The sequence below is a fragment of the Pinus tabuliformis genome, chromosome J, assembly GCF_031772625.1.
Source record: "Pinus tabuliformis cultivar Carrire ecotype Pingquan chromosome J, CPIR1, whole genome shotgun sequence".
NCBI lineage: Eukaryota > Viridiplantae > Streptophyta > Pinopsida > Pinales > Pinaceae > Pinus > Pinus tabuliformis.
Window position 1 is genome coordinate 311523631 of NC_142295.1, and position 144179 is coordinate 311667809.

Here is a 144179-nt window from a genome sequence, read left to right on the forward strand (position 1 = left end):
TCAATGGTTTTAGTCTCCGATTATATAATTATGCTATCGGTGGATTACAGTCTTGTTATTGTTCTTTTTTAATATTATCATGGACGGCTGACGAGCTTGTTAAATTAACATATGTAACTATGGGTATTATATTTGTTCAACTGATATGAGTATAAACTGGTGATTGGGGAAGTTGTTTTGGCCCTGTTGCCACTGTGACAAACACCCTCCAAAAAATTTCCTACACCTGAATTTCTAAGCCTACTGTGGATCGTACGATCAGTTCTTCTGTATTCACTTCTTGGTCAGATTATGTTTTTGGGCTCCCTTCTTGGATTGGAAGTGTCAAAATCACTCACTCACACATGCTCAGCCTGTAAGAAGTGCATGATCATGTTATTTTATGCAAGCTTGAACGATAATAGCACGGTCCATCAATATTATATTTGTGTGATGTCCAATCCAGGTTGACAGTCAGTGCACACTGACATTGACAATTTCTCACTTCTAGCTGCGTTTGTACTTCTATTTCGGTGAGTTTTCAAAACTGTCGCTTCCGCGCACCTTTATTTTTGCAAGTTTCACTTTCATATTTTTTGGTTGTCACTTTCACTTGTTTTCACTCTAATTAGTTTTTTTTCATGTTATTTTTCTCTGACATGTGTTGCTTTCACTATTGTTCACATATCGCAAGTGTCATTCGCATTGTAGAAATCATCGTCTTTTTGCATGTTGAGTGTTGCATGACGTACATAAGCTTGTTTTGGTGGTTTCAAGAGGTTATGTTTGTCCAAATGAGTTGATCTTACCATTTAGACATATGTCGCACTCATTTACAAAGTTTTAAGAACTGTCATACAAGTCTCGTCATTGTCGTCACGAAGTGTATTTTTAGTGTCGCACTTGTCGCACTAAGGGAAGTATGTGTTCATGTGTTCCAAATGATCTATGTTGTGTCATCAAGTGTCTAAGTGTGTGATCACATCAAATCCTATCACTATTCACATCAGTTTCACTGATCCCACACTTGGCCAAATTTCTGAAAATTCCCAGCAACATAACCTCATCCGTCCTTCCTGAACTACACATTGCACAGTCCTAGACCTCAAGCTGCAACCTTTTCTCTTGAAACTGTGCAATGCGCAATTCCTCTCTTTCAAGATTATGCACTACACAGTTTCAGGCCCGAGCCTTGGCCTCCGAAATTGTGCAATTTAGCCCTCCAGCTTGGCCCCAACTATGCATTGCGTAATCTCTAAGCTCAATATCAAACCCTAAGCTCTTGAACTATGAAATTGTGCAATCACCAGGACTACTCTACCTCCCATAACTGTGTAGTTGGCTGAAGCAGTACAAAATCCCTCAGCCTGGCTCACTGACTATCAAAATTATGCAATTTCTCTCTCCTTCCCAATCAATACTACACATTGCACAGTCTCAATGCTCAAGCCTCAACTCTGAGCTATTGAACTACGCAATTGCACAATCACCTGGGCCCCTTTTTCCTCCAGAACTATGTAATAGGTGGATCCATTTCCCATCCCCTAAGCCTGTCACACTGAGATCCCAGATTGTGTAGTTTTCTTCCTCATTCCAGCCTAAACTATGCATTGCACAGTCTCAAGGCTCAAGCTTCACCCTAGATTGCCTGAGTTGCGCAATTGCGCAGTCACTGAGTCTCTTTCCCACCCTATCACCCGGTTTCGGGTCAGTCAGTGGATCAATATGCACCATCTTAGACTAGGGGTTTATCGGACTCATGTCATCTTTCCATGAGTGGATTGCAGATGCAGGAACTCTATCATTCTATGGCAAGGTGATAAAGAAGGATATGGAGTAGGAGGACATGCTATAAGACACCTAAGGAGTTGAGGAGATAAGATGATCATTAAGAAAGAAGAAAAATGAACATCATACTATAACAGAAGATAAAAGATCAAGACCACATGGAAGACTCACTATTTTCAATTCATAAGGAGAAGGAAGAAGAAGAACATGCACCATATTTTCGAGAAGACACAAAGAAAGCAGTAGCAAAGAATGGCTTGACATTTCCATGTCACCGTGTAGTCCATGTCATCAGTGTCATGTCATGTTGTGTCATGAGTCATCATGTGCCACATCATTTTGTGGAATATATAATTCAATATTGGAGAAATGTATTGTAAAGTGGAAATCCAAAGGACATGTACAAAATATGAAGAGTCATGTAAAGTCAAAAAGTCATGGGAATTCAAACAGTCATGAGGGTAGTCAAAGAGTCACCAAGAAGGTGAAGCATCACCTCCCCATTTTTTATATATACACCCTCAGTGTATGAGCAAAATGACTTTTCACCTTGGCTCCTCCCGCAAGGCATTAGAGAGACAGGCTAGTTCTTTTGGGGAGCAAAGAGTGGCTCTAATGCTCCATTATTAGAGCTAGTGGTTCTCATTGTATACATGTGTCTTGGAACTTTTACTTAATATAAGAAGCCTCATGGACAGCATGTTCTTCATCCATGGATTATGAATATTTGTAAGACTATTTTGTGGATGTTTGTAATTCATGTTTGCTTCCATTTGTGCTAAATAAGTTGAAATATTTAAGTTACTTTACTACTTATCATACTGAAAATGTGTTGTAATGGTTATTATTGATGTCACATCCTTGAGGACTATTCCTCTATATATTAGACAGATCCTTTTGGTTGATTGGTTGTAATGATTGTCGCGTTTTTGTGGACTATTTCAGTGGATGTTAGACAAATCCTTCTTGGTTGTGTGTGTCTCTACTAGGGTGTTACTATTACCTCTCTCTTAAAGGCTCACTTTATTTCTCCCTTCGCAGTAGAAGAAGCTTGACACACCTACAACCAAACACTCACCATGCACACTCACTTTCTTTTTGAAGGCACATCCACACTCCTCTCTCTTGTTGACAGTTAGAGCCAAGGAAAACTTGTAGGAATATATGATTCCATTCCCATACTCCGGATGGGGTTCCTATTCCAAATGGTGTGATGTCTAATTGGGACCTCACATTGGGGATACCCCCTTGGTTTACGGATTTCCAACACCATCCACAAAATGGCGCCAGAAGGAGGGCTAGACGATAAGTTGAGCCCTTTGATTCTGTTTTGAATATATTATCATAAATGGCTCATCCTAAACTCATACTCCCGAGATGTTTTTATAACCTTTCCCCTGGTGAAATTTCAATCCCCGATGAGTCTCTCCATAATTTGTCTCAACTCAAGTTTGATGGTGAGGGTGATACTTCCTTTTCCGAGCATGCATCTATTTTTATTAATTTCTATGAATATTATGAAATTGATTGTGAAGATGTGGTTTGTATTGTTTTCTGCCTCACCATTGAAGGTCAAGATAGTTGATGGTGTCACACACTACCACTCGCTTCCATTCATTCCCTTAACCTTCTCATCAAGGAGCTTCATTTAGCATTTGAAAGGTATGATTACCGAGATATTTATAAAAGAATCGATCAACTTAGAATGGAGCCTAATTAATCAGTTGAGGATTTCTCTAATCGATTCCTTCACATTTGTTATGAATTTCCTTAAGAAGACATGGTTTAGGTTTTCTTGAAACAAACATTTGAGCATTTGGTACATATCTCTTTGCACAATGAATCCATACCACCTCATGTTTCTTTGTCCCCAACTCTCGTAAACCAAGAGACACCCCTAATTTTAGAGGAGCACCCTGTTATTCCTTTTGTTCCTTGTGCTCCTCCTTTTTCAGTTCTGTTGAGGGTACCTCTTGCAATGATCGTAAAGTTGGGAAATATGCACATCAAATTCATAGTCCATCTTCTCATCCTCCTTCTGCTTTTCATGATTCAAATCTAATAAAGGAAATTATGGAATGACTCATGAATCCTATGGTGAAAACCATTTTTTCTATTCATCAAGATGGTATTAACACTCATAACCCTAGCCTTGAATATGATTCAGATTTTTGTCATCCTCTATCATCCACATGTCATGACTCTTTGAATCGTGATACACTTGATCAATTTTCTCCATCAACTATTTTTTCGCACTCTCCTAATTTTCAAGTTGTTGGTCCAAATTGCAATCGGGTTCAAGATAGTCACATTACACAGGTAGAGGAGCAGGAAGGTGAAGATTATTTCAATCTTTCTTCTCTTTTTGAAAATCCTTCATGCAAAGATGGTGTCTCCTCATTCTTGACTGATATTGAATCTGTTAATCTCAGTAATGAATCAAATGAAATCAGTTTGTTTAGATCCATAGTATTGGGAAATAATCATTCTAATGATGATGATTTTGTTGATGTATGTGATGATGAATGCCGAAGTGCACCAGTTGATCTTTCGGTTTCTCATGAAATTTTTAATTTTAAAGATTTAGATCTGGAATCTATTTTGGCTTAAGACAATTCCCTTATCGAAACTTCCTCTTCATCCCACCATCCCTTGTGCTCTCTTGTTTTCGATGCATCTACATGCAATGAAGATACTCCATGCTCTTCAATTTCTTCATCGCATGAGTTCACTTCTCAAATGACACAAGGTAGTGAGGTTGTTCATGATGAAATAGAAAATAATCAGATCATTGAGTATCATTTACATATTATATCATCTCTTATTTTGCATGAAGACAACTCTTCAAATTAGCTTGCTCATGAAGTTTATTTGATTCATACATCTCTAGACTTGCGATCAGACGAATATTTCGGCTTGAGTAATTTGGTTGTCAACATTGTAAAATTTGATCATTTTAGTGATAGAAATGGCTTCCACCCGGTTAATAGTGATCTCCTCGAAATCAGTGAAATCAGTTATCTTCACACCATGCACGATTTGTTTCAATCTTCAGAATGTGATTTTACAATCCTTGAATTTTTAGGGACCCGCCAAGGAGTCGAGGCAATTCAACTTCCATTGATGGTTATGTCAGGATCTCTCAACTCTGGCGAGACCCACGAACTGAGTCAGGCCTGTTTTTCTTCACAAAACTCTTCTTTGAGCATGATTTCACTCGATGTAAATTCTTTCTTGAAATATAGTTGGCATTCCGGATATAATATTTCGAACTTTCAAGATCTGATTTCTCATCGAATTCAAGTTTCTTTTCCAGATGATTCTTCTTCATGAAAATCTCATAGATCAAACTCAGGTTTGGAATGTGTATCCTAGAAGTCCTGTGGTAAATTTGCACATTGATGGAATCATTGTCCCTCACACCTTGATTGATCTTGGCGCTGCCATCAATGTGATGACTAAAGAAACCATGCTCAAACTAAACCTCCAAGGATCCTTGAGAAAGACCACCACACTGTTGTAACTTGCAGATAGGTCCACAGTGGCTCCTCAGGCAGTTGTTGAGGATGTAATGGCATCTATTGACTCCTGAGAGTATCCTACTAACTTCCTAGTTCTCCAACCCAAGACCAAATTCAATGGTTATCCTCTAATCCTTGGAAGACCATGGCTATCCATTGTTTATGCTTACATAAGTTGCAGCGCTGGGAACATGACCATTAAGAATGGGCATTTGTACAAACAATTGGTATTGTACCCTCCTGCTCAGTTATCCATTCAACATGACTTAGCCCTATGGTTGGAAGAGGAGGAATAAGATGAAGTGTATCATATAAACATCCCATCCAATTTGCACCCTGGTTGTTTTTATAGGGGGGGAACCTGATGAAGATGACCTCATTGACCAAATCCTCCAGAACCAACCCCCCAACACCATGCCTCTTAATGAGCTTGTGAAGGAATATGAGGGTAATCCTTGGACTAAGTTATGCCTAGTGGACCCAACTCCTGCAAAATGGTAGAATTTGTTCCATCTAGAACCTTGAAGATTAACCTCTCTCTTAGCCAACCAAGAAGAGAAGTTGTGCAAAATGCTAAGAGAGCACTTACATGCCTTTGCTTGGAGCTATAAAGAAACGAAAGGGGTGCATCCTTCAGTTTGTACTCATCACGTCTACATCAAGGAGGGATGAAAACTTGTGCTCCAAACTCAGAGGAGAATGAACCCATCCCTCAAAGACATAGTAAATGGAGAGTTGCAAAAATTGTTGGATGTAGGGTTCATATACCCCATCTCAGATAGTGAGTTAGTATCCCCTCTAGTATTGGTCCCAAAAAAGAATGGAAAGTGTGGGATCTATGTCGATTAAAGAGAGCTAAAAAAATCCACTAAGAAAGACCATTTCCCTTTACCTTTCATTGATCAAGTTTTAGATGGTATTGCGGGGAAATTCTTCTCTTTCCTGGATGGATTCAGTGGTTAAAATCAGATCCAGATCACACCAGAGGACCAAGACAAAACTACATTAATTTTTCCTTGGGGTACCTTTGCTTATAGGGTCCTTCCTTTCGGATTATGCAATGCTCCTGCCATTTTTCAAAGGGAAGTTCTGAGCATCTTTGTTGAGATGGTCCATGACTCTGTAGAGATCTACATGGATGATTTCACTCCCTATGGGTGTGACTTCCTAGAGGCTCTCTCTAACTTGGGGAAAGTCCTGAAGAAGTGCATTGAAATGAACCTCTCGCTTAGTCCTAATAAGTGTGAATTCTTGATGAATGCAGGGATTGTCCTTGGCCATTCAATATCTCAGGAGGGAATATAAGTGGACCCAAACAAAATTTCCATCATAAAAAGGGTCCCTACTCCTCAAAAGAAGAGGGATGTTAGGAGCTTCTTGGGCTTAGCTGGATATTATAGGAGGTTTATCAAAGACTTCAACAAAGTAGCCTCACCATTGTTTGGATTGTTGGCCAAGGACTCAGAATTCTACTAGTCATATAGCTGCCAAGAGGCCCTAGAGGTCTTGAAAGACAAATTAACCACTGCACCCATACTTAGAGGCCCAAATTGGACTCTTCCCTTTCATATCCATGTTGATGCATCTGACAAAGTTGTAGGAGCATCTTTAGGCCAGATAGATGATAAGTTACCTTATGCCATTTACTTCATTAGTAAAAATATGTCTAAGGTCGAATTGAACTACATTGTAACTGAGAAAGAAATCCTAGTTGTTGTACACTCTTTAAACAAGTTCAGACACTACATCACTGGATATCAAACTTTTGTGCATACTGACCATGCAGCTATCAAGTACTTAATGAACAAGCCTGATGTGAATGCTATAATTATTAGATGGTTGCTACTATTACAGCAGTTTGATTTAACTATCATTGATAAGCCAAGAAAAGAAAATGTAGTTGCATATTTTTTGTCTAGACTTGCTTTTCCTACAGGTGATGAAGGGATGGTTGATGATCAGCTTCCAGATGAGCACTTATTTTCTTTCTCAAATCTCTCTCCATGGTTTTCTAACATAGCCAACTACCTAGTTGCTGCGAAATTCCTTCCAAATCTGTCATCCAGGGAGAAGAGCAGAATTGTAAGGAAGAGTGCCCCTTCCACTTAGATTGGGGGTAATCTCTTCAAGTTGGGACCAAATTACATATTGAGGGGATGTGTCAACGAAGAGGAATTCTTTGACATCCTCTCACCTGTCATGATGGGCCTTGTGGAGGTCACTTTGTTTCCAAGAGGACAACCTTCAAGGATCTACAAGCTGGCTACTAATGGCCCACTCTCCACCAAGATGCAAGAAGATACACTAGCCGATGTGATCAGTGCCAGAGGATGGGGAGACCTACCCCCAGGGATGAAATTCCCTTACAACCTCAGGTGGCTTTGGAGCCATTTGAAAAGTGGGGCATGGATTTCATTGGGCCAATTGATCCACCATCAGCGCAGAAAAAGTACATCATTGTGTGCACTGATTATTTGACAAAGTGGGCTGAGACAAAAGTTGTCAAGGTAGCAACAAAGGAGAAAGTGGTTGAGTTCTTAAGGGAGAATGTGTTATACAAATTTGGGTACCCCAGAGAGATAGTCATCGATCAAGGAGATTAATTCACATCACATCTGATCGGGAATTTGTTAAGGCATCATCATATCAAGCACATAAAATATATTGCCTATCATCCTCAGGCCAATGGACAAGTAGAGGTTACAAATAGGGAATTAGAGGGCATCCTCACCAAGGTTGTGAGCAACAGCAGAAAGGATTGGGCAGAAAAATTAGTGGAGGCCACTTGGGCCTATAACACAACTTGGAAAACAACTATTGGTTTTACCCCTTATGATTTGGTCTATGGAAAGAAAGCTCTGCTCTCTATTGAGTTTGAGTACAATACTTTGAGAATGGAAGCCCAATTGGATTTAGATGTCACCAAAGCACAACAGGAGAGGTTCTCCAGTTAAATGGCTTGGATGAATTCGGAATGCAGATCCTCCTACACATCGAAGTTATCCAAATGCAGAGGAAGGTCTGGCATGATAGGAATATCAAGGACAAAGTTTTTCAAAAAGGGGATTGGACTTTTCTATATGACTCTGGGTTCAAGGACTTCAAAGGGAAATTGATAACAAGATGGTTAGCCCCATACATGATAAAGAAATCTATGACAATGGAGTTGTTCAAATCAGGACCATTGATGAGGAAGGGGTTCCCTTGCTTGTCAATGGCTAGAGACTGAATGTTTACAGAAAACCTATGTCCAAGTAAGAATTCATCAGCACCATCAGCAGAGAGGTGAATGTGATTGGAAGTGTCATAGCTTCCAAGTCACAGCATTCCTAGATATTGTTTTTGTTTGTGAAAAAAAAAAAAGAGAAAAAAACAATAAAAGGCTTGGATGAAAACCTTTATGAGGCATCTAAGGCCAACTCTTGGGTTGAAAACCTCTCTAAGGCAGCCTAGGAGTAAAAAAGAGAAAAAAATAAATACATAAAAAATAAAAATAAATATCCCTAGGTGAAAACCTCCCCTGAGGCGCTCAGGGCAAGTATACAGGTTGAAAACCTCTCTTGAGGCAGCCTATGTGTCCCTTAAAAAAATAAAGGAGAATTTCATGACATAATTTTTGTCATTTTGCAGGTTTTAAGGATACTGGCGAATTTTAGAGCTACAGTGCCAGCATCCTCAAGTTTCCATCCACTCCATATCCTGATGAAAACCCCTATCCTCGCCACTCTCCACCATCCTAGTGGCCTAAAAATCCAAGTTTGGCCCCTCTGGATTGCTACAACAAGACTGTGATTGCTACAAGAAGATCTTATAACACTACAGGAAGATCCCAAAAATCTACAGGAAGGGGATCTGATTTAGAAAACCACCAAGCATGACCTATCCAAAGGTAAATTAGGGTCTCCCACCTTGATCTGCCACCCACCCATCCTTCAAACATCCAAGTTCACAAAACGGTCAATATCTTTCAAAACTAACCCTAAACTTTGTCTCAACCTGAAATTTCTTGAAAAAACATAAAGCACATTCCCTCCATTTCCACAACCCTGCACTACTCAATCAAGGCCCTAACATCATCCTCCAAGCCCTCTACACTCTTCCTCATCACTCCCCCGAAGTTAAAATACCTTGGAAGAAAAAAAGGGTTGCCGCAAGATTCTGTTGTAGCAACCTTTGCAACCATTATAGAAAAGCCATAAGCCTAGTTTTTTTCCTTCCCATCAAGTTGAGGGGATGATATTGTGCCACTCCAAGCAGGACTCTACAGCAGCAGCAGCAGCACCTGGGATATCAACAAGGAACCTACACACATAGCAACAGCAACAGTCAAACACGCGGGAGCAAAGAAAATATACACAGAAGCAGAAAAGGACAACAAGACAACTCCCTAAGTAATAGTACAAAGGTCCAGAACTCCAGCATGCACACCCCTTTATCGATCGAACACGAGGTAGGCATAGGTATGGAAACCTCTCATCTCCTCCCTATGTGTAAAATAATGAAAAATGTATGAATGTCGAGGTAAGGTATTTTTATAAGCTGGAGGTGGCCAGTTAACTTGGCCACCCTCAGTCAGTGAACAAAAAGTGATTTATGAGTCATCATGCAACGTGGGAGTGTCACATCAATCAAGATTAGATAACAGAGAGTAGGCGTTGATTACTAGGGATGAGGGAATGATCACTCCAGGTGGGGCAATGGTGCAAAAGAGGAAAACTTGTGCCTCTACCGAGTCATCACAATGCTCTAAGCCCTGGCCAAAAATAGCATATAATGTAATGAGGCTCAAATTATCTTACATCTACACTCATTTAAAAAATAGTTAAGGTAAGGACAAGCCTGGGGAGCCATCAAGGAGAGTCGAATCTTACTTTGTCATTTTTACCAGAGGAAGCTACAAGAAGCCTGCAAATGCTACAGGAAGCCCAGGAAATTGCTACAAGAAGCCTCCAAGGGTGAAAGAACGTTGCCAAGTGTCGATTTGGTCTCCAAATATCCTTATCCCAGGCCATGTGGTGAAAAGTAAGTGGCCCCTCTCATTCATTTGTCCATAATTTACATGCTAGTGCACCCTAACTTCTACAAGTCATAGCAGTCATTTTGTGAATTGAAATAATTTTTCTGGCTATAGATTAGAGGGAATATACATAATTGTCATCAACTAGATATTCCAACCCTCTGTTCCAATTGAATTACACATCGAATATATTACATGAAGCAACCCTCCTACACTTAGTTGAAAACAGAGGAAAATATGAGAGGTGGATTCAATAGAAGGGATCCTACAAACACTAAAAGAATTCATATTCACCCTCTTGTATTAGACATTTTCAGGAAAAACATCAATTGTTAGGTTTCTTTGAGCTACTGAAGGGATATGATGATGAAATTACATATGATTTTCCATGGCCCTAAAATCTCAGACAAGAGTCAGTGCCACCACTGTGGTAAGGGGATTAGTTGTTTCCATCAATCCTGAGCTAATTAGCAGGGTGACAACCCTTCCCCTAGGGATCCAATGGAGGAGAGAAGACAAGAGCAGCAGTGCCATTGCCAAAAATAACTTCTTCACTGCTGATGAGAAACCTATTGAAGATAAAAATGGAGTCAGAAGGGAAAGCCTACCCTATCCCTAGGATGAGGTGGCCTACCATATCCTCAAATTCATCTCCTGTGAAGGAAGACTGAGTGTAGTCTATGGCTACCATTTCAGATTGCTCCATGAACTAAGGTTTCAAGCAGAATTGTCCCTAGCCTAAAGACTCAGTGTACCTTATTTCCTCTTATAGTCCATCAAGGACATGAGCCAAAAGCTGAGAGAGAGAAAGCACCAACACCTAGGCCACCATGGCCTCATCAAACTGATAGTGGTAGATGCTTTGAATAAACTAAGGATCACTTTCCTCTGGTCCAAATTCACAGATATGGATAGAGAAACCTTCATGGACACTCAAACCCTCACACCAGGTGAGACCCCGACCTCTAGTGTTGGAGGAAGAGAAGGGAAAGAAGAGGAAGAAAAGGCAGAAGCAGTAGAGGAAGAAGAGGCAAAGGCAGAGAAAACAGAGGAAGAACCAGAGCAAGAAGAATAAGTAGAGAAAGAGAAAGATGGAGAAGAAGAGGAAGAGCAGCAAGAAGAACCAAGCCCTGAGAAAACCACTACATCTAGAGAAGAAGATGTATCCCCAGAGCAAACAAGTTTGTCTCCAAGGCCCACTGAAAAAGAGGTAGTTTCCACCTTAGCTACCTTGAGCACACCAATCAAACCTAAAAATAAAAGGCAAAGGAAAACTCCCCTCTACTTCAAAACTAGGAAAAGCACCAGGATTAAACAGGGGAGGCCTCAAACTCCCACAAATGCCCCTATTACAATTGAGGAATCCCCAAGTAAAAAAGAGAGATATGACCCACTGAAAGGAAAGTTGAGGAGGTCGCCTCTCTTATAGCCATATCAAAGACTCCCATAGCATATGTAAGGAGGCCTACCACTAGATCAACCTCCTCTAAACAACCCAAGGCACCTACCACACTCCAACAAAAAGGAAAAGGGAAGCTACAGGAAAAATAGAGCATGCTACAGGAAGAACAAAAAATGCTACAAGAAGAGCATAAGGAGCAGCATGAAGGGAAAAATGCATCACAGCAATTATAGGAGGAAGCAGCTTCTCTAAGAAAATTTGAGAAGGACTTCCCAGAGTTACAGGAGTCTAGTCCATAGCCTGTTTTGAGCTCCTATTATAAGTTTATTGAACGAGAGAGAGTGATCCCACAGAAATTTGCAGTCCCACCTTTCTTTGAACTTGAAGCAGAAAGAAGAAGAACCCACAGATGGATGTAGATTGCTAAATCAAAGAAGGTGGAAGATGTGGGCCTCATGGAAGAGAAGGTCCTAGAAATGGGCAAGGAGTTAAGTGAGTTAAGGGAGAAGGAGTCCACAATGAGAGAACAATTGCAAGCAGAAAGTAGATGGTTGAGGAAGAAATTGCAAGAGAAGGAAACCCAACTGGCCACAATGGCAAGCCTCTCCATGGAGGCATGATAGTGCAAACTGCCATCCAATTCTTATGCACTCTTCCTCAAAGAACAGTGGATGTAGTTCCAAATCAAGACATTATCACAACATGGATCCATGCCATTTCAGGATTACAAGCAGTTCATTAAGTTGTGCAACCAAATTAGCACAGAAGACAGAGCCAAATTAGTTTAGTTCTAACTGCATAACCTCACCTTAACTGATATGAATGTTTGGGATCCCGATGCAAATTTGGGAGACTTGCAGCTGATGGCCCTTACATATTGGATGGCTCATGAGGAGGCTAGAGTTGAGGATGTGAAGAAAGTAATGGAAAAGGAAGAAAAAGAACCCCGTTATATCAGGGTAGAGCAGATAAGTCCCATGGTTGTAATCAGTACTCACAGCATCATCTCCAATGATGTTGAGCTACCACCTAGATACCTTTCCACTCAAGAGCAGGCCATCTCCCATTTTGAGGACACTCTCAGGCTGTTAGGGATAGAGATCCAACAAGCATGTCAGGGAAGATGGAATGCCTTGCCACTTAGTCTCCAAATCATGGAGTATCACTCTCCTAAAAGGTTGACGAATGCATTGGAAAGAACACCCTTGTACAAAGGGGTCATGCAAAGATTAAAGGTCAACTGGATTGGACTCAAGCTCAGTGCACCTTTAATGCTGAGTTTACAAGAAGGAAGGAATGAAGAAGAGGAAAGGAAGCAGTGGACAGACATAGAGAAGGATGAAAGCTTCTATCCTCAGGAGGTCACACCATCTGCAGAACCTTGGGATGTCAAAGAGGCCACCAAGGCCATGAAAGACATGGACATAAAAGACTGAGTTGCTTAGAGGATGAGCAACAGTTTCAGTAGGGGGTGATGATGAGGCTCATCAATTGGTATATCATAAGGGTCACAATTCCATCCTCCAACTTATTAAATTATCTTTTTCTCACATTTATCTACAAACTTTGTTATATTATGCTTAATGTGAGGGGTAAAAGATGTGTTGCTATGTCATGTGGCCTAATGTGTGTTAAATGCAGGAATTGGAGCAATTTTGAGATAATTTGAGTGCAAGAACTCAGAGTAAACAACAAGGAGATATTCTAGGAGGTTGTCCACCTCCTTAACTCCTTAAATCAGCAAAATATCACCACTTTATCTCTCATCAACTCGAGGTCATTGGCAACCAAGCAGGTCGAGGTCATTAGCAGTCGAGCCAGTGCAAGTCAAGGAAGATCTAGATCCACCTATTCTCGAGTTAGGGAGACAAACATCCCTATTTTCTAGGGAGTTGTTGGTAGCTACCCTTTTGTATAAATAAACATGCTAAGGAACTCATTAGGATTTGAAGTTTTATTATAGCTAAGAGGCCATTGAGCTGAAGCACTTGTGATTGTTATTTTGATGATTTATTTGACATTTCTGGAATGATAATGAGAATTTTTATCTTGATCCATCATTGAGTTAGTTCAGAGGGTTGAAGCTCTTGGGTTTGGGGCCAAACCTAGCAGCCTAGGTCACTCTCGTGTACTTCTATTTCTCTTAGCCTAGAATGTTGATTAGTTTCTGCAATTCAGTAGATTTTATTTATATTTCTTTTAGCCTATAATGTTGATTAGTTGTTGCAGTTTAGTAGAGTATAATTCCTCAAACTTTGTCACTGTGATCCCTATCTCACCTCTCTCATGGGAGCATGACTAGAGAACTCTACCATCACAACCCAAAACTAGTGTGTGATTTCTTATCTATGATTTCTTGGAAAATTTTACATTTGGTATGTTGCTTCACATGTGATTGTTATAGCTTAGAAGTCAATTCATTGCATGGATCAAGTTCTTAGCATTAGTTAGATAGTTTGTTTATGGTTTCTTGGAAAGTTTTACATTTGATATCTTGCTTCACATATGATTGTTGTAGCTTAGGAAGTAGTTCATTGCATAGATCAAGTTCTTAGCATTAGTTAGATAGTTTCAAATTCAATTCATCTTTTCCACCATTAATTGTAATATTTTGCAAATGAAAAGAGGAACAGGTGCATGTGATGTTGCAGGGCTGTTGGATCTGCAGGCAAGGAATATTATCACCAACTCCACCTAGGACTTTCCACTCTCTTCTGATGAATGCCAACCCATGTTCTTGATCTATGTTTTTTTGTCACCATAAGCAGCCCTCTTAGCCCAAATTTGGCCTTCCTGAAGTGTTGGGTTTGGCTAGGGGTGTTGGTCACCTTCCCTACATTCCCCACAACCTTCATGCAGCGTTCCATCACTTCATTCCATCATCCTTACCCTCCAAATCCACTCAACCAACTTCCTGTAGCATTTCAGGAATATTGTAGCAACATCTTGTAACACACCTGTAGCAGCATGTTTTGACCTGCAATGATAGCATATCTTAGTTTAGGAGTAGGTTGACCCCTCAGCTTGGATTCCATGACTAGAAGTACCACATAGGTCATTCCCTTCATTCATTTGTTTTTCTTGCAAGAGTGAATAGCATTAGTTCTTTCATTCCGAATTTGGCAATTAGGACCTTACTTAATCCACAAGTGTGAATTAGATAAATAATGCATGCATTCTTGAGTTGTGAATTGGTAGGATGGTCTTCTATTTTCAAGAAAACATGATAGCTAGATGATTGATTGCAAATTAGAGTGCTTTCCTTTCTGCAATTACATAATTCCTGTGTTTTTCATGAATGGAATCATTAGCATTTACAAGTTGACAGCGTTTACAAGTTAGAGTTGAAAAGCATTTACTTTCTCTGCACTAAGACTAGCTTTTACATTCTGCTTTCAGTAGTTAATCTCCTTTAAGTTCAGTAGAGGAATGGTCTTGGAGCCCTAATGATCAAGTGACCTAGTTGAGGGTGGCATGAGTAGAATTTATCTACTGTGTATATAGCACTGTCACCTTGAAGTTTGTACGAACCCCGGGTTGATAAATAAAGTTGAAGAGCCTCTAGAAGTTGCAGCACTCTTGGTGCAATGCCAGGGCCCACCAACAACTATGATCCAATTTACTATTTTCCCATCAAGACATACAATGACAGTTGTTTTAAATCCTTTAATTTTTATGGTTTAACATCTCACTATCTGGGTACTTGTCAAGTGGTTGAGGCACTTGCACACTCACGGATGGTTATGTCAAGTCCTCACTGTCTTGACACGCCTGCTGGATATGATCAATCCTATTTCTCCTCACAAGATTTTCATCATAATCCTATGCCTCCAATTGAAAAATCATCTTTTCAAAGATTTCAAGGTTTTCAAGAGGATCGTCATGAATTTTTCGATCTAATCGTTGAATGGTTGGAACAGTATTACCTGGCAAGCTCTATCGCAAATAGCAAGTTTCGATCTTTCCACGTGCTTGCTAAGGAGTTCAGTGTATATGGAGACACATTCATGAGAAGCTTCCGAGGTTTGTTGAATGATGGTTTTCATCAAAAAGGTAAGAATGTGAACTAGTTAGAAGTAGTGGCTATGGCCTATATTTCTGCTGACAAGCAAGACCTTCAAATTTTTGTGCAAGTTATTCAAGTTCTTATTTGTTCTGTTGCACATTGCTTTATTTGTTCTTATTGTTATTCAAGAGCATTGTTTATGTCAAACCAACATATACTCTCTCCCCCACCCTCTTTAGGGTCTACATCAATGTTCCGGAAAGGTTAATCAAGGATTTCACTAAAGAACGGGTGATTGAGAAAGTAGTAGGAATTTTCTATCACAAAATTTCGAGGACAAGAGCATTGTGTATGTCAAACCAACATGTTCTCTCTCCCCCACTCTCTTTGGGGTCTATGACAATGTGTCTAAATGATTAATCAAGGATTTCACTAAAAAGGGAATTATTGACTTACTATATCATGTCATTATTGTTAGACTACACCAAATTAAACAAGCTTAGAATGCATATTATTAAAATGACACATTTTTAAGTCTAATGTCTATGATCTTTGCATTCATCATCAAAGGTCTCTTGAATTCTAATGACTATTCATATTCACTTGTGTCACTTTACATTCTTCCTCAAATGAATAATACAAAGCACCATAACCCTTACAAATTAAGCTTCCAATATTCCCCCCTTAATCCAAAGGGGAGTATGTGAGTCCAAGTGGAGAGCTAAAATTTGGAAGTAAATAGCTACCAACGGCCAAATGTGCGCTTTGAATATGGTGGTTTTGGGATGACCACAAACCAAATGGTTAGCAGAAGTTGATGTCTTATACTAAATGATGGTTTGAAGAAAGACCACAAACTCTAGAACTCAGATATAAGGTTCAATAGTTCCTACAACATTCATGATTTGGCTAGACGTTGATGTCGCAAGCTCTAATTGTGAGTGTTATCAAATGGTGATTTGAAGACGACCACAAACTCTATAACTTGCCTATAAAGTTCGATAGTTCCAGGAAGCTTTCCTAATTTAGCTAGAAGTTAACATCTTTGTTCTGCTAATTGGAAGGTCTCTCAAATGGCGATTTGAAGATGACCGCAAACTTCTGGTAGTTTAAAGATGACTACAAATTGTTCCCTAGCAAAAGTTGTAAGTCTTGTACTAAATGGCGGTTTAAAGAAGACCACAAACAAAATCATGCTCATGGCTCTAAATATGGATATAGCTACAATTCTAGTTATGGTTCAAGCTCATTTGTTCTTGCTCAATTCATAGGACTTTGAAAATTGAAGTCTAATTGTCCATCACGAATTTTATTCCTCTCTATTATATACAAGGTAAGAAGGAAAAAAAATCCACATTGCTCACAAGGATGAAAATCAAAAACATTGATCCTCCATGTGGCCAACTTGATGAGAGTGTCAAGTTCTAGCAAAAATGCGCCCATTATGAAGGTGAATTGATATTTTGAATTGATTGGTGTTCCAATGCACATTTAAATAGCATATTGTTCTAGTTTACAAAGAGGAAAATGTCTTAATGCTCCCAATTTCAATTGCCTTGCATCTATAGATACAATTCTTATAGAAACAAAGACAGCTATAGGATTATACATTTCCTCACCGAATCCAAGTTTCTAAAGAATATAATTAACTAGACCTAATAAGTATTGTACAAATAATGAGCTGTGTAGACTTATCACTTACCCATAAAATGCAAAATATATAGCACTTTTCTACCCTCTTGGAAGTAGCTTCATGCCCTAAAGCCAAGAAAACTAAACACCATAATCAGAACTCTTCATCAACTAAGATTGCAACAAACGGAAAATGAATCTATAATCCTAATATCAACAAATCTAGTCTCATAAGGTGACATGTGACACTCCATAACCCTTTTTGCGGCAATTTTTACTCAAGGCATTGCCTAAGTCCAAGAGGTGCATTCTGAAAAAAGCAAACATCAATCTTTTTTACATATCTCTCTGACAACGCGACTAAGCTAAGGATTCCACCCCACCCTTAACTCGAATGAATGAGCATATTTATTAATGTTAGTAAACATTGGATGGCCTAAAATGTAAGCCCATGCACAAGTTATTAAAGACCCAAGCTTAACACTAGGTGAAGCTTCAATGAATGGAGCAAGCTTCAACTAGTGTGACTGGAATGTCAATACAAGCATATTTAATGGCAGGGTCCATTGCAACAAAATTTAGGCAAAGTGGGAGGAGAAATAGCAGTGCAGAGAAAACACACTTCCACTTCCAAAGAGAGGAGGTGGACTCATAAATGGGTCCATCATTACACCCAAAATACGCAGAGTCGTTAAACTCAACTTTACTTGTCGAGAGGAAACCTTGCAAAGTTGACAGATGCAAAGCAATTATAACACATGCTTTGATCTGTTCTTTCATATTCATGGAACCCCTTTTCATCTGGGTTGATTCTGTAGACAATGGCCAACAATCTTTTGCATGAAGTGTCACTCCAAAGAATATAGCTATACCAATACCAAGTAATGCTCTATATTGTTCTTGTGTGCATGGAAGAGAAATACCACATAGAGGTAATACACTCACATAGAAGGGCGCAGAAATGGAGCAAACAAGAGAGAGGTGAAAGCAGATACCATGCAAACAAAAACTCAAGTAAAGAAAACTAGCATTGAGTACAGAAATGGGTGTGAGGGTTTCAGGACTACTCAAAGTCGAAAACATAACAAGTTTACAAAGGTGGACTTGGCAAGTTCTAAATGAAACCTACTCTAATGCCACTTTTAGACAGCACACAAATTTAAATAAGCATTGAATGCATAATATTAAAATGATACATATATAAATACAATGTCTATGACTTTTGGATTCATCTTTAAAGGTTTCTTCGACTTCAAATGACTATTCATATTCACTTGAGACTCTTCACATTCTTCCTCAAGTGAACAATAGAAAACACCATAACATGCATTCATATGATTTGTAGATGATGATGTATTACAAGCTTTTGCTTTAGAGGGGTCAATTTTGTTAGCAAATAGTCAATCTTGGTAAAACTAAGATTATTATCTACAATACTAAAAGAGTCGCCCTCTTTGCTTCAAAGGCATCCTTACCACCTTTTAAACTTGGGGGTCCAATTCATGGGACCACCTTCAATGTGAAAATGTAAATCCAAAAAGAACTGAGGATATCCTTGCTTTAGAGGGGTCAATTTTGTCAACAAATCGTCAATCTTGGGAAAACTAACATTATGGTCATCAATATTAATAGAGTTGCCCCCTTTGCTTCAATAATGTTGGAGTTTTGTATACAAGCTGCTCCTTCTTCACACGTGAGAGTGAGAGAAAGATAGCTAAAACCTTTATCCTTTGTCCTTTTTCGCTAGCGTTCTTTTGCTTCTCCTTTGCTTAGATGATGAGAAGATGATTGAGTGTCCATAGGAGATCAAGTTCCCTCCTATATATAGGCTTCCAAGGAGGACAACATGCCCTAATGAGGTCGACTTCTTAACTAACAAGCCGCCTTGGTCTTGGACGGTACTTTGACACTTATAAATACAAAAATAATCCATTTTACATGTTACAATGTGCCTAATGGGGTCTTCTTCATATGACAACTCTTTTGACTTCTTCACACTAGGACAAGCCTTACAAGCACTCAATGGGTGCTTGACCTCTAAATAAAAGACCTTGAGCATAAAACTCGTGCTACAAAAATAACAATAATAAATTTTCTTTCTTTTTACAATATACAAGAATCAAAAGTACATTTCATATTTATGAAGACCAAACCTAGTTACACATTTCAACAAATTTTGCCAATGAATAGTCAAATATACCCTAAGCAAATAGCAAAGCTTGCAAATTCAAATACCCTTGGACGATGGTGAAATTTTTCAACCCTCAATTAATGTGAGCACACTTAAAGCTAGGTGATAGGGGGGTAAAGCCCATGTAATAGAGGAAATTGAAGATAACATGATCAAACAAGAAGTTGAGCACTTTATCTTTAGATTCTGTGTCTATTGAAAGATTATAGGGACGTTTCACTACCTCCATATGAGCTCAAATAAATCTTTATCAACATGCTTAACCTACTTTGATCAACAATGCCTCACCTTATACATTAGAGACACATTTTATCCACAATGCATCCACATCAAATTATCAAAATTCATCATATCTGAGACTATTAAGGTCAAGCATGTTGTAGTCCCTAAATTGGACAATGCTAGAACCATCTGGCATTACTCCTGGCATTACTCCCTGTTAGGTACTACCCAAGCTCTAGGTCCATAAGAGAATTTGAGTCATTCGCACAATCATCATTGTAGGACACTTACATAGATATGCTTTAGTAGTTCTTTCCTTCTACTAGGAGTTCTCCCAAGATATTAGGAGTGCCTATACTTTTTCAACCTAAACCCCAACTAACATTAGGAGCATGTTGGTACTCCCCAAGATTACTCCGTAAGGCCGTATCAATCCAAGGCAACCACTAGAGGAGATTATTCAATAAGCATTGTGTGTTGGCATCTAGACTATTGATGCCAATAACGAGAAGGGATAACAGCCTCCTTTGCAATAAGAATGACGACAACACAATTCAACGTATATTTCTTACTTACTTTCCTTCCCTTTCTAGGGTTTTCAATTTTGGGTTAACCTACTTGTACACCTATGTTTATATCGTTTCATTGCATGTTGCTATTATTCTCACTTCGCTTCTCATTTGATCTTTTATAAGGGCTCTTTTTTGCAACCATCTATTTTGCTTGGTTCTAATCATCGATTGTAGTCATTAGTACCACACTTCAATTTTGGTCAACACCACACAAATTTTAATCCTTTTCTACTTAACAATGATGTTTTTATAATTGTGATAATGGCAATCGTAGATCATTTGTTGTAAATTATTTTCCCTTGATCTTGTTTGATATAGAAGATAACAAAATGCTTTGGCCTTAAAATAAACAAAAAACATTCAATGGAAGAAAATAACAAAACCAATCTCAATCACATAAGCACACACAAGTTTTCTGCCCAATCAAACAAATCTTCATTAATTACTCTCGAACTTATTCGAACTCCCTTATCAGAAAAATCGCCCTGTGAGGAAATTACAAATACAACAATAACATGGATCTGACCCAGTTGATCAAGCCCCTAGATTTGTCCTTTGGTAGGTATTTCCTTTGTTGCACCCTTGCACCTTCCTCAAACCCAACACACTTGGATGAAACTCCAGCACCCAATCACTGAGATATCCTCTAAAGTCTTGTGTTTTCTCACTGTGTTGTTTCTTTTATAAGTTAGTTACTCAATCACTGAGATATCCTCTAAAGTCTTATGTTTTCTCACTGTGTTGTTTCTTTTATAAGTTAGATATGACTGAATCCCTGACCCTAAACCCTGAGGTTTCTTTTATAAGTTAGATATGACTGAATCCCTGACCCTAAACCCTGAGGTGATTGACAGTCGAAATTATATCTCAACATCACTTGAGATCAACGGTTGAGATCCATCTAATTCATTAATGCAAAATAACCTGTGTTTCATTAGATTAACTCACTTTATCTTATAAAAAGAAATTACTTTAATCAATGAAGTAATTTGCTAGGGTCGAAGGTGTATTAGGCAACTTCTGCATTCCTAGACACTTAAGTCTGTGCAAAGGTACCTGTCCGAGTTACAAACATCAACGGGACCTAGATATTTCATTGCTTTTTGACTTTTTGCTAGATCTCTTGCCATGCTTTCTTTTAAATGATGCTGCTTCTCCAGGTCTCACGTACACATTATTAAAATCAAATAGCATGTTGAGAATTCTGGCATTTGTTTATGGTTTTAAAATGAAAGAATTCTCCCTTCTAACAGTAATTTTCTCAGTTCATTATTCTGATTTACCATTAATGAAAAGATGTTTCAATATTTTCACTCATAATGTCTCCATCGTACAAAATCTTATTTTGTTGTTCCAACTTTCCAGACTGTAATACTGTGATTTCAGTTCTGTCCAGATTGATTGCAGTAAGTGTACGGTCATCAGAAATGTTTTACTGAATGAAAATCTAAAGGCAACTTACAGCAGCACAACCACAAACAGTTGCAAACCAACTCCATCACTTGAGCATTGCAATCCTACAAAACAATAAACACATATTGCAAGGCACTTCATAAATTCCCAAGCCCAGCTCTCTAGAAAATGGGAAAAATTGTATTCCTGCACAACGATGTACACATTGGCAAAGATGCATCCAGGTTAAGAGCTAGATAAAATTATGTGGAATTTATTCCTGTCCCTAGCAATAAAACTCATTAACTTCTCTCGCTGCAGAAAAGAAAATGTACTTTTGCTACAGCTAGCACAGTCCCCACCGTATTAATTTTTTTCCAAATGCAACTTAACTCTTATAACGGTATCCTCGTGTCCTCACGGTTGCTACACAACATTCAAAATATTAAATGAGGTGACGTAACAAATTACAACACGTACTATGATTGTAATATTAAAAAGGGAAACAGATACTAAATAAACATGTCTTCCATAAAAATACACTTTTCGCAGACAACGTTGGATCATGGACAGTTGACAATAACTAACACACTATAGCTGCCTTTATCTTTCTTATAAGAATGTATCAACACACTTCAGTCAGTGCCGAACCATTTCCCAGTGCATATATGGTTTCTCACAGGTGCAAAGGCAAAATAGATACTTCAAAATTTAACTTTATATTGTATATCTATTTCTTGCAGATTTATCCTTCTTTGCATCTTCCTGTGCAACATACAAATGACCGTAAGTAGCAGTCAAAGAAATAGAATCCAAGTTAACAAAACCTCAAAGGAAAACATATCTCAAGCACTTAAACTGAACTTACATGGAACATGTAATGGATCTTTTCGTTATAGTCGAGGAACTCTTTCCACTGCTTACCAATTGACATCTGTAAAATTACAAATAACATAAAACCAAGATGATGATTTACAGGAAAATGATACCGTCAGTCTTGTAACGTAAAGGCATAAAATCCAGGACCCCAACAAGAAAAAGCAGGAATACAATTTGTTTTGTAAGAAATAACTATAAGATCTAAATGCTGTATTTCACCTCTCGTAAACTTTTAGAATTCTGCCTGTTGTTAAGTATAAACACAAGGAATATAGCGCATTTATATCAATTAGACAAAAAAATTAATCCATACTTACCCTCGCCTGCAGTCTACTATGACTGTTTGACATATTTTGTAATTTCTCTAGTCATGGATTGACATACCCTCGCCTGCAGTCTACTATGACTGTTTGTCATATTTTGTAATTTCTCTAGTCATGGATATGTCAATCTCAAGCTTCATTATAGAAATGCTGCATGGTTACAGGAGCAATATAGATACAGTTTTGCCATAGTTTAAAGGCTCAAGATTTAAACAAAGTTTCATTTTATCAAGCCTTGTATAATTAATAGCAAGCTTTGTTTTAGCAATGCACATCAAAATTCAAAATACACATAAACAGTGAAGGTCAAATAGTTTAAAGGGTCCAAAATTTTATTTATCAATTAATGTGCTATTTCAGAAGTAAAGGATGGTCAAGCTAGTCATGAATCAAGGAGCAGATGGGCTAATATTTTCAGAATGTCTCTATATTTATGTTGATTCATGCTAGGTGACAGCATTTCTATTTTCAGTCTCTTCATTTCTGATAGGATGTTCAGTACGTTTCTGTTTTCCAATCCTAATGCAGGCTGAATGCATTAAGATCTTTTTTGGGAAAGGCTTAAGATCAGTTCTCTGTAATATTTTGATACCATTTCTGATATGGGTGTGATATCATATGCTTGTAAATGTAAACTTTATGCTCACTGTAGAATCCAGGTATGAGTGTTCGGGTTGAACAGTTGTTTAGAGATGTCTTGACAATGGATTCATCCATTTGAATGTATGATTTGAACTGCATGTCCAGTATAGAGACCAGTAGTTAGCATAGTTTTTAGAGTCTGTTGACAGATAATCCATGCAGAGGATATTTTCAAAATGCTATATGAATATGCAGAATGTATTTTCATTTCAGCTCAACTAGGATTTACAATTTTTCCAAGGAAAAAAAGAAATGTACAGATGACCTGGACCCTGGAACATGGTCAAATAAAAGCAACTCCTCATGCTCATGAACAGGAACTACAACATCATGTCACTGCCTCCAATAGCACTGTTCAGTCTGTGCCAAAGTCGCCTCTGGCCAACTGGCAACTTTCACTGCACTACCTTGACATCCATTCTAAATTTTAGATCAACAATAAGTCACCCAGTGCATAGGTGTAAATGTGGCAGGGGATCAAAATATAGGAATTGGGGATGCGGCAGTATACATCTTCAAGAAAATTGTGAAAAATTTTAAAAATAGGCATGATAACCAATTCATGACAACGATACATAATCAATGATTACTGAAATTTAAACATTAACAAATAACAATAAAATTCGAATTGATGATTCATAGTACATACATTCCGTTATTATTATAACATCAGCTAATATATGTTATTTTATTATTATTATACAGGCATGGTACCATCTCGATGCAGCTTCCATGTCAGTGCAGACAAGATTCATAGCTCCTCCTAAATAAAAAGTGTTTCTCTCAACTATATATATATATAACCCCAGAAAACCTGCCTGGTACTTCCCCTTATTTTGAGGATGGCACTTAATGTAAACCATAGTTGTCAGAAACTCGAGACTTCGCAACATAGGGCTCAAGGCCATTACAACGATATACTTGTTAAGAGCTCAACATGTCACTTGCAGTTGAGCTCTACATTGCGGGTTCAATTACTGCAAGTGACATGTTGAGCTCTTAACAAGTATATTATTGTAATGGCCTTGAGCCCCACGTTGTGAAGTCTCTAGCTTCTGACAACTATGGTTTATCTTAAGTGCCATCTTCAAAATTCAAAATAAGGGGAAGTACCAGGCAGGTTTCCTGGAGATATGTATTTCATAGTTTTAAAACAACATATATATATATATATATAGAGAGAGAGAGAGAGAGAGAGAGAGTCAAGGGTTTCTGCAGGTAGGCACAATGGATATTGACATTCAGCTCGTCAATTATTCAGAAGACTCTTTGAAGGAGGACATTTTCGTCTTGTAATTTGCAGAACAATCACTAGAAAACCATGCAAGTGATCTCCAGCTTTCCTGAATAGTTATACCAGTAAACACCCTTCCCAAAATCTGATGGTAGGTGGACTATCAAAAGTCACCAGGGGGAAAAGGACAAGGATATTACTAGAAGTTAGAAAGCAGGTATCACACGCTGGTTCAAAACAGCGACAGTCTCAACACCTTGGATGCTTTGCCAGCTCAAAGGAGTAGTGGAGTCTCCATGGATCAGAGTGTCGTAGGTATCTCCTTAAAGAAAACAATATGCCTGCCAAAAGTTGATTCCAAGAGGTTTGTAGCGCCAAAGTATGATGACGCAAACCTAGGGTTTATGGGGTCTCTTGTTCTGGAAGAAGAATTGCAGGCTGTTGTAAGTAGTCTTGGCAGGGAGGCTCACAAATGAAGGAGATGCAATGCAATTAAGTCAAGAGGTGAAGGCTCCTCTGGTTGTTGCAGAAGACCTTAGTGTCAAGCAAACTGGGTCTCTAGTAGAGCAGAAGATGGTAGGGAAATTCTTGGGATGAAGGGTATCCATGAGCAGATTAAGTGATTGATTGTACGAGGAATGGGTGCCATTGGTGTGTTATGAACCAGTTTTCTAATACGCTGGCAAAGGGCTAAAGCAGATTAGGTCTCTAGTAGGGAAAAAGATTGTAGGGAAATTCTTGGGTTGAAGGCTATCCATGAGGAGATTAAATGATTGGTTGTGAGAGAAAAGAGTGTCATTGGTGGGTTATGGACCAATTTTCCATATGCTGGCAAACGGCTAGATGAACTTCATTTCCAGAACGGAGGAGGATGCACTCAGTGTCTTGAAGGAGAGTTGGTTCCTTGATAGAGTTTTTCTCTCCTTAGAACAAGATCACATATAAGACCAATCGAAGAAGACAGGATAACCAGAAGACAAAAATAAAATGACACCATGTGTAGGGCAATACTACATTACAATTCTGTACTTATCACGATATTATCAAAAGTATGGCAATAATTTCGCAAAAACCAACCTCGTCGATAATATTGATAGCATATATTGTGATAATTTCCAAATTATTGTCATAATATCAGTTTTTCACAATAATTTAGGTAATTATTGCTCGATCTCTGTCAATGTTACCTTACAGCCAAATTCTTGATCATTTGGCCATCATTTTTTAAAGTGAATTAGGGGATTGAGCTCTAAAGATACTATGACTATTTTCCGTCAAGCAAATAAGGAGAATCTTTTTTTCTCATTTCCTGTGATTTATCTCATGAGATACATACCATAGTAGTTAATGGTAATATTAAATTGTTAAAGTAGATTGAGTAAAAGTGACTTTCTCTCCTCATGAGTGAAAGTGACATTCTCCTTTATCTTTTTTTAAGTGGCATTCTCTCCTTATATAAGTAAAAGTGACATTCTTTTTTACCGTTCATTAGGTGACATTATCTTTTATCTTTCATTAAGTGACATTCTATCCTTATGAGTAAAAGTGGCATCTCCTTTATCTTTAATTTTCATCCTTTCACTTAAATTTTTAACATTACCATTAATTATTTCAAGATGTTTGAGAGTGCTTCCAACCTCATTGGAATTCATATGGAGAAGTTAGAATTTCAGATCCCATTCAAAATTCAAAAAACTTCACATTTTTCAACATTAAAAGATTCGCAAGATTTCAATGTTTCCACTATATTTTCTCATTTATCTCCAGCACCAAGCCCTCTATGTACATCGATGATGGTGGCATTGATTGTTGAACTCCCTTGTCATGACCCTAGTAAAAAAGTACCCTTCACTCAAGCAAAATCATTATTTATGCATGTCAAGCTTTGTTTATCTTATTGTAATACTTAAATAGTGATATTGATGAAGATGATCCCAATATAGGCAATAATTTATGTTATATAGCTACTTGTAGCATGATTTTTTTTGGACTTTAGAGGCCATGTAGAGCCTCTTTGCTGATATATTTTGGTTCAGAGATGGATTGCACTTGGTGCTATTTTGGTTATATGCACCCTTACTTTATACATGAGAAACTTCGAATATTTGTGTATACGAGTTTTGATTCATATGAATGGACTTGAATAAATACATGTTTTTTACAAAATTTGAATATTTTAAGTATTTTTTTGGTCGACCAGTCTTTTGGTCCAGTTTTTTTGGGGGACCAATTCAGTTCTGACAACATTGTTGAAGATGATGTGACCATTTTCCATCAAGCAAACAAGGGAAATCTGTTGTTTTCATTGCCATGATTCATCTCATGAGATGTATTCATTTTTATTTTGATGTGATTTTGTATCATCCCATCAAAAGTAATAACTCAGGACATATATCATATTTCAGTATTGATATCTGATATACCATTTGACATCTTATATAATAATTTTATTTTCATATTTATGTAGCAATGTGTTTTTTTGATGTAGCAATGTGTTTTTTTGATGTTGATATTGTTGTATAAGTTTAAAAAAATTAATAATAATAATAATAATAATTTTTGTATTTTTTTAAATTTCCCTATAATTTCCAGTCTTGCCAATAACTTAAATTTCAGACTCCCAGAGATAAATTCCTAATGACGATACATGTAAGATTGGTGTTAGGTTTACTAATATTGCAAGAAGCAAAGCAATGCAAAAAAGCTCAAGCAGGGTTGGTGAAAGCCGACCCAACTGATGACAAATTATTATAAGGTTCTTTAAACAAGTCAATAAATGTCAATGTAAAGGCATAGAAATATTGCAAACACTAGCATATAGAACAGACCAACACTTCTGTATCAGCGAACTCCTATGGAACCAATTGAGCTGACCATATCTAACAAGGGAGTAGATACCTGTGGACAAGGATGACCCTTTAAATAATTTGCCAGATACACAGGAAATTCCTGCTCTAAATCCACAAATTAGTTTCTTCTGGCATGAACTACAGCACAAGATCCAACAACTGTACATGACATCTGAATCCCCAAGGGAGATGTTTAGCATTAGGTGGGATGTCTTTTTGTTTCAGGGGAATAGATGTAGCATTTGAAAGGGCAGCATAATTCCTATTATGAGCTCAAGACTTGATTCAAACTTTATTAACAATGGTTTTGAAATGAGATGACCAAGAGACTTCTACTATATGTAGCGTTTGGGAACATATATGTGGACTTAATTTTATTTTCAATAATCATAATCACTTTTTAATCAGTTATGTATTATACATGTTGGGAGTTCATAATGTGTGCCTACTTTATGTGTTAATAACCATTTCTCATATATTCTCACCCTAAGTTAGCATGTGAATGTTGTATATGTAGCAGAACAGTGTCAACCAAGAATGCATTAGTAAAATTGTAGCATGTTCAATGAGTGTTCAAGTGGCGGAAGAAGTAACCACGTCCACTAGACTTCTTGAGGAGAAACGCGTTAAAAGTATAGAGCAATGTTACCTCTCTACATGGCTCATGATTGATCTTTCCAAACCCAAATATGAATTTGTGCAAATGACCTTCAAACAAATATTATTAGGCCACAGCTAAGACAAATGCAACAGTAATGGAAACCAAAGGGTCATAAGATGGGTGCCTTTTTAGCAAAGCAAATGCTTCATGATTTGTATGATTTGTTGGGGTTGGTGTAGCGTGAGGACCCATTCCCACCCTTAAGACATACATTCCACATGCTCCAGCCTTCCAGGGGCCTTCAATGCTCCTTAGGAACATTCTCAAAAGCACAGGAACTCCATCGAGGAATTCAAGAATCCCTCGCCTGTACCCACCCTATCCCATGACCAAATCAATGGCTCCTTGGGAACCATCCATTCCCCCATCCCTCAACTACATCAAGGACTCCTCCATGTACCCCATGATAAAATCCCATCTGGCAAGTTTAAAAAAATAAAAATAGAAGCGTGAAAGGGTGGGCCCCACAAGTCCAAAAGCATAAAGCATAAATAAATAAATAAAACAATATAATAATATCAAGAAACTTGTTCTTTAGAGCTTAAATTTTAAACTTAAGCATTTTATTTTACAATGGCAGGACAAGAGGTTCAAAATTAAGGAAATCCCTCACTGAGGTTGCTGAAACACTATCCAATAATGGACTTAGCAGTACCAAAGCATGGATGTAAAATATTTGCAGCTGTCATTTAAGGGACACCACATAGAAAATTTCATCATCTATTGGACACACCATGATCTAGAATTAAGGCATGCAAACTATAATCACGAGTATCAAACTATCATCTTGTAATTTTGTAGCTTGTAAATTGCCTGCAGTATTGGGCGTCTCACCTTGGATGAGATCTGGGACATTTAAAACCCAAAATTCAATGCATATTTTGAGGATCTAGTTAGTGAGGCAACATTTTTAGAGGATATTATGGAGGATACTAGAGCTTTGATGCTGGCCATATTCCCCTTTTGATGGAGGCATGCACTTCATGGCTTATTCATTATTAGAAGCTTGTACATGTCCCATAACAACTTCCTACTTTATGTATTATTGGTTTATTAGTTGAAGGATACCGTTTCTTTATCCCTCCATAGGATAGATCTAGGGTTTTGACATTGGATATTACTATTTTATTGTAGATGGAGATGGAGCTCAAACCAATACAAGGGTTTTCTCTCTTCATTATTTTTCATGGTTAGCTTCTTTCAGTTTCCTCTTATTGGAGTGTATTGGATAAATCTTGCCTGGATAATATGTGACATGTAGAGAGAATTTTTTCCTATCTATGTGAGGCTTATGTTTCCAATTTTAAATGTTGTTGGTGACTAGTAGAATTGCTAGAACTTATTTTTTGGGCCATTTGTGCTGTATCTACCACATTAGAAAGGCTTCATGGGTGGAGTTTCTCCCTCTTTTCTCCCTTTGCTGTCTTATGTGTCAATGTATTATCTTGTTCCTGTCATCTCTAGAGTTATTGTCTATAATACTTCATTGTGTAGGTCGTGTTGTTGCAAAATCTAGCAGGCCTAGTGCAAAGCCTCGATAGGTGGATCCAAACCCAAGGGCAACAAGAGATCCACTAACATTGTCACCTCAACAGCCTTTCTCCAACTATTTAGTAGTATTCAGCCACAAGGGAGGCTTCACTAAAAGATCGCCTACAGGATATTCAATATGAATGGATAGTGTGATTGAACGAGGTCTAAAGATTGAGATATAGTATGGATGGAGCCTAGATGGCTTATGTAATATGTACTAAAGTTCAGGCACTCATTCCTAGACCAATTATAGGGCTCTTATAAGTTAGGATTTTGCAAATTTTCAAATATAAGGCAAGTGATGTCATATAACAGCCAGAAGAAAAGGCCTTTCAATGATTAATCAACAAAAGGATGAGACTTTCAAATAGATATCAAAGATCTTTATAATGGAGTTTCATGGCTGCAACTATGCATAAACAACAAATGGATGATGACATCAACACTAAAGGTAGGGTTTAACATGCAAAGAATGTTAGATTTTGCTTTTATATAATTTATTGATGCACTTCCTACCTTAAGAACAATAAAACATCTAACATAAATCATTTTTTGAGCAATATTTCACATAACACCCAAGCCCTAACCCTAAGTATCTAGGAATTAGAAATAAGGATAAACTAAGGAAATGGTTTGATCTGTTAGCTTTTGATGGTTGGGTAGCATTGGACATTTGATCAAAGAGGCTAAGAAACACTAGAACTCCATAACCCAGAAAAAGTTACACAAAAAAACACCTAGAAATGCCTCAATTAAGTTAATTAATCATTAATTAAATTTTTCCTAGTCTAACTTAGGGAAAATGATTAATTAACAGGTATTAATTGAGAAAGGTGAGATTTCTCTAGAAACTCACATGGATCGACTTAGAGATGATCTTAGTCATTGATGAGGATTTAATCATAGTCGTTGGTGAGCCAACGAGAGATTACAAGAGGACGACGATGTGGTTGGAGTGAAACACACCAGTGATCAAGGCAGATCGAATTTCTAAGAGAGCGGAGTTCAGCTAGAGAAGAATTTGAGCCAGAGATTGAGTGGTAGTGACTAAGGAAGCAGCAGAGTCATTTGTCAACAGTAGAGCAGCAGTAGTTGGGAGGCCGAATTATTTCTACAGAGAGGCCAAGCAACCAAAACCCCAATTTGAGTGTTGGAAAGTGATCGTTTTAGTTGCAAGAGGTCGGGAGATCACCAGGAAAGCAGAGCGAGTCACTTCTAGGGTGAGAGGGAGGCAAGACGGCTCATCTAGAACCAGCTAACAAGCAATGTGAATTATCTGGGCCAAGCATTGCGCATTTCTAACCAATGCAAGTTGCTGAGAGGAAAAGCAAACAGGGCCAAAGGGGCCGAGTTTGGTTGCAGAAGGGAAGAATTTCCTCCAAATAATTTTGGTAGTATATTTTGTTGGAGGCATCCATATTTGTACTCAGAATTTTTGCTGCTACATATAATAATAAAACCCTAATCTGTTGCACCAGTTTTCCCACATTGGGTTTTTTCGGGGACTATTGTCCAAAAATAATTGTCAATTTATGTGTGTGTGCATCTATATTTCTCAGTTCCAACATTTTATTTCCACAATGTTTTATTTGTAAAGAAGTTGTAGTGTGATTAATTTGTTATTTTGTCGTAAACAAAATAAATTGCATAATTAATCCAATTAGAAGAATTAATTCCAATTGTTGCATTTCAAGGAAAAATTCACATGGTATCAGAGTAAGTTTGACAGATCAGAGGCTCAAAGACAAAGAGGGGGGAATTCACAGTTCGGAGGGAGTAGCAACACATTTTCTCCAGATTTGCCAAGAGTCAGTCACGCAATTTGTGTTGAAAATGTAACTATAGTCGGTCTTCATTATTGCTATTGTACTTTATCATTATGTATTTATTATAGAATTGAAAAATAGGAAAAAGAAAATTAATTTAAGCATGGATTTCAGGATCCTTATTTATTAGGTCTAAGCCTCCATTGTAGGCTTCTAGTGTTTTCTTGACTCAATAGAGTCATTGTCATATTTATTAGACCCTTCTTGGGTTTTTGTATCATGTAAAGAAAAATTATTTTGAGTCAAAACAGTGATATTTCACCTCCTCACCAAGTCGGCACTGCCTTGATGAAGTCGACCCTCTTTGGGGCAATTCGACCCTGTGAAAGCAGTGTAAATAAAAGAAGAACTCAATATATTTGGCATCCATCTATCATCAAGTTCGATCTATAGTAAAGGAAGAGAAAAGAAATTGTGAAGTCAAGGAGAAAGAAGGTCAAATCAAAGGAAAAACAAAATTGAAGCTTTTGGGCATTTTCTCTCTCACACATGAGAGATTTTTAGGGATTTTGAGCATGTTGCAGTGGACAAAAAAATTTTAGTGACTACAGGTCCGAAATTCTGAATTGCAGGGAGTCGAAGTTGCAATTTGAAGAAGTTTTGAAGGAGATGACTCTTGTTGACTTTAGCAGAGTTTGTCTACTTGGAAGGAGGGTTGACTTGGTGATTGGAGGAGGTCTTTGTCTTGGTCAAAGGGTGTTGGATAGTCTCACTTTGACTTGGTTCTATTATAGAACAAGAGTTTGACTGGGTCTTCCCCTAAGAGAGGGGCTTTGCCCTAGCTAAGTGCCTATATCTTATGTCTCTTGTTCTTGTGATCTTCATGCATTTTTGATTTGGTAATTGCTTGATGAAAGATAAAATAATAAAGAAGTAAAGAAGCCAACACAAATCACAAGTAATTATCAAGAAAAGAGGAATCAAACCCTAATAACTACATGCATTGATTTCTCAACAGTTCGAATTGTTGGGCAGAGGGGTCGATTTTTCAGTGCAAGTGGTAGGAAAATTTGCAGAGCCCGGTGGTAGTTCCAGCAAGCAGTGGTGAAGCCAGTTAGCAGTTCCATGACGCAGATCAGCGAATTCAATTGAGTAGATCTGGACGGAGTTGATTAGCAACAGTTTTGCATTAGCAGAATCAGCATCAAGAGGAAGAGAAATAGCGCACATAGAGGAATTTCTCTCAAAGGGTTTCCAGTTTGAATTTAGAAGGAAATCTAAAAGTTCCAGTTGCAGAAGCAGAACCAACAAGCAGGACTGCGCATTCCAGAAAGGAGTGTGAATTGCAGAGCAAGTAGCCAAGCAAGAGAGGAGGAGATTCCTGTTTATTTTCCCAGTTGTGAGTTTTGCAAAAAATGGCCTCAACAGGACTTCGAGATCAAGATAGGCTAGATGGAGCCTCAAATTATTGTATCTGGAAAGCCAGGATGTCTTTCCTGCTAGATGAGCATGGTTTGAGGACGTACGCAGAGAGAGTTGTTGCACTATCGATAGACCCACGGCAGCTAGAGAACTACAATAAGCATATGGCCAAGGCGAAGCGATTGATCCTTGATGGATTTCGAGATGATGTAGTCTCATACATAGCAACCAAGAATACGGCCAAAGAGATGTGGGATGCTCTCGTAGCACTATACCAGAATCCTTCCAAGAATCAAAAGATGTTCTTGAAGGAGAAGTTGAGAACCACTAGGATGCAGAAGGGAGAACATGTTACCCCCTACCTCACCAGGATTCAAGATATCTAGAATGAGCTTGTTACAGTGGGAGAGGCACCACAAGAAGCTAAACTAGTGCATGTACGCATCAACGGTTTCACCAAGTGGGCTACTTTTGTCCAAAGCATTACTGGACGAGATCAAATACCTTGATGGGATCGATTATAGGCAGGTTTCACACAGAGGAGATGTGACTTGCTTTAGTCAAGAGTAGTCTCAATGGCAGTAGCAGAGGATCGAAGAGTGTGAAGGAGAAGGAGAATGTTGCCCTTGCATCGAAGGGAAAGGAAAAGAAAGGTCCCAGTCAAGGACAAGGCTCACAGGGAGGAGAGAAGAAGAAAAAGGCCCTGTCGAATATCAAGTTCTTCAAGTGTGGCGAGTTTGGTCACTAGAGTAGCCTGTGTCCTTCGATGAAGGAGGACAAGAAGGAGACACTGGAGCATTGTGTCAATTTATGTGTGTGCGCATCTATATTTCTCATTTCTAGCATTTTATTTCTGTAGCGCTTTATTTGGGAAGAAATTGCAATGCAATTAATTCGATATTTTGTCGTAAACAAAATAAATTGCATAATTAATCCAATTAGAAGAATTAATTCTAGTCACTACATTTCAAAGAAATTTTCACATGGTATCAGAGTCAGGTACAAATGGAGCCTAGATGGCTTATGTAATCTCTACTAAAGTTCAGGCACTCATTCCAAGACCAAATATAGGGTTGTTATAATTTAGCGTTTTACAAATTTTCAATGATAAGGCAAGTGATGTCATATAACAGCGAAAAGAAAAGGTCTTTCAATGATTAATCAACAAAAGGGTTTTATAATGGAGTTCTATGGCTGTAACTATGCATAGACAACAAAAGGATGATGACATCAAACCTAAAGGTAGGGTTTAACATGCAAAGAATCCTAGATTTGTTTTTATATAATTTATTAATGCACTCTCTGTTGAAAATAATACCAAGGAGAGGTGTTACTAGGCATTTATCCCTTTTAGCCTAGTAGACACATTAATGACTTTTGACTTGGTGACATTTATGAGTTATATTAATGTCATGGATGGAAGAGATACTTAAAAGTGGTGTACCATGTACTTTTTTAATATTAAAGTCACTTGTACTTTATAAAGTGACTTTATGTGTAAAGTACATAGTTCACTTTTCTAATCTTAAAGTGGGTTGAGAAAATCACTTTATGAGAAAATCAGAAACAGGTATATAACTTGAAAAGGTACGAATAAGCTTTTAAGTAATGGGGCTAATGTATGAGGGGAGTCATTTGGGAAAAGTGATCTCAACCACACATCTTGAAATTTGGAGAGTAAATCTCAACCATTGAATCCCAGAGTTAGGGATTCAATCTTTCCCAAAAGACAAAAGAGAAAAGGGAGGCTCATTCTTTGCTTCACACTTGAGAGGAGAGGAGAAATTCAAGGAAAGTTTGTAACTTGAGGAAGAGAGCTCGAATTCCTAGGCAAAAGGGGCAGCTAAACCAGTGCAGAAATCGAGGAGCAAGGCAGCCATAGACCAGCACGAAATTTGAGCCACGAGTTTTGAGCCAAAGGGTTGCATGGTTTCTGAGGAAAACAGCAGCACAAATTCTGAGATTTTTGGGCACGAAATCCAAGGGTATTCAGCTGCTGCTTGGCGCAAAATTCCAGGCATGAGTTTTGAGGCAGCTGATAAGTGGCAGCACAGAAATCGAGAGGCTTAGACCTGCACAGATTTCGAGGCACTGCAAGCTGTTTCAAGCATAGAATTCAAGGCATCTACAGCACAAATTTTGAGGCTGACTTGGCACAGAATTCAAGGCTGATTTGGCACAGATTTCGAGGCTGATTTCTGAGCACAGAAATCAAGGAGCTGAGCTGTGTAAAAGTGCAGAAAATTCTGGGCACTTAAAATTGTGAAAATCTGAAAAATATCAGTGGGCACAATTTTCCAGATTTGCATTTAAAGCTTCAACTAAAGGGAGATAAGTACGTGGTTATTTTTATGTACTTAGACTAATTTCTCAAGCAATAAAATCCTCCTTTGAAAACCAGTTTTCCCCAAAAGGCCGTGGGGTTTTTTCCGTGGTCATATTGACCAAAAATAAGTGTCTCTCATGCTTGAAATGCTTGCATAAATTTTGATTTAGTTACAGCTGATAGGAAATGTGAAAAATAGTAGAAGCACTCATTAAATGTTTACAATGAATGCATACTGAAAATTATATCAGCATGACAAAACATGCGGATTGGGTCAAATAAACACTTGCAAACTTGTAAACTGGGGTTAGGGTGCAGATCATTAATTTTCTACATGGTATCAGAGCTTAGTTGAACCAAGTTGAGGCTCAGATCTTCATTTTCAGTCAGCTGATAAAGAGGGCAGCAAGCTACCAAAGTCTTCAAACAGTGAATCATACCTTTGAAACTTTGCCAGAAACCCAAAGATTTCAACAGTTCAGAGGGAGAGTGGTTTTAGCTTCCAGATTTGCTTCATTTAGTTGGTACTGGGGTCATGGCTACTGGGTTGAGATTAGAGGACAGATTGGTGGGGGCTGAAAACTTTGGCCCATGGAAGTAGAGGATTATGCTTTTTACTGGAGGAGGTGGAAGTGTGGGATATTGTACAAGCAGTTGTACAACCCCCCACTGATCCATCTCTATTGGTAGAGTTCACCAAGAAAAATGTGAAGGCAAAGAGGATCCTCCTAGATGCTATCAAGAATCATTTGTTCCCTCGTGTCTCAAGAATAACATGCATATCAGATGTGGGAGTCCTTGGTCTCTTTGCACCAGAGTTCTAATGAGAACAAGAAGATGGTGTTGAGACAAAAATTACGCAACACCAAGATGACCAAGACCGATAGTGTTACATCTTTCCTCACCAAAGTCTCACAGGTGAAAGATGAGTTGGCTGCTATTGGAGAGACTATTCCAGAGGAGCAGTTGGTTCGCATTGCTTTAGAGGGGTTCACCGAGAAGTGGGATAGTTTTATCCATAGCTTGGTGGCTAGAGAGCATTTTCCTGGATGGAGGAGGATGTGGGATGATTTCCTTCAGGAGGAGATCAGGAGAAGCATGCGCAATGGCAGCAAGAGTGGTGGGGGAGGTGAAGAGGAGAATGTTGCTCTTGCAGCAAAAGGCAAGAGGACAAAGAAGATCAAGAAGGGGTCTTCTAGTGGAGCAAAGCAGGATAAGGGGAAGCAGAAGGCTAAGGAGAAGGACAGGAGCAAAGTGAAATGCTTTGCTTGTGGGAAGATGGGTCACTCTGCCGTACAGTGTCCGAACAAGAAGGGTAGGAAGAAACAAGGAGTTGTAGCTACAGCAGATGTGGATGAGTTTGCAGTTATGTTTGACTCCGAGTGTGCTTTGGTGGTGAGTTTAGCCAATCATGTCACATCTTCACGTGCATGGTTCATAGATAGTGGAGCATCCTACCATATGACCGGAGTTAGAGAGCACTTCACGAGCCTTTTGGAGGATGGCATTGACTTGGAGGTTGTGCTTGGTGACAACTCCAAAGTCAAAGCGGCAAGTATGGGGACAGTATCATTTCAGAGGGAGGCATTACCTCCTCTGAAGGTGATAGATGTTCTTTATGTTCCAGAGTTGAAGAAGAGTTTGATATCAGTTTCCAGTTTGGAGGACAGGGGGTATGAGGTACTGTTCCGAAAGGGACAAGTGCTATTGTATCCTGGAGGATCCAGTATCGAGTTTGTTTGTGTGATTGGAGTTTGCAGCGAGAGACTATACAGATTCATGTTTCAGCCTCTTCGAGCTATGGTGGCTTAGACTAGCAGTAGTGGTTTATGTGAGTTGTGGCATAGGAGGTTGGCCCACTTGCATCATGGAGCTTTCAGGATGTTGAGGGAGATGGTTACCAGGTTGCCAAACTTCAGCACTGATCATGATGATGTGTGCAGAGGGTGTGCTTTGGGAAAATACACCAAGACACCTTTCCAGAGTAGTGACAGCAGAGTTGCAGGTGTCCTTGATTTGATTCATTATGGTGTGGTCCCATGTCCCATGTATCATTGAGTGGATATGAGTATTATGTGCGTTCATTGATGACCACTCCAGGAGGCCTTGGATTTACTTTCTGAAGACCAAGGATGAAGTCTTCCGGCGATTCCAAGAGTTTAAGGCTCTTGTGGAGGACCAGATAGGGAGAAAGATCAAGGTGTTGAGATCAGACGATGGGAGTGAATACACTTCAGCAGAGATGAGAGACTTTTGCGGGAGTGTTGACATAAAGAGGGAGCTCATTGTGCCTTATAACCCTCAACAGAATAGGGTGGCAGAGAGGAAGAACATGACCATTGTGGGTGCAAAACCAGAGCCCACACAAAGTCTTCAGGAGCAAGACTCCTGAGGAGATATATACCGGCAAGAAGTCGGAGGTTGGGCACATCAAGATTTGTGGGTGCCTTACATATTCACACGTCCCTAAGGAGAAGAGGACGAAGCTGGAACCCACAGCAGAGAGAGGTATATTGATGGGTTACAGTGAGACCAGCAGAGCCTACAGCATATACCTTCCTGCACAGAGGAAGATTGTCTTGAGGCGAGATGTGAGATTTGAGGAGGAGAGGGCTTTGAGGAGGTCTCAAGAGATTGATCAGGTAGAGCAACAAGCTCCTCAGCAGGGGGCCACACCATAGGTTTCAAGAGCATCAAGTGGTACACCAGGATCAGGAGGTTCACCTTCTTCAGGGGTGACAGGTTCACAGAGCATAGCTTTGCCTAGTACCGGATCACCTGGTGCAAGTTCATCGAGCACGGTATCTCAAAGTTCAAGATCTCCTTTGGTTAGTTCAGAGCCTTCCTTGCCAGGAGGAGAGGCACCAAATAAGGATTTTCCCACACATCCACAAGAGACTACTGCAGGGAAGAGGAAGCCAAGATGGCTTCGGGAGACCCTGAAGGAGGCTCAGAAGGCAATGGGGAGACCCAAGTGGTCAGTGAGGGAGAGCAGACCACCAGAGAGGTTAGGTGACTTCGTGGAAGATGTTGTAGAGACAGGGCCAGCTTGTTTTGAGGAGGTTGCCAGACAAAGATCTAGAAGGATGCCATGATGGAGGAATATTCTTCTATCATGAAGAATGATGTCTGGGAGGTAGTGCCACGTCCTTATGGGAAATCAGTTGTGACTTCTAGGTGGCTCTACAAGATCAAGCATGTTGCAGATGGCAGCATTGAGAAGTTCAAAGCTCGATTTGAGGCGCGGGGGTTCTCATAAATAGAGGGAGTTGACTATGAGGAGATCTTTGCACGGGTTGCTCGTTATACTTCCATTAGAGCAAATATATCTATAGTAGCTGAGATGGGATGGTGGATTCACCAAACGAATGTGAAGATTGCCTTTCTCAATGGTGCTATACAGGAGGAGGTGTACATTGAGCAGCCTGAGGGCTTTGAGTTGCATGGGAGTGATTCTCATGTATGTAGGCTGAAGAAAGCCTTGTATGGACTGAAGCAGGCACCGAGGGCATGGTACGAGAGGATAGATGCCTACTTGCAGCAGTTGGGTTTCCAGAAGAGTGATGCAGATCTGAACCTATACTTTATTTTGGTAGGTGATGATTAGGGAAAATTTTAAGAACCCCCCCTAAATTTATAAATATAATAAATGGGCGAATCTCCATGGTATATAGGAAAAATGGAAGGCGATTTTATCAATAATATAATATGTATATATAATTTTTTGGCGAATCTCTCACCAGGCATGGCGAATATTTTACTCAATTATAAAATCTTGTAAGATTTTGGCGAGTCTTTCACTAAATAATAAAACTTTGTAAAGTCCTAGTGAATCTTAGCATAGGCTACATGCTGGTTTAATTCCCCCATTTAAATAGGCTACATTCCAGGTGAATACCATGGGTCAATACCATGTGCCATTTTGGTGAATACCATGTGGCATGGGTCAATACCATGTGCCATTTTTGTTTTTATTAATTCTAATATTAGGGTTAATAATGGTTTTTTGCATGGTATTAATAACAATCTAGTCCATGGTATTTGTCCCATAGTATTTTGGCCATAGGTTTCACCTAAATATAACCCATTTTTTGAGTGTTCGTAAATATAAGGTGACTTATGGAGTAAATATAAAAAAAAAAAAATTATTTGTTTACCATACCTCTCGTTTATTTATATTTTTATTAACTTACCATACCTCTTTTACAAATATGGTATTTGGCCCATAGGATTCACTTAAATAAAACCTCTTTCTTGAGCCTTCATAAATAGAACGAGGGTTATGGACTAAATATAAAAAGAGGTTTTATTTATTTACGATACGTCTAGTTTAATTATATTTTTATTTATTTACCATACCTTTTGAGTAAGTATAAAAAGAAGTTTTATTTATTTACCATACCTCCACTTTACTTATATTTTTATTTGTTTACACCCTTACATGTATATAAGGTGACTTATGGAGTAAATATAAAAAACGTTTTATTTATTTACCATACCTCCACTTTACTTATATTTTTATTTGTTTACACCCTTACATGTATATAAGGTGACTTATGGAGTAAATACAAAAAATGTTTTATTTATTTACCATACCTCTCATTTATTTATATTTTTATTAATTTACCATACCTCTTTTATAAAAATGGTATTTGGCCCATAGGATTCACTTAAATAAAACCTGTTCTTGAAAATGGGCGAATGGATTCACTTAAATAAAACCTATTCTTGAAAATGGGCGAATGGAAGGTTGTAAGTCCTAATTTCAAGGGCTAAATTTACCTTTTTTACCCTCTCCCTTAAAATAAGGTGGGCTATTTGAGGTGATTTGTAAAAATGTACTATGATACAAAATATTCGCCCACTAAAAATTTAAAACCCCTTAATTTCGCCAAAGGGCGAACATTCGCCCCTAAAATTATCCTTGGTGATGATCCACTCATTCTGGTACTATATGTGGACGACTTGTTTATTACAGGGGAGGGCAGTCTCATCCAGCATTCCAAGAGAGATCTTGCTTCAGAGTTTGACATGACTGATATGGGGTTGATGCATTACTACTTGGGGATGGAGGTTTGGAAAGAGGATGGGCACATGTTTGTGGGCCAGGGCAGGTATGCAGAAGATATCTTGAGGAGATTTCATATGGATGGTTGTAGGCCTATGGCTACTCCTATGATCACCAACTGGAAGAAGTTGCATAATGTTGATTCCAAGTTGGTGGATCCCACCTTGTATCGTCAGTTGATCGGTTCATTGATGTATCTGGTCAACACTAGTCAACACTACACCGGATAATTGTTTTGCAGTCAATACATTGATTCAGTTATGATGGAGTCCAGGAGAGTACATTGGTTAGCTGCAAAACATGTGCTGAGATACTTGCAGGGTACAGTGGATTGTGGGTTGGACTATGTCAGATGTGATGGGATCAAATTGATGGGTTGCACGAACTCAGATTGGGTTGGCAGTGTCAATGACCAAAAGAGCACTTTCAGATGTTATTTCTCATTGGGCTCGACAGTTGTGTCATGGTTCAGTAGGAAACAGAAGTCAGTGGCGTTGAGCAGCACAGAGGCAGAGTACATGCTAGCTAGTCAAGCAGGATGCGAGGCATTATGGCTTCACAAGATGCTTCATGGACTATTTGGTCAGATGTTGAGACCAACTACGATTTATTGTGACAATCAGAGTTGTATTAAACTCTCTGAGAATCCAGTATTACATGATTGATCAAAGCATATAGAGATCAGATACCACTTCATCAGAGACTAGGTTCAGCAAGGACTGTGAAGCTTGAGTATATATCTACTGATGAGCAAGTAGCAGACATTCTCACCAAGTCTTTGCCAAGAGGCAAGCATGTCTTTTTCAGAGACAAGATGGGAGTGGTGAACAACACCTTCCTCAATAAGAGGGAGTGTTGAAAATAATACCAAGGAGAGGTGTTACTAGGCATTTATCCCTTTTAGCCTAGTAGACACATTAATGACTCTTGACTTGGTGACATTTATGAGTTATATCGATGTCATGGGTGGAAAAGATACTTAAAAGTGGTGTACCGTGGACTTTTTTTATATAAAAGTCACTTGTACTTCATAAAGTGACTTTATGTTTAAAGTACATAGCTCACTTTTCTAATATTAAAGTGAGTTGAGAAAATCACTTTATGAGAAAATTAGAAAAAGGCATACAACTTGAAAAAGGTACTAGGAGACTTTTAACTTTTAAGTAATGGGGCCAATGTATGAACGCAATCATTTGAGAAAAGTGATCTCAACCACACATCTTGAGATTTGGAAATTAAATATCAAGTTTCAAGGAGAAAATGGAGGTTTATTTTTCACTTCACACTTGAAAGGAGAGGAGAAGAGGAGAGGAGAAATTCAAGGAGAGTTTGCAACTTGAGGAGGAGAGCTCGAATTCATAGGCAAAGGAGGCAGCTAAACCAGCACTGAAATCGAGAAGCAAGGCAGCCAGAGACCAGCATGAAATTCAAGGCAGAGAGAGGCACAAGTTTTGAGGCAAAGGGTTGCACAGTTTCTGAGAAAAACGCCAACACAAATTCCGAGATTTCTGTGCACAAATTCCAAGGGTATTCAACTGTTTCTTGGCCCGAAATTCAAGGTACAAATTTTGAGGCAGCTGATAAGTGGCAGCACAAAAAACGAGGCTCAAACCAATGCAGATTTCAAGGCACTGCTAGCTGTTCAGGCACAGAATTCGAGGCACCTACAACACAGATTTCGAGGTTGATTTCTGAGCACATAAATCAAGCAGTTGAGCTATGTCAAAGTACAGAAAATTCTGGGAACTTAAAATTGTGAAAATCTTAAAAATATCAGTGGGCACAATTTTCCAGATTTGCATTTAAAGCTTCAGCTAAAGGGAGATAAGTACTGTGGTTATTTTTATGTACTTAAGTCTTAGACTAATTTCTCAAGCAATAAAATCCTCATTTGAAGACCGTTTTCCCCAAAAGGCTGTGGTATTTCTTTTCGGGGTCACATTGACCAAAAATAAGTATCTCTCATGCTTGAAATGCTTGCATAAATTTTGATTTAATTACAACTGATAGGAAATGTGAGAAATAGTAGAAGCACTCATTAAATGTTTACAATGAATGCATACTGAAAATTATATCACATTGACAAAACATGTGGGTTAGGTCAAATAAACACTTGCAAACTTGTAAAATGGGGTTAGGGTGCAGATCATTAATTTTCTACACTTCCTACCTTAAGAACAATAAATACATCAAACATAAATCATTTTTTGAGCAATATTTCACATAACACCCTAGCCCTAACCCTAAGTATCTAGGAATTAGAAAGAATGATAAACTAAGGAAATGGTTTGATCAACACCATTCTGGCTAGTGCCTTGCTATAAATGGCCAAATGGAATCTTCTGGGGAAAATCTAATGAGAATGGCTTTGCTGAAGTAGGAAATACATCAAACATAAATGATTTTTTGAGCAATATTTCACATAACACCCTAGCCCTAACCGTAAGTATCTAGGAATTAGAGAGAACGATAAACTAAGGAAATGGTTTGACCAACACCATTCTGGCTAGTGCCTTGTTATAAATGGCCAAATGGAATCTTCTGGGCAAAATCTAATGAGAATGGCTTTGCTGAAGTAGGGGGGATGGCTAGGGCATCCACTTTTAAACCGTAACAATTTCTTTGCCAAGGGAGATTTTAAATTTAAGAGATGTACACTCAAAGTTCTCTTAAAAACAATTTTGGATATCATAGAGAAGAAAGATTTCAAGCTAAAATTTAGCAATTTATATCATGGCACGATTAGAAACACTACTACAGATATACAACATGCAAAATATAGAAAATATCTGGTAAACTTACAAAATTTTCCACAAGAGTCTCTTCAATTAATGCAATGAAACCATCTCCAAGAGCAATTCACACCACAAAAGATCACATTTTGGCCAAATAGAAACGAGAATTAATTGCACTCCCAAACAGAGGAGAGAGTGATGAGTGAGTGACCATGATAAAAAAAAATAAGGTCTCATCTATTTATATGAGTACTAACTTGCATTATTTCCATAGATTTTACAAGCAAAGCCCTAAAACAAGCTTGCTTAAGCGTTCAACAAGAGTGAGGTCACAAGTCGACCTCAATATAGCCCAAAAACTTAACATAAATGCCAAAACATAGCCCACGTGTGGGAAATGATGGCCTCCGCCATCACAGCATCCTCAATAAATGCTCAAGGTGCCTCAAGCAAGTGTCAAAATGGATCATGAGTGCTCCTCACTCCAAGAAAAGCTCAAAGTGCATGGGATGTCTCCATAAAGTGCCTCAAAAATCATGATTCCATCATATATATGCCTTACGTTACCCTTCTAGGGGGGAAGGAATGGCGTGGCATCATCATACTCACGTTAGGGTCCAAAAGTGATGTGCAAACCCTCCCATGTCATCTCAATGGTAACCAACCATCACATGGGCTCCAAAACAAACAATGTCCAAAATCATGACTTCATCATATTTATGCCCTACGTCACCCTTCTAGGGGGGGAAGGAATGGTGTGGCATCATCATACTCGCGTTAGGGTCCAAAAGTGATGTGCCAGCCCTTCCATGTCATCTCAATGGTAACCAACCATCAACTGGGCTCCAAAACAAGCAACGTCCATCAAAGAGTGTCCAGGCCAACCTAGGGGCATCCTGGGTCCATCTAGGCACGTCATTAAGAAGTCCAATGCCCTATCTCAATGGCTCAATGTTCCAACATCTGGGGCACATATGGGGGTAAAGTACCATGTGGAATAATCTCATAGCCCAACGCTCATCTATGGAGGTTCAACATTGCATCATGAAGATCATAATTGGTCTTAGAATAGGGTACAACAACCTTTGGAGTGTTGTTGAAAGGGATCAAGCCCATCTCTCGAGGGATATCTGTTATCATGATAGTACCACCTAACAAAAACTTCTCAAGATAAAGTGAGATCAATAATCATTAAGGACAATAACCATCAAAGAATCATGGTGGACCATATCTATCGTTAGGGCACAAGAATATTTCACAAAAAAACTCTTGAAATGTCTAACTAGTTCAGAAATTGTAAAGAAGTTACCTCACTTATGTTAGGCATGATTAGGTCAACTATCCTATTAGGCGTTTCCAACCCCAAAGAGGAGTGACATGTCCCAACTTAGCCCATCAATCCATAGGTGTGCGTAATAATGGTAGGTACGGAGTGGGAAAGTCTTCAGCACAAGTGCCATAGCCATGTGACCAAATAATGGGGGTCCAACATTCTCAGTGTATAGATTCATGTGCCAATGTTGATGGAGCAATAATAAGGCAGTTATTTAGGGAGAGAGATGTTGGAATACCCTGATCAAGTGGCTATGGTGATGGAACAGTTCTAGAGCAGTTATGGAGGTAGTTGGTGAGTGGGAAGGCCCAAATTCCTGCTATTGGGATGAGGCAGTGAGCGAGCATTTCTTGAGGGAGATAGCCAAGGGAATAGGTGTTAGACTAGGTGTTGGAATAGGTACCTTTATTGTGAGATGAGACCGTTAGCTTCCCAGTTTCAACCCACTATTGGGCAGTTGTTTCCACCCATTGTTAGCCGTTTTCACCCACCTTTGGGTAGTCTTTTAACGCACCCTTTAGTCCCAGTTTCCTACTCTTTAACTGAGAATTCCACCTAGACCAGGTGAAGGAGGTCAGCCACGTGAAGAAGTACACCTTAACCACGGGACGGAGCTCAGCCATGTGAAGGAGTACACCTTAACCAGGTGAAGGAGCTCAGCTAGGTGATGTAAGGAGGGAGTGATCGTGGTGGCATGAATTACCCCTTTCCTTGGCCTGTTTTTTCCACCCCTCAGTTGTGTCTTTTACTTTTAATAATTTGTCTTTTGTGGGTGCATAGCTTAGGATCCCAAGCTTGCTTTTGCATTTTTTCAATACCCCTTTTAGATGAAGCAGATTTTCGCTCATCAAGGTTGGGGCTTTCAATAGTTCCTTTCTTTGGATGAAGCATTAAATGCTTGCGGAACTAGATGATGGCTAATGAGGGGGGTAGAGCTCATACTAGGCTTTTGCCCACACGCCAAAAATGTCCCAACCATCTTTTGCATTTTACATTTTCTTTCATTATGGCTTTATATGTTTTTAACTTCCTTTTAGTTGCATCAATCTACGGGGCCAAATTTTCAAGCCCTAACTCAAGGGTAACATCTAGCTCCAACTTAGGGCTATGTGTTCACTATAGAGTGCATGATCCATCTGCTCAAACAAGGAGTTCATGAAAAACCCAACAATCCCTGGTGCTCGTAGACCTATTACCTGTACACGCATAGCAACTTGTTGATATCAACTGAGTAGGGTGTTGATTGTCACCCTTGCAATATAGGATAAATAACCCTAAAGAAAAATGTTAGCTAAAAATGAATCTGATGACTAACTATTATGTAGGCACATTAGCAAGAACAACATCAAAAGAAGGATCCTTAAATCAAGAATGGAATGCATACAATATTATCCTAACCTAATCTATCATGATTATGTATAAACTAAGCATGGTCATACAACTAATGAAGCCACCATGACATCATATCAAAATCACAACTTTTATGCCTATGCTTAATCATGAGATGAAACAAGGAAATATCAACAACCATTATTTCATGATACTCAAAGATCGGATCATAGCAATAAGGATGGGAAATAGGAAAAATGCAAAAAGTCAACCATGGATCATCCTTTCTCTATAAAAGGATTGACGATGAAAAGGGAAAGGAATAATTTTGCCCAAGATAGAGCCCACATTGTTGCATCCTCTCCTACAACTTAAAGATAGAGCCCACACTATTGCATCCTCTCCTGTAACCTAAATATAGAGCCCACATTGTTGCATCCTCTCCTGCAACCTAAAGCTAGAGTAATCAAAGAGCAATTTTAAACACTCTTGCCCAATGGCTATTTCAAACATACAACTTTCATTGATGTCACTATGGACATGTTGAGAGTAGCATAAAGAAAGGATGGCTAAAGGACAAGATCTCCACAAACATGTTGCTCATCATAAAAGTCAAATTATGAAGGGCTAACCAAAGCCAACTCATAACATTCACAATCCATAGAATCTGAATATAACTAAGGAATGATATGACAAGGAAGAAAAGATGGCTCAAACCAATCAGCAATCACATCTTCCTGATCATTATGATGTGCAAGGGTGGGCAAGAACATCAATAGCATCAATATTAGTATTATGAATTCGATCCCTATCAAAATGTTAACAATTCACATCCCACTTCCTTCTTCCATGAGCAAAATGTCATCGAGGATTAATGGGACCATCCTTTTCAAGGGTTTCACAAGATCTGTCATTAAACTCAATAGAAACGGAAAGGATTAACTCCATAGAAATGGAAAGGATAGAGCTAATACCCGATTTTTATGTGACAATGCATCATCTTAAACAAGATCCTCTTCATCACTACTAGGATCTTTACTTGGGTCGTGACCTTCTTCACCTACTTCCTACATTACATCTTTAGAAGGGTCTAAAAGGCTGTCCTTAGAAGGGCCTTCGCCAAAATCATGAAGGCTATCTTCACAGCGCTAAAACACTAGCCCTAATACTCAAGAAAATTTTCAATAAATATCTTAACAGAATATATGCTTTTTGGTTCACAAGGATATTTAATATGTTCACTTTGATCTTTCCCAAGGAAATTAATGAATAACCTCACAAGCATCTTCATGAACCATCTCAATCTTTGAAGCATATTTGAGGAATTTTACGATATAATCAATGGCCGAAGAAGGGTCACCATCAAACTTTGGAACATCAGTCATACAACCTGTACCATAACAATTAGGATATCCAGTGATATCCTTAACATCCAAAGCAAGGTACATTTCGTGCAAATCCCAAGGATCCCTTGCCTTGAATTTTGCATAACAATCAACTGTGGAGTCACCAGAGTTAATTTAAATGACTTGAAAGATGCTTGCTTCACCCTGCAATCATGGAATCTTTGAAGCTCAATGACGAACTAGGGCTTCATTCTTTCAATGGAGTTACCATATGAGAAGCTCTAACTTCAACTTTGGAATGCTCTCATCAATAAATCTTGAAGCACTAACTTTGGACCACGAAGAGGTGGTCTTAACTCCTCCTAGGCAACGACGCCAAAAATGTCGCCACAAAATCTAGCAAGACTAATGCAAAGCCTCATTGGGCGGATCTAAAGCCCAGGGCAATAAGAGATCGATCGCCATTGTCACCTCAATAGCCTTTCTCCAACTATTTACTAGTATTCAACAACAAGTGAGGCTTCCCTAAAAGATCACCTAATGGATATTCAATAAGAATGGCTAAAGGTGATTGAATGAGATCTAAAGATAGTGATATAGTATCAATGGAGCCTAGATGGCTTATGTAATCTTTACTAAAGTTTAGTTACTCTATTCCTAGACCAATTATAGGGTTGTTATAAGTTAGGGTTTTGCAGATTTTCAATGATAAGGCAAGTGATGTCATATAACAACCAAAAGAAAAGGTTTTTCAATGATTAATCAACAAAGGGACAAGACTTTCAAATACACATAAAGGATCCACAATTCCATAATGGAGTTTTATGGTTTAAACTATGCATCAACAGCTAAAGGATGATGACGTCAACCCTAGGTTTTGCTTTTATATAATTTATTAATGCACTTCCTACCTTAAGAACAATACAACATCAAACGTGAATCATTTTTTGAGCAATATTTCACATAAAACCCCTTAGCCCTAACCCTAAATATCTAGGAATTAGAAACAAGAAGGATGAATTTATTAAACAAAGATGTTTGATCAACACCACTATGACTAGTGCCTTGTTCTAGATGGGCAAATTGGGTCTTCTAGGGTAAATCCAATGAGAACAACATTGTTGAATCCACTTTTAAACCCTAACAATTTCCTTGTGAGGAGAGATTTTGAATTTAAGAGATTCACACTTCAGTTCCCTTAGAGATTACAGGAAAACAATTTTGCATATCATTAAGGAGCAAGATTTCAATATAAATTTAACAATATATATCATTGCACAATTAGAAACCCTAGTAAACAAATACAACATGCAAAGTATAGAAAATATGTGGTAAACTTACAAAAATTTCCACAAGAATCAATTCAACCAATCCCATGAAACCATCTCCAAGAGCAATTTACACCACAAAAGATCACAATTTGGCAAAATAGAGACGAGAACTAATGTGCACTCCCAGAAAGAGGAGAGTATGATGAGTGAGTGATGATGATAAAATGAAATAAAGCCTTCTCTATCTATATAAGCATTAACTTTCCTTATTTCCATTATTTCGACAAACAAAGCCCTAAAACAAGTTTGTTTAAGTATTCAACAAGAGAAAGATCACAAGCCAACCTTAATATAGCTCAAAACTTAACATAAATGCCACAAAATAGCCCACACACGTGGAAAATAATGACCTCAACCATGACATCATCCTCACTAAATGCTCAAGGTGCCTCGAGCAAGTGACAAAATGAATCATGAGTGCTCCTCAATCCAAGAAAAGCTCAAAATACATGGAATGTCTCCATAAAGTACCTCCAAAACCATGACTTCATCATATTTATGCCCTACATCAGTCTTCTAGGGAAAGAAAAGGAATGACATGGTGTCATCATAGCCAGGCATCAAGGTCCAAAAGTGATGTGCAAGCCCTCCCATGTCACCTCAAGGGCTCCAAAACCAACAATGTCCATCGAACAGTGTCAAGACCAGCCTAGGGGCATCCTGGGCCCATCTAGGCACATCATCAAGAAGTCCAAAGTCCAATCTTAGTGGCTCAACAGTCCAACATCTAGGGGTACATATGGGGGTCAAGTAACATGTAGAATAATCTCATAGCTCAACGCTCATCTCTGGAGGGGTGACACTACATCATGAATGTCAAAACTAGTCTCAGCACAAGTGCCACAACCATGTGACCAATTAATGGGGGTCTAGCATCGTATGTGTATAGATGTAAGGACAGAGCAATTGTGGTGGCATGAGCTACCCCTTTCCTCCACATGCTTTTTCCACCCATTTGCTGCGCCTTTTAATTTTAATAAAGTGTCTTTAGTAGGTGCATAGCTTAGGAGCCCAAGCTTGCTTTTGTATTTCTCCAATACCCCCTTAAGATGTAGTTCTTTGCTCATCAGTGTTCGGACTTTCAAGAGTTTCATTGTTTGAATAAAGCATTAAATGTTTGAGGAACTCGATGATGGCTAATGAGAGGGGTTGAGCTCATGCTAGGCATTTTCCCACGAGCTAAATAATGTCCCGACCATCTTGCATTTTACATTTTCTTTCATTGTGGCTTTACATGTTTTTTCTTTTAGCTGCATCAGCTTTGGGGGCCAAATTTTTGGGTCCTAACTCAAGGATGTGGATGAAGGGTGCCAAACCCAATGATCAATGACTACCAGCCTAAAGTATGATAATGGGTAACATGGAAAAATGGAAAGTGGTATGCATGGATTACCTTGGACATGCTATATCAATTAGTGCTTCCCCAATAGTGCCCTTCCTAAACCCTTAGGCCTAAGAGAAAAACCCATTGGACTAGAGTCAAAGACTAACCTCCCAGGTGAAGTGAGGGAACAAGAATACAATCGAGATCATTCAATCATCTAGTTTTCCCTATGATCCATATTAATATGCCCATAACATTAAAATTTTAAATGAAAGCACATGATTACAAGGATAGTTAAAGTACCTATCAATGGATGACCCACCTTCCTTTAAGAGGAAATGCCAAAAGGGAGAGAGATCTCACCATAGCAATAGGTGGAGAGTCCTAGCATAATGTTATGTGTTGATAATCAAAGGGTTGTTGGGTAGCTAGTTTTCTGAAAAGAAGAAAAATTTTCTCCTAGGGGTTACCCACTTTTTGGTGGGTAATAGGCCACATCCCTTTAGTAATGTATTGATGTGGCACCTTTCAATCGCTCCTGGTCTATTCTCCACTTTCATTTGCAACTTGTTAGGGATTCTTGTGGCATTCTTCGGTGGACCTTGTTGTCTTAATCATTGATAAACTTGCGCTCTTGGATTGGCTTCTTGACTTCATTTTCCATTGTTTATATAGGCACTAATCTCTTGATCTTTCCATCACCCCATGTATTTTTTCTACACTACAAAAACAATGTTTTGCTAAGCTATCTCTTCACACCACCTTGAGCCTCTTAGTTATAGCCTTAGCAATCCTAACTTAGGGATAACCACCTTGTGTTGGAAATGTAACAACCTATAATGAGAGGGGGAGTTATTGAGGTGATAGTGGGTAGCCCCTCTAAGTTGTCCTTGGGTTTCCAATTTTTGCTTGGGATTTTTTCACAAAAGTGAGAGTTTGGGGGGTAACACAAGGTTATGCATAAAAAACTCAATTTCACCTTCACCCATTATTCCTATTTTATGTCAACCACTTGTCGTGATTATTACCATATCCTTTTATGGAAGAAACAAAAGTTTCTTCCGGAATGTACTCGTGTTCACTCTTCACAACTTGCCTGAGACCTATTGACAAAAGCTTCTACCTGAGAAAACCCATCCCTCCAAGATTGATCTCCATACCAAAAATTTTCATTAATCAACTCTATGTAGTATGATATCCTAGGACATTCTTTTGTAAATGTTTCTACCTCACCCTCTCATCATTTGTTCACCCCAACATTCATTTGACAAGCTATTTCCATGTTGAGCAAGAAAAATGTCAATGGCAAAGAGATAGGCTCTAAGTTCATCAAACATGAAGCAAATATTTTGGCAAGTCCCATTATCAATGTTTTTAATACTACTCTAGCTTCCCTCCAACTTGGCCCCAACATATTATACAACATATTCAAAACTAAAGGGATATTTCAAATGTGAATAAATATCGAACCATTATGATTGGCATTTACCTTTTAACATAACACAAGCTATAACCATCAACATGCATCTCACTTCCCCTAGAAAAGAGAGAAATCTCGTAGCTAATGTGTAAGAAGAGTATAGGAAGGACTATCAAAGAATAGATACTATTTTCATACTATAACCCATCATTGAGGCCAAACAAAATACCTCAAAATTTTATTGTTCTTTCATTGATTTTAGAAAATCCTTTGGTTTGATTCTTAACACTTACGTTTCAAAAAATAATGTTATAGGAGTTTTTCAGCTTGTAATGGTTACTATCATGAAACTTTATGAGATCACCATGAATCATTTCCATGGAACTATATTTTAATTGGGTTGGCAATTAATGGCTAAAGGTCACAAAAGCATGTGAAGGAATCTAGTTGTCTTTGAAGCCTCTTTGGTGATAAATGTAGGAGGATCACACTATTTGTAGAATGGAACAATGAGATCATAACATGCTGAAGAAGACAACCATCATTTGCCTAGGTATCATTTGCCTAGAATTGCCTTAAACAGACCTTGTTGCCAAAGTATTGCTCCATCACTGACCTAAAATGGCCTTAACAAGCTTACGTTGCAACAAAGAGCTACTTGCAGCCCAAAATAAGGTTTTCGCTGCCCTAAAACTGTCTTAGACAAACCTTGGTGCTAATGAATTACTCCTTAGATCAATCATTCCACGAAAACCCTTCCTTGCTTGCCAAAATTATATGAAAGTTGCCTCAGAATATTATTCCAAACATAATAGAGAGAGGGATTGCCTAGGGTGGAATCTTTCACCCCCGAAACCGATCAAAAATAAAAGGGTCTTAAAATCCTCGAGCCTCGGCTCACAAATTAGAAATATCTAGCAACCATGATGAGAAAATTGATTCTCCTCTCTTTTATTTATAGATTCTCTTTGGGGTCCCTTCACCTAATTTTAATTTGAGGGGCTAATAAGTTTCCCTCCGCTTTGTCCCAAATTTGGCTTCTTTCACAAGTTTTTCTCCAATTACCCCAATTTACCCATTGTTACCCCAATAACATCGAAAAATGGGTTCCCCCTTTATAATTGATTATAGCCTGCATGGTTGCATAGGCTACTTTGTCCTCCCTTGGGCCATTAATTAGAAGAGAACATTATAGTCCCCCCCTCCCAATATTGCTTGCCCTCAAGAAATTGCAAATTTGGGTGCTACAAAATTTGTTCTTCTTCCCATGTGGCATCCTCTTCAGGGAATTCATTCCATCTAATGAGATATTCTGAGATCATTTTTCCCCTCAATCTTCTCTCTTAAACTGCCATGATTGACTCCAGAATCAATTATAACTGCCCTTCCTCATCCAAAGAGTGTAGCTCAACGGAAGTAGTGACCTTTGACTGATGGCCTTCTTAAGGCATGATACATGGAAGATATTATGAATTTGCTTCCTTTTGGTAGCTCCAGCTCATATCTTACTTCACCAATCTGTCAAAGCATTTTGTAAAGTCCATAAAATCTTCGCTTCAAATTTTTTCCATCGCTCTTCTGGAGTGATGACTGTCTATATGGCTGCAATATTAGAAAAACTAGATCTCCCACCTAAAAGCTACGCTCCATTCTGTGTCAGTTTGCATATATCTTTTCTTGGTTTTGGGTGATTTGCAAATTCTCCTTGAGGACCTTAAGGATGTCCTGCCTCTCCTGTATACAATCTTTAGCTTTTGGAGCCCTGTGATCCTCAAATGCCAAATCGACAAAAGACGGGGTATCAGACGGGGTATCACACCCATACAGTGCCTGGAATGAGGTCACCCAAATAGAGAAATGATAAGTGGTATTATAACAATGACCCCTAAGATGCAACCATTTGATCCATGCCTTTTGTTGTCATGTCACATAGTTACGCAGATACCCCTCAATCCACTTATTCACAATCTTTGTCTGGCCATTTGTTTGAGGATGATAGTTGGTACTAGGGGTCAACTCTGTTCCCGTCAATCTAAAAAGATCCTACCAAAATGCACTCATAAATCTGCCATCTCGATCACTAACTATATTTTTAGGTAATCCATGGAGTCTAAATAGCTCCTTGAAAAACAATTATGCTACTTATGCGGCTTTATAATCAATTGGAATCACGGGAAAATGCACGAACTTGGTCAACTTGTCAACCACTATATAGATGCAATCCTTGCCTTGTGCCTTGGGTAGACCAATGATGAAATCCATTGAAAGGGTTGGTGCAGTCCTACGGGATGCATGTGCTTGGGCTTGTTCTGTTGTCAAGTCATGCACTCCCTGATGTGCCTCAACACATCATCCTTGAGGCCCTTCCAAGAAAACCTTTCCCTGGCTTGTCTATAAGTTTTGAAGAAACCTTAGAGTTTTGCTAATGGCGTGTCATGTGCCTTCAAGATTTTCTCCTTGAGTGTGGACTCAAGGACCAAATGTATCATATCTTTATAGAAAATGACATCATCTTTTATTTTGTACCTATCATCCTAGATGAGGTCATCCATCAGTTCACAAGCAAACTTGTTTTTGGAGTATCCCACCAGGAGGTGGGCCTTCCAATCTTTGGTGATCTCCATGAGTGAACATGTTGTTGTTTTCCTAGAAAGTGCATCGGCCACAACGTTCTTTTTGCCTTTTACATACTCAATGTCAAAATCATAGGCTTGGATCATACTTACCCACTTATGTTGTCTTTCATTTACGTCCCTTTGCTCCAAGAAGTGCCATGAGGTGTTGTGATCTATTTTGACCACGAACCTGCCCCCTACCAAGTATTTCCTGAATTTCGTTAAGGAATGCATAATGGCAAGCATCTATTCTTCATATCTAGAGTAGAGTCTCTCTGGATCCCTTAGTTCCCGACTCTTGAACACAATCGGATATTTATTTTGCTCCTATCCCTTCACCTGAAGCACCACCCACACTCCAATACAAAGGACTCACTGAAGTTGAAAAGTGCCAATACATAGCATGAGCTCATCAACTCCTTGAGCTTGTTAAATGCTTTATCCAACTCTTTTGTCCCCCTGAATGCCCCTTTCTTTGTCAAATTTGTCAGTGGTGCACCTAACATAGAGAATCCTTTGATGAACTGCTTGTAAAAGTTGCAAATCCCAATGAATCCTCGTAACTTTGTTAAGTTCCTAGGTGTAGGCCAATCTAGTACTACCTGAATCTTCTATTGATGCAACAGTACACCTTGCGCACTGATTATATGCCCCAAATAAAGAATCTTTTTCATCATGAACTCGCACTTTGATGCCTTGGCATAAAGTGACTGCTCCTTCATAATGCTCAAAATCTCATCCAGATGTCCCAAGTGTTCCTTCCATGTTTTGTTGTATATGAGGAGATTGTCGAAGAACACCAGTAAGAATTTCCTCTTTTGCTTCTTGAAGATGTGATTCATATAATACTGGAAGGTGGCTAGTGCATTAGTTAACCCAAATGGCACGACCAAGAATTGAAAATGTCCATAGTGGCACCAAAAAGTCATCTTGTGCACATCTTGCTCCCAAATATAGATTTGATGATATCTTGACCGCATATCAATCTTCAAGAAATATACCACTCCTTGCAATTCATCCAATGGTTCGTTGATCCTGGGAATACGATACTTGTTTTTGATGGTCTTTTTGTTCAATGCTCGATAGTCAATGTGCATCCTCCATGTGACATCCTTCTTCTTCACCAAAACTTTTGAGAAATGGTACCAAGGAAGTGTTTCCTAGTGCTTTGTGCCTAGCCAAGGAAAAGTGGTAAAGCGAACCCCTTCTGAAAAGTTGACTTTATTTTTAAAGTGATTTTATAAAGTTAGAAAGTGGCTTTTTTCTATTTAATTACTAAAAGTGACTTTATAAAGTTTGATAGGCTTAAGTGATTTTAGAAAGTGGTTTTTTCTAAAAGTGACTGAAGTCACCTCAATGAGAGATTAAGTCACAACCGTTGATCTTGAGATGGCAAGATTTAAACTTGGCCATTGAGATCAAGGGCTAATGGTTTTAGTAATTAAAGAGTTTATAAAAGGAGGAGTGAAGAGGTAGATTTTTTCTTCATGAGACTTGGAAAAGTGAAGGGGAAGGAAAAGAAAGGAGAAAAGGAGGTTGAGAAAGAAAATCCCAACAAAGAAAGAAGTGTACAATAGCATAGCAACAAGAAAATCAGCGCAGACCTCAAGGACATGGGGCACACATATCGAGGCATCTTCTTGATTTGTTGACTGTGCACCAATGCAATTTTTGAGACTAGTTAGGCTGAAATTCATGGTTGCCTGAGCGTGTTTTTCAAGGCAGTCTGAGCAGCTTTTTCAAGGAACTGTCTGCGTGGACTTTGAGGCTGATTCAATACAAATTTCAAGACTAATTCGGCAGAAATTTGAGTGATTGTCGGCATGAATTTCAAGCCAAACTCAAGCACAAAATTCAAGGGAGATAACTAAATTTAATTATTGTTAATTAATGTTGTAAAATTATCTAACAACAAATTATATTATCTCTTCCTCGTTGGTTTTCCCTTCGTGATTTTTCCAGGGTAAGTTTGACCAATCATATTGTGTCTAAATTTTATGCATGCATGTGTGATTTCTTAGAAAATGTGAAAGTAGAGTAGATTTGTGTGTTTCATTTTGAGATTTTAAATTCAAGTTCAAATCAACAATAAACTTGTTAAAAACAAATTTGAAACCATGGAGGGATTTACATGTGCATTTTTTCTACAAAAACTACCGATGAAGCAAATGGGCTTGAACTAGGTGTAATGTGGCCCATAGCTAGAAGTTCTTTAATGACCTTCTCTATCTCGTCCTTAAATTTCTTTGGTTGCTTGTAAGGTGTGGTGATTACAAGTTTGGGCCCTTCTTCTAGCTCTATGGTGTGCTCAAAGCCTCTGTTAGGAGCCCTCCCTAGGGGTATATCGCCAAACGCATGGCCATGCTTATTCAACAATAATTGAATGTCAACCTCATACTGACGTTTTCTGGTTTGTAATCATACATTCTTCTGCATAAGCTACATCTTCATGCCTAAATATGGCCTACATCCTTCTACCTGAAGCAGTTCAAGGGACGGCATTAGACATACCTCTCAATACTACCTTGCTACCATTCGATGCCCTGAATTCCATCTCCACCGCCCGGTAGTTCATTGAGAACCTTCCAGCGAACGTAACCACTGAATCCCCAACACAACTTGGTATCTACGAGTCCTACTACATAAAAATCATTGGTGAATGTGCAGTTACCTAATGTTATGCTCAAACATGGGTTCACCTGCGTAGTAGCCATGTTGTATTGTTAATTTTAGTTAACAATCATATGTTCTATTCTTAGCACAATTACTTCAATGTTCCTTAAGCAACCCAATGGCAATTTCCAATTTAGATTTTCAGTAGCAATCACATTAACCATTAATCATTTACAATTTCAACCCTCAAAGGGGGATACCCATTCGTTATAAACCCTCATAATATTTACCCAATTTTGCTACTCAATATGATCTAGTAGACCAAGTGATCTGTAATAAAATAATAAAATCATCCTGCAATAGAGTGGTGATTTTCTTCTCCTGCCTTTATGTACAAAAGGGAATCAAGTTTAAAATCTACCTTTTTCTACATTGGTTGTAAGAAATTTACAATGTTTCATTCAAAAAAGGTAATAGAATACTACCCCGAGGACAGTAAAAGTACATAGAACATGAAACAAAATGCAGAAGACAAGCCAAGACAAGAGGACACCAAATTTGGCAGATGCCAAGGAAAAACCCCAATGTGGGGAACACCCTTTGATCAATTCTTCTTATTATTATATCAAAATGTTCAACAAAGAGAGAGAGTACAATAGTCAAAATTGACTTGTCAAATTCAAGTCAAAACAGCCCTGTCAAAATCTGTGATTTTCTGCAGCAGTCAATAGCCCTAACCAAAAAGTCAACATTGGTCAAAGCAACAATAGCATGTCTTTAAAACAGCTCGGTCTTCTCCAATCAAACTCGGCCTAATTAGAAGGTCAAAGTCAGCCCAAAACAATTCAGTCAAAGGAGAGAGAAGTGTTGATGTAATTTTCTACGATCAAACTACAGTGAACCCTAAAGTCAACATTAGTCAAACTACCTGGATTCCCTCGATTTATGTGCCCAAAAATGCGGCCTAAAAAGACAAAAATGATCCTCCAAAAATCACGATCAACATTGGTCACACTGGTCAAACTTGGTTTGCTTCCTAAAATTTTCGGCCCTGCAACTCAGCCCAGAAATTCGTCCTTCTTATTCCACACATGTGAGAGGGAGAGAATGCCCAATGTTGTATGAACCAATGAGAGAAGGAGAGAGAATGTGTGAGTGATGAAGATGCCAAATGAGGTGAGAGGTCACTTGTATTTATACAATTTGTTGTGGGTGAAGAGACACGTCCATTGGGCTTCTTGAGCCTACATGTTGATGTCGCTAACCTGAACAATTTGCACATATGTGGGCATAAATTCAAAATCACACTTCCACTTGTCCAAATTGGATGATCTTTATATCAATTTTGGTCCTCTCGAAAAGAGGAATTTAATGCAATCATCATCTCCATCAAATGAGTTGTCCCAAGGTGGAATTTGGCCCTAGTTGCCAATTTTAACACTCCCTCTCAACTAGGGAGAATTCCACCTGCTAATCCATTTGTCATCATCGATCATCATGCTATCTCATCTCTACTCTGTTGAACCATGATGTAATAATGAAGAATAATTTGAACAAGAGAGTCGCAAGACCTTACCACTCTCCAATGACGAAAGTCAGTCCAAAGGTAGAACCTCAATTGATCCCAAATCAAGTTGTTGAACACCATGCATCCTAGACATAGGGAATACAACAGTACACAATGCGTCCATCGATAGTGCTATGGTCCCTACCACTTTTCCCAACTCATTGGCTAGATGATAAGTACTTCCTATAAGTCTCGAACTACATGGGTAGGATGTATGCTGGGGCATTAGCAAGAGAAGGTGAACCACTCATCCTACTCATATGCCATAGGAGAAGGTGAACCACTCATCCTATGCATATGTCAATCATAGGGGAAGGTGAGGCACTCACCTTACACGTGTCATCATACATAGGGGAAGGTGAACCACTCACCCTACACACATGTCAACCATGGAGTATCACAGGGGAAGGTGAACCACTCACCCTGTACATAGCGCACCAATAGGGGAAGGTGAACCACTCACCCTATGGTCACTCATAGCTCCAAGAAGTACCCCAAGCCCCCAGGAGCTCCCAGAGCTCAGTGTCCAACTCAAGCGAGACCCTCATAGGAGGGTCTTTCCACGACTCCAAGTCTCTCTCGGAAGGCTAAGAATTTGATCTTCCCTAAAAGCTTCGTAAGCATGTCTGTGAACTGCTCATCAGCCATGTTGTGTTGGAGCCTTATTACTCCTCGCTATACCATTTTCGGGATCAAGTGGTACCTAATATCAATGTGCTTGGAGCGGTCGTGGAACACGGGATTCTCTGAAAGGCAAATCCCGCTTTGATTGTTGCAGTAGATCACAATGGTATCCAGCACATGCTCAAATAGCTCACTAAAGAGCTTCCTCAACCAAACAACTTCACAACAGGCCATACTAGCTGCAATGTATTTGGCCTAAGCAGTGCTTAAAGCAACCGATTTCTGCTTCCTGCTCATCCATGATATTGAAGCAGACCCCAATGAGAAGCAACATCCAGACATGCTTTTATGATCCACCACATTCACAGCCCAATCAGCATCAGTATATCCATGTAGCCTCAAATTCCCGACCGCGTATCTCAGACCATAGTTGATTGTGCCATCGAGATATCTCAAGAGATTTTTAGCAACAATACAATATATGTGACAAGGCTCGACCATAAATTGACTCAATGTATTCACAGCGAATCATATGTCCGGACAGGTCACAGGAGTTTACCAAGAACATCAAAGCCCCCACAAGTTGTCGATACTCGAAAGGATTTGCCAATTCGGGCCCAGAAGCACTTCCACATAGCTTCTTGAAGTTGAGTTCCATCGGAGTAAACATAGACTTGCAATCCACCATCTCGCATCTCTCGAGCAGGTTCACAATATATTTTCCTTGAGAAAGGAAAATCTCACCTAGCTTTTGCCAAATATCCAGGCCTAGTAAGTAATGCATCACACCTAGGTCCTTCATCTCAAACTCAGAAGCCGACTCCCTATTGCATTGATAAATGAGAGGGTTTGCACCTGTCAAAAAGAGATCATCTACATAAAGGACCAAAATGAGAGGCACGTCCTTTTCAACCTTGAAATATAGGTTAGGATCAAGTTCACTCCTTGTAAATCCCAGCTTCATAAGATAGCTATCAACCCTCTCATACCAAGCCCTAGGGGTTTGCTTCAACCCATAGAAGGCTTTCTTCAACCTGCATACGTGTGTCCTTCGATCTTGTACTACGAACCCCTCAGGTTGTTCTACGTAGACTCCTCTTTAAGCGAGCCATGCAAGAAAGCAATTTTAACGTCCATTTGTTGTAGACTCCATCCTTGAGAGGCAACAGGAGCAATAATAGATCGGATAGTGGTATATCGAGCAATCGATGCAAATATCTCATCATAGTCCACTCCTTCCTTTTGAGAGAAGCCTCAAGCAATGAACCTAGCCTTGTATTTTTCAACACTCCCATCAACTCCATGTTTGATTTTCTAAACCCATTTAGAAGTGACAACAAACTTGTCCTTGGGTCTAGGAACCACATCCCAAACATCATTCTTCATGATTGATTTGTACTCCTCATTCATCGCATCCTTCCATACTTGGTGATTCACAGCTTCTGCAAGCGTACATGGCTTAGATTGAACAATAGTACTCATTGCAGTTAAGTGCCCTTGATACCTGTTCGGCTTCTTACTTTCACGAAATGTCCCTCTTGGAGCAATATGTCTTTTAGCATCTTCGAGAGTGTCTTTGAGCCACAAAGGTCTTTTCCTTGAGGTAGAGGGATCACCCATTGGTGGATCAATGGGATCCATCGGGCATCAGTTCATCTGTCAGAGATTCATCCTGCTTTCCTGCAGCATCCTCATTGTCCCTCCTTGGGATAGGGAGATCTTTGGCTTTCCCAAGGGCAGAGTATTCATCGAAAGTGACATCATGGCTTATTTCCACTTCTCTTTGACCAGGAACATAGATTCTATATGCCTTCGAAGTTTCACTGTAGCCCACAAATATTCCTTTCTTCACAGATGCTTCTAACATGTTTCTTTTCTCTTTATGCACATGAAAGTACATGGGACAACCAAATATTCTAAAATGGAAAACATCAGGTTTCTTACCAGTGAAAACTTCTTCAGGTATCTTGAAATCCAATGCTTGATGCGAGTTCCTATTTTGAACATATACGGCAGTGTTGGCAGCTTCTCCCCTAAGAACTTTGGTAGGCCCTGGTCATGAAGCATGGCATGGGTAGCTTCTATGATTGTTTGATTCTTCCTTTCAGCAACTCCATTTTGCTCAGGAGTATGTGGAGTGGTGGTCTCCCTCTTAATGTCAACCTCTCTACAATTGTCATTGAATTCATTTTATTCATATTCAGTTCCATTATCAGTTCTCAATATTTTGATCTTCTTCCCTGTTTGATTTTCAGCCAAGCTTTTGAAAGAACCGAACCATTTGAACACTTTGTCCTTCTTCTTCAAGAAATAGATCCATGTTTTGCGAGAGAAGTCATCCACAAAAATTGCATAGTATAAGTATCCTCCCAATGATGTTACGAGCAACATACCAGATAGATCAGAATAGGCCAATTGAAGAATGTCGTTAGTTTGACTTGCACTTGAAGGGAATGGTCCCCTTGTATGTTTTCCAGCTGCACAACCCTGACAAACACCTTAATGATCTATGTTGAATTCTGGCATACCTGTGACCATCTTCCTGTAAGGCTTTGTAATGAAGGTGAGCAAATCTTCGGTGCTATAATTCAGATTGAGAAGAAGCATCGCAAGTCATTGCTCCCAAAAGAATTCCTCCAACTTGATAGAGACCTTCAACCCTAAATCCAAGTGTAAATGCATCTTTAGGGTTTCTTTGCCAAATATGTACCTTTCCATCAATGAATGCTACCTTGAAGCGTTTATCTTCCATCACAAAAATAAACACCATGTTCTTCTTCAAATGGGTACATACAATACTTCTTGTAGATGAAGGATTTGACCTTGATTTAAGTGAAGAGTGACAATCCCTATGCGTTTCACGAGGTAGGCGGTATTGTCTCCATGTACGATCTCCAAATTTGTCTTCTTTTCAATCAAATTTGAGAGGGCCTCCTTGTACCACTATCAATCAACCAATGATCCAAAGTGTCCAGAGGAGAGGTAGTAATGAGGGCGGAAATAAGATAAAATTCTTTTTGTTTTTCTACAACATTAATTCCCCCATACTTGGAGTTTCTCACCCTTTTGGGAGGTCGACCATTACCATATCGAGTAGTGGGAGCATTCCTCTTTCCTTTGTTGTTGAACATGTTGTTCCTTTGGTTGCCATTGCCTTTGAAATTGTTGTGATTGTTGTTGTTGTTGTCGTCATCTCGTCGAGTATCCTTCTTGTGAGGAAACTCTCTAGCACAGTGGTCAAACCTATTGCAATGGTAGCACCTTCCTTTTCTTCCTTCTTTGAATCCCTGCTTGAATCCTTGACCTTGTCTCTTTGGACCAACATTGTTCTTCCTCTTTGCATGAGTAGAGAAAGCAGTAGGTTCATTTCCATTTGAAGTCTTGTGTCTCTCCATCATCCTCGTTTCTTCTTGAGTGCATCTAGCCAATAATTCATCAAAACTAGGAATCTTGTCATTGTTAAGTATGGTGGTGTTAAGCACATCCCATGCTCTTGTGAGACCTCCAAGAGCAATGAGAGTGAGCTCCCTGTCAACAACTTCTTCTCCGATAGATAGAAGATCATTCTTGATTTCAGTAATCCTCATGAAGTAGGATTGTATAGACTCTCCTCTATCCATATTGATATCCTTCAATTTGTTCTTGAGAAAGAGGACTTGATTTGCATTGTTTACTTTGAACATCCCAATCAACTTATCATACATTTTCTTAGATGTTCCCAAATCAGAAATATAGGCAACCAAATGCTTTTGAATAGAATCAATGATAATTCTTAGCTTTACTCCACCACTTTTCACTGCACATAGTCCATAGCATCATTCTCTTCCAAATTCAAATCCAAAGTCATCTTCCATGCATGATAATCAGATTTGTCCTTGAGCTTATCCTCAGATTTTAAGTATAATGTAGTTGTCGTCATTAAAGCTAGACCAATATTCTTGTCCAACAGCGCTTTCTTAGTGGTTGCTTTTCTCTCTCTTGCTTAGGCTTTGTCTTCACTTGGGCTCTGATAACATGTTAATTTTAGTTAACAATGGTATGTTCTATTTTTAGCACAATTACTTGAATGTTCCTTAAGCAGCGAAATAGAAATTTCCAATTTAGATTTTCAGTAGCAATCACATTGACAGTAAAAGTAGATAGAACATGAAACAAAATGCAGAAGACAAGCCAAGACAAGAGGACACCAGATTTAGCGGGATGTCAGGGAAAAACCCCAATGTGGGGAAAACCCTTTGATCAATTCTTCTTATTATTATATCAAAATGTTCAGCGAAGAGAGAGAGTACAATAGTCAAAATTGACTTGCCAAATTCAAGTCAAAATTGTAGGAATTTACAGGGTAAGTTCCTCAGACAGAACACCGAAAGGACACCGCTCACAACCAGATCGCAGATCAATACACCAGTATTTTGACGTGTTTAAAACCCTCAAAGAGGGAAACAGTCCACGGCCTGAGCCAACGCGGCCACTTCAGGCAATTTATTAATAGAAGAATGAAAATTTACATATGTTTCTCTCATGCACGGATTACCCTACAAATGACCCTCCATGCGCTTTAAATAGAACTCATGGACCAATCAGGTGTCAAGCCACGGATCAAGTGTCGGTAATACCGAGGAGAGAATGAACCGTCGGATCACTACATATCGTGACCGTCGGATTGTAAGTTACAAAATGTACAACGGTAAAGAAACACACTTTACCTAACTCTATACTAGACCAAGTTGAACTTAACTATATCCTATGTGTCGGAATATCCTAACATCCCCCCTTAAGAACAACTTGGGATAGGATTGAAGGATTTACAAATATGACACAATAGGAGAAGGAAGGAGGCACTAGAGCCTATCCCCCCTTAGTGACAACTTCCTGAACTCCAACAATAAATCGAAGTTTAGTGAACTTCGCCTCTGTGAGAGCCTTTGTGAAGATGTCTGCAACTTGATCATCTGTTGAACAATATTGCACTTCAAGAACATGGTCGTGAATGAGCTTTCTGATGAAGTGCATGTGCAGTTCAATGTGTTTGCTGCGCTGATGTTGGACTGGATCTTTGCATAGCTGAATGGCACTTTGATTATCACACCAAAGTGTAGTCGGATGTTGCTGCTCAAAGCCAAACTCTGACAGGATCTGACGAAGCCACAAGGCTTCCTTACTAGCTTCTACGGCACCACGATACTCTGCTTCTGCTGATGAAAGAGAAATGGCACCTTGTTTCTTGCAAGCCCATGTAATAGGTCCTGAACCAAGAGTGAACACATAACCGGCAGTAGACTTCCGATCATCAGGGTCACCAGCCCAATCGGAATCAGTGAAACCAACCAATAGAGGAGATGCTTCGGCACTGTAATGAATCCCATACTGAACTGTACCTCGAACATAACGAAGTATTCTTTTAGCTGCTTTCCAATGACTTTCACGGGGGTTTTGCATGAACCGAGCAACAAGGCCAACAGCAAAGGAAAGGTCAGGACGAGTATTGGTTAGATACAAAAGTTTTCCTACAAGTTGACGGTATAAGGTAGCATCAACTTCAGGAGAAGTACAAGTGACTGAAAGTTTGACTCCAGACTGAAAGGGAGAAGGGGCTGGCTTACAGTCTTCCATGTGAAAAATGACGTAGAATATCACAAGCATACTTGGACTGGGAAAGGGAAATACCCTCCTTGGATTGCAAGACTTGAAGACCGAGAAAATAGTGTAAGTGTCCTAAGTCTGTCATTTCAAATTTCCTTTTAAGGCTAGACTTCACATGGTTTATAAGGTTGGGATCACTACCAGTAAGGATAAGATCATCAACATAAAGAACAAGAATGATAAGAGAGTTGCCCACTTTCTTGGTGTAGACAGTATTGTCAGAATGACACCTAGAAAAGCCAGATTCTAAAAGAAAGCTATCCATTTTGGCACACCAAGCCCGAGGAGCTTGCTTGAGACCATAAAGGGATTTCTTAAGTCGACATACAAGGCTGGAGTCTGTTTGTATGAAGCCAATGGGTTGTTCCATATAGATTTCTTCATGCAAGTCCCCATGCAAGAAGGCAGATTTAACATCCATCTGATGGACTTCCCATTTGAAAGAGGCAGCAAGGGAAAGAACAAGGCGGATAGAGTTCATTTTGGCAACAGGGGAGAAGGTTTCAGTGTAGTCAATGCCTTCAACCTGTGAAAAACCCTTAGCAACAAGACGAGCTTTATGTTTATCAACTTTCCCATCTGGTCCATACTTGGTTCTGTAAACCCATTTGCATCTAACAAGTTTTCGTCCCTTTGGTAAAGAAACAAGATCCCATGTATCATTTGCCAACAATGAATGATATTCTTCATTCATAGCTGCTTCCCAATCTGGATGGCCTGAAGCTTCTGCAAAGGTGTCAGGATCATAATTTACTGGAGCTTGAGCCAGTAAAGAAGAGGCTCTCTCGAACTGAGAACGTGTGCGTCGCTGATCTGTAGGATCACCGGCAAGATCACCTACTGCATCTCGAGTAGCACGAACCGATTTTGGAAGCTCAGGAGCTGAAGGAGGATCCTGAGGTGGTGGGGGAGGATTGTCATCCTCACTTTCATCATCTGAAGAAGAAATGTTTTCAAAGGTAAAAGAGATAGGGAGAGGTGGCACAATCGCCGGACTAGGCTCGCAGGCCGATATATTTTCATCAAATTTTACATCTCTTCTAATGATAACATTTTTGGACTTAAATGGAATAAGTCTATAGCCTTTGACATCTTCAGAATATCCAACAAAAGTACATTTTTCACTCTTAGGTTCTAAAGCTTTATGTTTTTCATCTGGAATATGGGCCCACGCTTCACTTCCAAAAACACGAAAGTGACTTACATCTGGTTTGATTGAGCTCCATGCTTCTTCTGGAGTGATATTCTTTAAAGCCTTAGTAGGAGTGCGATTTATTATGTAATTTGCACAGTTAATTGCTTCTGCCCAAAAACTAAGACCAAGTCCTTTAGATTGTAGCATACAATTAGCCATTTCCTTTAAGATGCGATTCTTCCTTTCAGCTACACCATTTTGTTGTGGAGTATATGGAACAGTATGTTGCATTTGAATTCCATTCTCAGTGCAATAGTTGATGAATGTGTTTTTAACATATTCTCCGCCATTATCAAATCTTAACTTAAGAATTTGATGTCCAGATTGTTTTTCAACAAAGGCCTTGAAGACCAAAAAAGTGTTAAATACTTCACTCTTGAGTTTTAAGAAGTATACCCAAGTGTGTCTGGAGAAATCACCAATGAAAGTTAAAAAATACTTGCAGCCAGAGAATGAAGCAACAGGAAGTGGACCACATAAATCACTATGCACAAGCTGTAAAGGGGCTGAGGCGTGCCAAGAGGCACGTTTTTCAAAACTGTCCCGATGATGTTTTCCGAGTACACATCCGGAACAAACACCATCTCTGCAAGATACCAGAGGAAGACCTGTCACCATATTTTCTTTACACAGATGCTGAAGGGAGCGATAGTTTAAGTGACCAAATCGCTCATGCCAAAGTTTGCTCACTTCATCGTTATGAGCAACAAATACTAAGGGAAGATTTGATGACCCAAAGTTGTGAAACTTATACAACCTTGTAGAATCATCAGCAATACCAGTAGCCAAAATCTGTTTAGGATCTCTTAAGTCCTTGATTACAACATCAGGAGGTGAAAATTCAACGATTTTACCTTCCCCTGAATGAGTTATCTGATATACAGATAGAAGGTTGCAGGATAAGGTTGGAACACATAATACATCATTAAACTGACCATTGTCTAGATGAACAGTTCCAGTCCCTACAACATTAAGAGATCTATCATCACCAACATATATGTTTTTGGTGTTACAATCATTTAATGAAAAAAACATGGCTTTGTTTTTGGCCATGTGATAAGAAGCTCCAGAATCAATGAGCCACTCATGAGAATGAGAAGAAGAAGATACATTTAATGCATAGCCAGACCGAGATGCTTGACAACCACATGCAGAAAGTGCCATTCCTGAAGATGAAGTTGAAGTTGAAGATTGCCCCAAATGGATGTTATACTTCTTCATTGCTGCTTCCAAGGCTTCCATCTTCTTAAATCATTTTGATTCTAAGTGGCCATCTCGATTACAAAAATTGCAATGTCTATCAGTCTTCTTCCCTTTGTTTTTATTTGTCTTATCATTTTGTTGAAATGATTTTTCATTTTGGGGCTGAAATTGCTTAGGACCCTTGTTTGGTTTAGAACCATTCTTTTTAAGATATGACTTCTTAGGATTCTTTGAATTTGGTTGCTGATGGGCGGCTAACGCTTTCTTGGAAGAGTTTCCAAGATTAAGAAGACCAAGGTGTAAGAGTTTTTCTTGTTCTCTTATTAAAGAATCACAAAAAGAGTCAAAGGAAGGGGGCTTGTAATCTGTTCCTTGAGAAATGAAGGCTTCTCTTGTAGAATGGAAGGTGGAAACAAACACAGAGTAGGCTGGTCCCAACTTTGTAAGAATGGAATAGATAAGGTTATTATCTTCTTTCTTAACTTTAACACCTTCCAAAAGATATCTAAGGGTCTTGAACTTGGACAAGAAATCTTCAATGCAAGAAAAATTATTAGGGTCCAATGTAAGCAACTCATTTTCAAGTTGATGGGCTCTAATTTCATTTTTAATCCCAAAAACTTTATTGATTTGTTTCATTGCTTCATCAGGAGTATCAATTTCTGCAATATGGAATCTAAGAGCTGGAGAAATAGACATCCCTATCAATCCACGTGTTTGATCTTGCTTATTTTCCCATTTAACAGCCTTATCTTCATCCTTCGGTTTCTTTTCTTGGCCTGAGGCTATTCTGTAGAGACCTTTACTTCTAAGTAAATCCTCAATGTAAGCCAACCATTGGAAGTAGTTGGTGCTGTCAAGGGTAACTTGGTATTGACTTTCCATTTCAATGGAAACTGAAGCTAAAGATGCTGAAAATAAGTGTTCCAATGGATAGATCTCAAAAAATTAGGCTGGTTTAAAAAAAACGGCTTCCGGATGAAGAAGTTATGGCTTTTTGAAAAAAAGTTGTTGAAGTTGCCGACGAAGTGCGGGAATGTGCGGAAATGAAAAAGTCCGCCCCCACAAAATGGAGACTTGAACCCAAGACCTCTACTCTCTTAAAATAGCTTTAAACCAATTGATCTATACAAAAAATTTGAGAGAGAGAGAGGGGGGGGGGGTGCTTTGGGTTGTGTGCTTGCTTTGAGAAAGCTCTTTTTCCCTGCAAAACAAAAAACACAAAACCCAACACGGACATGCAAAGAAAACGAACTTTACGGCTCGAAGTTAGCTTTACCCAAAAAACTAAATATTTTCAAAAATGAACATTGCGGCTCAAAGTTAGCTTTAGCCGAAAAACTAAATATTTTTCTCAATGTTTCTGATTTTCCGAGATCACACTAAGGCGCAGGGAAAAGAGCATACGCATGAGAAAAATCCTTCCTTTCTGTTTCTGATTTGCCCAGATCGCACAGAGTCGCAGGGCAAAGAGCATACGCAGATATGGAAGGTATAGATCCGGTAATAAAAAAGCTAAATAAACCGAAACCGAAATAAACAAAGAGAAAATAACAGTAAACTGCAAATAAACACTATATACCTCCAGATCTTAAAAATGACGCAGCTAGGGCTACCGGAAACCTTTTCGCGTGAAACGAAAGGGCTTCCTCACTGGAACAGATGTTCCCAACACAACAGAGCAGTCCTCTCGGCCCGAAAGCAGTCAGAAACAGTAGATCTAGGAAACGGCAGTCGGATGCAGTTCTACCGGCTTCAGATTTGGATCACCAACGGACGCGGCCCTCAAATAGCTCTGATACCATGTAGGAATTTACAGGGTAAGTTCCTCAGACAGAACACCGAAAGGACACCGCTCACAACCAGATCGCAGATCAATACACCAGTATTTTGACGTGGTTAAAACCCTCAAAGAGGGAAACAGTCCACGGCATGAGCCAACGCGGCCACTTCAGGCAATTTATTAATAAAAGAATGAAAATTTACATATGTTTCTCTCATGCACGGATTACCCTACAAATGACCCTCCATGCGCTTTAAATAGAACTCATGGACCAATCGGGTGTCAAGCCACGGATCAAGTGTCGGTAATACCAAGGAGAGAATGAACCGTCGGATCACTACATATCGTGACCGTCGGATTGTAAGTTACAAAATGTACAACGGTAAAGAAACACACTTTACCTAACTCTATACCTAACTCTATACTAGACCAAGTTGAACTTAACTATATCCTATGTGTCGGAATATCCTAACATCCCCTCTTAAGAACAACTTGGGATAGGATTGAAGGATTTACAAATATGACACAATAGGAGAAGGAAGGAGGCACTAGAGCCTATCAAAATCTGTGATTTTCTACAGCAGTCAACAGCCCTATCAAAATCTATGATTTCCTGTAGCAGTCAACAGCCCTAACCAGAAAGTCGACGCTGGTCAAAGCAACTATAGAATGTCTTTAAAATAGCTAAGTCTTCCCTACTCAAACTCAACCTGATTAGAAGGCCAAAGTCAGCCCAAAACAGTGCAGTCAAACTCAATGAAAGGAGGGAAAACTTATTGTAATTTTTTGCAGTCAACACTTGTCAAACTGCCCAAATTCCCTCGATTTTTGTGCCCAAAAATGTGGCCTAAAAAGACAATAATGATCCTCCAAAAATCACAATCGAAGTTGGTCAAAGAACCCTTGGTCACCGTTGGTAAAACTTGGTCTGCTTCCTAAAATTTTCGACCTTGCAACTCAGCCCAGAAATTTGTCCTTATTCCACACGTGTGAGAGAGAGAGAATGCCCAATGTTGTACGAACCAATGAGAGAAAGAGAGAGAATGTGAGTGATGAAGATGCCAAATGAGGTGAGAGGTCACTTGTATATATACAATTCGTTGTGGGTGAAGAGAAACATCCATTAGGCTTCTTGAGCCTAAATGTTGATGTGGTTGACCTAGACAATTTACACATATGTGGGCATAAATTCAAAATCACACTTCCACTTCTCCAAATTGGATGATTTATATATCAATTTTGGTCCTCTTGAAAAGAGGAATTTAATGCAATCATCATCTCCATCAAATGAATTGTCCAAAGGTGGAATTCGGCCCTAGTTGCCAATTTTAACAGGTACCCATTATTAGCTACCATCACGTTGAAGCCTTCAAACTCCTTTGTTGGAAGATCTCTTCTTGCTACCAAAGTTGCATTGATGAAATTGTGCGTAGCTCCACCATCGACCAAAATTGTGATCCGTTGCCCATTTATGACCCACCTGATCCTGAAGGTGTAATATTTAGGGATTCCTAAAAGAGGGGCGATACTAGCACCCTTGATTTTTGTACGAGACTTTTCATCTTATTTAGCGTCCTCAAGGGATTCTCTTCTTCAAAGTTGCTCAGCTCATTGCTTGGCGCTAGTGTTGGACCCTATGTCACAGGGTTCGGCGAACCTGAAGGTTCAGGTTCGAAATTCGGCGAACCTGAAAAAAATTTGAAATTCGTTCAGGTTCGCCGAACCTGAAATTCGAACCTAAAGTCGAACCTGAACGAACTCGAACCTGAACGAACTACAACGAACCTGAACGAACTTCAACGAACCTGAACGCGAATTTAAACGAATTTGTTAAGGTTCGATTTAGGGTTCGCTGGTTTTTTTTATTAGGCACGTGATTATCTTTGCACACAGTTAATTATATGTTCACAACATTCTGATTTGTGTTCCATATGTTTTTAGATCAGTGCTAAAATGTATTATGTAACTTGTAAGTCCACCGTTAGGTCCGGGTTAATATTTGTTAAAATGTAGTTTTTCCTTTTACACGTGTCTTGGGATACCATTGGTTGATGGGATGAGTCTGAATCATGTGGTTGGAGTTGACTTGGGAACAAGGTTTGTTTTAGGGTTGTTACAGGCTACAACCTATTCTGAAAACGGATGGCTACAGCCTATTCTAAAAATGGATTTCATAAGTATGTCAGCGTTTATGATAGCACTAGGGTACAGTCGTGTAGCAGTCAGAAAGGCATAGCTTCTGGTAGTTTCTAATCCTATTTTGGGCAGTATCTTAACAGAATTATATGACAGTCTGACACCTGATTTGAAAATCTATTTGAGGTGTTGATTTTAGCAGGTTGTGGCAGCCTGGAGGGTGTCAGTATGATAGCAGTCTAGCAGTAATTTCTTTCAAGTTTTCATGTAGTCTTCATGCCTTCATGATGACAGTTAAATGCTTTATGCTTGACTAGAGTGGAGGGTGCATTCCTCCAGAGTTATATTCACCCTTCACTTACCTATTTTAGGCATTGGCATCCTGTCGGATTTGGCAGAAATATGGCAACCAGCTGACAGAGCTGATCTGCAATTATTATGACAGCATTCTACCAGTTAGTGAGTCATTAGACAAGTTACTCTACCTTTTCTGGGCAGCAATAAAGGGTCACCTTTCATCCTTTTGTGGGCAGCACTTTCACCTACTACAGTGGCATATCCTATGTTTGCTCCTGGGTTTATGCAATAGCATCTTCCCTCACTTCTGTAATAATATTGCTGATAGTGTTTTTGTCATACCTTGTGTGTCAATTTGGCCTGTGGTTGATATCTATGTAATGTTGCAAGCCATCTGGTTTTGAATTTTCTATTATTTTGTCATATATATATATATATATATATATATATATATATATGAAAAATATGTATAGTCGAACCTAATGCCGAACCTCATTCGAACCTGATCGGAAAATTCGAATTCAAATCGAACTTAATTATTGTCGAACTCGAATTCGAACTTAAAGCATGTGACATAGGTTGGACCTTCTTCATCGTCACTATCAAACACTACTTCAATATAGTGGAATTTCCCTTTGCCCAATCATCAACAACCTGGTTCCCATGGTTCTTTGCAAGTGAAACAGAGTTTCTTCCTCCTTAGTTCGCTTCAAGTTTCATGATCCAACTTGTTCTTTCTGGTCCAATCCCTCTGGAATGGCTTCTTCTCTTTGTCCTTTTGAGGGATAATTGGTTTGGATGGGAATGTAGCTTTAGGCGTTGCAACTCCCATATCTCATGTCATGGTGATGGCATCATGTAGGGACGTGGATTTAAAAGCCTTGACCCACCCATGCAGAGGTTTAGCTAAACCTTCTATAAAGAGCATGACCAATCTCTGCTCATATATGTTTGTCACCATGACCACTCTCTATTGGAATTCTGAAATGTATTACTTTGGTGTCCCAGTCAGCGTGAGCTATGTTAGCTCTCTAAAGTGTATATCTGGGTCCTTTTAGTCGAACTAATCTGTCAATCTTTAAGTGAAGTCTGCATAAGAGGTGATGTTGGAGTGTCCCAAGGTACCAGTCCATGGTACCACCATTCATGCACTTCCCCTTCCAAATGCAATGTGGCAAATTTGAGAGCATCTACTTCCAACATTAGGTTAAGTTGGGAGCACTTGGATGACACATTAAAAGAGGGGATGGACAGTTTCCCCACCTTGAGCATTAGACCATAATTTTGTTGTGCCTTGGGCCTATTTTTGTACTTGATGCTACTGAACTCATGAAAAGTCATGGTTGCCCATACAGCTTCCCCTAGTGTTGCATACTCTCGAAAGTATTCTATAAAATTTTCATTTTGCTACGCTGCTCCTTGGGCCGCTGCCCCCTGACCATCCAAAAAATGGGGTAGTCTTATGGCTCCTTCTACGGATTGCCCCTGTGTTTGCTTGTGCAAAAATGTTGAAGGAGCCATGATTGTGGTTGTTGCTCCCCTCTACAAAACTCTTGCTACCACCATTAGATCCATTAGCAACATTATTACCTATAATATTTAGATTTGCCATGACTTGGGTAAAAAACTAGGCCATTTGTTGTTGTTCTTAGGCCCTTTGTTGCTACCCTTGAGCTAACAATGGAGCTATTTGCCGTTTCCCTTGGATTATTTATTGTTGCCCCCTTGATAGCTCATTCAAGATGCCAAAAGGGTTCTCTTGTTCTTCCCTATCTTCCATGGCTCAGTTGTGGGTAACCCTCTTCCTCCTAATTGTAACGTTTTCTCTATCTTCTGGAGACATACAAAATTCATATGCTCACAAGCTAGAAGGATGCACAACTTTGTTACCACTGTAATATCCCTTATAGGAGAATTTTCCCTTGGGGTTAACAAACATATGACAACTTTTGTTCTCATATCACAATATATTTTTTCAATTCAACAGAGATGACAATGAAAACACAATAATGTAAACAAATATATGATTTTCTAAAGTACACATCAAGTTACAATTTCCATAAATTCACTCCTAGGGCTATTACACAAATAGGGGTTGTTGTACGGCATCAGTAATTTAGTAACAATAACAACACTAATTACTCTATCAACAACAACTAACCATCTTACATTTCTGTTGTTATTGTTCACTTTGCCTTTGCAACTTTGTTGCCTTGCTGTCCTATTGACTTCAGGGAACCCTAATGGGCCTTGTTGCTATCCTGGAATGGACGTTGCTCGCTCAGACACCTTTTTCTAACTGCAACTTCACTTTGTTGCCACAAGTTGTACCTGAATATGGCTTAGAGATGAGTTGTTGCCCTAAACAATACTCAAACAAGGTCCACAATCACAGGATGAGCTTCTCGCTCTCAGACTAACTCCAAATGACCACGTTGCTATAGCGTCATAGGTCTCCCCTATCTTAGATAGGACTCCATGGAATCCTTGTTAGCTTAGATAACCTTGTTTGCCATAAAAATCACTCCAAGAGGGTCGCTACCTAGATGTTGCCTCAAAAAATGCCTTAGGGCTACTTTGTTGCCCCAAAGTTCCCCTTTTAGACCAATCTTCTGCCACGTAGGAACATCCTAAGGCAGACCGCATGCATCAGTAAGAGCTTCAGGGTTGTCTAGAACCTTGCTACCCTTATAACTTGCCTCACATCCTACATTGCCACAATACGAGTTTTCTGTTGGCAAGATAAGGGCATCATTGTCCTGGAATTGCCTTAAACTGACCATGGTGCCAAAGTATTGCTCCAATGTTGCCCTGAAATGGCCTTAACAAGCTTATGTTGCAACAAAGAGCTACTTGTAGCCCAAAACAAGGTTTTTGTTGCCCTAAAATTATCTTAAAGGACCTTGGTGCAATCGAATTGCTCCACAGATCAATCCTTCCACATAAACACTTGCTTGCCAAAATCAGAGGAAAGTTGCCTCAAAAAATTATGACAAACAGAATAGAGAAAGGGATTGGCCAGGGCGAAATCTTTCACCACAGAAACCAATCAGAAATAAAGGGGTCTTAAAACCCTCAAGAACCTCAGCTCACAAAACAAAAATATCCACCAACCATGGAGAAAAAAAGTTCTCCTCTCTTATTTATAGATTCCCTTTGGGGTCTATTCTCCTAATTTTAATTTGAGGGGCTAACATGTTTCCCTCGACTTTGCCCCAAATATGGCTTCTTTCACAAGTTTTCCTCCAATTGCCCCAATTTACCCAATGTTACCCAAATAACATTGAATAATGGATTTGCCCCTTTATAATTGACTATAGCCTATGGGGTTGGATAGGCTACTCTATCCTCCCTTTGGCAGTTCATTAGAAGAAGACATTACAATATAGGGCATGGAGTTGACAGCAAAAGTGTTTGGGTAGCAATAATAGAAGCAAAAATTTTACATAATATGCATTTGCACTATGTGTAATAACAAAAGCGATATAAAAATGCTAGAATGTAAAGAATAAAAAGCTTTGCTTTAAAGAAGACCTCCTATTGACTTTCCTATACTTGTTAAGCCACTTTGTCATTTATGTTGGATGGGGATGGTAGAGTTGAATAACAATTCACAAGGAATAAAGAAAATGATTAGACAAAATTGTGAATGGCTCCTCTTAATCGTTTTCTTATGTCCTCTTCTTTTGAACTATTTTGTTAATTTTTCATCAATTTGTTCTACGTTGCAACTATCACTTCAGCAATATCCAATAGCATTCAATTTAACAATTTCACTTCTCCAATTATCCAATGACTGTAGAGCAATAGTAGATAGAACAACTAAACAAATACACAATGAAAGACAACCAAGAGACAAGAGACACAAATTTCGTCAATGACCAGGGCAAAACCCTTGTAAATCTTCTTCTTATTAGATTGTCTTCAAATGTTCAGCAGAGAAAGAGTACATCATCCAATTTCCAATTTCAATATCCAAAAGAAGGAGAGTCAATAGGGGTCAACTCAAGTGCAAATTTGTCCTAGTCAACAACAGCAATCTGTGCCCTAACCAATCAACATTTCATGGTCAAAACAACCCTTCAGCGGCTCAGTCAAAGTGGCCCAAATTTGCCCTCAAAATTTCAGTCAAAGGAGAGAGAAAGATTGTTGTTACAGTCTGCAATTTTTTGCGGTCAATCCTGAAAGTCAACATTAATCAAACTGCTCAAAATTCCTCGTTTTGTGTGCCCTCCAATGAGGCTTAGAGAGATTGAAATTTTCCAACCAAAAACATCGTCAAAGGAGGTCAACTTCACCCTGGTCAATGCTAGTCAATGCCCTGCAACTCGGGACAATTAGAAACAACCACTTATCCTTCACATGTGTGAGAGAAATCCTTCAAATTTGAGTTGTACGAACCAATAGGAATAGGAGAGAGAAGATGTGTTGTGAGGTGATGAAGTGCCAAATGAGGTTTGAGGTCTCTTGTATTTATATGAATCCATGTGGGTGAAAAGACATGTCTTTTGGGCTTCATGAGCCTACATGATAGTGAAGCCAACCTTGATAATTTGCACATGTGTGGGCTTTAATTCAAAATCACACTTCTCCTGGTCCAATTTGAGTGATCTTTAGGTCAATTTTGGTCCTCTCTAAAAGAGGAATTCAATGCAATGATTGTCTCCATCAAGTGAGTTGTCCAAAGTGGAATTTGACCCTAGTTGCATAATTTAACCCTCCCTCTCAACTAGGGAGAATTCCATCTGTCAATATATGTCCATTGATCATCATGCCATCTTGTCTCGTGTTGAACATTCTCGAATCTAAAGAAGAAGCTCCAACTACCATCCTACCTCTATCACCATCGGGGAGACTCTGCTACCACCTGGAATCATCATCATCATCGGGGATCCATAGCTACCACATGAAACCAAAGACAATGGGCAAGACCAACCTACCCCAAGCATAGGGATCACACTCTATCCCAAGTCTCTTACAATAGGTGAGATCAACTTACCAAAGGTAAGGATCACACTCTACCCTATTGTCCCTGATCATCCATCTTAACCCTAAAGAGTCAAATGGTAGAACACATGCATCCACCAACTTGGGCAAGATCCACCTACTGCAAGGGGTAGGGATCACACTCTATCCCAAGTCCCTCAACCCATTGGCCAGATGGGAGAGGTTATCCCACAAAGTGGGCAGGATGCTAATTGGGGCATACTCTGACTAGGGGAGATCCCAGGTCTCAACATCCTATCAGTCAGAGGTCTCTCATCCCTAGGAGCCCTATAGCTCCATTCCTCACCCTTAGAGCTCAACCAAGGGGGGAAGAGCGTTGTTTAGTGTTCAACTAGGACCCTTATTTGAAAGGGTCATCTCAACCATTCCAAGCTGCTCCTTGAAGACCAAGAACTTCCCTTTTGGCAAAAGCTTGGTTGGTGAGGATATCGGTTATATGCTCATTTGTCGAAATGTGAAGAAGTCTTGCGACTCCTCTCTGCACCATATCTCAGATGAAATGATATCTAATCTCTATATTTTGGACTTGTCACATAAAACAATATTCTTTGACAAACGAACCCCACTCTTGTTGTCACAATAAATGATTGTCATGTCCAAAACCTACTCAAAGAGCTCTCCAAAGAGTTTCCTCAACCAAATTGCTTCACAACTTTCTACGCTCGCTGCAATATATTTGGCCTCAGTAGTTCTAAAGGCTACGGATTTCTCCTTCCTACTCATCCATGATATCAAGGCAGATCCCAGACTAAAACAGCATCGAGAAGTACTCTTCCTGTCGACAACATCACCTACCCAATTTGCATTTGTGTATCCATGTAATCTAACGTCACTAGCGGCATATCTCAGTCCAAGGTTAATAGTTCCATGTAGATATCTCAATACATGCTTGGCAGCGACCCAATGTATATGGTGAGACTCGATCATAAACTGGCTCAAGGTGTTAACTGCAAAACATATGTCAGGGCGAGTATTCACGAGAAACATCAAAGCACCAACCAATTGTCAATATTCAAAAGGGTTTGCTAAGTCTGGTCCAACAGCTTCTCCACAGTTTCTTGAAATTCATCTCCACAGTTGTAGGCAAGGATTTGCACTCAACCATGCCAAATCTCTCTAGAAGTTTGTTAAAATTGACAACTAGGGCCAACTTCCACCTTAGGACAGCTCATATGATGGAGATGATTATTGCATTGGATTCCTCTTTTAGAGGTACAATTTTAGGTCGGCCTCAATCAAGTGTAGGCTCAAGCCCAATGGATGTGTCTCCTCACCCTCAACGAATTATATAAATAGGAGTGACCCTTCTCTCATTTGGACATCACTCATCTCATCACATCATCTTTTGTCTCCTCTCTTGATTGGTTCATACAACTTGGAGGCTCTCTTCTTCACACGTGTGGAAGGAAGGCAGATTTCTGGACTAGTTTTGGAGGCCAAAAAATTCAGGGATTAGGGCATGCATTGACCAGCGTTGAGTTTTGTTTTGGGGCAGAATTTTGATTTCTACATGCAGCATTCTTTGGCATAGATTTCAAGGTGATTGAGGATTGTTTCACCAAGTTGATTGTTGTGTTGAATTTCTAGTTTGACCACAGAATTACAGTAGACTTTGACTAGGTTGACCAAGCAGGTTTTGGGTTGACTTTGACTCCTTTTAGCAGGCCACATTCTTCTGTTGTTGACTGAACTAGTTGGAGGACGTTGTGGGGTAGCTTTGACCACCGTTGACTTTCTGGTTAGGGCTGCATTAGCTGCTGATTTGGCAGAACTGTTTTGGGCATGTAATTCTGATATTTGTACTCTCTCTCTTTGTTGAACTATTGAAGAATAATAAGAAGATTTGATCAAAGGGTTTCCCCACATTGGGGTTTGTCCCTGGCATCCGCCACATCTTATGTCCTCTTGTCTTTTGCATATGATTTTATGTTCTATCTGCATTTACTGTCAATGTGTATAAGTTAGTGTGATTGCTACTGAAGATAATTGGTAATTGTCATTGGGTTGATAAGGAACATTGAAGTAAATTTTGCTAAGGCATAGAACATACCATAGTTATCTAAAACTATCATGGTATCAAAGCTCAGGTGAAGATAAAACAAAGCCCAAGCAAGAGTGAAGCAATCACTAAAGGAAGTTGTTGGACAAGGACTTAGAACTAGTCCCAATGACGACTACATCTTTCTTCAAATCCAACTATCACGCATGGAAGATGACTTTGGATTTGACTTTGGAAGAGAATGATGCCATAGACTATGTCAAAGGAAGGATAGCAAGAGCCCCCTTCAAATGCATCCGCTGCTACAGAAACCAAGTACAAGAAAGGTGAGGTTAAAGCTAAGAAGATTATTGTTGATTCTATTCATAAGCCTTTGGTTGCCTATATTTCTGATTTGGAAACATCTAAGGAGATGTATGAAAAGTTGGTTGGGATATTCAAAGTTAATAATGCAAATCAAGTTCTCTTTCTCAAGAACAAGTTGAAAGACATCAAGATGGATAGAGGAGAATCCATCCAATCCTACTTCATGAGGATTACCGAAATCAAGAATGATCTCCTATCTATTGGAAAAGTCACTGGTGACCGGGAGCTCTCTGTTATTGCACTTGGAGGCCTTACAAGAGATTGGGGTGTGTTTAACACTACCATCCTCAACAATGATAGGATTCCAGAATTTGATGAATTATTGGCCACATGCACTCAAGAAGAAATAAGGATGATGGAAAGAGACATGCCCTCAAATGGAAACAATCCTACTGCCTTCTCTCTCATTCTAAGAGAAGGAACAATGTTGGTCCAAGGAATCAAGAACAAGGGTTCAAGTCAAGATTCAAAGAAGGAATAAAAGGAAGATGCTTTAATTGTAACAGGTTTGGCCACTTCGCTAGAGAATGTCATCACAAGAAGGATACTCCAAGAGATGATGACAACAACTTCAAAGGCAATGGCAATCAAAGGAACAACAGGTTCAATAACAAAGGAAAGAGTAATGCTCCCGGTGCTCGAAATGGAGATGCTCGTTCTCCAAGAAGTCAAGAAACTCCAGGGATGAAGAAGTTAATGATGTAAAGCAAAAAGAATTTTATCTTATTTCTACCCTCTCCACCACCTCTTCTCCAAATACATTGGACCATTGGTTGATTGATAGTGGTGCCTCAAGGCACTTCACTGGGTACAAGGAAGGCCTCTCAAACTTGGTTGAAAAGAAGATGAACATGGAGATTATTCTTAGGGATAATGCCACTTAATCTCGTGAAAGGAATTGGGACTATTACTCTTCACTTAAATCAAGGTCAAACCCTCCACTTACAAGAAGTGGTATATGTACCCAATCTGAAAAAGAACTTGGTTTCTATTTTGGCAATGGAAGACAAAGGTTTTAAGGCAACATTCATTGATGGGAAGGTTCGTGTTTGGCAAAGTTACCCAAGAGATGCATTCACTCTTGGATTCAGGGTTGAAGGTCTCTATCAAGTTGGAGGAAGTCGGTAAGGAGCTATGACTTGTGTTACTTCTCTTCAATCTGAATTATGGCACCATAGATTTGCTCACCTTCATTTCAAAGCCTTACCCGATGTAAGGAAGATGATCACAGGGATGCCCGAATTCAACTTAAATCATGAAGGTGTTTGTCAGAGATGTAAAGCTGGAAAATATACAAGGGAACCATTCCCTTCAAGTGAGACTCAAACCATTAATATTCTTCAATTGGTCCATTATGATCTATCAAGTATGTTGCCCGTGACATCTTTGGGTGGATATTTGTATTATGTTATTTTTGTGGATGACTTCTCTCGCAAAACATGGATCTATTTCTTAAAGAAGAAGGATGAAGTATTCAAAATGGTTCCTCTCCTTCAATGCTTTGGTCGAGAATCAAACAGGAAAGAAGATCAAAACATTGAGGACCTATAATGGGATTGAATATGAGTCGAATGAATTCAAAGACTATTGTAGAGAAGTTGGCATTAAGAGGGAGAACACTACTGCATATACTCCTAAACAAAATGGTGTTGCCGAAAGGAAGAATCGTACTATCATAGAAGCCACTCGTGCCATGCTACATGATCAAGGTCTTCTGAAGTTCTTATGGGGAGAAGTTGCCAACACCGTTGTGTATGTCCAAAACCGATGCCCACATCAAGCTTTGGACTTCAAGACACCATAAGAAGTTTTCACCGGTAAGAAACATGATGTTTCTCATTTTAAAATTTTTGGTTGTCCCGTTTATTTTCATGTGTCAAAAGAGAAAACAAATAAACTAGATTCTTCTGGGAAGAAAGTAACATTTGTGGGCTAAATCTGTGTCTGGTCAAAGGGAAGTGGAATTAAGTCATGATGTCACTTTCGATGAAGATTCTGCTCTTAGAAAGATCTGAGAACTTCCTATCCCTAGGAAAGACAATGATGATGCTAATGCAGAAAAGCAGGATGAACCTTCGTCTAATGAACCAATGCCCGATGTTGAAGGTCTGATGAATCCCATTGATCCACCTCCTAGTGAGCCCTCTACTTCAAGGAAAAGGCCTCTGTGGCTCAAAGATACTCTTGACGATGCTGAGAAACATATTGCACCAAGGGGGGCATTTCGTGAAAGCGAAAAGCCGAATAGGTACCAAGGGTACTTAACTGCCATGAGTACCATTGTACAACCTGAGCCTTGTATATTTGAAGAAAACGTGAAGCAATAGGTTTGGAAGGATGCGATGAACGAGGAGTACGAGTCAATCATGAAGAATGATGCTTGGGATATGGTTCCTAGACCCAAGGACAAGTTAGTGGTCACTTCGAATGGCTCTACAAGATCAAACATGGAGTCGATGGGAATGCTGAGAAATTCAAGGCCAAATTTGTAGCTCGAGGCATCTCTCAAAAGGAAGGAGTAGACTATGATGAGATATTTGCACCAGTTTCCCGACATACCACCATCGTTCAATTATAGCCCTTGCTGCCTCGAAAGGATGGAACCAACACCAGATGGATGTCAAAACTGCCTTCTTGCATGGTTCGCTTAAGGAGGAAGTATATGTGGAACAACCTGAGGGGTTCGAGGTTCAAGATCGTGAGAGACATGTATGCAGGTTGAAAAAAGCCCTCTATGGGTTGAAGCAAGCCCCTAGGGCTTGGTATGAGAGGATCGATAGCTATCTTATGAAGTTGGGATTTACAAGAAGCGATGCTGACTCGAACCTATAATTCAAGGTTGAAAAGGACAGACCTCTCATTCTAGTCCTTTATGTGGATGATCTCTTTCTAACAAGTGATGACCCTCTCATTCATCAATGCAAGATGGAGTTGGCTTCCGAGTTCGAGATGAAGGACCTAGGACTGATGCAATATTTCCTAGGGTTGGAGGTCTGGCAAAAGCCAGGTAAGATTTTCCTTTCTCAAAGAAAATATATTGTGAAGCTACTTGAGAGATGTGGGATTATGGACTGCAAGTCCGTGACTACTTCAATGGAACTCAACTTTAAGAAGCTATGTGGAAGTGTTGTTGGCAACGGATTGGCGAACCCTTCCGAGTATCGTCAACTTGTGGGGGCCCTAATTTTTTTGGGCAACTCCCATCCGGACATATACTTCGTTGTGAACACGTTGAGTCAATATATGGTCGAGCCTTATCACATTCATTGGATTGCTGCTAAGAATCTCTTGAGATATCTCCAAGGCATAATCCACTATGGACTGAGATAAACTGTCGAGAATTTGAGGCTACATGGATATACAGCCGCTGACTGGGCTGGCAATGTGGTGGATCATAAGAGCATGTGTCAGTGTTGCTTCTATTTAGGGTTTGCTTCAATACCTTGGATGAGCAGGAAGCAAAAATCGGTTGCACTAAGCACCACCAACACCGAATACATTGTTGCGAGTATGGCTTGTTGTGAAGCAGTTTGGTTGAGGAAGCTCTTCAGTGAGCTATTTGAGCACGTGCTAGATACGACCGTGATCTTTTGCGACAACTAGAGTGGGATTTGTCTATCAGAGAATCCTGTGTTCCACGACCGCTCCAAGCACATTGATATCAGGTACCACTTTATCCGGGATATGGTAAAACGGAGAGCAATAAGGCTCCAACACATCAGGATGGATGAACAGGTTGCAGACATTCTCACAAAGCTTTTGGGGAAGGTCAAATTCTTAACCTTCCGAGAGAGACTTGGAGTCGTGGAACGACCCTCCTATGAGGGTCTTGTATGAGTTGGACACAGAGCTTTGGGAGCTCTTAGGGGCTTGGGGTACTTCTTGGAGCTAGCTATGAGCAACCATAGGGTGAGTGGTTCACCTTCCCCTAGTGGTGCGTTGGATACAAGGTGAGTGGTTCACCTTCCCCTGTGATACCCCATTATGGTTTACATGTGTGTAGGGTGAGTGGTTCACCTTCCCCTACCAGGACACATGCATGTAGGGTGAGTGGTTCACCTTCCCATACGATTGACATATGCATAGGATGAGTGGTTCACCTTCTCCTATGACATATGAGCAGGATGAGTGGTTCACCTTCTCCTGTTGATTCCCCGGCACACATCCTACCCATAGAGTTCAAGACTCATGGGAAGTACCTCTCATCTGGCCAATGAGTTGGGAAAAGATGGTTAGGGACCATAGCACTACCAATGGAAGCATTGTGTATTGTCGTACTCCCTATGACTAGGATGCATGGTGTTCAACAACTTGATCTGGGATCAAGGTCTGACTATAGTCAGTGGAGAGTGGTATCTTACAACTCACTCTAGATCACTTCTTCATTATTACTTCATGGTTCAGCAGAGCAGAGCAGTGATGACAGGGATGGTACAGGATGACAGGATGGCATGATGATGACAGGTTGATTAGCAAGTGGAATTCTCCCTAGTTGAGAGGGAGTGTTAAAATTGGCAACTAGGTCAACTTCCACCTTAGGACAGCTCATATGATGGAGATGATTATTGCATTGGATTCCTCTTTTCGAGAAGTACAATTTTAATTTAAAGATCATCTCATTTTGACAAGCATAAATAGAATTTTGAATTTATTCTCTCATGGACAAATTGTCAAGGTCGACCTCAGCCAAATGTAGGTTCGTGAAGCCTAATGGATGTATGTCCTCACCCTCAACGAATTGTATAAATAGAAGTGACCCTCTCTCATTTGGACATCACTCATCTCATCACATCGTCTTCTCTCTCCTCTCTTGATTGGTTAGTACAACTTGGAGACTCTTGTCTTCGCACATGCGGAAGGAAGGAAGATTTCTGGACTGGTTTTGAAGGCCGAAAATTTCAAGGATTGGGGCATGCATTGACAAGCATTGACTTGGAGTATTTGGCCAGCGTTGACTTTTGTTTTGGGGCAAAATTTTGATTTTTGAATGCCACATTCTTTGGGCACATATTTCGAGGTGATTGGGGACTATTTGACCAAGTTGACTTTTTGGTCTGACCACAGAAATACAACATGCTTTGACTAGGTTGATCAAGCAAGTTTTGGGTTGACTTTGACTCCCTTGGCAAGCCGCATTCTTTTGCTGTTGACTGAGCTGGTTGGAGGACATTGTGGGGCAGCTTTTACCATTGTTGACTTTCTAGTTAGGGTTGCATTAACTATTGATTTGATTGCTAATTTGGCAGAATAGTTTTGAGCATGTATTTCTGATATTTATACTCTCTCTCTCTCTCTCTGCTGAACTATTGAAGAATAATAAGAAGATTTGATCAAAGGGAAACTTCCCACTTTGAGGTTTGTCCATGGCATCTACCACATCTTAAGTCCTCTTGTCTTCTGCATATGTTTTATGTTCTATCTGCAACTACTGTCAATGTGCATAAGTTAATGTGATTGCTACTGAAGATAATTGGTAATTGTCATTGGTAATTGGTAATTGGGTTGGAGTAAATTGTGTTAAAGCATATAAAACATACCATAGTTATCTAAAATTAACAAAGTTTCACAACATATTTTCCTTGTGAAAGGAAAATCTCGCCCGGCTTTTGCCATACTTCTAATCCCAAGTAATACTTCTAATCCCAAGTAATAGTGCATCAAACCAAAGTCTTTCATCTCGACTTCGGAAGCCAACTTCCTCTAATATTATAGAATGAGAGGGTCTGCACCTGTCATGAATAAGTCATCAACATATAATACCAAAATGTGAGGCATACCTTGGATAATTTTGAAGTACAAGTTTGGATCAGCATTGCTCCTTGTGAATCCCAACTTTATGAAGCAATTGTTGATACGAGCATACCAAGCACGGGGGGCTTGCTTCAATCCTTAAAGAGCTTTCTTCAATCGGCATACATGGGTATTCCTGTCATGAACTTCAAATCCCGGAGGTTGTTCAACGTAAACTTCTTCTTGAAGCAGACCATGTAAGAACGTGATCTTCACATCCATTTGATGGAGAGTCCATCACTGACATGCAGCAAGGGCTACTATCGAACGAATGGTTGTATATCAGGCTACAGGAGCAAATATATCATCGTAATCTTCTCCCTCCTTTTGAGAGAATCCATGAGCTACGAACCTTGCTTTGTATTTTTCAACGCTTGCCCTGTGCTTGATCTTCTAGATTCATTTGGAGGTTACCACAAATTTTCCTTTTGGTCTCAGCACAACATCCCATACGTCGTTCTTCATTATTGACTCGTATTCTTCAACCATGGCATCCTTCCAGACTTGTTTTTTCACGACTTCTTCAAAGGTAATAGGTTCAGCTTGGATCATATAGCTCATAGCTACAACATATGCTTGGTACATGCATGGCTTCTTGCTTTCCCTGAAAGTTCCACGAGCAACTGAATGTTTCTTGGCATCTTGTAGTGTGTCTTTGAGCCAAAGTGGTCTTTTCCTGGTAGGAGGATCACTTGGAGGAGGATCCAAGGGGTCCATAGGCTCCATGGGATCATCAACGATATCCTTCTCGAATTCAAGCACAGAAGGACCTTCTAGAATATCCATATCAAAACTCTTATCTTCAGAAGGAGGAGGGGAAAGGAGATCCCATGCTCTTCTAAGGGCAGCATCTTCATTGAATGTTACATCCCTGCTAATTTCAACCTTCCTTTGACCAGAAATATATATTCTAAATGCTTTAGAATCTTCACTATATCCAACAAACATACAATTTCTTATTGTAGCTTCTAACTTGTTTCTTTGGTCCTTCGGCAAATGGAAGTATACGGGGCAGCCAAAAATCTGAGGATGACCAATATCGGGCCTGACAACTACGAATACTTCCTCGGGAGTCTTGTTGTCCAAAGCTTAATGAGGCAAACTATTTTGAACATATATTGTTGTGTTTGTTACTTTAGCCCAAAGGAACTTTGGCGTCTTTTGATCATGGAGCATGGCTCGAACAACTTCTACAATGGACCTGTTCTTTCTCTCAGCCACTCCATTTTGTTCAGGAGTGTAGGGCACAATGGTCTCCTTAATTCCATCATTCTTACAAAAGTTTATAAATTCATTTGAGATGTATTCCCCGCCATTGTCAGACCTGAAGATCTTTATTTTCTTCCCTGTATGATTTTCAACCAAAGCCTTGAACTCTTTGAATATTTCGAATGCCTCATCCTTGTGCTTCAAATAATATATCCATGTCTTCCTTGAGAAATTGTCGATGAAGGTGATGTAATAAAGATGATCCCCAAGTGAATGCATGGGCATTGGACCACATATATCTAAATGAATGAGATGAAGAATTTCTTTCGTCTTGTTTTCACTAGAGGGGAATGGTCCCCTTGTCTTCTTTCCACTGGCACACCCAGGGCATACTCCATCATGTTGAGCTTGAACATCGGGGATCCCGAAGACCAACTTCTTTAATTTTGGAAGAGCATCATAATGTAGATGGGCCAACCTTTGGTGCCACAACTCACTTTGATGATTTGTATTATGGACCATAGCTAGAAGAGGTCTTCTAGTGACTCTATAGAGTCCTTCAAACCTAGATCCCAATGTGAAGGCATTTCTCATATAAGATCCAATAGGCCAAGTAAGTACTTTTCCTTTAATGAATGCAACCCTCATTCCTTTATCCTCCAAAGCAGATATCGATACCAATTTTTTCTTCAATCCCGGCACATACAATACATCATGAAGCAAAAAAAATCCCCAAAGCTCAAATGAAATTTGACAAAACCAAAGCCCTTTACAAGATGAGTAGTATTGTCACCAAGAATAATGTTCAAATTGGTCTCCCTCTCTACCAAATTAGAGAGAACCTCCTTATATCCAGAGAAGTGGTGAGAGGCCCCACTATCAACCAGCCAACTATCCCAAGAATTCGGAGGAGATGAACTAGATAATGCGGAAATAAGAATACATTCAGATTGATTAGTAGCATTGCCTTCATAGCTGGAGTTTCTTGATCTCTTAGGAGGACGATAGTTATCTTCACGATCATCGAGGGAGTCTCTTCTTCTCTCATTCCTTCATCCATTTCTTCTATTAACTCTTCTTTCATATGACATGTTGTTGTTGAAGCCACAGTTATTGTTGCAAGATCTTGAAGAGTTTCTTCTAGGAGCATCTCTCTTTTCGGGACAATCTCGAGCATAGTGACCCTTTCGATGACAATTGTAGCACTCAACATCTCTATCTCACCTTCTTGAATCCTTGGAATCTCAACTGGATTGAGGAGGCCTTCTTGATTTAGATGGCTTTCCCTTTCCTTTCTTTGCATTCTTTTTCTTTCCTTGAGCAATGAAGGCAATGGGCTCTCCTTCATTTGGCCCTTGAATTCTTCCTCTAGATATCATCCTTGATTCTTCTTGAGTGAGCTTTCCAACAATCTCATCAAATGACATTAAGTTATTATTGTTGCTTATAGTAGTAATGAAGGTTTCCAACTAGAAGGGAGACCTCTAAGAGTTACAATCACCAATTCCCTGTCAAGCGTGGTTTCCCCAATTCTTTGCAATTGATCTCTATATCCTCATAATGTATGATTGCACAGATGCTCCTTTGTTCATCTTCATGTCTTTGAGTTGATCTGTCAAGGAGATGATTTCATTCAAATTGTTGACTTCATACATGCCAGCTATCTTATCATACATGTCCGTAGACCTTCTCAAATTTCCGACATACGCAAGTAAATTATCTTGTAAACCATCAGCTATAATTTGCTTTGCTTTTAACTCACCTTTCTTATGCTTGCTTTTGACAGCAGCAAAAGCATTCTCCAAAGGCGTAGGTACTCTTCCTTGGACGAAGTCCAAAACATCATTGTTATCGACTATGATCTCCAATCCATGCAAAAAAGTTAGATGAGTCACCCAACTTCTCATGCTCCTTGAAGAAAGAGGAAGGCATTTGCCAAAATATTTTCCCTTTTCGATCAGTTGCTTGAAATATGGATGCTCTTGCTCTATGTCTCTTGGGCTTGTCTTCACCTCACCCCTGATACCATGTTAATTTTTTATCAATTTGTTCTATGTTGCAACTATCACTTCAGCAATATCTAATAGCATCCAATTTAACAATTTCACTTCTTCAATTATCCAATGACAATAGATCAATATTAGATAGAACAACTAAGCAAATGCACAATGAAAGAAAGCCAAGATCAAGAGACACAAAGTCTGGTAACCAAAATAGGTGGATAGCATGCACGTAAGTAAAGGTAGGCTGAGTAAGAGAGTACTAGTGCTGATACTGCTACCACTAAGAATCTTAAAGCAAGTGTTATTTATTGAAGCCTGCCTGTGAATGTTGTATTTGAAGCCCGTGACCAATGCTCTATGTTGAAGTCCAGCTCTCTCTGCTCTATGTGAAGCCCTTCCATCCATCTTCTCAAATGCTTGCTGTAAGTCGTCTAAGTAAGGCAGGCAAGTCTCTATCTATCTCTAGGTGGGTAAATCTCAAAGTAAAGGCACTAACGTTATTCAAGCATATCCTAGCAATGCTGGCTGTCTAAATCAATCAATTGTATCTGTAAGCTCGTCCCCCGAAAGCTCAATAGCGGTACCACTAACTAACTAAGATTCCTGGCTGAAGCAAGTGGTTAGGGCAGGTAGCACTCCATGCATTAACAAGGGTGGTTAAAGCAGTAAGTAAAGGTCCGGTAAACAGGTGGATAGAGATCGGGCAGCAGGAACCCGGATCAATCACCAATATGAAGGCAGGTAAGAAGGTTCGATGGGTGGCTAAGAAAGCTGGTGTGCTAAGAAGGACTGAAGTACTGATTATGAGGAAGGCAGGTGTGACTGGATCATAAGGCAGGTTGTTCTACTGAATAACCACCCTAGTCTGTTTGCTTGACTGATGGCTATAGACCCTCTGGTACCTATCCTTGATTCCCGTTAGTGCTGGGGTGCTCCTTCGGTCGAGTGTATAAAACCAATGGATTTTATGATTCGCCACCCTTACCTAACCTACATTGGTAAATGCTGCATCCAAGGGATATGATCTTGATGACTAGACACTCACCCCTGACTACAACCAGTAACTTAATGCTTAGTACAAGTTGATTCTCTTTATTACTATACACTCATAGGTAAATGCTGCATACAATACCTGACAGAAGCACCATTAAGAAGGGGCTGCTGAGGCAGGCGTGCAAAACCCACTATGGGGAAAACCCTTACAGATCTTCTTTTTATTAGATTGTCTTCAAATGTTCAGCAAAAAAAGAGTACATCATCCAATATCCAATTTCAATATCCAAAAGAAAGAGAGTCAACAGGAGTCAACTCAAGTGAAAATTTGTCCGAGCGAACCAGAGCAGTGTGTGCCCTAACCAGTCAACATTTCATGGTCTAAACAGTCCTTCAAGAGCTCAATCAAAGGCAATCAAATGTTACCTTGAAAGATGGTCAAAGTCAGCCCAAATCTGCACTCAAAACTTGAGTCAAAGGAGACAGAAATATTGCTGTTAAGTCTGCAATTTTCTGCGGTCAATCCTGAAAGTCAATGTTAGTCAAATTACTCAGAATTCCTCATTTTGTGTGCCCTCCAATGCATCCTTGAGAGATCAAAATTTTCCACCCAAAAGCACAGTGAAAGTAGGGTCAACTTCGCCCTGGTCAACGCCCTACAATAGTCCTGCAACTCAACCCAATCAGAAACAGTCACCTATCCTTCAAATGTGTGAGAGAAATCCTTCAAATCTGAGTTGTACGAACCAATAGGAATAGGAGAGAGAAGATGTGTTGTGAGGTGATGAAGTGCCAAATAAGGTTTGAGGTCTCTTGTATTTATATGAATCCATGTGGGTGAAAGGACATGTCTTTTGGGCTTCATGAGCCTACATGATGGTGAAGTTGACCTTGATAAAATTTGCACATGTGTGGGCTTTAATTCAAAAACACACTTCTCCTTGTCCGATTTGAGTGATCTTTAGGTAAATTTTAGTCCTCTCTAAAAGAGGAAATCAATGCAATGATTATCTCCACCAACTGCGTTGTCCAAAGTAGAATCTGACCCTAGTTGCATAATTTAACATGTTTTTGTTCAATGGGACTGCATTTATCATTCGCATTAAAGAGTGAGAAACATAAACATTGGTTTTGTTGTCTTTATCCTTATTTCTCAATTGGTAAGACCAATGATAAGCACGTGATTATTAAGAGCAATGACAAAAAAAGTGCTACATAAAAAACAAGTTCATTCAATAGAAAAACAACCCTCTTCAGTCAATAAGTTGTTTGTTGCGATTGACCTAAAGAAATATAGTTAAAGGTGGATCATTTGACAAGTAAAAAACAATTCCATTATCAAAGGCAGTGGTGAGAATAGAAAAACAACCCTCCTCAATCAATAAGTTGTGTGTTGAGAGCTTGAGATTGACCTCAAGACTCTTATAAGACTCGCGAGTCTTCACGAGTCAATAGCTGAAACGAGTCTAAAGGCCAAGACTCACACTTAAGACTCAAACCCATGATGACTCGTCCAACCTCACATAAGATTCGTGGACTCGCCAAGACTCGGATAAGACTCGTGGACTTGCCACAACTCGCATAAGACTCGTACAAGACTCACCAAGGTTCGCATAAGACTCGCATAAGATTGGAAATGTCATTAGTTTCTTTTTTGTGCTTAAAATTTACCATATTTTAAGCTTTTTATGTATTTTGTTGAGTCTTATACGAGTTGTTCCTGAATCGTATACGAGTCGTGAAGCAAATAGTCAAATGAATCTTATACAAGTCTGAGTCGTGTAACATTGCTATGGACACTTTGGCATCTTGTCCAAAAACTATTACCAAAAAATATTCTCAATGTTTTGGGGGGTAAAAGCATAACGCCAAAAAGCAATATATCTAAAGGCCCACTTGGTAGCAAGGTGTTGAGGAAAACTGTCCTGTGGTGGAAGTAGCAGATCCCGCATAGTTAGTAAGTCTTGAAGAAAGAAAGGAAATGCCGATCAACAAAGATTTGGATAAAGTGGAAGCAAGATGTGATGGTATTTTCAGCCTCCGCAAGGGAGGATGAGCAAGGTGAATCATGGGATCAAATTGAAGAGGGAAGGGAAATGGACCCTTCTGAACTACTGAATGATGAGAACCAATCAGACTCGGATGCCAATCAACAGAGATTTGGACGAAGTTGAAGCAAGATTTGATGGTATCCTCAGCCCCCGCAAGGGAGGATAAGCAACGTGAATCATTGGATTAAATTGAAGAGGAGAGGGAAATGGACCCTTCTGAACTCCTGAACGATGATAATCAATCAGACTCGGTTAAAGATCCGATTAAAACAGATGACAAGGAATGTGTCGAAGTAAAGAAGAGGGAGGAAAAGAAAGACAACAATCAAGATAAACTGTTTGCACAAGACCCAGGTTCGATCCCCATACCATGGGATATGCAATCTCGATGCGGTTAATTGTTTTGCTATCTTCTGATATCTAATAGTTAACTGATCCTAGGCCGTTCGTCCTGCGCAGTGTATCTCTAAGAGATTCGCATTACAAAGACATGCCCTTGATGAAAAAAAAAATACCTGGGCAGCTTCATTGGTGGCAGTTCTGGTCCACAAGGCAATTTTTTCTTGTCTAGCTCTCATACTAGCCACAGCACCACAAATTTCATCGCCTTCGTCAAATTGTTCACCGATCATGGCCAACAGCTGAAATCAGATAACAAAATCTATATGAGCAAAATTGAATCTACACAAAAATGCATATACACACACAGATATGTACGATAGTTGGGGTATTACAGTGTTAAGCCATAGTTGATCCAATCCAGCCTTGCCGCCTCGGGTGTTAGTGGCAGTCCACTTTCCTCCATGAGCACATGTAAGGTCTTCCCACTTGGGCTCTATACCCGCTTTAAAGCAGTGGAAATCTGCCCCTGGGGGCAGCTTGCTTGGCAGAAACACGTTGTTGTATAAACTGCACAGCGTGATCAGGGGGATACAGGACATGAGCAAATGGTAGAGAAAACCCAGATGAACAGCATATTTTGCATTTTCAAGATCTGAAAAACCTTACCACCAGAAATCTTCCACCGTCCTGAAGGTATAGACGGAACGAAGTGAGCTGCCCCATGCTGCCGACTTCGATTTCCCGGAAGGGTTGTCGAACCAGAAAGTCCATGAGTTCTCCAATGCATGCTTCTTCCCGCCATCAATAGGCCTCTCTATCAGAGTAGCTTCACCGTTCTGGGGTTCTTCCTGCGCCATTCTTGTCGCACCCTTGAAATAAAGCCCTAGTAGTATTAGAATTACTAATACAAAGTACCATTTGCCCACGGACAGGCCCTATTTGTATCCCTCGACTTCGCCCCTTCCACAAATAAACACTTTTAAGCGCCCGAAACCCCAACCTTAGATTCGAAGTCTTTTTGGCTTTGAGAAGTTTAGATATTCAGTTTCATATTTGTTTTTAAGAGGAAAGTTTACACAGATTTGTATATTCTATTCTTTTTAGATTTGAATTTTTAACCTGTTTCAAAGAAGTACATATTTTTAACTATGAGGTTCATTCAAGTATGGTTGATAACTCTACATGTTAGACAAGTTTTTGATATAATTTTTATAAAGGTGGCACTAGTGAGTTTACATTCCCTCTTTTACATTAGGTATCATTCTTGGCACAAGGAAAAGTTCACAAGAGTTTCTCAAACAATTATTTCCAAAGGAAAAATAAGCATTCATATGATTAAAAATTGAATAATATTTGTTTAAATTTATTCTAACTTTGTATTTAAAAAATGAGAGGCACTTGGTGTCAAGTCTCATTAACACAATCGGTTGAGGATGGGCCTCGTTAGCAAGGCAACCCAAGATCAAACCTCACGGGGGGTGGTTGTGCCCTGTGCTAGGGTGAGGAGACATGCTCAAAATTCCAGTCAACTAAGGGTTGTTGTGGCCCAGGCCGGGTGCGACCCCCGGGTGACTTTGACGGCTTAGATGTCCTTGGGCTGCAGCTCCTCAAGCCACAGGCCAAGCCTGGAGAATCACAGACAACTTGACAAACAAAACAAAAAATGAGAGGCACTTGGTAAAGCCTAATATGAGAGAGATGTGTAAGGAAACATAACAATTATATGGCATATGTTACAATAATTTAGTCAATTGAGTGTATCCCAAGTGGTTGGGAGGGTTTGATAAAAACCTCCCCACCGAGGTTCAAGTCTCATTGACATAACTAAGTATGTATGATTATCATAAAATATGTGCATTATCCTAAAAAAATTGTTACAATAGTTTTAAAAAATTAATTCATAAAATTGCATTATATATGTTAATATCAATACAAACAACCTAAGGGTTTAAACTAACTAATCGTCGACAAGGGCTAGTTCTATGACAAGAAGTAAATTGTTTGAATTTTTTGGGTGATGTGCACTAGTGTAAATCAATGAGTATACTAGGTATGTCATCCACGAATATTGTGAAGCATCCCTTGGGTTTTCCCATAAGGTATTCCTAGGGTGCGAGAGAAACCAGAGATTTATATGCCTAAATCATGTTACATTATATTATCAATATCCCGGATGCGGGTGCATAAGGGAAGCGGGAAGGGCACGCGCCATCACGTGGCCGGGAGTCAAGATCACAAGGCCTGGTGGTACCACGCGTTAGGCGGAATTAATACAGTTGAAGGCGACGAGGAGAAGGCATTAATGCCTGTCTTCTCGGCTCGAGGGAGGCAGTTGGGAGACAGGGTGGAGAGGGAGGTTAAACTGTGGAGGATGGCGCGACGGAGGGAGTATCGTGAGCCTGGTAAGGAGACCCTTCTCCGCGCAAACAGCAATGCGATTGCAGAGCTGAGGGGTGTAAGCTCCAGGAGTTGGGATTGCGAGAAGGCTGCTCGGGAGACTGCTGTTTGTGAGACTGCTGTTCATCGCTGGAGTGGGTGCTGGTTCTTTATGCTGGAATTCTTGTTGCTGATTCTTGTTGCTCGAGAAGCGGATTTGCTGAGTCTTTTGGCTCGAGGGGCGGATTCTGGTTGCTGGGGCTGGTTCTTGGAGCTGGTCCGTGTTGCAGGGATCAGTTCTTGGAGCTGGTTCGTATTGTGGAAGTTGGTTCTCGAGGCCGGAGTCAGGGCCTGGTGGTGGAGTTCGTTACTGACTCTGGGGGTTGCTTTTGCCCTTGTTGAAGCGCAGAGTATTGGAATTGGACGGAGAATAAGGATGCCGAGGGATAGGCCAAGAATGGGCAGCCGGAGGGGTGGTATTCAGGGCCGAGCTCCACCGAGAGATGACCATTACTCCCCCTCTTCCTCCATAGAGGTTACCTCGCAGCCTCAGTGGTTTCAGGACAGCAACGATGAGGTGGGAGGGCAAAAGGAAAGCAGCCCAATTGCTGAAGAAAGCCAAAGGGAGCTACCCATGCTCAGGTATCGTCTCCCCTGCCCGCAAGTCAATTCCTCTTTGATTGTATCCATTACTGTTGAACCTGGTATCGAGCCTCTGCCGGAAGGGCAACGCTCCAGTAGAGAAGACTCCCCAGTTGCTTGCCTTCCGGTTGGAGCAGGGATTGGTTGGGCTCAGCCTGAGCGTATTCCGGGGCCGGGATGGTCGAAACCTCGTCATGCTTATGGGCTGGGCCTGGAACGCCCTGCCCCCAATCTGGATCCTGATGTTGGCCCCTCGGTGCGTGCGGCTGCTACTCTGGCTGGTCCGAGCAAGCCAGCCCAAAAAGACAGCCCAAATAAGATCATTCAGCTCTCTGATTCGGAGAATACGCTCCACTTCGGGTGCCAAATTGCAGAGGCGCTCCAGTCTACAGATGAAGAATGAAATCGTCCTGGTAATTTCTGTTTTGGTTGGGATTTTCAGGTGCAATTCGGCTATATTGTCAATGTGTCGGCTATATTGTTCAAGTGTCACATGTAATTGTCCAAGTGTCAAGTGTCTTTGTCCAGTTGTCTGTGTCTTTGTCCGGGTCAGCCTACGGCCCTGGTGTTTTGGTGTCCATCAAATGTTCAGTCTAGCTATGTTCAGTCTATCAATGTTATGTAACAGTGTCAGCAGTGGTACAGCAACATACCCAATTTTGAATCTCTTCAATTTGGGTGCTGGAAAATGGGCAAGGCCAGGGTGCACAAGCAAATCTTCTTAAGCCTTGCCCTTTGTACTCTATTTTGTATACTTGCTTTGTAAGTTAATAGAATTAGTCAAATTCAGAAAAAAAAAAAAAAAAAAAAAAAAAAAAAAAAAAAAAAAAAAAAAAAAAAAAGTAAAGTTATATATTATCAATATGGAGTATGTAAATTTGTAAAATGCAAACACAATATCTACGAAATTAAATCATTTGTAGTATTAAATAATCATATTATAAATTATCTTATTTAAGAAACAGACATTACTAAATTATATTTGGGAAATAAAAGAACTAATTAAATTGCAAAATTGATTTACATAGAGGCAATTAATTCTTGAACCATCGTCTACTTATGATTGTAGAAAATCATATTGTAACCTTGTGTTCAATTCCTAGATTAAAAACTTTGTGTAATAGTACTTTGTTTCAATCAATCCAAGCATAGCTCAAAGAACAAGTATTCCATTTATAAATATGGAATGAATCTAAGAACTTTGAAACAAAGAAACTAGCTTACTTAATCATTCTTGGCAATGACCATGTAATTGAACATTGATCATGCTACTAGGACCTTACTGTCACCAAGTTATCACTTGACATAATCAAGGCACTTCCTCTTTCCATGAATTGTTGCTGATAAAGGAAAACTATTCTATGAGCTGAAAAGAATCATTACAAGAAAAAGGAAACACACTTGACTCAATGTAAAGATAATCATGAAATTGAATTGCATGAAGTAAAATAAAACAAAAGGCCACCATGTTCTCACGAAGTGAGCTCAATATCCAAAGAATCAAGGAAGCAAATTACACTATAACAACATAAAGTTAAATCAAGACATATTATATATATAATTGTAAAATTACAATATATGTGAGATAAAATCTCAAGAAGTTTTATTTTATTCCATCATAATATGGGATATGCTCTTAGAGTCCTCATTTAAAATGGAGAAGGCACTCTTATTTATATATAAACTTACTTTGAAACTAAAATAACAAATAGTAAATGCACATTCACGAGTTCTTCATGTGGTTATTATAACATTGTATATGGACCCTATTATCGGGAAAACTAGTGTCTATTCAGAGCTGCTAGTCCCACTAAGACGGGTAGCTATCTTAGAAACAAACAATTCAAAGTAACTTGTGTTTTCCTTTATGAGAGATAGATGAGAGAGAAGTAGAGAGTACCAACCTCAATCTTTCGCTTGGCTCCTTACTTGTTTCCTCTCTCCTTTGATAGAGCTTCACCACTCCTTTCTCACTTGTCCCGCTTCAAAGAACACCTGTAGAATCAAAGCAGCAAATACCATCAAAGCATAGAGATCTATAACTATAAACAATGCAAAATCAGATGTACATTAACCATACAAATGCATACACAAATACAAGATTCAGAAATATACAAGTATATGGAGGAAAACTCAAATAGCTTTATTGATAGAAGTAGTAGAAGAGAGGATTACAACCCAGCTGTCTAATCCAGCATCATCCTCCCAGCATGAAAGCCCTCTTCACCTCATACAAAGCAAGATCACCCAACAATACAATGTCTCAAAGAGAAACCAACAACACTTCCTTACAAATTACAAAATTCCAGCCTTTGGATCTCTAGGATGAGGGATCCATATATAGATGTTTGCAGGAGAGTGAGTCAGCTTCTGGGATTTTGATTAGTGTCATTTCACTGATAGTTCTTGGTTCCACTTGGAGATTTCATGATCTCTTACTCATCCCTGGGTGAATTCAGAGAGGCAAGTGTCATATGAGCAGTTTCTAGAAGATTATTTGAGTTTCCACCTAGCAAACTGCCTCTGCCATTTGTCTGCTCTCGCTCATCGCACCCTACAGAAGGGCTTTTCAGTATGCATCGCACCCTTTGTGTGTAGCAGGTGAGATGCATCGCACCCTCAGCATGGAGCAGTCTGTATGGTCCAGTTTTGACCAGTTCTGAGTAGTTTTTCAGGGAGAACTTCTGGGAAATGATGTAATCAGTTGACCTTGATCCTTTAGGGTATGAAACAACACTTTTAGGGGTTTTAGAGCCCTTGGTTTATTGACATATGTGATTGGGATTGCAGTGCCCAAATATGTCTATAACAGACCCGTTAGTTAATTTGTAAAATCTAATTAACTATGTTGATGACATTGTATTAATTGTGTCAACATTGATGTGTCGTTATTGAAACAAAAATGAACTGAATAAATCTAGGAACGATGTATATGTAATATAAATGATTGATTAATAGATATGATGACACAACTAACTGGGAACATATGAGCACTAACATGAGCTATGATACCATGAGTGTAAAACAATGAGAGTGTTGTAGGGAATTGTCTTGCTAAAGCCTTTCCATGAAATTTAAATTTGAATCTAAGCCTTTTTCCTCTTGCCCAAAAACCAATTGATTTTGAAGGACTAGATAGTTGGAACAATCACCCTCATAAATATGGGACATTAGGTGGCAACTATGATGGTTCTTCAAATTTTAATGGAAGGAATTGGTTGAGTAAATCCCTTAGATGTTGAAGTTGACCCATGGATATCCTAGGAGACTAAGGTAAATGCAGAACTATATTATGGAAAAATCTAGAAAGGGGCAGAGACCCATGAAGGAAAAAAGGGGTCTAAGGCATTTATAGATAGAGGAATTTGTCCAATCACGCATAGAAGGAAACACCCATAAGGAAAAAGGGCACACAAGTGCTTGAGTAGTGAAATTCGCAAGTGGAATGATGGATGAAGCATTCTAGGTGATTAAACTGCATTTTGAGTGCCCATATATGCCCATAAATGTGTCAATCGCAAAAGGGAATGACATTGATGTGTTATGGGCTCCCTAAAAATGAATTTTGCTTGTCAAACACTAGAAAAAAGAGTTATGGACTCTAGTTGGGCAAAGTGGGTTGTGATTTGTTGTGTGCTAATTGTGAGGGACAAGCACAAGGTAGGGAAATTGCCAAGGGACTTTAGAGCTAAAAAAGGAATTCCCTTGTTTGCTTTGCTAACCAAACAAAGAGGCATCTAGAGATCGCAAAGGCCTAGATTCAATTGGGAAAGGAGATCCCTAACTTTTTTTTTGTGTGAAAGAGAGTTGTTTTCACGTAGCCAGATACTAGTGAGTTATTCGTTTTCACCTTATGGTATCATAGCCTAGCTAAGGGGTGGCTAGTTGTAGAAAGTTGATGTGCAATTGAGCTTATGGTTGGGTGGAAAAGACTCATTCTTATATCAGTTGCCTACTTGAAAAAATTCATATCTAAATTATGTTTGAGATTGATTTATCTTGTGGAAATAAATTGATGTTTGAAGTGGACAGATTAAACTACATAATCCGCTTACCTAATCATGTGAAAAGACTTGCTTAGATTTTGGTGGATAGTAACCTCTGGTAAGTTTACATGTGCACATTTTACTCCTGTCTACTTCTATAGTAAAGAATGGTAAATTATGGTGGGCAGTAACTATGGTAAGTATGTTCATTTTCATGTGATTCCTACCTATTTTGGTGCACATACTTGCTTAAAAGCAATGTCTACATAAACTCAAGGGTTAGTGGACGTTGGCAAGAAATCCTTTTACTTGAGTGAATGTGGATATGCATATGGTCACTTTTATTCATGAACTTTCCATAAATGAAGAAGAAGGGAATTTTGGGCAAGATTTTTGTCCAAACAATGATCATTTGAAGCTTGACATTCTTCATGAATTTGATTGATTTCCCTTGATAGAGATAATCCTCTCTAATGTTTAATGCAAATTCTTGGATTTGATGCAGGAAATGCAAAACCTTCACTATCCACAAAATGTCCAAAATTTTCAAAGTTAAACTCAGTGATTTGTACATATGTAAATTTGATTTATTTCCCACAATAGAGATAATCCTCTCTAATGTTTAATGCAAATTTTATATTTGATGCAACCTTCAGTATCCACTGAATGTCCAGAGTTTTAAAAGGTAAACTCCTTGATTTTTACCTATTATCGTCATGTGTGGAACTCATCGATGGCATCGACAATTGAGGAATGACTTAAGGGTTTCAAATGGAAAAAGTATTAAATTTCACCCATAACTAGTGGTTTCATCGGCGATCGACAAGATTAGATTAACTTTTCCATAGTGTAAAGTGTTGAATTTCATTGATGGCCAATAAGGTCATTGGCCACCAATAACATTGGACAAGGTTTTTCAAATGGTAACATATTGAATTTCATCGATGGTTGATGAGTCCATTTGTTTTTAGCAAAAAGTTTGGGGTTGACCTCATCGACAGTCAGTGAAAAAGTTTGGGGTTATATCTTAGTGGTTGACCTCATCAACAGTCGGTAAAAAAAATGGGTTCTACCTTAGAGGTTGACCGCATCAACGGTTAGTGAAAAGTTGGAATTTTACCCCATTGGCAAGGAAATATTTTGGGTTGTACTATCAAAAACGTGTTGAATTATGTGGAAGAAGCCTTTGACACTTTCAAAATCTACATGTGGATTATGCTTACACATGAGCTTTATTCCCACGTCGGGTTTAATTATTATTTAAATAACGTGAAATATAAATACTTACATGGAATTAAAGGATTAAAAGTTTTATTTAAAATCCCAATTATGTAAATGCACATAAAGTAAATTAATTGGAGCTAGCAAAAGACATGGTAGGCTAGATGGCCTTAATGCTCACTCAACGCTCCACTTGGTGTGACATGTGGACTACGATGCCATGTCATCTACCATGTGGCAGTTGTTCATTAGCATTGGCATGGCACCAAGGGTGAAAATCTTGGATGATCGTATCTCAATGATCTAAATCCGGATTTTAATAAAGTTTGGAAAGCCCTTAACGAGGGGAGTGTGATGGTGCTATCATGGAAAAGTTTGGAAGTTATTTAGAAAAACAAAAAATTGATACATATACGCTCAACAAGGTATAAAGGGGTTTGGCAATGTTATAGAGTTGTATCATAGTAGGGTTCAAACGATGGACTTGGATGTGCCAAGAAATAGACCAAAGAGTTGAAATGTAAAAATGATATAAACTTGAGAATGTTAATTAAATATGGAAAGTAAAGTAATTGAATGTGAGAATTGCACTGATAAATGCAGCAAGAGAATGCTTAATAGAGTGCATGCAAATGTATTGAGACGTGTCAGATATTGAATGGTGATTTAAAAATGTTGAGGCAAATGCTTTTTTATTAGCTCGATAAGCTAATGTAATTATGAGTCTGCTATGTGTTTAGGAATGATTGAACATGATGATGATATAGTTGCTTAACAACCTCATACAATGGACAAGGGAAAAGGGTGCTCATCAAAAGGCTAATCATGGGAACATATAAGCTTCCAAAGAGTATCAACCATGTCAGGCAACATAAAGAATAGTGAATGTAGTTGTGTACGTATGGGTTGGTCATACCATAACAATAAGTAATTTGAAGGAATGGGAAGCATTTCTTTAGGGTTAATACGTGGCTTTAATTATATGGATTGTGATTAAATGCACATCAGTGATCAAATGGTTAAGGTATAACTACTGTGAAAAAAAAAAGTAGGTTAAGGCAGAAGACTGGCAACACAATGATTTAGAATTTTTTTTGGTGATATGTGCATGCATGGAGCTATCGAGATGGACAATAATCCAAAGAATGAGTAAAGTACTCATGTAATGGATTGTGGATAGAAGCGTGAGAGTTATGTTTGATAATGCAATGATAGTTTCCTTTCAATAAATGTGATATACAACTAAACTGATTAAGTACTTATTAAAGCGTGTACGTAAAACTTTGAGATCATTTTAAAATTGTTGTAAATATCATAATGAAATGGATTATGTGAATATCTGATAACCTTGTTTGGTTTATTGAAAGTGAAAAATGTAGGTGGAATGGCTTAGGATATGGAAATGAGTGTAATTCCATATTTATGGGTGGGTACCACCACATGCGAGAGTGATAACATCATGAGAAAGATCTCATGCTTATGAAATCTTATTCGAGAGAAAATATTTTTGACCAAAATCATTATGATGATACCTCACAAAAATAGTATGCATGGCATACTAGTGGGATGAAAAGATCGATCTAAGAAGGATAAATGATGGTTGTTGAGATGAAAACCCTAGGAACTGGGCCATTATGGTGACATTGGAAACCTACAATATGCCTCGATGGCCATGAGTCATGTATGAGAGATGTGTTATGTATGGTAGAGCAAGCTAGAGGGATGCCTTAGCTATAAGACATTATAAGCCTCTTTAACCTTCCTATGTAAGAGAAGTTTTGGTAAGAAGGGTCGCTGAAGGGATTGTTTAGTAGAGAAGGGGATTCTTGATTCTAGAGGATGAATGACTACAAGGAAGAAGGGGCTCAAATAAGCCTCTTTAACCTTCCATACAAGAGAAGCCTTGGTAAGATCACCCAAGGGATTGTTTAGTGGAGAAGGGGATTCTTGATCATAGAGGATGAGTGGTTGCAAGGAAGAAGAGGCTTGAATAAACCTGTTATGGAATAAATTATGTCACATGCTCATTGGGATCGAAGGCATTAGGTGTGTTTGAGAAAAGAATGAGATGGAACTTTGTGTTGAGTTACAATTTTTTAATCTCTTTCACCATCCAAAACATTTATTTCTGATCCTTTTGTCTCACCTCTTCGCTTGTTCATTGCCATTTCTACTATGTTTCTTCACGAATATATCGCAACAAGGCTACAAGCATTAAAGTAGTTAATTGTCATTAATTTCATTTATTTTTAATGAATTGAAGAGAATTACGGTTGGTTTTACTAATGAGGTTATGTCTAGTTCTTGTAGCTACCAAGCAGTTCCTGTAACTGACCTCCAAGGTTGGAATATCGACGCAACTAAAGGAAAATTTCGAAACATGGGTTTTAGTCCTAGATTTGATGACATGGTTTCATGTTATCTAGATTGTACCCAGGCCAAGTCCACACACCTCGATATCATGATCTATGTTTCAGTCAACTTGCACAAGGCATAAATGTGTGATTAACTTTAGACATTATTTCCAAAGTCATGAAGAATAATATAGAAATTCCCAACATGGGTTTTGTGAAAAACATCCTCAATTAGGTGAATGGTGATTGATTTACCTCAAAATTACATGATTTGCGAGCTACATTTGTTCTTCCAAGAGGTGTTTTTTGTTGCAGTCTTTCCCAAACCACATCCCAGATTTAGTGTGTTTGCACAACGATTTGCCAAATCCACCTGGTTTCAACAATCTATAATTTGTATGGTTCGAATTTCTGCCTAAACTTCTCAAGGAATCTGTATTCTAGTTATTGAGTTGGTTGATGGTGTTTATGTATGAGACAAGGGATTCATTAAATCCACTGCTCATTGCATTTTAATTATAATCAGGTGCACTGTAAATATTGATCATGGAGGAAGGGGAAAATATGTTAGATCTCTACATTCATAGATTGTTTCATAAATCGACCCGTGTTGGGGTCCATAGATGCTTTGTTGACATGTAAAAGTTTGGGATCAAGTTTAATATATTAGTGTGATTGGTGTTGTTTTATCTATGGTCTCTACACAACATTCTGCATATGATTTAGTGTTATAACACAAAAAACATGGTTGGTTGGGAGGGCTCACCAACCCAACCATGTATGCCTTGCATCTATTGTGCATTATTTCTTGTAGAATGTGTGTGGTGATACATTGTTTTATGTACCCTACTTCGGCATGACTGTAGAGAAAATAATATAGAGATACCTATTTGTTGTGTAGTGTCTTTGGATTGGTGATTTATTTTAATATATTCATATTTTGTATTTTATTTTGCTCTCGATGTGTACTTGTAGAGCATAGCTTTTAACAACAATATTGTTATATGCTTATTTTGTCTCATTGTTAAACATTGTCCTCAATATTGATGTTATCATATATCTAATGCATATTATTGCCAGGCATTATTGACATTGATCATATATGCCTATTATGTATCATTGACAAGAATTGTTAACACTTCTGGTATCGTTGCATGCTTGGTGCATATTGATTAATATTGATATTTTTGTATGCTCGCCACATATTTATTATCATATTGATATATTTTTCCTAACATTGGTTGTGTTGCAGGTGAAGAACATCACTCATATCATTTATATTTTACATGAATATAAGTGCTAACTCTATTGTGTTTGCAGGTGAACAAGATAAACCCCTAACTCTTGCCAAAACAGAGTATGGAACTCATATGACCAAATTGTCTATGAATTCATGAGACCAAGTCCAGGCCAAGACTTTCTTTCCATGCAAAAGTAGATACATTTCACTTCCCTTAAACAATTTGGTGTGTTTACTACATAGTTCATTTATCATGCTAATGTAATTTTGCAATGTGGAGTGTGAAGATTGAGTGTCGAAGGGCAATGTCAAACATTGCAACTCTCCTAGTTGTTTAACCATTTGGTTCAACCAATGTGTCAGGCATATGACATGTTAATCAAGGGCTCTATAGACAACCCCAATATACTTTAGGATCCTTTTTTCCCTTTCTTGCATTTAAATTGTTGTTTGGTAGAAGTAGGATTGCTTTTTGAAGGGAAATTATATGCATTGTAACTCTTACTTGGGTGCATAAACACTTTGTCAGGGCATTATTGCAACCTATGGTGAAGGGACCCTGCATTGATGCCCCACATAGTAGACATCTTTTAGGTTACTTTCTAGGTGAATTCCTTTTTGTTTCCATCTTGTAGTATAGATTAGAAATCTTACCGATGCCCTGAACTCCACACATACAATGTAGTGTCTCTAAGTCTACGACCCTTGGATGATAATTTATGTTGGAATTATTGAGAAATTAGTTTGACTAACATTATGGAAGCCTTGCGAAGCAAAGGAAAACCATGCAGATAAGTGCTAAATTGAAATTTTATATTTTTAACTGCATGATTATGGGGATGCATTGAGAATTGCATGGCTATGTGATTTGTCTTCAGTAAATGTAGAATGGAGTGAAGTAGGAGGTCAATAGAACTAAGCCATGTGTGAGGCCATACTGATGATGGATACGAAAAATTTATAGTGTCACGCAAGTGTCTATGGTCTCCTTGCATAATTATTGGGCTCTAGATTGTAACATTCTCACTAACATCGAATTGCACTTGTAAAAAGGCGAGACACCTGATGGACTACATGGTAGAGAAGGGGTATGTGCCTGGAGTTTTATTGGGTTAGGAGTCAGGTGCCCATATGGTTGATAGAGTGTGAGGGAGGTGGCTAGAAGATGTGTCAAGGTGTTGGTTTGACCTTCCAAAATCATCATGGTGGACTGCATGACATGAGATAAGCCATTTTAAAAACCAATGTAGAGATGCATTATGTGCCTAAGGCCATGAACAATCATCACAGTGGTTTCAAATTTAACACTCATAATTTTATTATGTAACGATAAGTTTTGTAATGCACATGTGACTAAATGATGTCCGCCATTCTTTCATCATGAATGATAGTGGAAAGTAATGTATTATGTGTGTGTAAAAGTTTGACGTTTTCTGTAAGTTGTTGATTATGCTACCATCAATAATTTTATGTTTAAATACTAATGGTTTTTTTGTTGATTACATAGTCAAATTTTATTGTAAGTGAATTGGTCTTATATATGGCTGACATGTAAGACCATAAGGAAGACTAACACCTACCACAACTATAAAGAATGTGCTGAGAAAAGGGGAACCTCGTGATGTGAAATCAAGGTCCCTTAATAAAACAAATCGAAACATAGAATCTATGTGATGAAAGTTGAAAAGACATATGGTTGAAATTTTAAGATAACATCTCATGGTAATTGTATGTACTTGGTATAAATGAGATGATGCAGTTGCAAGGAGAGGAAAAGTCATGGCTATTGAATTGGAAAGTGCATAAAAAAGGCTACTATTATGACATGAGAACCCTATGATATGCTACAATCATTTGTAATGACAGCTATATTGAGTGGAGCAATGAAGGGATGCCTTGCTTGTAAAACTCCACAAATCTCCATACTCTTCATATGGGAGGAAGCATTGGCACATGATGGATTTCCCAAGGGACTGTTCAACAAAGGAGGGGATGTGTGAGCCTAGAGGGCGAGTGGCTACAAGGAAGAGGAGACTTGACTCAATAACAACCTAGCAGGAATCATGAGCACATTGGGTATGTCTAGGAACAATAGTGAGTTGAGTTCGCCATGACAACCATATGGAAAGCATATAGATAAATATTATGTTTGAATAAATATCTTACCCTGTTTTGAGAAATTCATGGAAATGCTTATGTGTGGAGAAAAGGTTTTAATATGCTTATTTACTAATAAATGTTATGAGCATTTAATGGAATGCCTCGTTCTAGAGGTTTCCATATAGTGACGGTAAAACGACATAGGAAGAATAGTTGAAGAGGACCATGTTGTTGGTGCAGTCGAAGATGCATTGTTGAATGTTGCAACAATGAAAGAAAGTACTTGGGATGGTGTTGTTGCAATTTAAAAAACATCAAGAGTTGTTGTGAACATTGAGAATGATGTGTAGGAATTTACAGGGCAAGTTCCTTAGACATAACACCAAAAGGACACCGCTCACAACCAGATCGCAGATCAATACACCAGTGTTTTGACGTGGCTAAAACCCTCAAAGAGGGAAACAGTCCACGGCCTGAGCCAACGCGGCCACTTCAGGCAATTTATTAATAAAAGAATGAAAATTTACATATGTTTCTCTCATGCACGGATTACCCTACAAATGACCCTTCATGCGCTTTAAATAGAATTCATGGACCAATCGGGTGTCAAGCCACGGATCAAGTGTCGGTAATACCGAGGAGAGAATGAACCGTCGGATCACTACATATCGTGACCGTCGGATTGTAAGTTACAAAATGTACAACGGTAAAGAAACACACTTTACCTAACTCTATTCCTAACTCTACACTAGACCAAGTTGTACTTAACTATTTCCTATGTGTCGGAATATCCTAACATCCCCCCTTAAGAACAACTTGGGATAGGATTGAAGGATTTACAAATATGACACAATAGGAGAAGGAAGGAGGCACTAGAGCCTATCCCCCCTTAGTGACAACTTCCTGAACTCCAACCATAAATCGAAGTTTAATGAACTTCGCCTCTGTGAGAGCCTTTGTGAAAATGTCTGCAACTTGATCATCTGTTGAACAATATTGCACTTCAAGAACATGGTCGTGAATGAGCTTTCTGATGAAGTGCATGTGCAGTTCAATGTGTTTGTTGCGCTGATGTTGGACTAGATCTTTGCATAGCTGAATGGCACTTTGATTATCACACCAAAGTGTAGTCGGATGCTGCTGCTCAAAGCCAAACTCTGATAGGATCTGACGAAGCCACAAGGCTTCCTTACTAGCTTCTACGGCACCACGATACTCTGCTTCTGCTGATGAAAGAGAAATGGCACCTTGTTTCTTGCAAGCCCATGTAATAGGTCCTGAACCAAGAGTGAACACATAACCGGCAGTAGACTTCCGATCATCAGGGTCGCCAGCCCAATCGGAATCAGTGAAACCAACCAATAGAGGAGATGCTTCGGCACTGTAATGAATCCCAAACTGAATTGTACCTCGAACATAACGAAGTATTTTTTTAGCTGCTTTCCAATGACTTTCATGGGGGTTTTGCATGAACCGAGCAACAAGGCCAACAGCAAAGGAAAGGTCAGGACGAGTATGGGTTAGATACAAAAGTTTTCCTACAAGTTGACGGTATAAAGTAGCATCAACTTCAGGAGAAGTACAAGTGACTGAAAGTTTGACTCCAGACTGAAAGGGAGAAGGGGCTGGCTTACAGTCTTCCATGTGAAAATGACGTAGAATATCACAAGCATACTTGGACTGGGAAAGGGAAATACCCTCCTTGGATTGCAAGACTTGAAGACCGAGAAAATAGTGTAAGTGTCCTAAGTCTGTCATTTCAAATTTCCTTTTAAGGCTAGACTTCACATGGTTTATAAGGTTGGGATCACTACTAGTAAGGATAAGATCATCAACATAAAGAACAAGGATGATAAGAGAGTTTCCCACTTTCTTGGTGTAGACAGTATTGTCAGAATGACACCTAGAAAAGCCAGATTCTAAAAGAAAGCTATCCATTTTGGCATACCAAGCCCGAGGAGCTTGCTTGAGACCATAAAGGGATTTCTTAAGTCGACATATAAGGCTGGAGTCTGTTTGTATGAAGCCAATGGGTTGTTCCATATAGATTTCTTCATGCAAGTCCCCATGCAAGAAGGCAGATTTAACATCCATCTGATGGACTTCCCATTTGAAAGAGGCAGCAAGGGAAAGAACAAGGCGGATAGAGTTCATTTTGGCAACAGGGGAGAAGGTTTCAGTGTAGTCAATGCCTTCAACCTGTGAAAAACCCTTAGCAACAAGACGAGCTTTATGTTTATCAACTTTCCCATCTGATCCATACTTGGTTCTGTAAACCCATTTGCATCTAACAAGCTTTCGTCCCTTTGGTAGAGGAACAAGATCCCATGTATCATTTGCCAACAATGAATTATATTCTTCATTCATAGCTGCTTCCCAATCTGGATGGCCTGAAGCTTCTGCAAAGGTGTCAGGATCATAATTTACTGGAGCTTGAGCTAGTAAAGAAGAGGCTCTCGATTACAAAAATTGCAATGTCTATCAGTCTTCTTCCCTTTGTTTTTATTTGTCTTATCATTTTGTTGAAATGATTTTTCATTTTGGGGCTGAAATTGCTTAGGACCCTTGTTTGGTTTAGGACCATTCTTTTTAGGATATGACTTCTTAGGATTCTTTGAATTTGGTTGTTGCTGGGTGGCTAACGCTTTCTTGGAAGAGTTTCCAAGATTAAGAAGACCAAGGTGTAAGAGTTTTTCTTGTTCTCTTATTAAAGAATAAAAAATGAGTCAAAGGAAGGGGGCTTGTAGTCTGTTCCTTGAGAAATGAAGGCTTCTCTTGTAGAATGGAAGGTGGAAACAAACATAGAGTAGGCTGGTCCCAACTTTGTAAGAATGGAATAGATAAGGTTACTATCTTCTTTCTTAACTTTAACACCTTCCAAAAGATATCTAAGGGTCTTGAACTTGGACAAAAAATCTTCAATGCAAGAAAAATTATTAGGGTCCAATGTAAGCAACTCATTTTCAAGTTGATGGGCTCTAATTTCATTTTTAATCCCAAAAACTTTATTGATTTGTTTCATTGCTTCATCAGGAGTATCAATTTCTGCAATATGGAATCTAAGATCTGGAGAAATAGACATCCCTATCAATCCACGTGCTTGATCTTGCATATTTTCCCATTTAGCAGCCTTATCTTCATCCTTCGGTTTCTTTTCTTGGCCTGAGGCTATTCTGTAGAGACCTTTACTTCTAAGTAAATCCTCAATGTAAGCCAACCATTGGAAGTAGTTGGTGCTGTCAAGGGTAACTTGGTATTGACTTTCCATTTCAATGGAAACTGAAGCTAAAGATGCTGAAAATAAGTGTTCCAATGGATAGATCTCGAAAAATTAGGCTGGTTTAAAAAAAACGGCTCTGAAAACGGCTTCCGGATGAAGAAGTTATGGCTTTTTGAAAAAAAGTTGTTGAAGTTGCCGACGAAGTGCGGGAATGAAAAAGTCCGCCCCCACAAAATGGAGACTTGAACCCAAGACCTCTACTCTCTTAAAATAGCTTTGAACCAATTGATCTATACAAAAAATTTGAGAGAGAGAGAGAGAGAGAGGGGGGGGGGGGGGGGGGGGCTTTGGGTTGCGTGCTTGCTTTGAGAAAGCTCTTTTTTCCTACAAAACAAAAAACACAAAACCCAACACGGACATGCAAAGAAAACGAACCTTATGGCTCGAAGTTAGCTTTAGCCGAAAAACTAAATATTTTCAAAAATGAACCTTGCGGCTCAATGTTAGCTTTGGCCGGAAACTAAATATTTTCCTCAATGTTTGTGATTTTCCGAGATCACCCTAAGGTGCAGGGAAAAGAGCATACGCATGAGAAAAATCCTTCCTTTCTATTTTTTATTTTCCCAGATCGCACAGAGTCGCAGGGCAAAGAGCATACGCAGAAATGAAAGGTATAGATCCGGTAATAAAAAAGGCTAAATAAACCGAAACCGAAATAAACGGAGAGAAAATAACAGTAAACTGCAAATAAACACTGTATACCTCCAGAGCTTAAAAATGACGCAGCTAGGGCTACCGGAAACCTTTTCGCGTGAAACGAAAGGGGTTCCTCACTGGAACAGATGCTCCCAACACAACAGAGCAGTCCTCTCGGCCCGAAAGTAGTCAGAAACAGTAGATCTAGGAAACGGCAGTCGGATGTAGTTCTACCGGCTTCAGATTTGGATCACCAATGGACGCGGCCCTCAAATAGCTCTGATACAATGTAGGAATTTACAGGGTAAGTTCCTCAGACAGAACACCAAAAGGACACCGCTCACAACCAGATCGCAGATCAATACACCAGTGTTTTGACGTGGTTAAAACCCTCAAAGAGGGAAACAGTCCACGGCCACTTCAGGCAATTTATTAATAAAAGAATGAAAATTTACATCTGTTTCTCTCATGCACGGATTACCCTACAAATGACCCTCCATGCGCTTTAAATAGAATTCATGGACTAATCGGGTGTCAAGCCACGGATCAAGTGTCGGTAATACCAAGGAGAGAATGAACCGTCGAATTGTAAGTTACAAAATGTACAATGGTAAAGAAACACACTTTACCTAACTCTATTCCTAACTCTACACTAGACCAAGTTGTACTTAACTATTTCCTATGTGTCGGAATATCCTAACATGATGTTCTTTAAGGGGGAGGAGATTGCAACACCCCTACCTTAACCCACAAGTTAATTCATAAAATTGTAATTAATTATGTTCGTGGCATTGTATTGAATGTGTTAGGAGGGATGTATCACTGTGTGACAAAAAAGAATTGGATGAATCCAGGAATAATGTATTTGTATTCTAAATGCTTGATTAATAAATATGATGACACGACTAATTGGGAACATATGAGCATTGATACAGGCTATGGTACCAAGAGTGGGAAAATGATGAGGACATTATAGGGACTTGTCTTTCTAAAACCTTTCCATGAAATTCAAATTTGAATCTAAGACTTTTCCCTCTTGCCCAATAACCAATTGATTTTGAAGGACTGGATAGTTGGAACAATCACCCTCATAAATATGGAAGATGGCATGGCAATTACAATAATTATTCATAATTTAATGGAAGGAATGGGTTGAGTACATTCCTTGGATTTTGAAGTTGACACATAGATTGATTAGGATATTAAGGTAAATTTCGGACTATACTATAGAAAACTATATTGATTATGAAAAAATTAGGAAGGGGTAGAGAATTGTAAATGGAAAAGGGGGTCTAAGACATTCGTAGACAAAGGGAATTAAAGCACTCACACACACAAGGTGACACCCATATGAAACAAAGACAAATGGGTGCTTAAGTAGTGAAACTCGCAAGTGGAATGATGGTCAACGCATTATGGGTGATTAAATTGTGTTTTGTCTGCTCAAATATGCCCAACAAAGTGCTAATTGCATATTGTAATAATGTTGTTGCGTTTAGGGCTCCTTAAAAATGAATTTTTATCGTCAAACACTTGGAACAAAGCTCTAGATTCTAGTTGGGTAGAGTGGGTTGTGATTTAATGTGTGCTAGTTGAGCATGACAAGTAAGAAGTGGGAAAATCACTAAGGGGTTGTAGAGTAGTCAATGGATTCCCTTATTTGCTTTGTCAATCAAGCTTAAAGGCATCTAGAGATCAAAAAGGCCTAGATTCAGTTGGGAAAGGATGTCCCTAACCCTATTTTATGGGTGAAAGCGAGTTGTTTTCACCTATCCAACTAGTGAGTTATCAATTTTTCCCTTGTGGTATTATGGTGGGGGGGTGGCTAGCTATAGAAAGTTGACGTGTAACTAAGCCTATGGTTGGGTGGAAAAGGCTTGTTCCCAAATTAGTTTTCGGCTTGAAATATTTTAGATAAGTGTTTTGTTTGTTCATGTGATTGTTGTCAATTTGCTCTTAAACAAATCTAGTGAAAGCTTATAGTGTTTAACTTTCCGATGATGAAAAGTTGATTACATGTAGATCTAAAGTTAAGCTTGAATTTCATATATTTCAACATGAATGTATATTAATGCTAGATTACAAGAGACTATGGGAATAAATCTATGTCTGAAGTTGAGAAATTAAACTACATAATCCTCTCGCCTAATCACATGAAAAGACTTAGATATTGATGGGCAATAATCTTCGTAAGCCTTGCAGGCCTAATCACGTGAAAAGACTTAGATTTTGGTGGGAAACAATCTTCGTAAGTCTTGCATGTCCACATTTACTCCTACCTACTATTGTACTAAGGAATGCAAAAAAATTGGTGGGTAGTAACTCTTGGTAAGTATGTTTTTTTCATCTCATTCCTACCTATTTTGGTGCAAAGAATTGCTTAAATTAGGGTGTACATTAACTCTTGGTAATTATGTTTGTTTACACTAGTATAAAGAATATGGAAGTGTCCTTATTCCTACTGAATTTAAAACTTTAGCTATATAAGTTATTTATGTGAAGCAATATGTGCATAAAATTTAGGGTTGGTAAACGCTAGTAAGAAATATATTTATTTAAGTGGATGTGGTGAATTGTAAAATCCATTCTAGGAGTGAAATTTCATTTAACTTATTAGTGCTCTTTATAAAATTTTTGATTTCCCTCAATCCTCTCTGATGTTTCATGCAAATTCTCTTAGATTTGACAAAGGGAGTGCAAAACCTTCATTATATGCAGAATGTCCAAAGTTTTCAAAAGTAAACTCCTTGATTTGTAGGGACCATGGGCACGTGTGGAAGTCACCCATGCTAGTGGGTGTGGAGGAACGACTGAAGGGTATAAAAACATAAAAGTATTAAATTTCATAGATGGTCCATGGCCAATAATGTTATTGTCGAATAATAACAACATATTAAATTCCTATGATGGTTGAATGCATGTTTGGGGTTAAACTCATATGCAGGTAAAAGGTTTGGACTTTACCGCATCCCTGACTAAGGAAATATTTTGGGTTGTAATATGGGCAATTTGTGGAATTCTCCCAATGCTTGTGGATTATGCTCACACTTGAGTTATATAGAACTTAGGGTTTAGTTATTATTTAGATAAGGCAAAACATAAATATTTACATTGAATTAGCGAATTAAAGTATTATTTAAAATCCCATTGGAGCCAACAAATGACATGGTGGGGTTAGATGGGGTTGGATGGCATTGGTGTTGACTCAACACCCCACTTGGTATCACATGTGCACTAGGATGCCATGTCATTTTTCATGTGGCAATTGTTCAATGGCACTAACATGGTGCCAAGGGTGAAAATATTTGAATGATCACATCTCAATGATCTAGGATTGGATTTTAATGAAGTTTATACCGTTGAAAATCTCTCGATGATATAAGGTGATGGATATCTTAGAACAAAGTTTCAAATTGAATCAGAAAAAAGAAAATTTGAAACCACATACCCTCAATAAGGTATATAGGGGGTTCGGTATGTCAAAGTTATAACCATTTTGTTAATAAGTAGCAAGTTAAAGATAACTCCAACATCCTTGCTAGAAAATATTATCAAAAGCTCAAGATTATTCTATATCCAATATATTTAAGTAATGATGTAAGATCCATAACAAATCTTTAATGGTTGAAAGGGAAATTCGAATTTTACTGTATGGATTTGGAGAAAGTGATATAAACCACATCGTTATAGGATCTGGATGTTGCTATAGTCACCAACAAACTAATCTAGTTTTCAAAGATATGTGAGAATATGTTATTTTTCAAATATTTAATCACAATTTCACATTAAATACCAAAAGAATTGCATTAAAACCTTGAATCTAATGCCACATAAAGCATTAAAATTGACTTAATACAAGGCTACAAGAGAGTGAAAAAATGATTAAAAATCAAGGGAAAAGGATGGTAAAAGATGGTAAAAGCATGTAAAAAGATGATAATTTTGCCACTCGAGAAGGGTGGGGGGAGGGCTAATAAAATTGTTTTATATATGTTAATATAAATAAATTTTGTCGAAGAGCTTAACATGACTAGTTGTTGTCATTGTTGCTTAGCATTTCACTAGTTAGGTTCTAGTAAGCGCTTGTTTTGAATCCCCCTCAATTATGTACAATAGCTAGTTCACTAGGATGTAGCCATGAGATTATGTGTGTGTGGAGGTGACAGGCAACTAGAGATGTCATCCACAAATGTGAGGAAACATACCTTGGGTCCATGAGGTTTTCCTTGAGAATATAGACACGCACACACAAAAGAAATGCATTGGAAAATTCCTTGAATCTAATCCTACACAAAGTATTATAATAAACTTAATATAAGGTTATAGGAGAGTGAAAAATGATTAAAAGTCAAGAGAAAAGGATGTCAAAGATGATAAAGCAAGTGAAAAGATGGTATTTTTGTGACTCAAGAAAAGCGGGGGGAGGGTTGACATAAAACCTAATGGGGTATATGTATGTGTGCGTGTGTGTGTTTGTGTGTCATAACTAGTTGTTGCCAATGCCGCTTAGCATTTCACTAGTTATGTGTTAGCAAGCTCCTGGTTCAAATCTCCCTCAATTAGGTACAATAGTTTACATTAGCTAGTTTATTAGGGATACCACTTACAAATGTGGAAAAGCATCCCTTCAGTTTATTCATGAGATTATGTGTTTGTGTAGATGGCATCCCAAGTAAGCAAGTTGGTGTATACTAGTGTATCTAACTTAGGGGGATTTGAACCAGGTGCTTGCTAACACATAACTAGTGAAATATTAAGCAACATTGGCCCCACACACACACACACACAATAGAGAGAGAGAGAGTCTAACTAATAGAATAAATGCTTTTTTTACTTGAATCCGGTAATACAATTTTGAGCAAGATTGTGATTTCTTGTTGTTTAAAATGCACGTTTGAATGCATAAATGGATTCAACACCTTGGAAAACCCATAAGGCACTCAAACTTTGCAAATTAAATGACCTAAACTTATGATTCTTAAAAATATCTATGGGTTTTTGGACAAAATTGACGAGAAAAAGTGTTTAAAAAAGGTTCATTCCATCTACTAGTTAGACTATGTGTATAAGGATGGTATATGGAATTGAAACTTCACTAACCTTTATTCCTTCGTAAAGCACGTCTATTTTTTACAATGTGATGCTCATTACTACAAAAAGAATTCATCATTATTCTTTCATTCTTCTATGACCTTATTTTCTAAAATCACCCCTCTTAGCCCTGCCCAGGTATGGAATTATTGCACTTGATGTGGGGTTATGGTTTTGAACCATGTTGAAGGAGAAAAAACATGGGAAGGCGAAAGGAATTGATTCAATTGAATGATTGTTGATCGCTTCACAATCCTTGTTGATGGCATTGAAGAATTATCAAGCCATCATATTGTGCTCTATCCCAATATATTTTGACCATTGGACAAGGGAGGGGCTTTGGATTTCATTGGTGAGTTTGTGTTTGATTGATGCTCCAAATCTCTATATGCTATGAGGATGGAAGGTGAGTTCATTCAATGTCATAGTAGTGATACTTATGATGGTGGTAGAAGCCAAGGAGGTTTTTGATATGGCTACAAGCTTGACCTTTGGACCGAGTGGTTGAGGTGGGCAGTTAACTCCCTCACCACTCGTGTTCGATTCTTAGAAATGACATGCTTAGCATGTATTGATTAGGCTCAAGGAGTAGGGAACCCCAGGGAGTTTTCACTTCGTCTATGGTAAACAAAGGATGTCTCAACTCTTGCTTAGTCATTTGATCATTACTGTTAAAAAAAAATGAGGTTGTTAAGAGGGGGGTGGCATATATTGCACGACCATACAAATGGGGATCCAACATCCCCATTGTCTATTAAAAACCTTACTTATTTCCACAAGAGTGTTGAAAAATATTCTCATGGTTGTGGCAATGGGAGACTTTTCAAATCTTGGTGAGATCTATGAAGACAAATGACATGACATCATGGTAAAACCATTTGACCTCATTGAACCATAGAGCAAAAAGTAAAGATAAAAGTAAGATCCTAGTGGTTTAATGTGACTACTTTACATTTCAAAGAAATTGTATGACCTCAATTTGACTTTTGAATATAATATAAATGGGAAGGATTTGTAGTGCATTATATCTCATTATGTGTATATGTGCAACATGAAATGTAATAAATGAACCAAAGATTGGTTGCTCTCCCCCCCCTCGATATTATATTGATATCCAACTATTATGGGTATGGTTGATATTCACATGATATTAAATGGGCTCTCACCATGTATAGAGAATCAACCCTACATCCTAATGGGACTTCACTTTTTGAGCTACCCAATAATGAGTTGTTACTAGCATGTGTGATCATATGAAGGGTGCCCTCATATTTGAAATATTCGTAATAAGAAATGGAATTTTATGAAGTGATGATTGTTTTAAATCCCCCTCAATGTTAACTTGCTAATTGAATTGTTGTGGGAACAATTTATATTACCCTGGAATTGAATTCCCTCTCACCATCTACCATGGAGAATCAACCTAACATGGCAAGTGAATGCGATATTTCTAAACGTACCCATGGTGCATTATTGCTAGTGTGCATGATCATAAGGAAGACGACCTCGCATTTGAAATTAGCTAAGGGATAGAGGAACATGGACCAACAACCCCAAGGAATGTAACACACTACTTAGTAAGCTAGATAAAGGATAAGATAAACCTTCGAAAGAGAAACACCATAGTCATAATAGAAGGTTGATTCAAACTAAAGTAAGAGAATGTGTCAACTAATATGTATGCAAGCTAGTACCAATAATAATCACATATATGACACCATGGGAATTTCTTAGCAATCCACTTGCATTCACACATGTGAAATGGAATTTGTTTAGGTTAAAGCAATTGTTATTCATTTTAAACTATGAACATTAAATTATTAATCACAAGGTGTAAGCTTGTGAGTACTAACATTGTATGTATAGGATTTAGGACATAAATGGACTTTTTAACCTAGGATAAAAATTGTTAAATTTTGATCTAATGTTGCAAGCAATATTACACCTTGAAAATCTAAATAGCTTGAATTATATACTAGGGATGCTATAGAATTCTGATTCACTAGATGGTAAATCAAATAAATGTTTTGCTAGGCATAAAACACAATCTTTCATTCAAGTAATAATATTCAATGTTCCTATGCTTAAGTATGAAGCAAGCCACTTTTCCAATCTCCGATGAGAGTTATTCTTATATAGGATGCTAAGTTTGACTTCAAATGAAACATACAAACAAGCATTAAAAAGATAATAAATCCTTTACATAAACTAATACTTCACAAAGAGGTCTCTTATCATTGGTTTGGCATAGGGTTTCTTAAATGACATAGGTTGCAAGCTTTCACTAATATTGAATTCAAGTGATCACACAATGAAATAAAGAGCACAATGTATCTTTTAACCTTCAATGGGAGATTTATGTTCTCGTCTGTTAGGATATTCCGACACATAGGAAATAGTTAAGTTCAACTTGGTCTAGTATAGAGTTAGGTAAAGTGTGTTTCTTTACCGTTGTACATTTTGTAACTTACAATCCGACGGTCACGATATGTAGTGATCCGACGGTTCACTCTCTCCTCGGTATTACCGACACTTGATCCGTGGCTTGACACCCGACTGGTCCATGAGTTCTATTTAAAGCGCATGGAGGGTCATTGTTCGGGTAATCCGTGCATGAGAGAAGCTTATGTAAATTTTCATTCTTTGATTAATAAATTGCTTGTAGTAGCCACGTTGGCGTAGGCCATGGACTGTTTCCCTCTTTGAGGGTTTTAACCACATCAAAAATACTGGTGTATTGATCTATGATCTGGTTGTGAGCGGTGTCCTTCTGGTGTTCTTTCTGAGGAACTTACCCTGTAAATTCCTACATGGTATCAGAGCTATTTGAGGGCCGCGTCCGTTGGTGATCCAAATATGAAGCCAGTAGAACTGCATGCGGCTATCGTTTCCTAGATCTACTGTTTCTGACTGCTTTCGGGCCGAGAGGATTGCTCTGTTGTGTTGGGAGCATCTGTTCCAGTGAGGAACCCCTTTCGTTTCACGCGAAAAGGTTTCTGGTAGCCCTATCTGCGTCATTTTTAAGATCTGGAGGTATACAGTCTTTATTTGCAGTTTACTGTTATTTTCTCTCTGCTTATTTCGGTTTCGGTTTATTTAGCTTTTTTTTAACCGGATCTATACCTTTCATTTCTGCGTATGATCTTTGCCTTGCGACTCTGTGCTATATGGGCAAATCAGAAACAGAAAGGAAGGATTTTTCTCATGCGTATGCTCTTTTCCCTGCACCTTAGTGTGATCTCGGAAAATCAGAAACATTGAGAAAAATATTTAGTTTTTCGGCTAAAGCTAACTTTGAGCCGCAAGGTTCATTTTTGAAAATATCTAGTTTTTTGGCTAAAGCTAACTTCGAGCCATAAGGTTCGTTTTCTTTGCATGTCCGTGTTGGGTTTTGTGTTTTGTGTTTTGTAGGGAAAAAGAGCTTTCTCAAGGCAAGCACGCAAACCAAGCCCCCCCCCCCCCCCCCCCCCCCCTCTCTCTCTCTCTCAAATTTTTTGTATAGATCAATTGGTTCAAAGCTATTTTAAGAGAGTAGAGGTCTTGGGTTCAAGTCTCCATTTTGTGGGGGCGAATTATTTCATTCCCGCACATTCGCGCACTTTGCCGGCAACTTCAACAATTTTTTTTTCAAAAAGCCATAACTTCTTCATCCAGAAGCCTTTTTCAGAGCCGTTTTTTTTAAAACATCCTAATTTTTCGAGATCTATCCATTGGAACACTTACTTTCAGCATCTTCAGCTTCAATTTTTTTTTAAAATGGAAAGTCCATGCCAAGTCATTCTTGACAGCACTAACTACTTCCAATGGATAGGCTACATGGAAGATTTACTTAGAAGTAAAGGTCTCTACAGAATAGCTACAGGCCAAGAGAAGAAACCAAAAGATGAAGACAAGGCTGCAAAATGGGAAAATAGACAAGATCAAGCACGTGGTTTGATAGGGATGTCTATTTCTCCTGATCTTAGATTCCATATTACAGAACTTGAAACTCCTCATGAAGCATTGGAACAAATCACTAAAGTTTTTGGGATTAAAAATGAAATTAGAGCCCATCAACTTGAAAATGAGTTGCTTACATTGGATCCTAATAATTTTTCTTGCATTGAAGATTTCTTGTCCAAATTCAAGACCCTTAGATATCTCTTGGAAGGTGTTAAGGTTAAGAAAGAAGATAGTAACCTTATTTATTCCATCCTTACTAAGTTGGGACCAGCCTACTCTGTATTTGTTTCCACCTTGCATTCTACAAGGGAAGCTTTCATTTGTCAAGGAAAAGACTACAAGGCCCCTTCCTTTGACTCTTTTTGTGATTCTTTAATAAGAGAACAAGAAAAACTCTTACACCTTGGTCTTCTTAATCTTGGAAACTCTTCCAAGAAAGCGTTAGCCGCCCAGCAGCAACCAAATTCAAAGAATCCTAAGAAGTCATATCCTAAAAAGAATGGTCCTAAACCAAACAAGGGTCCTAAGCAAACTCAGCCTCAAAATGAAAGATCATTTCAGCAAAATGATAAGACAAATAAAAACAAATGGAAGAAGACTGATAGACATTGTAACTTTTGTAATCGAGATGGCCACTTAGAATCTAAATGCTTTAAGAAGATGGAAGCCTTGGAAGCCGCAATGAAGAAACATAACATCCATGTGGAGCATTCTTCAACTTCAACTTCAACTTCATCTTCAGGAATGGCACTTTCTGCATGTCGCTGTCAATCATCTCAGTCTGGTTATGCATTAAATGTATCTTCTTCTTCTCATTCTCATGAGTGGCTCATTGATTCTGGAGCCTCTTATCACATGGCCAAAAACCAAGCCATGTTTTCTTCTTTAAATGATTGTAACACCAAAATATATATGTTGGTGATGATATATCTCTTAATGTTGTAGGGACTGGAACTGTTCATCTAGACAATGGTCAGTTTAATGATGTATTATGTGTTCCAACCTTATCCTGCAACCTTCTATCTGTATATCAGATAACTCATTCAGGTGAAGGTAAAATTGTTGAATTTTCACCTCATGATGTTGTAATCAAGGATCTGAGAGATCCTAAACAGATTCTAGCTACTGGTATTGCTGATGATTCCACAAGGTTGTATAAGTTTCACAACTTTGGGTCATCAAATCTTCCCTCAGTATTTGTTGCTCATAATGATGAAGTGAGCAAACTTTGGCATGAGCGATTTGGTCACTTAAACTATCGCTCCCTTCAGCATCTATGTAAAGAAAATATGGTGACAGGTCTTCCTATGGTATCTTGCAGAGATGGTGTTTGTTCCGGATGTGTACTCGGAAAACATCATCGGGACAGTTTTGAAAAACGTGCCTCTTGGCACGTCTCAGCCCCTTTACAGCTTGTGCACAGTGATTTATGTGGTCCACTTCCTGTTGCTTCATTCTCTGGCTGCAAGTATTTCTTAACTTTCATTGATGATTTCTCCAGACGCACTTGGGTATACTTCTTAAAACTCAAGAGCGAAGTATTTAACACATTTTTGGCCTTCAAAGTCTTTGTTGAAAAACAATCTGGACATCAAATTCTTAAGCTAAGAACTGATAATGGTGGAGAATATGTTAAAAACACATTCATCAACTTTTGCACTGAAAATGGAATTCAAATGCAACACACTGTTCCATACACTCCACAACAAAATGGTGTAGCTGAAAGGAAAAATCGCACCTTAAAGGAAATGGCTAATTGTATGCTGCAATCTAAAGGACTCAGTCTTAGTTTTTGGGCCGAAGCAATTAATTGTGCAAATTATATAATAAATCGCACTCCTACTAAGGTTCTAAAGAATATCACTCCAGAAGAAGCTTGGAGTTCCATTAAACCAGATGTAAGTCACTTTCGTGTTTTTGGAAGTGAAGCATGGGCCCATATTCCAGATGAAAAGCATAAAGCTTTAGAACCTAAGAGTGAGAAATGTACTTTTGTTGGATATTCTGAAGATGTAAAAGGTTATAGACTTATTCCATTTAAGTCCAAAAATGTTATCATTAGAAGAGATGTAAAATTTGATGAAAATAAATCGGCCTGCGAGCCTAGTCCGGCGGATGTGCCACCTATTCCTATCTCTTCTACTTTTGAAAACATTTCTTCTTCAGATGATGAAAGTGAGGATGACAATCCTCCCCCACCTTATCAGGATCCTCAACTTCCACGATGGGTCCGTGCTACTCGGGATGCAGCAGGTGATCTTGCCGGTGATCCTACAGATCAGCGACGTACACGTTCTCAGTTTGAAAGAGCCTCTTCTTTACTGGCTCAAGCTCCAGTAAATCATGATCCTGACACTTTTGCAGAAGCTTCAGGCCATCCACATTGGGAAGCAGCTATGAATGAAGAATATCATTCATTGTTGGCAAATGATACATGGGATCTTGTTCCTCTACCAAAGGGACGCAAACTTGTTAGATGTAAATGGGTTTACAGAACCAAGTATGGACCAGATGGGAAAGTTGATAAACATAAAGCTCGTCTTGTTGCTAAGGGCTTTTCACAGGTTGAAGGCATTGACTACACTGAAACCTTCTCCCATGTTGCCAAAATGAACTCTATCCGCCTTGTTCTTTCCCTTGCTGCCTCTTTAAAATGGGAAGTCCATCAGATGGATGTTAAATCTGCCTTCTTGCATGGGGACTTGCATGAAGAAATCTATATGGAACAACCCATTGGCTTCATCCAAACAGACTCCAGCCTTGTATGTCGACTTAAGAAATCTCTTTATGGTCTCAAGCAAGCTCCTCGGGCTTGGTATGCCAAAATGGACAGCTTTCTTTTAGAATCTGGCTTTTCTAGGTGTTATTCTGACAATACTGTCTACACCAAGAAAGTGGGGAACTCTCTTATCATCCTTGTTCTTTATGTTGATGATCTTATTCTTATTGGTAGTGATCCCAACCTTATAAACCATGTGAAGTCCAGCCTTAAAAAGAAATTTGAAATGACAGACTTAGGACACTTACACTATTTTCTCGGTCTTCAAGTCTTGCAATCCAAGGAGGGTATTTCCCTTTCCCAGTCCAAGTATGCTTGTGATATTCTTCGTCATTTTCACATGGAAGACTGTAAGCCAGCCCCTTCTCCCTTTCAGTCTGGAGTCAAACTTTCAGTCTCTTGTACTTCTCCTGAAGTTGATGCTACCTTATACCGTCAACTTGTAGGAAAACTCTTGTATTTAACCCATACTCGTCCTGACCTTTCCTTTGCTGTTGGCCTTGTTGCTCGTTTTATGCAAAACCCCCGTGAAAGTCATTGGAAAGCAGCTAAAAGAATACTTCGTTATGTTCGAGGTACAGTACAGTTTGGGATTCATTACAGTGCCAAAGCAGCTCCTCTATTAGTTGGTTTCACTGACTCTGATTGGGCTGGTGACCCTGATGATCGGAAGTCTACTGCCGGTTATGTCTTCACTCTTGGTTCAGGACCTATTACATGGGCTTGTAAGAAACAGGCTGCCATTTCTCTTTCATCAGCAGAAGCAGAGTATCAAAGTGCCATTCAGCTATGCAAAGATCCAGTCCAGCATCAGCGCAACAAACACATTAAACTACACATGCACTTCATCAGAAAGCTCATTCATGACCATGTTCTTGAGGTGCAATATTGTTCAACAGATGATCAGGTTGCAAACATCTTCACAAAGGCTCTCACAGAGGCGAAGTTCACTAAACTTCGATATATGCTTGGAGTTCAGGAAGTTGTCACTAAGGGGGGATAGGCTCTAGTGCCTCCTTCCTTCTCCTATTGTGTCATATTTGTAAATCCTTCAATCCTATCCCAAGTTGTTCTTAAGGGGGGATGTTAGGATATTCCGACACATAGGAAATAGTTAAGTTCAACTTGGTCTAGTATAGAGTTAGGTAAAGTGTGTTTCTTTACCGTTGTACATTTTGTAACTTACAATTCGATGGTCACGATATGTAGTGATCCGACGGTTCACTCTCTCCTCGGTATTACCGACACTTGATCCATGGCTTGACACCCGATTGGTCCATGAGTTCTATTTAAAGCGCATGGAGGGTCATTGTTCGGGTAATCCGTGCATGAGAGAAGCTTATGTAAATTTTCATTCTTTGATTAATAAATTGCCTGTAGTAGCCACGTTGGCGCAGGCCATGGACTGTTTCCCTCTTTGAGGGTTTTAACCATGTCAAAAATACTGGTGTATTGATCTGTGATCTGGTTGTGAGCGGTGTCCTTCTGGTGTTCTTTCTGAGGAACTTACCCTGTAAATTCCTACATCGTCAAAGGATTGTGCATAATACACATTAAAGATTAGAGCAATAAAAATAGAGCAACTAAATTATTAATCAAACACATGATGTGTATGAAATTCTAAAAGTAAACTAGAAACTAACTATACTTATCAGTTCTAATGCTATGAAATAGAAGAAGAGCAAAGCTAGCCAAATTTAGGAGCCCTCCCAAGTAGCTCCATGATGCTTATAAAGCTACGATGCTATGAACCAATTATACACACATAAACTATCTTAGCACATCAACTCAATCTCTTTGTGTTAATGGAATATAGTTTAGAAATGCATGGGAACTTAAAATCTTTGTTCCTCAATCTAATGATCTCTCAATCTATTGATTGATTAGTTTCATTACTAAACATATTATATTGCTTCCTCATTTTTTATATAAGCATTTACATTACAAAAGAACACACAAGTGAACTCTAATCGAATCCCCTATTTCACACCTAAAGAGCATCGAATACATATCATGAAAGCTAAAGCAAGACAAGTTTGGTAAATGCTTGGCGAGAATAGACCACAATCAAATCAAGTGATGTAAGAATATCCCCAATTGCTGCTCGCAACCACTTTCCCTATTGGATGCATTGTTCGTGGAATCATTTGACCATGGGTTTGACTGGAAGATGGTGCCCAACCTATCTAATATGGAACCAATTTGATGAACATGGAACCATCTCAAGGCATCTAGGAGAAAAACCCATGTTTTGGATTTCCTTCTAGAAGCACACATATATGTTGAACGACAAGGTGGGTTTTTGGATCCTCATATGAGTTACATGACCTGACTTGGTTAAACTACCATAGGTAATAAAATAGCTCTTAATTCCCCATGATTTACCAAAAATAATGGAAAAGCTATTAAATTAACAACATAATTATCTTTTAAGCTCAAGATGACCTTTTCATTGAAAATATGTTAAAAGGAACAATAACAAGGTGAAAATGGAGGATTAATATGGTAAAAAAGGGGGATAACAGGTAATAAAAATGCCATCAAATTAAAGGCTTGACATCTCCCCCATGTCTTAGATTTTGCATATCCTCGTGGAAATAAGATGCATGGTTGATGTCTTGATACAAAATTGTTCAAAACATAACAAAATTTGTCCCATGCTTCAACTGTGTTAATGGGTACCAATTGATATCACATTGACCCCTTTTCTCTTCTGCTCTACCTTGAGTTTCTTTTCCAAAGTCTTGATATGCAATGTTAGATACTAAGTTCAGTTGTGCCACTTCTTGGCAATTTTAAGCAACTTTTTATTTTTTGATGTTAATTTCTCAATTTCCTCTTGTAGCTAAGCACTTTGTGCCTTTAACACTATATTTTCACTCTTTATATGCATGTATATTATCTTTAACTCTTCAATCTCCCAATGTTCTTTCTTTTCTACTTCAATTTGGAAGAGACTCGCCTACTTGGGGTATTGGAGGACATGGTTTGTTTTATAGGCTCATAATAGCCTATGGTATCTTTAAAATCATTGGGCATGGTGTTGAAGGTCCAATAAAGTTAGGATACTGATATATAGGAGTCTGAGGCTTAGATAATTTATTTCTAGTTTCCTTGGGAAAGAGGGTTGTAGACTCCTTTTGTTGGACATGATTGTGCCTAGTTGGTATTGGCTCAGTATGAAAGGAAGTAGCATTTTTTGTTGGACATGGAGTAACTAGTGGTGGAGGCTCAACACAATGTTTTTTAGGCTTCTTCTTAGTCATACTTCTAGTGATTCACCTAGGAATGAATGGTGTGATTAGAGCAGGTTGTCCATGTCCTCTTTGTTCTTTTATAATTTTCTCCACATGTAGTGGAGCCTTCAATTTATGGAGGTTGATGTCTTCATCATCATTTCTATCAGCGTGCTCAAAAACAACATTTACTTCCTGAATTATCTCCTCTTGTGTGATAGTTGCATCACTAATTTCATTACAAACTAAGAATGCATTCCAATTATCACTTCTTTTACGTAGCTCCTCCATGATTAGCAATTTGATTAAGAAAATGGTGATATAAACTACAACTAATAGCCCTAGGGTTTTTTGTATGTGCTTTGCCATTCTATCCAAACTTTTATTAAATATAATGGAAAATTCAAATAATCATTGGCTTCAAAGTGTAAGAGTAGCAGAATGTGATAAAGAAAGGTAGTTGCATACCTCCCCTCACATGTAATATACTTTTGTAGCACGAACAACAAGTTTCTCCATTTCTCTACAATCATACTTTGGGTACACCTTTCCCCACTTTGATCTCTATTCAGTTGAGCACAAGAAGTAAGTCCACACCCCTTGTTCACCTTGCTTATTCTTGAACTATCTCTCCCATGTTTGAGGTAATCCAGTGGCTTGGACCACTAATTCCTATGACACTATCATAATGAAATCGCCTACACAAGCAATTTGGCCATCAAACCCTTATGTGAATGCTTTGATAACAGAGTCATTATGCCCTTGGAATTTCTTAAGGAACAAAACTTAGTTTGTGGATTTGAGTATGAGTTTACTGGAATTATGCTTAGGCTATGCTTCTGAAATTGCAAGTGACCATGGTTCTTTCCTAACCACACCAAGTTTCTCCACGTCATTGCAAATCTTTGTGTGGGATGTTACGAAGACACTATTTCTCCAAGTGGTAGTCACTGCTAAGGAATAGGTAAGGGTCTTGGGAATGCTAATCAATATATGAACAATGTGCAGATTCAAGAAATCATTCAAATCCTATAGTGATTCAATATGAGGTGGGGAATTTTGATGATGGGGGGTCAAATGACATGCATGCACACAAATTATGAGGGTCAAACTAATATTACATGTTATTGGATGGTAAGTTTATGGGGCGGCGAAGAGTAGATAATGTAAATTATGCTTGTGAGTGGAGCATATAGTAAGGGTGTAGGAAAGGTCATGTATGCATATTAAAATGAGCTCAAAGGTTTGTTGTTGAATGACTTTCTATGTTCTCAATAAACTAGAAGAATTTCAAGGTTGATTTCTTATTCGAATCTTATAGGTGATTCAGAATGAGGTGGGGAATTTTGATGATGGGGGGTTGAATAACATGCATGCACACAAATTATGAGGGTCAAACTAATATTACATGTTATTGGATGGTAAGTTTATGGGGCAGCGAAGGGATAAGATAATGTAAATTAGGATTGTGAGTGGAGCATACAGTAAGGGTGTAGGAAAGGTCATGTATGCATATTAAAACGAGCTCAAAGGTTTGGTGTTGAATGACTTTCCATGTTCTCAATAAACTAGAAGAATTTCAAGGTTGATTTCTTAACTTAAGTTTACCTTAATGAAACATTCATAGAATGATACATGTTGAAGTTAACGAACATGATTACAAGAAGGAACTAAAGTTGAAACTTTTGTTGATATTGAGAGTGACCAATTGTTGATGTTGAGACTAATTATTGAGACAAATCTAAAGAAGAAAAAAATGATTGATGTTCTTGATGAAGACCTATGGAGTGATGGAGAGAAGATACTAGATTTGCTTAGGTAGCTCTAGACCCTCATCCTGAAGCTAATTATGATTATATGAACTTGAATTGCAAGACAAATTTGAAGAAGCTTGTTAGAGGTCATCCTGTAATGAATATATAGATCTTGTAACTATTGAGGAAAATTGTTGTTGGATTGCATGACAGTTATAGGAATGCCTATAGTTGGTGAAATTGCCATGAATATAAATGCTGAAGTTGTTGCTTAAGAAGTCCAAGGCTAATCATCTACAAATTCATCATCTTTGAAATGTTGAAGCACTGTTAAGAGCAAAGCGAACTTAAAAAATGAATTATTGATATAATCATGCATAATTCCACATGTTGGGATTTAGAAATGGAGCTCTAAAAATATGGTCTAAATTTGTTAGCATAATTAAATCAAGTGCAAATGTTGATCACTGAAATGACTATTGGAGATAATAAAAAAAAAATTATTCTTTGATTCCATGAATATGTTGAACAACCAATTACTAAAAATGTTGATACAAGAAAAACAGTTGCAACATAAATGGATTATAACTATGGTAATAAGAATAACAAGAGTGGTTATCCCAAGCTTTGAAACAAGAAGGTTTTTCATAAACTTGATTCACATTTTGTTGATACTATTGCTAGGAAAAACTAGTGATAGAAAAATCCCCTATTTTTTAAACAAACAACTTGTTTATATTACAACTAACCTCAAACATCAAATTTCCATAATGTATTCGTATCATGGAAATTTTCAATTGAACTACATCCCTAAGGGCATATACACATACATGTCCTTTTTTTTAAAGGAAAGAAAAAATAAATTAAATTGAAGTTGCAGCGGGTTGGGAATCCTCCCTTCTTACTACCTCCATCTCAGATTGTTGCAAAATATGTTGAATGAATTCCTCCTGGATGACTCACTGTTGATATAGTCTTAATCAATGCCCATCAACAAAGAAAGAAATTCCTTCCCCATCAACGGTCTTCATTATCACGAAACCATTATCAAAGACATGCTCAATTGCATATGGGCCTAACAAGTGTGTGGTGAACTTTCCTTTAAATTTCTTGAATTTAGAGTAAACAAGGAGATCCCAATCACCTAGTTTGAATTATTTCTTCCAAATAAATTTGTCATGTCATTTGATTTTCTATTATTGGACATGGGTGGTCTACAAAATGGCATCCTGACACATCTCGTCTAATTCATTTCGCTAAGCTATTATTTGTTGTTGTGCATCTATGCAATTCATACCTAACCAAAAGTATTCACCTAGAATTATTTTGGAAGAAGAAACCATTTTCCATATACCAGTTCATATGATGTAAACTTGGTCATATTTCTCCATGTAGTAATGTAGGCCCAAAGTCCCTTAGGAAGTTGATTTTGTAGAAATTTCACCTGTAGATCAAACTGATATATGCAATGTACTAAAGCATAATACTTGATCTAGTTCTACAAAACATTAAGCGGAAGCATAATCGAATCCATGAGCAACATCAAGCATAAACAGATATAACTGAGAAAGAGAAATAATCACACATAACACAGAATATATCACTAGGGAAAGCACCAACCTAAAACCCCAACTTTGTATTATCAATCAAGTGGAAATCCTCAACAAATACAAAAAGAATCAGCTCAAAAGCTATCCCGCTCTCTCTATACTATGATGATAAAGCTCAAGGACTACCTAGCCCTCTATGTAAAGGCTGCACCTCAGGTCCAAGCTCCTATTTCCTTGCGCAGTTTTGATTGGGGTCCAATTACAAAACACATGTAAATTGGCCTGATCATACCTGTTGTCAACCTCAGGTCCAACTACATAATACTTGAGGACTCAAGTTCCTCCTGCATGCAAGGAATACTTACTATAAATATCCTTGCATCTGATAGTACATTGTCCCACATCTGATCTCAACTGGGTCTCTGACAACACTGACATGCATCAGTTATCCATGAGTGAATAACAATTATCTGAAAATAACAGTTGTCACATGCATGCAAGCATCAACAAACTGTATCTCATTAATTTAACAACTTGTTAAATTAATCTAACTGAACTTGACTAAGTTAAACTAAGTCAATTGATCCTCTCAATATAGAACTGAACCTTATCTCCTTTAATCAAGGGATAAATTCCTAAATCAAGGGAGAAAATAATTGCATGATCTCACAAAGACCTTTGGTCTAATTCTCCTCAACTAATTAACTCATAGAGAATTAATTAATTAATATTCAAACCACTGGTAAGACCAAATTCAAATCTTACTTCCTATAGTTAGACCAAGGACTGCTAAAAATAGGAAGGGACCATGAAATGCTATTTTTAGCAGTTTCAGCTCTCACACAAGGTGGCCAAAATGCACACTGGCCAAATTGCTATTTTTATAAGTGATATTTTTAGCAATTTCTAAATTTAGCATTTCTTGTTGCACACTTTTCAACACTCCCTCTCAACAAGAAATTCTTCCTCTCGAACCCGATCCTGTACCTTCAGAATGTTCTGCATGCAACACTTCTACCAAGTGCAGTTGCTCCAACAACTCTTGGAACAAAAAAAACTCCCAACTGACCTCTCTGTTGGGCTAGAAACATACTCTGATGCTGAAGCTCTATCTGCTGCTGACAAGTGCTCCATCACTGACCTTTGCGCTACTGCAACATCTCCATGCATCTCGCACCGTTACACCCTTCTTTGTGCTACCCTGCATTGTGCAATACACTTCTGCCTCTCGCATTGTTGCAGCCTGCATGCTCTGCGTTGTCTTGGGATTCCCTGCACTGTAGCTCTCTCTGCTGCTCCATCCGCATCTGTCTCTACCCAATCAGTCAGTTTTTGCTACTCCTCATCGGGGCTCCCGTAGCAAAATCGAATCAAAGAGGTTGGGTACCTCAAGGATCTTGCCCCTCCTCCTTGGAACGATCACTCCGCATCGCCCCACCTCCTACCTAGAGGTATGGCTGCATGTGATCCCTCAACCCACCTGGCTCGAAGTTTCCCCCTACTGGAGGTCTCTACATGAGTAGATGTCTCTACTCGATCTCCACTCAGCTTCTCTAATTGTGGCTGCTCCACAACCTCCTGAAGCTGTTGCACCAATCGTGGCTCCTCCACAATCGTCTAAGACTTCTTCTGGCACTGCATGTTGAGAGGTAATATACTCTCCCTCTCAACCACCAAGTCTCCATCAGTTGCCTTGCTGCTAAAGGCTTTGCATGCATCTTGAACCTCAAGAGCATACAGGTTCTTGACTTGTGAACCAATCTGCTTCACCTGTCTAGTGATGATGTGTCTAAGGAAAACCTTTCCCTTACTAAAGATTACATCATAACCTCTGTCTTCCAGCATCATGATTGACACCAAATTTCTCTTCAGTCCTGCTACATACTTGACATCAGCCAAGGTAAGGCGAGCTCCATGCTCCCTCTGAAAAATAACCGTGCCTACACCTGAGACACTATACTTTTCATCATTACCCATCACTATGAGTATCTGGAGATATTTCTCCTCCAAAGTACTGAACAAACTCTTATCGTCGGTCATGTGGAAAGAAGCTCCACTGTCAAGAAATCAACCACTTCCCACCATGGATGAAACCATGCATGCGAAAAGTGTGAAATCCAACTCGAACTGTGAAGCAAGTGCCTCACCTTGAGATCCTTCCTCGGATCCATTCTTGGATTTCCTCTGTGGACAATTTGTAGCAAAATGGCCCAACTCATGACAACAAAAGCATCTCACCTTTGACTTGTCAAACTTCTTCCCACCATGGGAAGAACTGGATTCGGAAAGAGAAACCTTCTCCTTCCCCTTCTTTGCCTTACTCGTTAAGGCACAGTTCTCTTCATCCTCCATGGATGAAGAACCATCTTTGGTGCTTCTTCTTATCTCCTCCTGCATCAAATCCGACCAAAGTCGTTCCCAATCTAGCAGTTTCTCTCTTCCATTAACCGAGTCCTGGTAGCTATGCCAACTCTTAGGAAGACCGAGGAGTGCAAGACTCACCATGTCATCATCAGAGGTCATGATCCCTACACTTCCAAGCTCATCCCTACATGAGGTGAGCTTGTTTAGATACATAGAGATCGTGTCCCCACTTTCACACTTGATCTTTCGAAGTTTGTCCTTCAGTGCCAGCTTCCTCTAATCATTGCTATTCTGATAAAGATCTTTCAATGTTTTCCACATCGAAAATGGAGTCTCCTTCCCATGGAGGCTCGAGACAATGTGATCTCGAACTCCCTCCAAGAGGATTCTCCTAGCTCTAGCCACACACTTCTTCCATTCCGCCAGTTGAGTAGCATCAGTCAGCTTCGGGACTTCTTGATCAATGAAGTCCTTAAGGCCATTATCTTCTAATACTGCCTCCATGCGATCCTTCCAGGCTATATAATTCGAACTGCCATCAAGGGCATATTCGAGTCTCAAACCATAGAACGCCATTGGTGAAATAGATGTGATAAGAACTCAATTCAATATTCAGAAACCACAAACTTCAACTTCTCCCTTCTTCTATATTGTTCTTCCTTGATCACCTGTGCTCCGATACCATGTAGAACTTTTTCTTCAAAACCTCGCTCTGATACCATGTAGAAATTTCACATGTAGATCAAACTGATATATGAAATCTACTAAAGCATAATACTTGATCTAGTTCTACAAAACATTAAGCGGAAGCATAATTGAATTCATGAGCAACATCAAGCATAAATAGATATAACTGAGAAAGATAAATAATCACACATAACATAGAATATATCATTGGGGAAAGCACCAGCATAAAACCCCAACTCTGTATTATCAATTAAGTGGAAATCCTCAACAATTACGAAAAGAATCAGCTCAAAAGCTATCCTGCTCTCTCTGTACTTTGATGGTAAAGCTCATGGACTACCTAGCCCTGTATATAAAGGCTGCACCTCAGGTCCAAGCTCCTATTTCCTTGCGCAACTTTGATTGGGGTCCAATTACAAAACACATGTAAATTGACCTGATCATACCTGCTGTCAACCTCAGGTCTAATTACGCAATACTTGAGGACTCAAGTTCCTCATGCAAGCAAGGAATACTTACTAGAAATATCCCAGCATCTGATAGTACATTGTCCCACATCTGATCTCAACTAGGTCTCTGACAGAATTGACATGCATCAGTTATCCATGAGTGAATACACAATGATCTGAAAATAACAGTTGTCACATGCATGCAAGCATCAACAAACTGTATCTCATTAATTTAACAACTTGTTAAATTAATCTAACTGAACTTGACTAAGTTAAACTAAGTCAACTGATCCTCTCAATATAGAATTGAACCTTATCTCCTTTAATCAAGGGATAAATTCCTAAATCAAGGGAGAAAATAATTGCATGATCTCACAAAGACCTTTGGTCTGATTCTCCTCAACTAATTAACTCATAGAGAACTAATTAATTAATATTCAAACCACTGGTAAGACCAAATTCGAATTTTACTTCCTATAGTTAGACCAGGGACTGCTAAAAATAGGAAGGGACCATGAAATGCTATTTTTAGCAGTTTCACCTCTCACCCAAGGTGGCCAAAATGCACACTGGCCAAACTACTATTTTTAGAAGTGCTATTTTTAACAGTTTTATTTTTTGCAATTTCTAAATTTAGCATTTCTTGTTGCACACTTTTCAACATATTTTCCCAACCCTTAAGATGTAGCTATATTGTTCTTGGTTAGAATTTCTTCAAGGAATTTGTTAGTGGACTCCACTTTCCAATTGCCTTGTGAATGGTAGGGAGAGGATTTTTGGTGCTTGATTTAATACTACTAGTGTTGGATTATACCAACTTTGATGTGAATTGTGCTCCTTTATTTGTTACAATTTCTCTAGGAACACCAAATGAATAAAAATATCATGAAATATAAAATCTACAATTGCTTATTCAATGGCATGACAAAGAGCTTTAGCCTCTACCCATTTAGTAACTTAATCAATACAAACCAAAATATACCTTCTCTTCTTTGATGTTGGGACAATAGGCACCACAAAATTTAGAGCCCATTTTTCAAAGGCATTAATGAGTACTTATGCCTATTAAGGCATCTCAATAGATTGTATTGGGTGGCCCATCTGCTGACAACTATTGCAACTTCAAACATACCTTTTGGCATCTCTGAAGAGAGTGGGTGAATAATACCCCGAATGAAGGACTCTATAGCTTGTTATCCTATCAGCAAAGTTTCCTTTGCATGGTTCACTGTGGCAAGCTTTTAATATGTCAAGCATTTCATTTTAACATACAATCCGTTTAATGATCAAATTAGGTCCCATGTGGAGGAGGTCCCCTCCAATCCATGAATAGGAGGCATTGAATCTAACGAGATTTTGTTTTTCCATGGGTGAAATATGTTTTGGTAATTTTCTCATAGTCAAATAGTTAACCACATATGAAAACCAAGAAGAGTTAGTAGATACAACAAACAAATGTTCATCATGAAAAGCATCATATATAGGAGTTCATCCTAAAAATAAAATATGCCATTAGATTTTCCCTTCCATGTCTATCTACAATAGTAATATTAAACTCCTACAAAAAAAAAGACCACATGGTTATTTTAGCATTAGTATGGATCCAAACCTCATACCCAATGTCTAAATTTATTAATTGCATGCACAATTGCTAAAAATTCCTTTTCTATTTTTGTATAGTATAATTTACTTGGTGTTAATTTCTTGCAAATAACGTAAATGGTGTAGGATGATTGATTTTATTGTTGTCCCAATACTACTCCAAAGGCTATGTCTAATGCATCTATTTAGATGTGGAATAGGAGAGACCAATTTTTTCCTCTCAAAATAGTGCAAGAGATCGCACAGAGGAGAGTGGCGCAAGAGAAGAGCATCCAATCTGTAGTATAGAGGCAACGCAGGAAGGCGCTACACATAGATTTCCAAGTAGGCAACGATGCATGCATAGTGAAATCTTGGCAGTTAGGATTTTGAGATGACTGACAAAGGTGAGGAAAGTCGTCCTAGTGAAGGAATCATAACATATTTGCAGGAGGAGATAGGGCAACATAGTGGAGATCAAACTGTTAGTAGTTATTTCTAGCTAACACCATTCAATGGTTTAACAACATGGGATACCTAGAGGAGGACTATCAAAAAATATATAGACAGTTAGTTAACATGGAAGAATAGCCAAATTGGAGGAGAATTGGGATGAGGATGATCGAGAAGTTGTTGGAGATCAATAAGAAGACCCAAAATCCTCAATTCGGGGGTTGGAAAGGAGAACGAAGAACCATTAATGCCGTGTCTTTTGTTAAGGCATTGTTACTTGATTAGAATAATTGGATTTAGTTGTTTTGTATTTATGTTGTTGTTGTGCAGTTGTGTATATGAGATGATCTGTTTTAGAGTTTATAATGTTTTTCCCTGCAAAATTGATGTAATGTGTTATCTTTGGTTATGGTAAGGATGGTGAGTCAAATTTAAGATACTTTCTATTGTAGCACCATACACATATTTCTCCATTCTGAAGTAATAGAAAACTCATGGATTGCTCCCATATGTGTTTATGAATGGATGTGCTAACTTGTTGTCGTTGTTTGCATAGTTTCATTGCTACCGCTTGTATGGTTTGATAATGTTAATTCAATACCTAAGCGAAAGAAATCATGATGATTGTAGTGTTTTTACCATAATGATATTGCAGATGGTTGATAGTAAGTTAAATAGCTAGTATAACGTGTTGTGAAGTCCTGCGCGGCGTATAAACTTAAGATGGTTGTCATAGGTCTAAAGTGTCACAACTTCCGCATAGTAATTTAATCTAGTAATGTCACAAAAATCCAACAATATCATCTAACTGCAAAAACCTGGTTCCAACAATCCCCCATGACACCTTGAGTGAGACATCATTCACTATGTGGTTGATACTGAAAGGGTTGATGCTGAGTGGGTTTGTTGGCCGAAATATGTTAAAAAATGGTAAATAGGTTTGGTCTTCATAATTATCATTGTACTTGTATCATTATGAGAAAAAGAAGAAAAAGTAGTAGTATTATTATTATTATTATTATTTCATTAGCTAAGCAAGTTCTTCGTAATTTTAGGATTTATTGAGTTAGCGAGTCAAAGTCTTATTTGGACCTCTTGTAAAGACAAAGGAAAAAGAATTTTTAAAAAATGTTATTTTTGGGTCAGCTTACCTAAAGAAGACAAGTCATACCTCCAAGATGACAAGTCAACTCAATGAACAGATGCACCCTTTTACACATAAGAACAACTATATATTGGCATACGTCCAGTTCCAAAAGATTAAGCAATTCGATGCTTTTTTCTGTGAAAAGTTATGAGGCAAGGTCATGCGAAGTTCAAAGGCCACTTTTATGAAAAAGACATGTGATTTTACTAGGCTATTGGTCTGAAGAATTGAAATTTTCGTGGTAGATGATCTGCAAGCTTTCTATGAAAGAGAATCTGAAACTAATGAGAATTTATGTTGGTAGAAGACCTGAGCTTTTGGTGGCATAAGATATGGAATTAATACTTGTTTCTATGACTGAGATTGATGATATTTCCTATAATTTGGGGGCTTGACTTGGCTTCTTGAAGGGTTGGAGTTTTGTCATGGTCTTGGGTCTTGGATTTCTCACTTTGATTTGATTCTATAAGAAGAAAAAAATTATGGGTATTCCCCCTTGTGGGGATTTTTCCCTTGCTTGGAGCCTATTTCTTGTGTCTCTTGTTCTCTGTGATATTCATGTTTTTGCATTTTTGTAATTACTTGATGAAAAGAAGAAGAATACTAATAATATATAAGTTAAGAAATTCACAAGTAATTATCATGGTAGAGAAATCAACCTTAACATATAAGTCTATTGATTTTTGAACATGGTATTAGAGCTCAAGTTTGAAGGAGGCCCGAGGATGACATTCTATTAATATTCTTAGTTTGATGCATCCTTGAAGGTCTTCAGATCTTTTATTGGATGATTTTTTGTGGCTTCTGTCTCAGTGAACTAGACGAAATTCTAGGCACATAAATTCTGGGCATATTCCTGTAGCTTGCAGTGGCTCGTTTTATGCTCTAGAGGCTACAATGGCTCACACATCTTACTGTAGTTTGTTTTTTGTGTCTTGTTCTTAGTATGGCTCATTGATCTCAGGAATGTAATCTCAATGGCTCGCACTGTGCATTGTATACTTTATGGATCTCACATCTATACTTTGTGCTCACATATTTCCTGTGGCAACCCAAATACATTAAGTTTTCGTGGATCTTGCTCAATGGCATTTCAGTGTGGCATTGTATCGTTGTGCATCATATTATATGGCAATTCCATCACATCATCTGAGGCTTGCATCTAGTTCTTTGACATCGCATAGTACATAGTGGCATCACACTGTGATTCACTCTATACATATCTTGCATATGGTATTCAAATAACTGACAGGGACATCACTCTTGGCATTGTTACACATTAACTTCGCTGTTGGCATTGTTACACATTGACACCGCTCTTGGAATCATTACACAATGACATTGTTATACTCCATAGCATCAAATTACTACGCCTCACAAAATTTTGGTGGCTTGCATCTTACTCTACGACATGATACTCTATGGCTCATATTACCTGCGACAATAACATCGTTTGATTATATAACCCTTCTGTGGCATCGATATTGTGGCTCGTTATTTTTCTGTGACATGATTATTTTACAATAGTTCACATTCTCTATATATTATATTTATATATCTATGTATGACTTATGCAAATATATCTCTACGATTTGAATTTCAAAGAAGGGATTGTGATCTATATGAGAGTGACCCAAAAACATGAAATCGGAGAAGCATGTTTATGATATGTATGGAAAAGATCATGGCCTTGATAAAAGAATAAATGACAATTGTTACACAGTAATTTGTCACCATTGGTCACCGTCCCTGTTACCCCTTCCCCATACTTTGGAGGACTCATTCCGGGACCTGTGAGCAATGACATAACCTAAAAACACTTGCATTATGTTCCCCTAAGTATGTACTTCATGTTCCCTGAAGACACCTCCTGCAAAATATCCTTGAAAACTGCCCTTTTTCCATTAGCGCGGGTCCACAATGTCCTACCCGCGCCAATCAATGAGATCCTCAAAAGAGGGTGCGACCATTGGCGCTCTGTCTTAGAACAACACCCGCGCCAACCAAGTTTGGTAATGATTTTTGACAAACGCGCGCCCAAATGTTTTTTCCCTTCAAGCCACGAAGTCTTTTGAGGATAAAGCTCATCTTCTAGATGTCGAAGAGTCATCATCTATCCTTGACATCTATCCATAGCGGCTTTTTGGAGATAATGCCAATCCACAATGGGTGTCATGATGCATTGTATCTTCTTCCCCTACTCCATCTATAAAAGTCTGTCCTCATGCATTTGGCAAGCTAGTTTTTGGAGTGATGCTAGTTGTGATAACACTTGTATTGAGTGATAGTGAGAGTCTTGGAGCATAGGGAGGTTATGCTGCCGGAAGTCTGAGAGAGAGAAGGTCTATTGCAAGACATGTATAGCTGCTCGCCCAGCCAGAGGAGAGAATCAACGTCAGAACTTTGGTTGTATCTTTCTCTGTTGATTATTTATTAATGAACGACTATCATTATAGTTCTGATCTTACTGTTTATGATGATAATGTTTGATCTATTTCCTTTCTGACTGAAATATAGTTGTATTTTAGTGGATTTTATGCTTGTATTCGCTTCATTCTTTGCATGTGCAGGTATCCATTCGTGGGGATCGTGAGGATTGTGACCTGCCGAAGCAAGGGAACGGGAGTATCAACTTTTCTTCGACATTAGCGTTGGACTCCAGGTTGGTTCTCATAATCCACTTTCAGTTTGCAACTAGGAACTTGCATGGTAGCGTGAATTGATTGTTGCTAGACCCATTTTGGGCTAGTGGGATCGCCTCGGTCCGCAGAGGGGATTTACCTCTCCAACAATTTGGCGACTCCGCTGGGGAAGCTATTTGTTGTTTGATTCATAAACCTTGGATGGAGCCTGAAGAACGGCCAAGTAGCCTTCGAAACGCTATTGCTTTGCATTAGCGGAGTAGATCAATGCCACTTCAGTCAATCTCTGGTTTGGTTTACGAACCGAACAGCTTGGAGTTTGTCATGCACCTTGATCTCTCTTGTTTGCTTGCTTAGATGAGTTTTCTGAGCTGGATTTTTATGCTTGGTCTGCCTGTCTGTATATTTGATCTGTCTGGTTTCTGTTAGTCAAGCCGTGAACTGTTGGTTTTTATTTTTTTAGTCGGCAAATTTGATTAGCGCGTTTTTAGGCCTGACAGTCGCGCCAATTGGCGCCATTTTCCAGTGTACAGCTCGCGCCAATGCTCAATTAGCGCAGTTTTCTTCCTGACAGTCGCGCCAACCCTGTGAACTTGTTCATTTTTCTTGTTTACAGCCTTCCAAGCTTGGGTTTCCTGTTTTGTTCAATCATCTGAAATTCATCAGAGTCTTTTTTGACTGGTTTTGAGTCTTTTTCTGGCAAATTATTAATTTGATTTCCTTTGATCATTACTTGGAGGTTTGTCTCGATCTTTTCACAATTTTGCATCTTTTTGCTTTTGTTTTTGCAAAAAAATTTCCCCCTCATTCGCCGGGGGGGCTAAATTGTGTATGAGTGTTAATCGCCTTTGAGTGTTTTTAGTTTATGATCTTTTGAACTCTCACCCGTTTTTCTTGGTTTGCACTTGGTTGGTTCTTAGATTACATCAGAATCATCGTGTGTTTGAGAATTCTCTTGCATAGATCACACTTGCATAATTAGAATTCTCATTTTCAGGATATGAATGAAAAGTGTGCATAGATTACATTTGCATACTTTGGGTGTTTGCCAGTTTCTGTTTCGGTCTTCTCTTGACCCAGTCAACTTTTTGGATACTCTTTTGCATCTGTTTGGTGGTTGTTGAAGCTTGTTTTTGGGTTATTCGAGCAATTTAGTTCTTTTTGCTTGATTTCCATATGGCTTCGTTTTGAGCCTAGATCACATGGCTCATTGAGATTTTGGAGTTTTTCTTGGTTTGAAGGATTGCCTTTCTTTTCAAAGACTTGATTGTGTCCATTGAGTGAAATTTGCTTTTTTGCTCTCTGTTATCGTATCTCTCAAAATTTACTTAGTGCATTTTGCCAATAAAAGAAAAACGAACAATCTCTTTTGCGTTATATTAGTTAATGGAAATTAAAGTTTTTCGTTGTTGTTAGTGATTAATGACTTTAAAGAAAAGTTTCTTTTATTGCCATTAGCTGCATTAGAGTTATCATTGTTTGTTTTATGATCATTTTGTTCAATTGAAAGATCTTAACTCTCTCGTAGTTAGCATTCATCGAATGAAATGATATATTTTGGCATATAGTTTGCATCTAGGAAATTTTGAGATATTACATACGGTAAGGCCTGAAAATCGAAACCTAATCAAAGATCAACTATAAAATGAACTGAATGAATCTAACAACGCATTGGAACTTAACGCATACATTCTAGAGGTCTAGGCTAGAGACGTGTTCCGACGTCGTTAAACCTAGTCACTATTGTTTCACATTACGGTTGGGTGATTCCTCCTCTTGTGACTCGATAGTGGTCTAGCATGGATTTGTGCTCCCACGTACCGTCGAGTATATGTGGAGACCCCACTAGGTTATCATCCTTTATCCACAGGAAGCCGTGTCTGCCGCCTTACAAGCCGTAATGCACTGAACACAACATTCGGGAAGATTGACTGCCGTACGGGAAGTCCTTGGTTTTCATTTGATTGCCAAGGTGTATAAGCAGTTTTACGGATTGTTTGGTAAACCCTTTGCCTAGAGTCTCCAGAGTAGTCACTTTTGATCCTTTTCGGACTCCTTAAAAGAAAAGGTGCCAGTGAGCGTCTTGTCACTTCGTGCTCATTAAACATTCGAAGGAGACTAGAGTCACCTTTTTGTCCTTTTCTCGACTCTTAAAACATGAAAAGGTCAAGTTAAGTCCGTGCGTCTTAAAATTTATTCGGCCACGATTCACATTTACCCAGTTAGATCTTGTTTGCGTTAGCTTGAGTAGGGTTCTTTCTCGTTTTCAATGGCATCCTTCCCTGAGTCTACCGGCCAAGGTGTTCCCCCGGATGGAAACCCTAGTCCATTTCCTTCTTTTGGAAATGTCGGTGCTCCGTATATGGCAACTTTGTCTTTGCCTGGGTTAACCATCGGTTTGCCCGTATGGTTGTTTTCAACCTCGGTGGTCCCGAGTGTGATGACTCCTGTTCCACCGTCTCCTCCACTCGAACAACATCATGTTGATTCCAAGGTGGACCTCTCCCCTTCTTCGCCTATTTCTGCGTCCTCATCTTCTACTTCGCCTGGCGAAAGTCTAGATTCAAGTAACCAGGTGGTTAAGAAGAAGAAGAAGAAGAAGAAGAAGACAAAGAAGAAGAAGACTCCTAAGCGAGAGGTTAAAAGTACAACTCAAGTCGAGCCACCTTCTGCTCCTCTGCGGAAGGTCAAATTTCCTTGTAAGTTGTGCAAGGAGGACCATCTTCTTCGCGATTGTCCTGGCATTCCCAAGGTCTTAGAAGTATGGTCTCGCGATCCGGCCCGCCCCTCATCGTCCTCTGGAGATCATGGCGATGTTACCTTATCACCTAAAAATGGTAAGGGAAAAGGGAAGATTCGAATCCCCTGTAGACTCTGTGAAGGCAATCATCCCCTTCACCTTTGTCCACTCATGGATAAAGCCTCCGTTGTCTTGGAAAGTCTTACAGCTCCCTCACCCCAACTTCCCGTTGGTTATCAACGTCTCTCTGCAGTCGCAGATCGTCCCCCTGCTGCCCAAGAGATTGATTCACATTCTTCTCTTGTCCAGGCCCCTTTTCCCGAACCTGGCTGTGCCCAGCCTGTTCCAAACCAACCATTGGTTGGAAAGAGTGTCGACTCAAGTTCACCTCCCGTCGACCACTCTGTTTCGGAAAAGCATCACACCCATGTTCTTCTCGTCTCCTCGGATTCTCCTGAGTCCGGAAATGACTCTCCTATCCCAGCTGTTCCTGAGAGTCCTGCTTCGCTCCCTTTAGAGCAGGGGGGAAATCATACGATTCCCCCACCAAGTAGTTCAGTCGTTTCCTTCGACTGGAGTCATTTGACTACCTCCCGCCTTCCATCCCATGTGCCTTTCTGGATCACGGTACACGCCTATAATAAGGTGATACCTGGCACTGTTTTGGATGAGGGTGCATCTGTCAGTCTTATGCCTGCCACTACTTGGCAAGCTTTGGGTTCCCCACAGCTTCAGCCAGTCGCACCGAATCTGACAGCTTTTGACGGAGGAACTACTCAACCATTAGGGATCCTTCCAAAGTTCCCTATTACTTTGGGAGGCAAAACCGTCTATATAGACGTATCGGTTACCCAAGGTGCTTTAGATTTCAGTCTTCTCCTTGGCCGTGACTATGTATATGCCATGGGGGCCCTGGTCTCTTCACTTTTCCGTGTGGTTTGCTTTCCACATGATGGAAGAATCGTGACTATAGATCAATTATCGTTCGTTCGTCCCTGGGTGCCTCTTGCGCAGTCGTCATCCCCTCCTGGATTTCGTCCACCAGTTGCATCTGCCCCAGCACAGATCAACTACGTGGCCACCTATCCCATGCCTGTATCCAGTGATGCTGCCGTTGTGCATAGTGTCCTGGGGGCATTGGGTCCTGACTTCCGAGATGTTATCCTTCCACCGGGAGTGGCACTCTTGGAAGACCCGATTTCCTGTTCATTATGATGAAGTTTGGGCCGAGCATAGTTCCTGATCCTGTGTCAAGCTCATGAAATGAGGGTTATGAGGATAGTTCTTTTCCTAGGTCAACCTCATTAAAAAATGAAACATCTCCTCCTTTCCAAATCGAGTCTTTGATTGAGATCTCGTAAAATACAAGTCGAGTCTTTCCTAGATCTCGAGAGTGAACCTTCATTCCATCCACTTTGTTGAATGCAATGAAGCTTGGGGGGCATGTACCTCGATTTGCGTTATTATGCTGGGGGCATGCGAACTTATAACAAGCATAGTTTTTCGTTTCAAGCTTGTGTAAACATGAAACCGAATCTAAGCAGAGTTCTCCATGGTTCAAGCTTGTGTAAAAATGAACCCATACCTGATTTACATCTCGTGATTGCCTTTTATCTGCTAAATTCTGTTAGATGAGCCTTGGTTGTTTCATTCCATCACCACCATCTCTTTAGCTGATCATATGCTTTCACTTGGTTGTTTATCCTTTCCTGAGGAACCGCAGCGATGAGTGGTTTTATTAGCCAGCCTCTTGACCATTATATGTTTTGAGCAGTTCCACCATTACCGGAACCAGTTGCTACCCGTTATACCACTCGTTCCTCTAGGACGAGTCTCCTTTAAGCTCTTTTCTGACTCGTAAAATATGAAAAGATTGCCGAGTATTTTTTCCCTTTTGACTCGTTAAAAAGAATAAAATGGAGGTCTACTTTCAGCTCTTTTCCGACCGTTTAAAGACGAAAAGATTGCCGAGCTACTCCTCTTGAATCGTTAAACGTTAATAAGGGGTGGTCGTTTTAAGTTCTTTTTGTCGACTGTTAAAACATAAAAGATTACCGGGTTTTTGTCGTTTCAGACTCGTTAATGGTTACGAAACGACGTGGTTTTGATCGATTTTTTTACTTTTTCAGGTCAAAATCACTTTTATGAAAAGTACTCCTCGATTGTAATGGTCGGGCGGTTCTTTCGAGCATTGTTTTATACTTTTTAGAGACACAACTGTACGAAAAAGGACACCCCTGGAGTTTCCTTTTCTGCTGTCTTTTCAAACTCTCTAAACATGAAAAGACGCCGAGTTCTTCCTTTGTCAGACTCATTAAAACCTAATGACATCGGATTCTGTCGAAATGACACACCACAAGCATATGCTATCCCCATCAAGCTTGTTAAAAATAATTGGGGTACTCGCCAGAAATGGCGGGGGGAAAAAAGGAACCATAATTATTGTCGTGTCGGCAGTATGTCGCTCCTGAACATGGCACTTGTTTGCTTTCGTGTCTGGGTGGGGATATCTCATCTCATTTTTCACTTGCCTCCGTGGACTTGGGTAATCCTGTTTGACCTCTCATCCGCTCAATTCCTCGTCACCATGACCTCTGATCCATTGATGTCAAATACTGCCAATTCCACTATCGTGCCACCGATATGTTCAAGAGAAGTTGACCTCTGCAAAGAAACAACCTCCCTCTGATAGTTCACATAATCTTGATTCACAACATTATCTCTCTGTCTCGTGTCGATGATGTGGGAAACATTATGGCCCACCTTCGATCAAGGTCACTTCCTGTCGACTTCAGCACATTGTCCAGGAAGCTGATCTAGAGACTCCCTTCCGGTGCCTTGGAGCCTGCATGCCTCAATGGCAGGTTCTTCGTGTTCGACGTGAGGTTTTCATCATTGGCCTCCGATCGAATGATTCTACGGGTGTTCGACGTCAGATCACTAATTCGCACGCCGTAGATTGTACCTATAATACCTTAAGGGCCATTGTCATTATTGGTGGTACCTCTCGCGTCTGTTAACGGTTTTCAATATTGACTGGTAATCAGACGATGTTCATGCATGTTCGACTTCAGCTCATATATTCGCATGCTTGAACTTGTACTTTTTGTTCGGGTCGAGATGGAGCGCAAGACCCTGGATTTTGTCTGTTGTAATCCAGGTGTGATTCTTGGTACATGACTCATTCACTGGATGGCTGCGACCATACCTGAGTCAATTCATTGATCCTAACCAGATGGCTGCGTCCATACTATGGATCTAGATTATTATGTACTCTCTTATGGATGGCTGCGACCATAACACACTTTTCATGTACTTGAGCTATCAGTTGTATCTCTCGATGCAGATTCTCGGCAGCAGCTACATGTGTTCTTGTAAAGCATTTCACCCCTCTCTCTCTCTCTCGGGCCTCATGCTTTAGGGGGCATCTGTTACACAGTAATTTGTCACCATTGGTCACCGTCCCTGTTACCCCTTCCCCATACTTTGGAGGACTCATTCCGGGACCTGTGAGCAGTGACATAACCTAAAAACACTTGCATTATGTTCCCCTAAGTATGTACTTCATGTTCCCTGAAGACACCTCCTGCAAAATATCCCTGAAAACTGCCCTTTTTCCATTAGCGCGGGTCCACAATGTCCTACCCGCGCCAATCAATGAGATCCTCAAAAGAGGGTGCGACCATTGGCGCTCTGTCTTAGAACAACACCCGCGCCAACCAAGTTTGGTAATGATTTTTGACAAACGCGCGCCCAGATGTTTTTTCCCTTCAAGTCACGAAGTCTTTTGAGGATAAAGCTCATCTTCTAGATGTCGAAGAGTCATCATCTATCCTTGACATCTATCCATAGCGGCTTTTTGGAGATAATGCCAATCCACAATGGGTGTCCTGATGCATTGTATCTTCTTCCCCTACTCCATCTATAAAAGTCTGTCCTCATGCATTTGACAAGCTAGTTTTTGGAGTGATGCTAGTTGTGATAACACTTGTATTGAGTGATAGTAAGAGTCTTGGAGCATAGGGAGGTTATGCTGCCGGAAGTCTGAGAGAGAGAAGGTCTATTGCAAGACATGTATAGCTGCTCGCCCAGCCAGAGGAGAGAATCAACGTCAGAACTTTGGTTGTATCTTTCTCTGTTGATTATTCATTAATGAACGACTATCATTATGGTTCCGATCTTACTGTTTATGATGATAATGTTTGATCTATTTCCTTTCTGACTGAAATATAGTTGTATTTTAGTGGATTTTATGCTTGTATTCGCTTCGTTCTTTGCATGTGCAGGTATCCATTCGCGGGGATCGTGAGGATTGTGACCTGCCGAAGCGAGGGAACGGGAGTATCAACTCTTCTTCGACATTAGCGTTGGACTCCAGGTTGGTTCTCATAATCCACTTTCAGTTTGCAGCTAGGAACTTGCATGGTAGCGTGAATTGATTGTTGCTAGACCCATTTTGGGCTAGTGGGATCGCCTCTGTCCGCAGAGGGGATTTACCTCTCCAACAACAATGATCACCGTATATTGTGACATGACAATAGAAGCAGCCTGTAATATAACAATAACCTTTGATATATTGGCATAACAATTACCTTGAACTATGAGTCGATGATCTATATGACAGTGAAACAATGATGACATGTGATATAAGGCAGGTGCTTAGAAAGTCATGTATGAAAAAAACTTTTATGATAACCAATTGTACGAAATATGTTTTATGATGACAATGATCTAATGAAGTTTGATAGTAAACCCAATGTATGACAAAATACCTATGATGTACAATTAGATTGTTGGATTATGAAGTGTTCTCAAGTAGTCACGAGATTTTGTTTTTATACATATAAGAACAATGGATTTCACCATGATTCTGACATGTTTATAAGGAACCAAAACTTTGAGAAAGAAACCAATGTTATCTCCAAATCTAAAGTGCTTGAATAACTTCTCTAAGGAATAAATGGACTGACACTTTCAGTTAAAACTCATCTCTGCGAGAAGTAGTTAATACATGTCAACTAATGGAACCTAGAGAAAGATAGTAGCTCAATGAATGTTCTGAAGTTGAGGCACCTGTGTTGAAGATAAACATTCGTTGAAGAATGTTGGAACTTGAAGAAGAACCGTATCTTTGCAAGGAGACAATAGGGTAAGGTTATGAAGTATGCACAACTTTTATGTGCATTTCATGATATGTGCCAGGTTCTCTAGATCATGGTGATGGTTATTTGAAAGGATATGCATAGATAT

At 39.1% G+C, this 144179-nt stretch overlaps 1 protein-coding gene across 1 annotated transcript; it reads right to left on the reverse strand.

Moving 5' to 3' along the window:
- Positions 1-21905: 21905 nt before the first annotated feature.
- Positions 21906-91615, reverse strand: LOC149226982 (eukaryotic translation initiation factor 4E-2-like). Its single transcript, XM_089377649.1, has 5 exons — positions 91346-91615; positions 91072-91246; positions 90853-90978; positions 22591-22656; positions 21906-22487 (listed from the first exon to the last, which is right to left on the reverse strand). The coding sequence occupies exons 1-5, from the start codon at positions 91534-91536 to the stop codon at positions 22440-22442; spliced, it is 606 nt and encodes a 201-aa protein (XP_089233775.1). The 5' UTR covers positions 91537-91615; the 3' UTR covers positions 21906-22439.
- Between the last annotated feature and the right edge of the window lie 52564 nt (positions 91616-144179).

Bases quoted from the DNA above. Each gene is read 5' to 3' on its own strand.
- LOC149226982 (XM_089377649.1), bottom strand. From the start codon at position 91,536: ATGGCGCAGGAAGAACCCCAGAACGGTGAAGCTACTCTGATAGAGAGG. The intron at 22,657-90,852 runs GTATTTTTTTTT...GTAATTTTACAG, and splicing joins CCACCAATGAAGCTGCCCAG to ATGTCAATTGGTAAGCAGTG. The intron at 22,488-22,590 runs GTAAGTTCAGTT...TATGTTGCACAG, and splicing joins AGATCCATTACATGTTCCAT to GAAGATGCAAAGAAGGATAA.